This window comes from Tricharina praecox (assembly GCF_024521635.1).
Source record: "Tricharina praecox strain CBS 144465 chromosome Unknown BZA05scaffold_4, whole genome shotgun sequence".
NCBI classification, from domain to species: Eukaryota; Fungi; Ascomycota; class Pezizomycetes; order Pezizales; family Pyronemataceae; genus Tricharina; species Tricharina praecox.
The window spans coordinates 1121522-1242312 of NW_026250406.1; the positions used below are offsets into that span (position 1 = coordinate 1121522).

The 120791-nt window shown below is 54.5% G+C and overlaps 19 protein-coding genes and 5 non-coding genes across 24 annotated transcripts; 9 read left to right on the forward strand and 15 right to left on the reverse strand.

Annotated features, from left to right (window-relative positions):
* Window positions 1–208: 208 nt before the first annotated feature.
* On the reverse strand, window positions 209–294 carry BZA05DRAFT_t76. Its single transcript has one exon. It is a non-coding gene; the product is annotated as a tRNA-Glu (tRNA).
* A 14742-nt stretch (window positions 295–15036) lies between these two features.
* BZA05DRAFT_203006 (uncharacterized protein) lies at window positions 15037–16190 on the reverse strand. Its single transcript, XM_051479520.1, has 2 exons — window positions 15302–16190; window positions 15037–15188 (listed from the first exon to the last, which is right to left on the reverse strand). The coding sequence occupies exons 1-2, from the start codon at window positions 15804–15806 to the stop codon at window positions 15136–15138; spliced, it is 558 nt and encodes a 185-aa protein (XP_051342631.1). The 5' UTR covers window positions 15807–16190; the 3' UTR covers window positions 15037–15135.
* A 5544-nt stretch (window positions 16191–21734) lies between these two features.
* Window positions 21735–24859, forward strand: BZA05DRAFT_388784 (uncharacterized protein). The gene is made up of 2 exons (XM_051482705.1): window positions 21735–22382; window positions 22784–24859. Exons 1-2 carry the CDS (start codon window positions 21929–21931, stop codon window positions 24586–24588), a joined length of 2259 nt encoding a protein of 752 aa, XP_051342632.1. The 5' UTR covers window positions 21735–21928; the 3' UTR covers window positions 24589–24859.
* Window positions 24860–29842: 4983 nt separating this feature from the next.
* BZA05DRAFT_t75 lies at window positions 29843–29928 on the reverse strand. The gene has a single exon. It is a non-coding gene; the product is annotated as a tRNA-Glu (tRNA).
* Window positions 29929–30586: 658 nt separating this feature from the next.
* On the forward strand, window positions 30587–30672 carry BZA05DRAFT_t65. The gene has a single exon. It is a non-coding gene; the product is annotated as a tRNA-Glu (tRNA).
* A 662-nt stretch (window positions 30673–31334) lies between these two features.
* BZA05DRAFT_203135 (uncharacterized protein) lies at window positions 31335–33992 on the reverse strand. The gene has a single exon (XM_051479521.1). The coding sequence runs from the start codon at window positions 33827–33829 to the stop codon at window positions 31436–31438; it is 2394 nt and encodes a 797-aa protein (XP_051342633.1). The 5' UTR covers window positions 33830–33992; the 3' UTR covers window positions 31335–31435.
* Window positions 33993–36653: 2661 nt separating this feature from the next.
* On the forward strand, window positions 36654–40132 carry BZA05DRAFT_203163 (rab-GTPase-TBC domain-containing protein). Its single transcript, XM_051479522.1, has 4 exons — window positions 36654–37515; window positions 37590–37660; window positions 37713–37993; window positions 38050–40132. The coding sequence occupies exons 1-4, from the start codon at window positions 36849–36851 to the stop codon at window positions 39869–39871; spliced, it is 2841 nt and encodes a 946-aa protein (XP_051342634.1). The 5' UTR covers window positions 36654–36848; the 3' UTR covers window positions 39872–40132.
* A 251-nt stretch (window positions 40133–40383) lies between these two features.
* On the reverse strand, window positions 40384–40708 carry BZA05DRAFT_332675 (uncharacterized protein; the record flags this gene model as incomplete). Its single annotated transcript, XM_051480658.1, has 2 exons — window positions 40384–40436; window positions 40516–40708. The coding sequence occupies 2 exons, from the start codon at window positions 40706–40708 to the stop codon at window positions 40384–40386; spliced, it is 246 nt and encodes an 81-aa protein (XP_051342635.1).
* Window positions 40709–40896: 188 nt separating this feature from the next.
* BZA05DRAFT_471564 (uncharacterized protein) lies at window positions 40897–42197 on the forward strand. Its single transcript, XM_051487967.1, has 2 exons — window positions 40897–41734; window positions 41809–42197. The coding sequence occupies exons 1-2, from the start codon at window positions 40947–40949 to the stop codon at window positions 41981–41983; spliced, it is 963 nt and encodes a 320-aa protein (XP_051342636.1). The 5' UTR covers window positions 40897–40946; the 3' UTR covers window positions 41984–42197.
* Window positions 42198–42790: 593 nt separating this feature from the next.
* Window positions 42791–44854, reverse strand: BZA05DRAFT_416175 (uncharacterized protein; the record flags this gene model as incomplete). Its single annotated transcript, XM_051485366.1, has 2 exons — window positions 42791–43886; window positions 43977–44854. 2 exons carry the CDS (start codon window positions 44852–44854, stop codon window positions 42791–42793), a joined length of 1974 nt encoding a protein of 657 aa, XP_051342637.1.
* Window positions 44855–46577: 1723 nt separating this feature from the next.
* Window positions 46578–46663, forward strand: BZA05DRAFT_t66. The gene has a single exon. It is a non-coding gene; the product is annotated as a tRNA-Glu (tRNA).
* Window positions 46664–51608: 4945 nt separating this feature from the next.
* BZA05DRAFT_369006 (amino acid permease) lies at window positions 51609–54167 on the forward strand. Its single transcript, XM_051481604.1, has 4 exons — window positions 51609–52122; window positions 52209–52406; window positions 52457–52774; window positions 52836–54167. Exons 1-4 carry the CDS (start codon window positions 51938–51940, stop codon window positions 53821–53823), a joined length of 1689 nt encoding a protein of 562 aa, XP_051342638.1. The 5' UTR covers window positions 51609–51937; the 3' UTR covers window positions 53824–54167.
* A 1502-nt stretch (window positions 54168–55669) lies between these two features.
* Window positions 55670–55755, forward strand: BZA05DRAFT_t67. The gene has a single exon. It is a non-coding gene; the product is annotated as a tRNA-Glu (tRNA).
* Window positions 55756–57015: 1260 nt separating this feature from the next.
* On the reverse strand, window positions 57016–58986 carry BZA05DRAFT_332771 (uncharacterized protein; the record flags this gene model as incomplete). The annotated part of the gene is made up of 3 exons (XM_051480662.1): window positions 57016–57858; window positions 58027–58490; window positions 58884–58986. The coding sequence occupies 3 exons, from the start codon at window positions 58984–58986 to the stop codon at window positions 57016–57018; spliced, it is 1410 nt and encodes a 469-aa protein (XP_051342639.1).
* A 3150-nt stretch (window positions 58987–62136) lies between these two features.
* On the reverse strand, window positions 62137–62896 carry BZA05DRAFT_388825 (uncharacterized protein; the record flags this gene model as incomplete). The annotated part of the gene is made up of 1 exon (XM_051482706.1): window positions 62137–62896. A coding segment is annotated over one exon (390 nt), but the record flags the coding sequence as incomplete, so codon positions are not given.
* Window positions 62897–65007: 2111 nt separating this feature from the next.
* On the forward strand, window positions 65008–65948 carry BZA05DRAFT_388830 (uncharacterized protein; the record flags this gene model as incomplete). The annotated part of the gene is made up of 1 exon (XM_051482707.1): window positions 65008–65948. The coding sequence occupies exon 1, from the start codon at window positions 65257–65259 to the stop codon at window positions 65944–65946; it is 690 nt and encodes a 229-aa protein (XP_051342641.1). The 5' UTR covers window positions 65008–65256.
* A 5033-nt stretch (window positions 65949–70981) lies between these two features.
* On the reverse strand, window positions 70982–73283 carry BZA05DRAFT_203322 (kinase-like domain-containing protein). The gene is made up of 2 exons (XM_051479523.1): window positions 72426–73283; window positions 70982–72372 (listed from the first exon to the last, which is right to left on the reverse strand). Exons 1-2 carry the CDS (start codon window positions 73185–73187, stop codon window positions 71062–71064), a joined length of 2073 nt encoding a protein of 690 aa, XP_051342642.1. The 5' UTR covers window positions 73188–73283; the 3' UTR covers window positions 70982–71061.
* Window positions 73284–75312: 2029 nt separating this feature from the next.
* Window positions 75313–76730, reverse strand: BZA05DRAFT_442194 (uncharacterized protein; the record flags this gene model as incomplete). Its single annotated transcript, XM_051486728.1, has 4 exons — window positions 75313–75812; window positions 75899–76258; window positions 76349–76528; window positions 76619–76730. The coding sequence occupies 4 exons, from the start codon at window positions 76728–76730 to the stop codon at window positions 75313–75315; spliced, it is 1152 nt and encodes a 383-aa protein (XP_051342643.1).
* Window positions 76731–78553: 1823 nt separating this feature from the next.
* BZA05DRAFT_434069 (uncharacterized protein) lies at window positions 78554–79640 on the forward strand (the record flags this gene model as incomplete). Its single annotated transcript, XM_051486301.1, has 3 exons — window positions 78554–78695; window positions 78754–79378; window positions 79552–79640. The coding sequence occupies exons 1-3, from the start codon at window positions 78603–78605 to the stop codon at window positions 79638–79640; spliced, it is 807 nt and encodes a 268-aa protein (XP_051342644.1). The 5' UTR covers window positions 78554–78602.
* A 3818-nt stretch (window positions 79641–83458) lies between these two features.
* BZA05DRAFT_388836 (uncharacterized protein) lies at window positions 83459–86009 on the reverse strand. Its single transcript, XM_051482708.1, has one exon. The coding sequence runs from the start codon at window positions 85962–85964 to the stop codon at window positions 83748–83750; it is 2217 nt and encodes a 738-aa protein (XP_051342645.1). The 5' UTR covers window positions 85965–86009; the 3' UTR covers window positions 83459–83747.
* A 7045-nt stretch (window positions 86010–93054) lies between these two features.
* BZA05DRAFT_388845 (uncharacterized protein) lies at window positions 93055–94217 on the reverse strand. The gene has a single exon (XM_051482709.1). The coding sequence runs from the start codon at window positions 93979–93981 to the stop codon at window positions 93469–93471; it is 513 nt and encodes a 170-aa protein (XP_051342646.1). The 5' UTR covers window positions 93982–94217; the 3' UTR covers window positions 93055–93468.
* A 6862-nt stretch (window positions 94218–101079) lies between these two features.
* BZA05DRAFT_369013 (uncharacterized protein) lies at window positions 101080–102615 on the reverse strand. The gene is made up of 3 exons (XM_051481605.1): window positions 102208–102615; window positions 101901–102150; window positions 101080–101845 (listed from the first exon to the last, which is right to left on the reverse strand). The coding sequence occupies exons 1-3, from the start codon at window positions 102260–102262 to the stop codon at window positions 101371–101373; spliced, it is 780 nt and encodes a 259-aa protein (XP_051342647.1). The 5' UTR covers window positions 102263–102615; the 3' UTR covers window positions 101080–101370.
* Window positions 102616–113536: 10921 nt separating this feature from the next.
* BZA05DRAFT_428855 (cytochrome P450) lies at window positions 113537–115353 on the reverse strand (the record flags this gene model as incomplete). Its single annotated transcript, XM_051486108.1, has 5 exons — window positions 115058–115353; window positions 114721–115003; window positions 114076–114669; window positions 113766–114018; window positions 113537–113705 (listed from the first exon to the last, which is right to left on the reverse strand). Exons 1-5 carry the CDS (start codon window positions 115286–115288, stop codon window positions 113537–113539), a joined length of 1530 nt encoding a protein of 509 aa, XP_051342648.1. The 5' UTR covers window positions 115289–115353.
* A 1515-nt stretch (window positions 115354–116868) lies between these two features.
* Window positions 116869–118760, reverse strand: BZA05DRAFT_471573 (cytochrome P450). Its single transcript, XM_051487968.1, has 5 exons — window positions 118496–118760; window positions 118159–118441; window positions 117506–118099; window positions 117183–117435; window positions 116869–117123 (listed from the first exon to the last, which is right to left on the reverse strand). Exons 1-5 carry the CDS (start codon window positions 118733–118735, stop codon window positions 116958–116960), a joined length of 1536 nt encoding a protein of 511 aa, XP_051342649.1. The 5' UTR covers window positions 118736–118760; the 3' UTR covers window positions 116869–116957.
* Window positions 118761–120791: the final 2031 nt, after the last annotated feature.

Genomic DNA, 120791 nt, shown 5'->3' on the forward strand with positions numbered 1-120791 from the left:
TCACGTGGTGAGTTAAGACAAGTGATATCAACGACAGCAAACTTCAAAGGGTTGCTGAAACGTTCGCAACTGCAAAAATAGGTGCTGACTAGTTCCAGGCACTTTTCTTTACGTGCACCCCTTCTGTCGGGCTGTGCGGTCGAACCACCAAAAAGCACCGCAAAAGCCACTCCACCCACGAGAGTAAAAGCAAAAACAAAAAAGGTATTTCCGTTACGGGGAATTGAACCCCGGTCTGGCCGGTTTAATGCTCTGCTTGAGAGCGGCCGATGCTAGCCACTACACCATAACGGATTATGGTCAATGTCTGATCTAGCACCTATATACCTAGTATCTTAGCAAATAGTAGTAGAATACAATTTACAGATTTGACACAATGACGACCGAGAGATCAGTAGTAGTAATGACGTGTAGATTCAGTCAAACCATTCGCATAGATTACATGATCACATAACCGACGCAGTGTTCCTATTTGTTAGTGCCTTTTGTAAAGCACTTTATCACTCTTACTTTGCCGTAACTGTACCAACGGCTAACACAGGTCGAACCAAACTTACAGAATAGACATAGGCGCACGAGATCCTTTTCTAGAGCGCTTGTTGAATAGTACACCCACCGATGCTCTCTACCAGAACTTGAAGCTTGCCACGAGTGAGTGCCGATGATATTGCCACGTTCAACTATCACTCGCACATCGTCACTGCGTCTCACTCGAGCTCCCACAACAAATCCCGCAAAGCCGCTGACTACAACCGAGCCGTTACACCGTTGCCAATGCTCGCCATGATCTACATATCAGGTACATACCAAGAGTTCATGCCCTAAAGCTCCGTAGTCGGCGGGGTGGTAATAGTGGGTTGGCGTCAACAACATGAAACACGTGCCGTCGCAGGCGCGCTCCGTCTAATCTCCCTCACCGCGTGCGATGTCGTGTTACCGCGCGTCTCTGGGGGGAAGAAATTTAACGGAGGGCGGAGGGGCGTGGTGGGCACGAGTGACATGTCATGCACACGTGCTCCTCCTCCGAAACATTTCCCCGCATGCGGCGTTTGGACGTGAGGAAGGAGGAGGGGGGTTGACAGCGCACGGGACGGACGGAAGTTGCCTTATCATTCGTTGCTAGTTCATTGTAGACGGGACCGCCCAATATAATCGGCCGGCAGCATGCACGGAAGGAATCAGGACATTTTTTTGCAATTATGACACGCACCTATACGCACGCACGCACGCGCTTGCTTGTGAGGAGCGGTGGGAGGGAATCGAAGATGATATCTGATCGAGATCACACGGAAAGCAAGGAAAAGCCTCACCCCACCCGCCCCGCCCCACCCATCCACCCACCTACCCACCTACTCTACGTAAGTTGCGCCTCCTACATAGATGGAATGGATGGATGATCAACACCGGGGCCCACATACAAATCACAGCCAGCCTAATACCTCTATTTACCCTGGTAAAATCTCAACCAAGGAAAGAGATGGAAGCGATGCAAGCAGCGCACCGCACCGCACTGTGAACTCCGGGATATACTTCCTTCCACAGGATGTGCATTCATCCGATCGGTAGGTAGAGTATGTCCACGGGAGTAAAGAAAAAGCAAGAGCTGTTGTCCTACATCCACACTGATATGATATGCACCATCGGGTTCCGTCTCTATCCCAAACGCTGGCGAGTTCTCAAGCAAAGTGAGTTTAGGACCAGGTAGTCCTAGGTACTTCCCTTTACGAGCCCCCAACCCCCGAAACGGAGGCTAGCAATGCCATGAACGAATGGGAATCCAAGCGCCTCCCCCATGATCTCTCGCTGCATAATAGTATCTCTCGTCGCCTCCTCTCCAACTCACTCACTCGCGGGCGTTAATTCACCTCAAATTTCATCCAACATTCCAAGGACAAATTGGAGCAACAAGAGAGAAAAAACCACGCAGTCGCAAGTATAGGTTTGATTCTCCACTCATCACACACACACGGACGGAAACCACGCCACACACACATATGATATAAAAAAATCCCCTATATATACTCACTCACAATGTACATTTTTAGATTAGCTCCCCCCCCAGCCCCAGCCCACAGCTGCATCAGGAACAATGTCCGTGCCATCCATCCATCCATCCAACGAGAACACCGCCGAGTGATACCCAATGCAGAGCCCACCCCACCCCACCACCCCCCGTTTCAGGTTGAGTACTGTAGGTGCTGCTGCTGCACATGTACCCGCTACGCCCTCACGCACCCACACCCCCTAGTCCAAAACCGGGTGTTATCTCACCGCTACCGCAAAAAGCTCCCCGAGACCCCACGCGGAAGGTAAGATCAGTCAGGCCTCACGCGTCTCCCTCTCTGCCCCCCCCCCTCCCCCCAGCAGAACGTCATTGTGGTTGAGAAGAAGAAGAAGAAGCAAAGGATGAGGCAAATGCTGTCCAGGGGGGGGGAGGAGGGACAGGGCGGATCAGTAAGGCTACATACTCTACCTTACCTGGCTCTACCTCCGCGGTGCAGATTCTTCAGCCACGCTCCATGGGCCATATCTGCTCGCCGTGCGTGCGTGCGTTGCGTTGCGTGTCCGTGTCCGTGTCCGTGTCCGTGTGTACTGTCTGCAGCAGCGGCTTGCCTCGGCAGTGGACTTGCCTGGCTGCTGGCTGCTGGCTGTTATAGGTACGAGGTACGTACGTGCGTGCCTCGACGTGATGAATGGATGGATACGCTCCATGCTGAACAAAGTGCCGGTCTTCGTTGTCCGTCCTCCGTTCACAGCAATAGGTATGTAGTTGATCATGAGGCGGCCAGTGCGCAGCAGCAGCAGCGGCGGAAGCAGTAGTAGGTAATACAGGTTTCATCGAGTTCTCTCGGATGAATAGACGATCTGTGGAGAAGGTAGGTAAGTAGGACCCGCATCAAGTAATGTAAGTACATACTACATTACTACATACTAGTACCAATACCTAACCCGGCAGCTCCGGAGCCCGGCTAGCCATGGGCAGCCTTTCGGATGGGATCCACTCGTGTATGTAGCGGCGAAAGTCGAAGAAGCTTAAGTAGCCCCGACTATAGGGCTAGATGTATCTCGGGTGCAGCAGTAAGTAAGTAGGTAGGTAGGTAGGCAAAGGCTCCTTCCGCTATCACCTAGCTCCCGTCTCACCGTAGTCATCACGTATGTACATACGTACCGTAGCTTCCAGCCCTGTAGACGGCGGTGAAGTGACGCCAAAACACCCGTCAATCTATGTGATGCCAAATAAGACAATACTCGAATCTCGATGCGGGAGTTCGGTTCGATCACGTACTATGCGACCGCGCTCTTTCTTTTCCCCCGTCTCCCCACATCTAGAGTATCCAGCCAGTAAATTACGAGGAATTTGGGTTGGTTCGGGAGGGATGGAGGGAGGTTTAGACGAAAGGGAAGGAGGAGGAGGTGGTGGTGGGGCATGAAAAAATCCCGCTCACCCGGCTTCGTTACCCAGCAGTTTAATCTGGCAAATAAATAGGTACATGCTTACTTACGTAGGTATGTAGATAGTCCACTCAATCACTGGAAAACAGGGTTGGATCATGAAGGGAAAATCGGAGCGGCAGTTGGCGATGAGATGACGATGAATGATGCTGCAGATTTTGGCGATGATGAGGAACATGACATACTCGGAGAGAGGTTCTAGTGGGTCTTTCTCGCCGGTGGACCGGGGGGAGGGGAAGGCCATGGTTGTTCGAACGACGATGAAGTACATCTGTAAGTACTTGTACTTACCATACCGCCTGGGCCTCCTGTTATTGCCAGCTCCACGCGGTTCCGACCAAGTAGATATCTTGCCTCTTGCCTAGTAGGTACATCACTAACCAACCCACATCGTGATTACGGGGAGCTGGCCGGAGGTTCGACTGGAGTGCACCAAAATGCCCCGAGAGAAGCAGTATGGCGGCGGGTAGAATGGCTGTTTGAGCTCGAGCGTATACACCGGAATGTTCTTCGTCGTCGTCCAGCAGTAGCCGCAGTAGTAACAGCAGCATTGGCAGCATTAGTGGCAGCCGTTGTGCACGATGGTAGTAGTAGAACCTGGTCGGTACGTACATCCAGCAGCAAGGCATGTACACTACATGTTGGCGTTCAGGGATGGCATGTCGAACCCCCCCAAGTCGCCATGCACATGTTCCCTTCACCTCCCAGCTAGTAGTTAGGCACTCCCCGCATAGGTGGAGTATATAGTGTATGTAAGTACACACATACATGGAACGTTCGAACCAGGCGGTTTATCCGAGAGACAACACATCGGGCGGCCGAAACGCACCTACAACCTGCACATACGACATACGCCCGTGCCGCAGCTGCTGCGCTCGTGTGCCCCGTACTCACCGCCCCACCAGGCATCTTAGCCACAGCAACGATGTTCCCCGACGTTCCCAATGTTCACACGAGCCACGACAGACTGCAGTGTGCAGCGCAGAACGTACGGTAAATACTCAAGAACGCGAACCGTGATCGATCGCGGACGGGGGGTATTGTGGTAACTACAGCTGCATTGGTCGATGCCATCCTGCAGTCCCAAAACATGTATGTACTCTACTCTACCTAGGTACTCTAGAATACCTACATACACATACGCTTCCTCCCTCGCCGCCGCAGCCGTAAGTTTCTTCTGCCAGATTCTGTGCAGCAGTGGTTAACAGCTTCCGGTTAGAATCTTCGGGTACAACGGGGGGAAGGAGAGGGGGAATTGCAAGTCCAAGAGAGAGAGAGCGAGGTGAGGTGAGGTGTTTGTTCCCCCATCGCCATCGAATCGCCTCGCCGACCCCACTCCGTCACCATGAACCCCGCGTTTCACCTTGTTCTAACTTCCCGCGTATACCCCAGGCCCAGAACTCCCATACGGGGGTAGGAGTCCCAAAAAACAAAATCGAATACAGGCAGCCAATAGAGAGAATTCGAACAATCACACAGGGGAGGAAGAAAATACCTCATCCGGCCGTTATTCTCACTACAGCCCAAGGACAGCAGCAACCGCAGCAGCAACAACAGCAACAGCAGCAACAACAACAACAACAGCAATAATAACAACAATAGCAACAACAGTAGCGCTAGCAGCACCAGCAGCAGCAAGCAAGCAACAATAAGATCTATATGCTTGTGTGGGTGTGTGTTTATGATGGATGTATGAGATGGCGGCATATTCGAATACCGGGGGGCACCGGGGCAGCCAACAGGTAACAGTAACCACGTACCCAAAACTTCCGCCTGGTAATACCAGTATTGGTACACCCTGGCATGTGATCTGAGCCCGGGTTCCGTCTAGTGGGTAGTTACTTAGGTACGTAGAGCAGCTCCGTGGATGCCCAGACCATGGGAGGGGGGAAGGGGAAGGGGGGAGAAGTGGATGGGTGTTCTAGCTATCCTATGTAATTCCCATGGCTATAGTCTAGAGTAACAGGGCTCAGCTATTGGCCGGCCGGACGACATCTGGTCTACCCAACAATTTCGAGGCGGACTCGAATCATTGCAGTCGGTTTGCACCGCCACCCAGTGATCGCCAGCCCCAGCCAACCAGCCACTCGACCACCCCCAACATTCGTCACCCCTCCAAAATCCCCCTCAATTTCACGGAAATCCGTTTGGCGTGATGCATACTGAAGTGGCGGGTGCAGTTTGGAGGAGGGGTGGGTAATGTCACCATCTAATCCGTTCCTATCATACCAACGAAAAGTTTTCGGCGGGACATAAAACGGCCTGCCCAGTCAAACCTACTGGCTGTCTGGTTTTGTCGGGCAGTGTATATCGTCAGAGTACCTAGGAGCTGCCCCACCTTACGTACGTAGGGGTATGTACATACGGCACGGGATTACCGATCACCACGAACTCCCCACCACCACCACCACGCCAGCGGTGGTGACTCCCATTGGCGGTGTTGTGTATATTCGCTGTGTTCTGTTGAATATCAACCACCCGGTTGTTGCTGCAGGCAGATTTTACCGGCCAGCGAGAGATGAGATTTTCTCCTTGCGGTCTGCGTTGCGGGAGAGCAGAGAACTCGATCGATAGGGTTGAGTTGGAGGAACGAACTGGAAAAAATCATGTGTGATGCAGGGGAGGAGGAGGATGATGATGATGGAGGTCGGACGGGAGTCACAGCCAACATGGCCGCTGCGGTATCGAGCACATGTAGAGCACATAGGTAGGTAGAGTGGGTAGGTACATAGTTTGCTCTGCCAACTACCACCACCACAACCACCACCACAACCACCACCGTACAAAATCTCGTTTTTCTCCTCTTCCACATGATGGCTGCTGCCGATTCGTGCGCAACTGACCGTATGTACCGGGCCAATTCCGAGTGGGGAGCGAGTGCCAGAAGTGATGGTAGGTGCCAAGGTGCAGTATGCACAGATATCATTGGTGCGGGGTTTCTGGAGGGTAGTTAGTTACGGCTGGGCCGATTCTTACTGGGTGGGAGGAATGGGAGGATGACGTTACATACGTAGGTATAGCAAGTAGTAGTTGGGATTGGTTGGGTTAGGCTGGTCCGGTATGAATGGTAAGTGGTAAGAGTGAGCCACACACACTCACATAGACACACATAAGTCTCCCTTCGCTCGCATCCAACCGATGTGGCAGCAGCAGCAGCAGCATCATCACCCCCCACCCTACCATTTTCGACGATCGAGTCAAGCGGGGTGGCGCTGCTGCAACGGCCCAAACGCTCTCTACAGTTCCCGCTAGGCAAAGCCCATCCCCCATCTCACCTCCAACACCAAACCCGAAGTGGTGATTGGCTGAGTGGGTGGCGTTTGGGAACACGAACGGGGTTCGGACCTTAACGGGGCCCATCTGGCCGCTCCTTCGCGAGCGAGCGTCATTTCACCATCGTCTATCCACTGACCGGTGTTTCACATGCAACCACCGGTCCACCGCTATCTAACCCGCGTGAACCAGTGTGAACCAGTGTTCATTTCGGGAGCGCCTGTTACTGCCGTAGGTAGAGTACTATATGGAATACGGTTGCTACCGTACGGGTCTCACAGACAGGTGGAAGACATCACGGGCACCGGTCCACAGCCAATCGTTTCCATTGTACAGTTTGGGCCCGGTGGGGGGGGGGGGGGGGCGGGGGGGGAGAAGCGTTCCCGTCGTATCACTTGCAAGTCAGGCCAAGTACTACTGCAGGCAACATACATACCAAAAATAAGAGGCATGTATGTATGTAAAGTACCGTATTATTTTGCTTTCCGAATCCACACCAGCATGCAATTTAGCATGTACCGTTGCCGTTGTGTGCGAGGGAACCCCCCACCCCTCCCCCTCTCCCCCCCGTCCCCCGCCATAAGCCATCTGTCAGCACAGACAGGCACCCGCGCGAAAAGCTGTGGACCGGGGAGAAGAGGGGGACGAGGGAAAGGACATGGATACCCCATGATTGATCGGCGGCGTCAACGGTGGCCGAAGAGCCAAAGAGGGCCAAAGGGGGGGGAAAGGATTCGAAGGGAAAGCAGATCCTTTCGCGTGTGCTGCTGCACCATGTATGGTGCAGTACATACTCACAAATCACTTTTCCGGCCAATATAATATTACGAGGATACCACCCCCGGTTCCGCCAGTGCGAGTGACGTGTCATGACGACATGCCTTTGGCCTTTAGCGGAACGACGACGACGACGATGGTGATGATGATGATGATGAAGGTGATAATAATAATAATAATCGAACCACTTTTTCCGTGCGTTTAGGAGCTCCTGTTGGTGACCTGTTCTATACTATCTCCGTCAAATTTCATTTCCCCCTCCGCTGACCGCACTGCATGATGTATGTCGTATGTATGTACCTACGTACATACCAACTTACCAACTCTTACCTACCTAACTACCTACCTACTTACCTACCTAACGTACTGACCTATATCTAAGTACCTACATGCGATTTCTGCATCGAAACACGATGTTTTGCACATACGCAGACGGCAGGTGGTTAGACTTTGGCCGGGCAAGGGCAAGGGCAGGGCCGGGCAGGGCAGGGTACGTAGTAGGTACTACTAGTATTCCTAGGTTGGTCGGGAAAGCCAACTTGCAACGATCACCGGGAAGGATGGGATGGGGGATCAAATAGGGTTATTCCGGGATATCACTCCAGAAGCTGGTGGAGGATGTGGTGTCTCCAAGCCATGATCGATCTTCCCCCGTCCCTCCCCCTCCCTCCGTCCGCGAGGCGGTTTTTACTTACTTACTCGAGAGTCGATGCTATGCATAGGTGTTGCCCGGGGTGGAGGAGGGGAGGGGAGTCCTGCAAGATGCAAGCCACCAGAGATATCGGATATCGGGGCCGGACAGCTAATGCTGATGATGCTGGACCAGACGCCGGGGGGGGGGGGGAGGGGGGGGGGCTGAGGAATCCCAACCCAACCCAACTCAACCTCGGCCCAAACCGTTTGGTGAAACACCAGATTGAAATTACCTATGTACTCCAGGGTCGTGAGGGAAGAATGGAAAACAAAAAAAAGCATGTAAGATGTGAGTATGCGTTGTGAAGGGAACAACTCGATATTCTGTCTCGGAGATTTGTTTATGCGCTTGCCTTGCCTTGTTCCCTCTCAGAGGGGAACTGCCCTAACGAGATGAATGCAGCATGGATTGAAGCGATCTTGCGCTTACGTACAGGGTCGTGATGGTGATGGTGGTAATGGTCGTGGTGGTCGTGGCGGTCGTAGGTATACCGGTAGTTAGAAGTGAGGCGAAATGGGAGAGATCAACAATCAACAATAGATAATGGAGACGGCGAGCCATCATCGGAGCCCGGCCCACATCGGCTGTTTTTTTCCTTTTTTATTGTTGCTGAAGCAAGCGCGGAAGGAATGGAAAGCGGCACGAGACGAGAGACGAGACGATACGATCATAGAGTACATAGACGAGATGAGAACGTGCTCCCCCGACATTTTTTATTTTATTTTCATTTTATTTCCGTGTATGTATGATGTAGAGCAGGTTTCGTGCTCTCGCGAAACCTATGAAACGAAACGAACGAACCAGCGAAGGAAGGCAGGAAGGCAGGAAGGGGTCTTGGAGATTGGATTATGCTTGTAGGCTCGTGACCATCTCGCCGAACAACGGGCGGCCGCAGAACTTCTTGCCCGAGTGCGTGAATGCGCCCCACCTCCCGCCCCCCGCCCCCCATGTGGGGAGAGGAAGGGAAAGGGAAACATCGTGCCTGATGTAGGTAACCGTCCCGCGAATCTGATTGCCGGGGGGGTTGGGGTTCCAGTGCCCGGGGGGGGCACCTCGTTCCCATAAAAATAAAAAATAAAAAAAGCCGCAAAGCAGAGACTAGAGTAGAGCGAAATGGTTAGGCGGTAAACGCGTATATGTAGGAGCCTGGAGCAGTAGGAGGAGGGTCTACCATACCTGGAGTACTTACCTGGTTCACCCCCAGACCCCCTCGGAGAAATGAGTTAAGTTAACGGAAGGAGCGACAGCATGGTCAAGGGCCCCCTCTGATCTCTGATCTCTGATCTGGGGTTTCCGCCCTGCCCGCCCACTCGAAATCGAGAGCCGGGGGAGAAAGACCTGGCCTCTTTTTCGTGAAGTACCGTACAAACCTAGGCCGGTCAGAAGTCGCGATGAAAGCTCGTCTAAACCCCTGCGGTGGAAGCTCGCTAGAACCTCCCCCCCTCCCCTCCACTGTCCAGGCCGGGGGGGAGGCCGGGGGGGGAGGGGCTGGGGAGGGTATGCCTACCCTACCCTACCCTGCCCTGCCTGTCCTGCCCTGCTCGTAGCCGTGCTCCATCACATTCCACATCCCACATCCCACATCCCACATCCCACATCCCACATCCCACATCCCACATCCCACATCCCACATCACACACATCACAACAGCCGTCCGCTCGCCGTGACGATGATAGCTGGCCGGCATTATTATCGCCCAGTGCCCACAAGACAGAAAACGGTTTAACTGGGATGGGAACATGGTTTACTTAGTTATGGGGGTGGTGGGTAGGGTGGGGACAGGGCAGCTGCAGATGGAACCTCAACGCGTGCGACTTCTGTCTCTAGTACTCTTTCCACTCGCGCATAATGCGTGCTCGAATAGAGCACATCATACGCGGCGAAGGCCAGCAGTACGGTAACTAACCAAAGAGCGCCTTTTTTTTTGCAACGAGAAATGGTCGGTATTTGCTCTGCTAGTACTGCAGGCGGTCAACATTGAGCAACGTCGTTAACTAACCCGGTAACTAGCCTCGGCCCTTCGTATCGGAGCATGTAGGTACGTACATACGCCGTACGGAAGATGGAGTACATAGGGAGTACATAAATAAAATGTGCTGAGTACCCGTACATACGGATGTGGGTGGTGGTGAGGAGAGAAGAGGGCTTACGCATGAATCTCCGTGAATCAGGCTGTTTTCACGGCGGCCAAAAATAGAAGCCCCAAGCTGGCTGCTGGGCTGCTGAACATTCAATGCCGTACTCTAGTTGATTAGCTCGTAACGGTATGTAAGCCCAACACGTCCGGTGTTTGGAGAGGTTGGTATGATAGAGCAGTAGTAGTAGTACCGGTAGTAGTAGTAGTATTAGTGATATTAGTATTAGTAGTAGTAGTAATTACCTAGAGCGGAGTAACTACTACTCTATGTATTGTACACTCACTCCACCTACCGTCTTCGACCGTCAGGAACCTCCGAGTCCGGCGCATTTCGCTCATCACTTTGCATACCGACTCTAGATACCGTGCATGGACGGTAATTATGACTACGGATTGCCATTCGGTCTCCACGAGGTCATGTGCGAAACGTCCAACAACATCTCAGATTCTCAGTCCGCTTTCCATGAAGGAAGCTAGAGTAAAAAGGCTGTCTAGCATACCTAACTGCTATCGTAGGTAACCAATCGATTTTTTGACCTGAGTTGATACGTCTAAATAACTTTCCCGAAGTTGTGATGAGTAACATTTCCCGCACTCACTCACCCCCCGCTCTACTCTGCTCTCGAAGGTGGACGCAACTGCTCTCACCCCCCACCCCTTCCAGTCCCCACGCCGAAACCCAGGAACTGCATCCTAGCTTTTGCTTATACGCCGCATCGCTTGAACATCGAGGGGGGATGGAGTAGGTAGGTAGGTACCGAGTGAGTAGTAGGGTCGGTACTTGGGTGGAGTTAGGTGGGTAGGCAAGTACCGTAGGTACACAGGCAATCTATGGTGCCGGTGTTCCGGTAATTCCACAGGCAACTCTGAGACTCTCGATTGAGCTTTTTTGGAGGGGGGAGGGGGGGGGGGGGGGCGGTCTGGAGCGCATTCGGCCAAGGCTAGGTACCGGACGAAAAGTACCAAACCGAGCGGTAGCCGGTATGATACTCTAGATAGTGCGCTTCCGAAGTCTCATCGTACGATGTGGGGGGAGCACTTCGTCGATTCGTCGACTCGGCATTCGTCAACTGGTGTATGTATGTAGTGGTGGTGCAAGCAGCATGCTCCCCCAACTTCTGTATGTATGATATGTGTATGTGTGTGTATGTGTATGTACGACGACTGGACTTTCCCCCCCAGTCTCCAGTCTCCAGTCTCCAGAACCGCCACATGTGTGCGTCCATGCTATTCTTCGCAGCGTCGGCGGCGGCGGGCCCCGGTCCTTGCTTGTGCGTGTCCCCTCCCTGCTCTCCCGCACGTCTCCTGGGGTTCCCTGTCGTGCCGTTGTTTATCGAAAACCCTGGCCATCCCTCCCTCCCTCCCCAGCTGACTACTGCTACTATGTAACTATTATTCCATGCCCCCCATCCAAGTACCCATCCCCCCCACATCTCCCGCGTCCAACATAACTATACTATACCTATAGTATATAGTATGCTACACCATGTGCCGAGATGAGGGATGAGATGCTGATGATGATGGATGGACAGATGGATGGATGTCCAAAGCATAAATTGAATCAGGCAGAAGCCTGGGGAGGAGGAAGCTGAGAGATGGATGGTGGTTGTGGATCGGATACGTACGTAGGCACTAGTACCAGGGGGTTTGCAGCAGCTGCTTCAGATATTCGTGGCGTACTGTATACTCTGCTCTGGTACTAGTTAGGTATCATGGAGTAAGTATAGAGAACTGACCAGCGGGATATGTGTCCATGCCATCACGGTCAACACTCAAGACTCGACTTGAGACAGTAGTACAAGCCGTAAGCCGAAGTATTCTTCACATCCAGTTGTGTACGCGGGACGAAAGCGAGAGAAAGCGCTCGAAGCCTCGACTGGTGGAACCATCCAACCCCATCCAACCCCCTCTGACACCGGGTGTGGGTTTTGTCTGTCCGTCGGAGTGCACCTGAGGCTGATTGCAGTTTGCATCCGTACCTGTGTATGCGCCATAAAGTGCTCATATCATATCCACACAGTCGTGAAGAGTAAACACACACGAACGCGAACGAGCGAACGGTGCGCGGATAAAAAAAAACAACTTTGGATCGCGATGGGACCACACACCTTCACACCCACACACCCTCACATCGACGAGAACATCATCTGCTGAGTAGAGTAGAGTAACTACTTCCTAGGTGGAGCGGAGTGGAGTGGAGTGGCTTCCCACTGGCGACGGTGTGGAGGCTCCCTCCCTCCCTCGCCTTCCTTCCCTTCTTCCAGGGATATTACATATGCACCACCCCATTCAATTGTGCGAACTGCGAACTGCCCTTGTAGGCATATTCTCCGATGTGGCTTGCTGATGTTCTAGGTATGTAACTTCTCGGATCGGTTACAGAGCAGGGAAAGGGGGAGGGGGGAGGCCGGGGAGTTCTCGACATCGTGGCTTCTGGAGCTGAGCCCTCCTCCGCTGCTGTAGGTAGATATATATATTATTAGTGCCGTGGAGGTTCTCTCGATGTAACTAAAAGCACGTACTTGAGGTCGGCAAATAATCGAATCTACTAGTATTCTGCTCCGGATCCGACTATCCGGCCGCCCCCGACCGACCGCCCGACCGCCCCCCTGACCACATCCCGAGCCGCCGCCGCCGTCGAGACAGCGACAGAGTAGAGCAGAGTAACGACGTCGCATCGGCAAGTCGGCTCAGTGTAAGCCCGACATTCCAGCCTCTATGTGCCTAGGTGGCTACATATTTATCGGCTGGGCTGACTGACGTCTGGAATGGGGTCCGGTCCGTCGTTCACTAGTGAAGAGTGTACTACCTAGTAGTAGTAGTTAGCCCTTTGTTCGATATGTAGGATTTGGGGCTCGCCGAGATGTCGAGACTCGAGACTCGAGGCGAAAGCGGTGGTGGGCGGATTGATGTGCAAGAGCAAGAGCAAGAGTGACACGAGACCATCTCCGCTCCTACATACGGAGGAAAGAAAGGTGGAGGAAGGTGCTCACTCACTCACTCTCACCCTTCGCCTAGGAAGAGCCTGGAGGTCCCGCTTGGGGGTTTGGGGTTCACCAAAGCCACAGCACGCTCCGTACCCAACGTGATGTTTCTGATGCGCATCGGTGTGTGTGGGGGGTGGGAAAACCGGGTGTACGGATAACCTCAAGCCCAAGTTCCAACATTCTGGCAAGCTCATGATAGCCCATGATGTGTGGCTCATGATTGATTGACGGTCAACCGGTAGAGTACCGGTACGGTACCGTACTCCAATTGGACGCAAGGGCGAGATACAGAGTGAGAGACAAACACCCCCCCTCCGCTTTCTCAGCAAAGCAGCACAGAGCAGAAGCCTTTTTTTTCCTTCTTCTTGTGTGGCGGTCGGTCAGGTCACGCTCCGATGGAACGATGGAGAGAAAGTTCTGCTTTGCAATGCAATGCAATCCCCCCTCCCCTCCACTGCACTCCACCCACACGCAACTGCAACCCACGCAACTCACGAGGGGGCCAGCCGATGCCTTGGTAGAGTATGTAGAGTACCGTACTCTAGATACCCCAAAGAGAGTGTCATACCCAGTCAACCCCAACCCACGCATTCAACCGTCCCCCACGCCTCCGCCTTCGTCGTCGCCGCCTGCACCGGCGATTCCCCTTAATCTCTCCCTCTCTCTCACGTAGGTTGATATTTGCTATTTTCGGAAGGCTTTTTCTTTGCTTTCTCTCTCCTTCGATTCGATGCGCAAGAGGCTAGGTAGAGAGGCGAAAGGAGAAAGAGAAAGAGAAAGAAAGAAAAAACATCGCAGAAGCTCGTCTGGATGGAAGGATGATATCACAATCAGGGAGGCGGTAGGGAGCACGCATACCGTATACGCACACACCGAGCAGAGTAGCATAGAAACCAAAGCTTCAATGAGAAAGAAAAGGAAAGAAAGAGAGAGGGCTGGTTGCATCTGCATCCATCTGCATCATCTGCATCTGCTCCTCGATGGTTGATGATTGATGGTTGATGGTTGGTCGTTCCGGTAGGTAGAAACAGAGCGCCCCCAACCCAACGGTGGATCATTTACGCCGTCGACCGACCACCACCACCACCTTCCTCCCCTTGTCAGGCGCGGCCAAGTTTTCCGAACATTTGCCCCCTGCCCTTTCCCCTTCCCTTCTCACCCTCGCCCTCAACCCTCATCCTCCTCCTCGCCTGCGAACAGACGATCCGATGATATCGATGATGCTTACGCTGAGGATGACGATGCTGGTGCTGGTGCTGGTGGGAGTGGCTGTGGCTGTGAATGATGTGTTTTGTGGGGTTTGCCCCCATCCCCCTCCCCCCGCCCCGTGTCGTCTTCTGTTCCATCCGAGCCACTCGGGGGCCGCGGCCCAAAGGTTGGGTAGCCCAACTCAACTCAAATCGCCCTTCGAACACCCTTTACCTTCGCCTTCGCCTACACACATACATACGAGCTCAATTCACTGGTTGGTCTCACGAGGCCGGCCAATCAGATGCCATCTGTAGACGAGTGGAGTGGAGCATGTAGACGCAGTGACGCACAGCTGCTGTGTGCTCTACATAACTAACTCTAGTGTGCGGTAGTTGGATCAGCGAACGGACCTAAGGAACACGACGACGATGGTTCGAGAAGGGGGTCGTTTCTTTCTTTAGAATTATCCGGTGGGCTAAGGGCTTCGTACTCTGCAAGTGCTCATCGATCCAGCACATGTAACTGACTATCCATTTGTAAAGTACCGGTACTTACTAGAGTCCTGTAGACGTGCTGAGGTGTGCCGTGGAGTGCGCATTGGGCATTTTGCGTGAGGAATATTTTTATGAGTCGATAATATACGGTACTCGAGAGTGTCGATCCTCCGGTTCCCGTGCTGGTTGTCATTTGCAGTTTAGCTGATTGAAGCTCCGATGAGACGTCGGAAGGATAGTGTCGTGGGGTGGACGGGGGTGGATGGGTGGGTAGAAGGGGGGAGGGGGGGGCTACGTAGGTAGGATGGTGTCGTGATTCGTGAGCGTCGCATCACGCATCCACCCACCTTCCATCCACCACCATCCACCATCCGTCCATTCATCGGCAACAGTGCTCCTGGTGGAGGGTGTTCGGGTGGGATTTGGTGGAGGTGGTGGAGGTGGTGGTGGTGGTGGTGGTGGTGGTGGTGTGGGGCAGAAAGGAGAAAAAAGCGATTAGAAAACATTTGTCGCCCCGATCGGGCAAGGCGGCGAATCTGTATCGCTTCGGAGAGCCAAAGTGAGCTATACTCATCCGAACGAGCGTGAAAAAAAAGTCGTCGTCGTCCTTCGTTCTTCGTCTTTCGTCTTCGGCTGGTCGGACGGGGCAGACGAGGAGAGCGGGTCCACCTTCCCACTCGCTGGCGAGTCGCTGCTGCTCGTCGACGTCCAACACCACCATCACTTCCGCCAGCCAGCCAGCCAGCCAGCAATGTCGGCGTCAGGCCGGCTGCGCGAGGAGAATCAAGATAGGTACGCATTCGCACTAGCTGGCGTAGGGAGAGCAGCTAAAGTGGTCCATACGAGCAGAAGTCGTCAGCACAGCGGCCGGAACTCACCGATGCGCAAGCAAGTCAGAGGTCGGAGTTAGAGAGAGGCTGGCTGAGGAGAACGAACGCAGATTACACAGCGCCAAAACCAAAAGAAGTTGACTCCGACTCTCGGGAGAGGAGAGGGGGGTGGAGGGAGTTTGAGAGAGAGTGGAAGCTGGAAGAATCACTGCTAGTTTGAGTAGAGTAGAGCGGAGCGTCTGGCGTGAGCAGCGGCGGAGCTTCGGGAAAGTCTCCTCTAGGTCGTCGTCGTCGTTTCTCGTTTCTCCTCGAGTCTAGACACTCCTCCATGTGTAATTGTCGCGATCGGAGAAGGATCTATGGTCCGGCGGGGCGGGCGGGGCAGGGCGGGCGCAACAGCACTCTGACCGGCTCTTTCGGAGCCCTCCGTCGTGTCGTTGAGCGAGTCGTCGTGTGAAGAACGAACGAACGAGCGATTGAACCCCCCCCCCCCGCCCAAAGCCACGATGAAAGATAGAGAGAGCATCGATTGAGCCCTTGACGTTTCGCTTGGTGCCGACCGACCCTGCCAGATGATACACCGCCAACCAGCCTTCTGATCGAGCCCTTCCCTTCCCTTCCCCTCGTCCCGAACTCCATCCCCTCGTCGTGTGTCCCTTGATCCTGTTCCCTGCTCCCGCCTACCGCTGCGTGCCTGCGTGCCTGCCTGCCTGTCTACTGGCCTGCCCTCGAAACCCTCCCTCCCATCCCTCCCTCGCTCCCTCGCTCCAACACATGCGCGATGCATCCATCATTTTTGGTGTCTCAGCACGCACGCGTAACCCTGGCCGCACCCTCCACCCTCCACCCTCCGCCACATCGTGATGAGTGAGGACGGGGTCGTAGCGATTGCCGGCGTGGTCGTATCGCGATTGACTTCCTCCGAGCCAGGGAAGGCGAAAGGAAGGGAGGGGAGGAGGAGGTATTCAACCTTTGGATCGGGCACTTTTGGTATGTACTACGGTACTCTAGATACTGCGTACAAACGAAGCCCCCGCCGTCTCCAGATCATCGAGAAGGAGCCTGCCTGCCTGCCTGCCTGCCTGCCTGCCTGCCTGCCTGCCTGCCTGCCTGCCTGCCTGCCTGCCTGCCTGCCTGCCTGCCCTTGCCTGCCTCGATCACCACCACCACCACCACCCCCACCCCCAGTCACGATTGCTCCCGCCGGTCGATCTTGCAGAAGAACCCATCCAACACCACCACCACCACCACCACCACCACCACCACCACCACCATCCACCCCTCCCTCGAACCCTTCCCTTTCATCCCATCTGGTTTGTTCCTGCACGAAAAGAAAGAACGAACGAAAGGCGAAAGAAAAAGAAAAAACTAAAAAACCCTAAAAAACCCTAAAAAAAACTCAATAGAGCAGTAACCGAACCTGGAAGAAAAAAGAAAACCAGCATCGCAAAGAAGACCGCAGGCCGCAGGCCGCAAGCTTCCTCGCCCAATCCTCAACTCAACTCCCCATCCGCATCCGCATCCCACGTTGCGCGCGACACCGCACACTACTTCTGACGGGGGGTTTCTGTCTGCTTACTTACCGTACTTACATCTCCAACAGCCGGTTCCTGAATGCGAACCTTATTATGTTGCTATTGCTAAATATTGCTAAATATTGCTAGATATTGCTATTGATATCCGGATTCGTTTCTGAATTGTATAAATGGCTTAACTAAGAAAAGTGACGTCCGTCCACATTGACAGCAGTTGCCCCCCGCCCCTGCTCCTTTTCGCGTTTAACCCGCAAAAGGGTAAGATTGCCTCGATCCGGTTGGTCCTGTCTGGTCTGGCTGGTCGTCGGCGGCGGCCTTCCTCCAGCCATCCAGCCATCCACACGGAGGGAGGGAGGCGGTGCCTCGTAGGTAACCGCGGCTTTACGCCTCGGAGTCATCCCAATAGACACTTTACTCTACATATTCGATATCACATCACATCACATTACCTTCCGTACTTCCGCACGTAGGTATGCGTATCTCCGACGCACAGCACAACTGATAGATTAAAAAAATCTCTGTGCAAGCAAAGCGAGCAAGCAGGCAAGCTCAAAGATGTGGTGTGTGGGGTGAGGGGATGGGGAGGAGTTGCTCACAGCCCAGCCCAGCCCAGCCCGCTCCGACAAACCCAGCGTCTCGAGCCGGCAACTCGCATCTATGATCTATCTGCAGAGCGAGAGGTATGCGTGGAGTATGTAGAGTAGGAAGCACCAAGCACCAAGCACCAAGCACCAACCGTCCCATCTGCTCACGGAGTCACGGTGGTGGCGCGTAATATCAACATTAATAACCCACTTCTGTTTCAGAGAAGCGCCCAGTTGGACGGGTTGTGTTTTTTCCCGTCACATATGATATATGTATTCTCGTTTTTACCCTTTATCTGTCTGTCTGTCTGTCTCCACCCTCCGATTCGATATCGAAATCGTGATATCTCAGCAGCTGGTTGGTTGGCTAACTCGTTGGCTGGTGGTGGTGGGCTGCGTTGGGTTGGATGATCGGTTGGATGATCGGTCTGGTCGGTTTGATTGATCGAGTGCACAATCGTTGTGTAGAGTAGGCACGGTATCTACAGTACTCCACTCTGCGTACGGACACGGGGTTTCCTCTCGTCTGCCGTGTGTCGAGTACTCTACTGTGGTAGTTATCGCCGTCCTTCGCGAAGACTGAAGTTGACAGGCAGGCAAAAGCAGACCAGCAAGCCAGCCAGCCAGCAAGCTCGAGCTCTACTCCGATATCGATATCGATATCGATTGACGTCCAAGGGTTCGTTCGCTGACCTGGTACCGTATGTTTACTTCTTTCCCCCTAGTTCTCTTACCCTGCGATGATATCCCCTCCCCTCCCCCCTCCCCCCCGGCTGCCTGCTAGCGACCGTTATCCCATCTCTCTTCGCTTCCCGCGTCTGCTGCTGCTTCTGCTGCTGCTGCTGCTGCTGTGAGGTGCCCTTGAAGTTTAATATTCCATGTCCGCCGCCGCGCAGCTGAGGGAGACGGGGCCAGTCGCTCGCGAGATCGACTCGTCGATAGATCGTCCTCGTGTTTTTTTTGTTTTGTTTTGTTTGCACACTCGCCGCTCGCTCAGCCGTGTTATGTAGAGTATGATAGTAGTGACTTCGCGAGTCGCGAGTGCTGTTTGCGTCCACCGAGCCAGCCAGTCAACCGGCCAGCCAGATACACACGGGGCTAAGCAAGTTATGCGTAGGTAAGTCCGTGGGATCCCTCCGTGGGGGGACCGACTCGGGGAGGGTGGGGAAGGAAAGGCTGTTTTCCACCGTTCACATTTTTTTCTCTATGTTCCGTCCCTTCTTCGAGTGATTTTTCTTTTCTTTCTTTTTTCTTTTTCTTGTTTTTCTTCCGGTTTGCTTGCTTGCTTTGCTTTGCTTGCGGGCTTTTTTCATGTGTATTTCTTTTGCACCGCAGGGTAGCTGGCCGGATCTTCCTGAAACCGCCCAATAATTGCTTGCGCTTGCACTTGCACTCCGACGAGCCCACCGCTCGCTCACCGCACATCGTACACCGCTCACCGCATACTGAACTCTGAACACGGGCGTGTCGGCAACGAGCGAGGGCTCACGTTGTTCGTATGAAGAGTAGAGTCACCGCTCATCGAGTGAGGGTGGTGGTGGTGGTGGGACGTCAGTGCTAGTAGTAGTAATGGTGGTGGTGGTGGAGGTGGTGATGCAGGTGTTTTTTTTTCCTTCAGAGTGTGGTGGAGGAGGGGGAGGAGGCAGTGGAGCGCCTCTGCTCCACCGGGCACCCTCCCGGGCTGCATCACTATGATACCAGCTTGGACCGGATCAACGCGTCGTATTGTGGCCGTGTCGTTGGCTCGGCTTCTGCTCTGTGATCAGCAGCAACAGTGATCAGTGATATTCTTTGCGCTTCGCCGCCGCCGACTTTGCCGGTGCCGTCGCGCGTCTTTTCGGCGCCTTCCTCCGAGCATTTTTCACTTTTCTTTTTTTCCTCCCTCTAGATATCACCAGCCCCTCTCCGCTTGTTTGCGCTCCACTATTGCTCCGCACCGTTCCGTCCCTTCGTTCGCCCGCTCACCTTGCTCATCTCCCGAAGAGCTCCACTCAAACTCTCCGCGTGCCGATATCTCTGTGGTGTCCTTCTGCTTGGCCGACGCTCGCTGCATGTTCATGCGCCTGCGCCTCTCGTCGGTGTTATATCGAATGACTCTGGAACCGACTTGACTCGAGTCATTGTCACACACCTCGCGCCATCGCTACTAGTGAAAAAAAAGACCCGAGGCATCGACGAGGACGAAGGAGAAGAGGAAGAAACAGAAACAGAAAAGAAGAGAAAAAGAAGGAGAAGAGAAGCCAAAGTCGAATTCGGGCCTCAAGTGTTCCGGCCATTCCAGATACCCATATACCTGCTGTAGGTATAGAGAGTATCGAGCTGTCTACCAGGTAAGCCGGTACCGTAGGGTGTCTCCGACAACCGTTTTCATCTCTCCCATCCCTCCATCGATCCCTCCCTCCATCGATCCCTCCCTCCATCAACATCATCATCAGCCATCAGCCATCTTTCCAGCCAGCCCATCCGCCCGGGCTCTCCTTCCCTTCCCTTCCTTCGAGTTGTGCTACGCCTCCCCAACCACGCGAGCGAAATAGATCGCGACACCCCTACGCAAGCACAAGCACAAGCACAAGCACAAGCACAAGCACAAGCACAAGCACAAGCAGCAGCCAGCCATCCAGCCAGCCCCAGCAGCCCGCACCACGCACCCTTCTTTTCTTCTTCTTCCGTTGGTTGCTGTCTCTGTTTTTTTTGTTTTTGTTTTGTCTCGGTGTCTGTTTTCCAGATCTGCTCCAGTCGCGCGCTGCCAGTGGCCGCGTCCTGCCTCCATCATCTCGCTCTCTCGTTCCCAAGCCGTAGCAACGTAGCCGGCCAGCCAGTCGGGCCGTGTTGTGGTCCATTAGCAGAATCTCTCGTTTGCTGCGAACCAATCGTTTCAGCCGACTTGGTGTCTCCGTATTCGATCCGCCACCAACATCGACGCCACCAAACCGTTTTCCGTCGTCGTCGTCTTTTTTTGTGGTCCCAATTCTTTTTTTTCTTACTTTTTTTTCTTTTCGAAAAGAAATAAAAAAAGAACAACCGCCATTTACATTTTACTCGACTCATGTTTTGTATTTTTGATTGTTGTTATTAATCTATTCTGGAAAAGCTCTTAGTGCGCCATCCTTACTCGATTCGCGGCGGCACCAGTAGCAGAAGGGCAGCTGCAACGACCGGCATCATCATCGGCGCCATCCCCCCCCTCCACCCCCCTTCCCTCCCTCACTGTAGTATTTCCTCAACCCAAACTTCCCTCCTCCTTCCCTTCCCTTCCTTACAACTGCTTACCCACCCCTCTCCCCCTCGAGCCTCCTCCCATCCCCCTCGCGAGACCAGGCTACACATCCCCTCCCCACCCCCCAAATCCCATCCCAAACCCGCCCGCCCGTCCGTACACCCTTACCTCAACCCTCGCCTTTAAACATCCTCTCCCACAGGATCTCACTGGGAAAAGAAAGAAAGAAAGAGGCAGATCACGCCCCCCCCGTCGTCCCCGCTTCGACCATATCCATCTATTAACTGGTGTTGCCCATTCGTCTGCAACAACAACCTCGTCGTCGTCTGCAGTGCATCTCAGCTACTAGGCGAAAATTTCGATAATATTTGCCCATAGCGAACCGCAGCCAGCCAGCCAGCCCTGACCCAGTCTCTCCCTGCTCGCTCACTCACTCACTCCCTCACTCACGCACTCAGCCCATCCCAGCCCATTCCCGCTGCCCTGCCCTCCCGCACATCTGTACCTTACTACTACCGCTGCTGCCCTCCTCCTCCCACTGCTCCCACTCAACCTCCGCTACCCTCCACAACATCTACCACACACACCCCCCCTCCATCCTACCACACATCGTACACCCACCTACACCACCCACCACCACCACCACCACCACTACAACCAGAACAACCCTCCCCCCCTCCCCCACACCCCCAGTCCACTTCCCAACCCCCGTCACTTCCGCTCCCGGGTCCACTCCAGAGAAAAAAAGCCACTCCGATGTCGCATCAACCAGTCGGCGGGTATAAGGAGGAGCCGGCTGCTGAGCCCGCAACCCATCCTGGCCATCCCCAGCACCACCATCAACAACAACACCAGCAGCAGCAGCAGCACCACCAACCACAATCCTCCGCAAACTCCCCCCACCCTCAGCAACAGCACCACCACCAGCAACAGCAGTCCCACCAGCAGCATCAATCGTCTGCAGCTCAGCATCCACAGCAGCAGCACCCACACTCACGGCCACCTTTGCCACAGCATCAGGGACAACACCCCCCTTCCTCCGCCTACTCGTCGCCACATCCGCCTCATCAGTCTCCCTTCGCGCCTTCATCTTCTTCTCTTCCCGGCTCCCAGCATCATCCCCAACAGCAGCAGCAACAGGAGATCCCTTACTTCGCCGCTGCGCCTTACGGAACTCCAAGCAGTACTGCTTCGTCATATCCGTCTCAAGGTGTGTTGCGTGTCCCCAGTCAGTTGATATCCTTATACCCCCCCCTCCCATCCCTTCCTCGTTTCCTCCATATACCTTCCACCTCCTCCCTCCCCATCCCTCCTTCGTTCTATTATCCTTTCCCCCCTCCACGTTCCTCTTCCCTCGTCTCCCCACTTTCACCTCCCTGCACATTACCCCTCGTCACCTCCCACCACCGTATAGGTTGTCGTTGTCGTGTCTTGTCGTGGTCCATCGACACTCGAACGCGTTGATTCCCGCGGTTCCTCCTTTCTCGCGTTTGCGCTCTTCGTTTCGAGTCGCCGTCGAGTTTATTCATCTTCCTTCTCGTTGCTGCCGCACCGGAAATATCAGCTCTTTCGGTCTGAATCATAGTTTCTAACGCGTCTTTTCACCATTAGCAGTCGCAGAAGGCGCAGATCTCATGGCAGCTCACACGATGAATCGCCCAACGTATCCCCCGATATACCACACTCCTCAGTCGAACTCGCCGGCTTCCGTCGCCTCGCCAACTGCACCTGATCATCGCTCGGTATACTCGAACCAGCCAATGCAGAACCCCCTCTACAGCTACCCGCAGACGTATTCGCCGCAAATCCCCACGGGCCCTCCTTCGTACCCGCCGCAGACGCAGCATCAGCACATGGCCAACCAGCCGCTGTTGATGTCGCACACACCGAACCAGACGATGACTCCGCCCCAGCAGCAGCAGACGCAGCACCACCATGTTGCTCCCAACCCTACGTCTGCGCCGAAGATGCCTCAGCAGCATCAGCAAACTCCTATTCACAAATCATCTCCAGGTACGGCACCTCCGTCGTCTTCTGGCAATAAAGCCAGCTCAATCAATCCAAACGCAGCACCAGGTCCTATCCCTGCCACCACTCCGCTGGTCGTTAGGCAAGATCAGAACGGCGTGCAGTGGATCATGTTCGAGTACTCGCGGGACAGAGTCAAGATGGAGTACACGATTCGGTGTGACGTCGCGTCGGTAAACGTCGATGCTCTTACGCCCGAGTTTAAAACCGAGAATTGCGTGTATCCGAGAGCCTGCTGCAGCAAAGACCAGTACCGCGGTAATCGTTTGGTGTATGAGACGGAGTGCAATACGGTCGGGTGGGCGTTGGCGGATCTCAACCCTTCGTTGCGTGGCAAGCGCGGGTTGATTCAGCGTGCAGTAGACAGCTGGCGGAACTCGAACCAGGACCCGAGACTGCGAAGTCGACGGGTGCGGAGGATGGCCAAGCTCAATAACCGCAAAGCGAACGCCGCTGCGGCCGCCCAAGCCCACCTTAGTGCCGGATCGCCGGGAGTTCAGCCTCTGTCGTCGTCGAGCGCCGGGTTGGGACTGAAAGGTCCCTCCAACCTGATGCCCAACTCGGGGGCGCAACTGCAGCACCACCACCATCAACCTGGAGCCGATTCCACGACATCCGCCAACGGGGACGACGACATGGGTGCCTTGCTACAGCAACACCATCACCACAACGGTCAGTCGTCGTACAACAACGTGCAGAACCAGCTGGCTGCCGAGAACGCGCGCACGGACGCGGGCCATCTCTCGCCGGCGGTCGGTGAGGGCGGGTACGGAAACGGACAGACTCACCATCACCACCAGGGACCCAGCAGCGGAAACGACATTCGACCACGGAACGTCTTCCACTACCCTTCGTCGTACCCGTCGGAGAACGTACCCGGCTCGTCGATTCCCCCCAGCATGCACAGCGCGATGGACACCATGGGCCCGACCTCCAGTGCGCCGACCGCTGTCACCACTTCCACGCCCCCCGTGAGCAATACGTCTCTGTTTGGCGATATTCCGGACCACAAACGCCGTAAGTTTATCCTTGTGGACGATCCGCACCGGGGCTCACGCGTGCGCGTCCGCGTTATGCTCGATCAGGTCCATATGCAAGAGATTCCAGACTCGTACCGCAAGTCCAACTCGGTCTACCCCCGGTCGTTCATCTCGTCCCAGGAGGATCTGGACAACAATGGGACCGAAATTCACACCCAAGTGGTCGTTCCTATGCTGGACGGAAGTAACATGACCATCCCGACCCCGCCGCCCTCGAGTTCCAAGAGAAAGAAGGAGAACGACTTGAACGAGCTGGGCTATCGTATGTCGTGGAGTCAATCGAGGGTGTTTGCGGGGAGGACGATGTTTCTGCAGCGAGCCCGTGAGTTTGTCTTCCCCTCTCTTTGAGCAGATGTGGGAAAAAATAAGAAAAGTTTGAGCTAAAATTTATCCTTTCTTAGTGGATGCGTACAGGAATAAGATGCGAAGCAGTATGATGGCGGCTGGTACCGATGTTACGAATTCAGCACCCCATCTGGAGACCAGAGTTGGCAAACGGAAGTGGATGGAGCGAACACGACGCTCTCGGGGCGCCGGCTCGTCGTGAGTTTTTCGGGTGATCGAAGGAGGGCACTTCTCTCTGTGTCCACCAAAGAGGAAGTTCTCATCTCTTTTTTTTCCGCATTGAATCTTTAGATTTCTTGAGTTCGGTCATGTCGTACAAGGGTGCTTTGGGTAGGAGCAAAACTGGGTTTGCTTTGATTGTGAATTTCGGTACATCGCATTTGGGGATTTCATACCATACACTTTTTGTTTTCTCGTTGCTCGCGTCTTTTCACCTTGTTTTCTTTTTTTCCCCTGGGAGGTGTGCGACAACTTGTCTGCAAAAAGCTTGTCACGACTATTACTATTCATGTTTGTTTACGCGTTTGCTATTGTCTTCGTCCTTTTCATTTCTCGTTTCTCTTTGCGTTCTTCGTTTGGGAGGTGGGAGGTGGGCTGGCTACATTACAGGTGCTTCTTCTGGCAGCCGGGTGGTGTGGTTGCGTTCTTTTTCAGTTTTTTTTTGTTGGAACCACACCGATCACGGTGCCTGTGGCGTTCTCTTTTTCTCTTTGCTTTTGGGACGGGGACGGGTTCGGGAAGGTGGGGTGAGTGGGTGGGGGGATGAGGTTGGTGGGAGGGAAGGAGGATCGTGTGTTTGTATCTATCTGAACTGCGCCTGTACCTTTTCTGTTTCTTTCTTTCTTTCTTTCTTACTGCTTGTCTTTTTTTTCTTCTTCTTTTCTTTGCTGTCAATTACGTTCCCCATATATCCCGACTCTTTACGTTTGTTTGTTTTTTCAGTTTGTTTTCATTTCCCCAAAGGGCTCTGTGTTATATCATTTACCCCCCTTCTTCTTCCTCTTCTTCTTTGCTCCTCGCCGATTGCCTGTGTTTGTTTTTTGCCTTTGCTTTGCTTTTATGATGGATGGGACGGGATTAGGTGGTGGTGCCAGTAGTAGGTGGTGGACGGTGGTAGAGGATGGTGGAGGGTATTGCATTATCACGACGCGATGGATGAGGTTCTCAGGAGGAGGAGGAGGGATGTTTGTTCTATTCTGCTCTATTCTGTTTCTGTTTCTGTTTCTGTTCTATTCGTGTGCTGTCTTGTATCTTGTCGTTTGTTTGCTTGGAGGAACTTTGAAGGAACTTGGAAGGGACTGGTGGGGGAAAGGATTGGTGGGGAGGGGGGGGAAGGGACTGGGTGGGGATCGGGGGAAAATATTATGATGATATGAACTTGTTTGTCGTTTGTTGATTGTTGATTGTGTTTTGCTCTGTTCTAGAAGGAGATGCGGGAACTTGGAAGGTTAGTAATACTACATACTTCTTATGGGGTTTGTGATATTCGTTATTTGGTATCCGTGAACCGGTGTGGGTGCTGACAGCTGGGGAGGTGGGAGTGGGAGTGCTGTGGATGGGAGTGCTGTGGAGGGCGGGGAGAGGTGTGGCGTCGGGCAGCGCGGGGGGCGGGCGCGGGGCGAGTGATAGACATGTGCCCCTACCACCGCCACCACCACCACCACCACCACCGCCGCCGCCACGAAAAAGTGGTTTGCTCAACAAGCAAGCAAGCAACAGTTCAACGAGGGCGGATCTTTCCCGAAGCACCTGCCATCCGAGTCCTCGTTCATCCACCCAGTGGCCAGTCGAAGCCCGAGGTCGTGGGTCGTGGGTCGTGGGTACGTTACGGGTACAGGTACAGGTATCACGACGAGCGCTCGTAGCCTCCTCCGCCACTACAAGCTGCGTCCTGTCTGCGGTTCGATAGCGATTAGACAGCCGACCCCCGCGGCTACGCCCGAGCGGACATGCACCGTCTGAGCGGACCGCCGGGCACGCATCGCACCTGTATACATTCAGTGGTGGTCTGCTACGGGAGGATGGCTGCACGGGCGGGCGGGCGGGCGGGCTGTTTGCAAGGCCTGCTGCTGGCTGCTGCTGGATGAGTACTCGCTCTACGTGCCGTGTGTCCATACGTTACGCCAGCCGGCCAGCTAGATTCGCCGGCTGGAATCACCAGACAAACACAGTGGCGGTCGAGGATGTAACTCCTCCCCTCTTCTCTGTATCAACCACATACTCGGGGACCTCCTGTCTGCCTGTCCGTCTGCGGCCCGTCCCTTGGCCCGTCCGTGAGCCGTCAGCTTGGACGGCCGACACGCACACTCTGCCACCCTTTCTTCCGCCGTGGATTACGGCATAGTGGACGTGCAAGGCTACATAGAGCGAGGGGCAAGGCTACATGGAGCGTGGGTTGTTTGTATGATACTCTGGAGTCTAGAATACAAATATACATATCATACATACACTCCACGCACTGCACGCACTCTTCTTGCTCTCCAGCCAACTAACCAACCAACAAGTCCTCGGCAGCAGCGGTACTAGAGCGTGAATGACGCCTCATGCCTATTTAGTTTATACTCGTGCTTTCTGGTGCTGCAGTTGGTTGGGCTTCTGCCCGCCCGCCCTCCTTGCCGTGATATCCGGCAGCGAATGGACGTACATACTTAGTTAAGGGCTTGACTCGTCACTCTTGAGCCCGGTATATCTCACATAGCTACGGTATTTTGCTTGCCGCGCTCTTGAGTGGTCCGGACTCCGTCCAGTCCAGTCCATCCATCCATCCAGTCAGTCCAGTCCATCCATCCAGCCCAACCAGTCAGCCAGCTAGACCAACGACGGTAGATGGAATGGAATAGTGGCGGCGGCAGTCATGAACCTGTAACGGTAGGCGGTGGGGGTGGGTACGTAATGGGGCGTCTTAAGGCTGGTTACAACTTACTTGTGCTTGCGGGAGGGAGGGGAGGGGAGAAGGGGGCGAGCCTGGTCGGTGCGGATAGATGTGTGGCTGGTATATACGTAGGTGAGCTGTAGTCTGGACTCCGCAGACTGCAGTGTAAGCAGTGTAAGCAGTGTAAGCAGTGGAAGTCTGGGTGTTTGGGTGCACTCTATATGAAGCAGAGGCAGACATCGAGGCATAACGGGGGGGGAGATGACCAGCATGTGCTGGGCGAGAAGCTACCCCCCCTCACCCACCCAGGAACGAGAGCTGGCTGTCTGGTGGGCTGGTGGACTGGTGGACTGGTGGGGCCCGACGGCGGCGGTGAGAACCAGACCACCAGACCACCAGACCACCAGACCACTGAGAGTGCCAGAGTTCCAGAGTTCCAGAGTTCCAGAGTGGGCTGTGGACACTCCAGCCAGGGCCCGGAGGAGAAACTCGCTGGGGACTCGCTGGGGGGCCCTCCCCATTCGCACTCGAGCTGTTCGTTTGCACCCACTACTCACCTAGAGCTCCCAGATCGGACATCCATCCATCGTCCAACTGACTACCTACATCCTACATACCTGACCTAGTCTACAGACTCCTACACACCCTCATCCTTCCCCTCTGCCCAGTGCCCAAAGGCACAAGGCCCAAGCCCAAAAAACCCCTCCCTCTCCCCACCCCCAAACATGGACCATGGGCACTAGCAAACAGGGCGGACCACCACCACCACCATCTTGAAGGCCCATGGGTGAGTATAGAGTAGAGTGCTATTATCCCCATCCCCTTCCCCTTCCCCTTGGGCACCTGGGCAAGGGAAGTCGAGTCGAGTCGAGTCGAGTCGGCATGACCGTTTGGGGCTTATAACAGCGTGGAGGGATGATGCCAGTGACGGCAGTGCAGTGCAGGGGAGGGGTGGTACATATATATCGTGTAGTGTATATGTGATGGGAGGGGGGGGGGAGGGGGAGTGTATGTATGAGGGAGGGGTTAGCATGATGGGCACGTCCAACCATCCAACGTCCGCCACGAAGGCGCCTGGCGGATGCGCTGACGACAGGATATGATATATCAGGAGGATGATATGGAGCCAGTGCAGTGTAGGGTGTCCGGAAGTTCCCGGCGGGGGGTGCGGAGGTTGACAGGAGTTCTAGAAGCCAGTGGCGTTAAGCACGCATGCCTTGTCCTTGCCGTCCCGGCAGTAGGAGGAGGAGGTGGTGGAGCAGGAGGTGGAGGTGGAGGTGGAGGTGTTTTTGTCACTCTCTGGCTCGTGGTTCGCAGGCAACAACTTACAAGCAACCATGGGTTATCCCATCCCACTCGGAGCGTGGGAGCGAGCGAGCAGGAGGAGGACGAGGAGGAGGGCGTGGGGCAGCCCGGGCTTCAACTACCGACTCAGCCTTCCGGTCCGTTCTCGTGCCTGCAGGCTGCAGTTGGCGGACGGACCGTCAGATTTGAGGAGTGACAGCTCAACATCGGGCGTTTGGAAGCGTGGTTGCAGGTGGTTGCTGGTACGGTGCTGGTACTGGATGGGATGTAGGCGTGTTTGACGTGTAATTAACGTCTGCCGTCTGCAGCGGGGAGGAGAGGGGAGGGGATGGGGAGGGGCATTCGAGTCCTGCCACGCTAGCCGTAGGGGGGGTATCCTATATCCAAGTTCGGCTGGCTGGCAAAAGGCACGGTGGTGTAACATGGGTTTCTTTATTTCTGAGGATCCCCTAACTATGATCGCCAGCGGGCGGGCTTGTGGTCGAACTGGTGGTGAATCGGGAGGGCGGGCGGGCGGGTGGGCGGTCAGGGATATCCCATGTGTGCGGTTGGCCCTGGCCCCGGTCCGTCCACATGCTATCTAAGTGAACTACTGCCCTCCACGGCATATCACCCGCGTGTGTAGGAACCCCAAGATCCTAACAGTTTTTTGGGGGGTTAAACTGGGTGGAAGCGGCCGAGAACCGGCTTATCTAATAGTTTGTCCCTGGCCAGTGAGCACTTGGGTTGATTCTGACTGACGGATGGTTGTTTTCTCTCTCTCTCTCTCTCTCGATATTTGAACTTGGTAAACTCGGAACTTCTGGCAAACCATTTGCGTCTAGGTACTATTTAACTACGGTAGTCAGTCGAAAGAAATCCCCCAGCGGCGTTCCTAGAGAATTACCGGAAGTCCAAGTGTGGTAGTGTGGGTGCGTGCGTGGGAAGTTGTCAAGACGCTGCACTGTGCCTTGCTTTCCATCCACAACTATCTCCAGTCCAGTCCAGTGTCCGAAGGTTCTCGATACCGGGATCACGGGCATGCCGTGGCGCAAAAAAAAAGTCATAAAATAGCCTCTGTGATGTGTGGAAAAGAGAAGATTCCGTTACGGGGAATTGAACCCCGGTCTGGCCGGATTAATGCTCTGCTTGAGAGCGGCCGATGCTAGCCACTACACCATAACGGATGTGATTATCAACATTGCTACAGAGCTATGTACGTGCAAATAACTGATGACATTTGGTATCACTCGTTCCAACTTTCTCTCGGATTTGGAATTCCATAAAGTTCAACGGCACGGCCACGGCGGGGGCAGGGGAAGCCACATCGGACCGCTCGATGAGAATCGGGTTGGACAGTGGTGAGGAAACGGGGGGAAGGTGCACGGGAAGATATTGCCATGATCTAGGTACCCAGGTCGCCTGCAATCAATGAATGAACAAAAAACAGTTGAATAGCACTGGAATCTCCCATGGCGACAGAAGGTCAACGTAGCCAGCGTCAATCTCTTGGTCTCAGAAGGAACAATGACCGAAATTTCTTGAGCCGTCATGAATCGTGGCTGCCGTAGCAGCCAGGTGAGGATGGGTGAAGCAACGCTGATAGCCTAGGTATCACTCGATATGAGTCCGCCAAGAATTTCTCGTCGTTTCTGGGGAAGTATGTAGGTATGTATGAGGCTGGTGTACGGATGGCTTTAATAAGTTTTTTTCAGAATCTCTCGCACTATCTCTCTCGCCATTCCATTCATCCGTGTCCGCATGCCGAGTCAGAACGAAAATAATACTTTACCACTAATTGCTGTTTTGCCTTATCACCGCAATTCTGCAAAGCGGACATCAACATCCGTTATGGTGTAGTGGCTAGCATCGGCCGCTCTCAAGCAGAGCATTAATCCGGCCAGACCGGGGTTCAATTCCCCGTAACGGAATCTTCTCTTTTGCAAACTTCGTGGAAGACTATTTTGCGCCTTTTTTTGCTCTTCCTTTCTATTTATTTTTACTCGAATTCATATGTAGTACTGGTGGTTACATCGTATTAAGAGGCGGCTCGGCGTCATCGGTGAGCACCGGGAGAGGAGACCTGTCACCTTATTGAGATCTGGTGGGACCTGATGCAGACCCGATGCGATCGTTAAACGTTTATTTTGTTTCTGTTGTCACTGTGTATCTCTGTTCTTCCTGTCGTCGGTCTCCGGTCGTGATCGGATCATCACCTTGTACTAGGTACTTCATCATAGACCTTTCCAATTGACCACGATTTTGTTCATCACCCGGTTTTGGGTCTCTCAGTATAGAGTAGAGTACTTAAGTTCCATTCCGATAATCAGCACTCACTACAATATCAAGTTACAAGTTACAAGCTCCCTTCACACCACCGCACCACTGCCCCACCACCCGATGAGACAGACCAGACCAAAGAAAGAACCCCGCGCAAAGAAAAGCAGACATAAAGTGAGAGGAAGTACAATACATAGGAAAGAAGCGAAGTAGGTGAGTAGTAAAGCCAGGTATCAATCAATCAAACAATAAAGTAGAGTAAACCGTCCATCACATTCCATCCATCCATCCATCCATCCATCCATCCATCCATCGCATATCAAAACCCAATTCCCATGCCGAATACCCATCCCATCCATCACATTCCCATGCTTTCCCCCATCCGCCCATCCGCCCATCCGCCCATTCCTCCACTTACGCAGGCCAGCTCCTCCCCTGTTCATTAACCCACACCATAATCAGCTCCCTCCACCTCCAACCCCAGCCATTACTGCTGTGACACACCCTCCGGAAGCCCGGATTCGTGAACCTCGCAGGGCTGGGCTCGTTGGCGCGGACCCAGAGGTTCTGTTCCTGCTTCATGCTGCGGTACATGTGTAGGTTGCTTAGGAGAAGTATGAGTATGAAGAGGTATAGGCCGGCGGTGAGGATGCTCCACGCCAAGCCTGGCCATGGGCCGGCGCGAAGGAGTGTCGCTTGACGGCCGCGGGGGGCGGACTTTGGTTTCGGTTGCGGGTTGGCGGCGGAGTCGGCGGATTCGGTAGAGAGGTTGTTGGAGTCGAGAGCCGCTTGCTCGTTGCCGCCGCGGGGGTTGGTCGAGGCATAGTAGTCTGCCTGGTCCAGGCCGTGGAAGGCGTCCCAGAGCAGCCGCAGTGGCCAGGCGAAGACTCCCATCGGCCCGTGGATCCGGTGGAACTTGAAGATGTAGCCGGCAGCGGAGGAGCCGTCGTACGTCTTCGCAGCGGCCATGCGGAGAGCGCGAGCGGCCGGCTGGGCGAGTCTCCACACGTTGTGTAAGATCTCGCGGTTCGGCGAGGTGGACTGCTTCATAACGAAATCGTTCAAGAAGGCGCGGTCGGCGAGGGTTAGCTCGGACTTCATCGTGAGGTCGTATAGCAAGGTGCGGGTCGCGTTGTCGGTGATGATTGTCTCTTGGTAGTGGTCCTCGGGGTATGAAGCGGGAACAGCGGACTCCGTCGGCGCCAGCTCCGCTTGTGTCCCATGATCCTCCGTCTCTGCCTGCCGCCGTTGAATCCCATAATCCTCCATTTCTGCCTGCTGCCGTTGAATCTCCTCTTCGACAGTAATCGGTTTGGGCCAAGCCTCGGCGGTCTGACACTCGGCATCGTTAGAGCTGGCTTCCTCGACCACTTCCGGTATTTGTTGCTTGAGTTCGTTGATGGCCGCGAGGGTTGGGTCCTGGAGCCACGCTACACACCCACTGACGAGCCTCTCTTCTCCTGGTGGGATCTCAATGTCTGTCTGGACCTCTCTGCCAGCCCAATGCATGTATACGGTGTGATCGATCGATTGCTTGCGACGGATACCAGCGGGGATTCGGGAGGGGGAATCCTCGAAGGGGCCCCGCACATATTCGGGGGATTCCTCGTATCTGACACCACTCGACTCCGAGCCCATACCGAAGTCTCCAGGATTCTGGGTAATTCCAGCCGTAGCGGGTTTCTTGGTAACGGCCGGGGCAGTTGTAGAAGCCTTGTCAGCGGCGGCGGCGGCCTCAAGTGTATCCTCCAAATCGAAGATAAATTTACCGAGCCTGTCATTCTCTTCATCTTTCTCGGCTAGTAGCTCCTTCAAGGACTTGAGCTCCTGCTGAATATCTGCTAATTCATTCAGGTGCTTGGCCTGCGACTCAGCGTAGTTGAGGATACGGCTCTCCATCAACCTAGTCTTGTTCTTCTCCTCTACCAATTGCGCCACCAGGTCTTCAATCTCATCGGACAGTTTATTTTCCCTTACGGTGTCGCGTTTCGGCTGCACCGCCTTTACTTGCGACGCTTCTTCCTCCAACTGGTAGATATCGGCTTGTTGCGCGCGGACCTGCTCCTTGAGGGCCCGGATCTCGCGATCTTTTGTGTCCTTGGCCTCCCTAAACTCTGCTCGGACACGCTCAAGGTCTGCCTCAAGTTTGTCACGTTCATCCACCAGGACGGACATCGTTCTGTCGAATTCACTATGCATGGAATCCTTACTTCTTTCGATGTTCAGGAACTTCTTATCCCAGTCTTCGGCGGTTTCTTGTAAATCCTTCAAGGCCGTTTCTTTCAGGCTGACCAGAGCTTTGAGTCGTCTCACCTCCGCATAGACGCGCGCGATTTCCTCTGGGTCACGTTGGGAGGCGGCCTTCGGGGCCAAGTCGGTATTTCTGAGAAGTACGGATTGTTCCAAATCCTCTTCTACCTTGTATATAGTCGAATCGTTCGGGTCGACGAAGGCAGATATTCTGCCGGGCCGTGGACCTAGTAGTTGATCCGACAGCTTGGGCTGGTTAGAACGCCCCGGACTCGGAGTGGCCCCGCGACGCCCCGGACTCGGAGTGGTCCCGCGGACGGGTCCAGTACTCGGCAAGTCCAGGCCTCCAGTCGAGTCGTCTGTGTACGACCCCTCGACTGTGGACCGGCTGAGCACATCTTCCTCAGTGAGATCCTTCTTCCTGTTCTCCTGCTCTTTTAACCTCATCCGGACGTAATCCAAAAGCCCGGTGTTTCCATTTGGAATCTCAAGACGCTTGAGGAGCTCGTTGGTCGCCTCTTGGTCGATGTTAATAGTGTTCCCGTGCTTATCTCTCATTGTCACTACTTTCTCTATCGACTTCGGTAGAAGCGAGCCTTTTGGAAGGCCTACAAGTTCTTCTAGGGTGTTGATGAAGGCGGGAAACTCAGCGTTGTTGATCTATCAAAGTTAACACACACAATCAAGTAATCTGCGCGCAAGAAAAAGACCCGGAGAAATCTCAGACGGTTCATACCTGGCCAGTACCGTTTGGATCAAACAAGCGCCACGCCTTCTTAAACGACCGATCCACACGATCATTGGTTAATTTCAAGAGCTGCGTGGTCGTTACACTCCCCCGTGATGCAGGCTGGTTCGTGTATTCGTCGTCGGAATCCATCTCTTCTCTTTTGCTTTTCTGCGCGGGTGTTGGCGTTGTTGGTGGCGGCGGTGGTGATGGTGTCTTCGCGGTCGGCGAAGGCGAATGAATTGGCTCCGGAGAGATCGGGGTGCGTCGACCACTCGGTGGGCTGGGACGGACGATGGGTCCACCGCTGCCACCTCCTCCGAGATCAGTTCCCTGGCCTTTGCCAGACGCGCGTGGAGTCTTGGGTTTCCGTGTTGGAGTAGCGGGCGGCGGGGCGGCGGTCGCAGCGGCGGTCGAGAGTTGGGGTATCTGCGACGGTGGGAGGCTCTTGGATGATGACGACGATAGGGACGACGGTAGGGACGACGTCGACGCGTGGGCGGAGGTCGCGGGTTTTGAGGTCGCGCGACGTTGTTCGCTCTCAGAGCGTCGGTGGGGTTGTGGGTGGTTCTGCGATGGAGTTTGTGACATGGCGATTATTGTCCCTTAACTATCGTTCTGTGCTTCTTTGTTCATACGATCGCGGATGTGCTGTAGCGAGCGGGGTGTGTGGACAAAGGCTTTGGGCTGCCAGAATGTGATGGAATATGTGACGGAGGCTGGTGCGACGGGGGTTGGGTGTGGGTCGGTGGGTGGGTGTGGGTGGGGTGTTGTTGTTGAGTGGAGTGGAGGGGAGGAACGAAGGGAAGGAGACGCGTTTTGTTTGTAGAGTAGCTAGAGTGGAGGGGAATGCTTAGAAGACTTCGAGACGGTGAGGTGAACTGAGGAGGTGCTACTTCAGCGGCATTGAGAAGAATAACACGACAAGACACGCAGCAAGTGCCAACTCCACTGTGGGCTATATTGCTTTTTGTGTGTCACTCTTGCGTGATTCGCTATTGTTGGCACTGGATTTTTGGTTGGAGATGTTTCGTTGTGTGCTGTATAGTATGCTGCACAGCCAATCTCGCAGCAATCGCGGCGATTCGCTAGCAGCAGTGTACGCGCAGTGGAGGTATCTTCGAGCACTTCTCGATGCGGAGCAAGATACTCGTATTTTGTGTCTGAGTGTCTTCTCTGGTTTCTGGTGACGTGTTGAGAGGCGTGGACCGCGACGGCGTTGGCGTGTTTGTACCTGCAGAGAGCAGCGCGTCGAGGGATGAGCACTAGCCACCGACGGTGTCAGAGCCAAGCCACACGGACCGCTCTGGCTTGAGCCACAACAACCACCGCAGCTGCGTGTTGAGTACTCTAGGTACATAAGCGCGGGGTCGAGGCGCCTCTGTGTTGTCGCGGTGAGCTGCGGTACCCGACCTGTTACTAGTAGTTATAGGGGTGTGACCAGGAGCAGGTCCGATGCGGAGGGTCAACGTTGGACTGAACGTTGTTCTATTGTTTCTATGCTGTTCTGTCTGTTCGTTGGGTCAACGTTGAACTGTTGTTCTATTGTTTCTATTCTGCTCACATAGGAGTATGTGGGTGCATAGAGTGTACCCAAGTTCTTGGGTATTGAACTGTGAGGCTTTACGTGGAGGAAGCTTGGGGGCCAAGCTGCGGTACTCATGTTGCCGATATCCATCGATATGCTAATCAGATTATCTCCGCTGCAAAGGAACGGAACGTCAAGTCATCCGATCAGATGATCTGATACTAGCAGAGAGCAGATACCAGTATCGGTGGATGAGTAGACTTAGACTTAGAGCACTCTGGACACCCCGCTGAATTCGGTTTTACTCCACTTGCCATGCCACGCTGCTGCCTCAGAGCGCCTGCTCACACCAAGTGCAGAGCTTGTATGGTAGCAAAAATCGATGGACACCTTCGGATTTGAAAACACACCGTATTAACATGCCAATTTTTCGTGCTGAGACCCAACCAACATCGCGGGATACCGTATCTACAGGTTTGCTGGATCGGCGTGGTGTTTTTGCGGCCGTTCTGGTACCGTACTTGAGTGTCCATTCGGACTTACGTACCCAAGTTCATCTTGTACTTGGCACTTACTTGTGTGCTTACTCAATGAAGCCACAGCAGACTAAGAGCTCACCCGTGGAAGAGACGGCACATCACATGGCAACTACATATGTGGAAGACCGATAGCGCCTGTTGCGAATCGTCCGTGGCGAGAAGCCGCACCGAGATGTCTAACGCACACATGTAGCTGCTTTGTCTGCTTTGTTTGCTATGTTGAGCACGTGAAGTCTTGGAAGGGGTTTGGCGGTGTCTCAAGCCACCTCCACTGGCCCCACGGTGGAACTTCTGCCTCCGTAGAATCCCCACTTCCGGAAGCTCGGCTTAGTAATCCGAATCACCGTCATCCTCGTCCGGTCACGTGCATCTCGCCCACCTTAATCGTCTAGCTCCGAGCCGAGACGCTCAGACGAACGCAACTCGGCTTTTGGCCGCAGAAGTTATTCTGCTACTTCACCACTACCACAAGACCACACAAGCAAGCAAAGCTATCCTGCACTGTCCCGTCCACTCCCTCCTTACCTCCAATCATCGCCAGAGACCGCGAAAAAAGAAAGAAAGGATCGGCTGAAGGGAATACTTGCAACATATCGGCCTGATAGAGCTCGCCTTCGTCCCCTCCTATCGACTGCCCGCCACGTACCTATCATACGCTCTTGTCTACCCTGTCCCCCCGTCCCGTCCCGTCGAGTTCATCCACTACACGCATACTATCCCACCTTCCCTTCTCCCCCACCCACCCACCCCCCACAACGCGACCTCAGGTGGTACCCAACAGCAATGTTCACTTCCCTTATCCAGAAGGCCTCCTCGTACATCTCCGACGTCCCCAACCAGTCCTCGACACCCACAGATCGTCCAAACAAAGCAGTCCTGTTCCGCACGCACTTCCGGCTGCCAGACTCGCAATCCCCACTACAGGAGATAATCTGCGAGCTGACCCTCCCCTCAGGCGACCACTACTCCGGCAAGCTCTATCTGTCCGAAGCATTCCTGTGCTTCTCGCCCTCGCCGCCTTCCTCGTCTTCCCCCGCTCCCGCAACCGCCGGCATCGGCTTCAGCTTGCCCCTATGTGCCATCCGCAGGGTCGAACGATTGCACTCGAGGAGCTACATGTTTGCCCTGGCGATCACGACATGGCACGGCACGGGGGCCGAGGGGATCGCCGGGAAAGAGGAGCGGCTCACGCTGCAGTTTGTCGGCATGCGGAGCTCCTGCGAAGCTTTCTGTGATCGGCTCAAGCGCGCATTGAGAACGCAGATGTCCGAAGTCAAGAACCTCAAGATCTTGGTGGAAAGTTGCTACAGCGAGTATCTCCTGGGGAAGGATAGGGATGGGAAACGAGAGGAGCCAGATGCGGGTTTGGGAATGATGTTCAAGTACCCCGGAGACGCCAGGAAATTGAGGGATAGAAGCAAGATGAGATTGTGGGCTGAGTATCTGAGAGGTATATGCCCAATCCTTGCTCTTGCGCGCTAGCTTGTGATGGGACGGGGCACTGATGGAGCGCCACATGTGTAGAGAACGGCAGGAACGTGACTCTGATACGACAACCTACCTTCCACAAGCTTGTGCGCGTCGGACTCCCGAATGTATGTCTCTGATAGCTATTGACTTCGGAAACATGCTGATATCAGCCCATAGCGTCTCCGTGGTGAAATGTGGGAACTCACATCTGGATCGCTGTATCTTCGGTTATTCAATCCCACACTGTACAAAGACACGATCGATCAGTTCGAAGGCCGGCATTCCCTATCGATTGACGAGATCGAGAAGGATCTCAACAGATCATTACCGGAGTACCGGGGGTTCCAGAGCGAGGAAGGAATCGGCCGTCTACGGAGAGTACTGGGAGCATACTCGTGGGTAAACGAAGAAGTTGGCTACTGCCAGGCGATGAACATCGTCATGGCAGCTTTATTGATGTGGGTTGCCAGAATCGAGTGAGAGATTGTGTGTCCGATACTCACTGTTTTCGCAGCTACATGTCGGAGGAACAAGCCTTCTTTGTGTTATCGACGCTTTGTGATCGGCTAATCCCTGGGTACTACTCGACTACTATGTATGGCACGCTCCTCGACCAGAGAGTGTTCGAATCGCTGGTCGAAAAGACGATGCCGATACTCTGGGAGCATCTCGTCAAGGCGGATGTTCAACTTTCGGTCGTGTCTCTGCCTTGGTTCCTGTCCCTTTACATCAATTCGATGCCGCTGGTGTTTGCGTTCCGGGTGCTAGATGTCTTTTTCTTGGAAGGCCCCAAAGTGCTGTTCCAGATAGGGCTCGCGATCCTCCGTATCAATGGCGAGGAACTCCTCGATGCTACTGACGACGGCGCATTCATCTCGATCCTGAAGTCGTACTTCTCTCGTCTGGACGAGTCGGCACACCCCCGCTCCGATAACGAGAAGCTGCGTGCCGTCACACGATTCCAGGAACTAATGGTGGTGGCATTCAAGGAGTTCTCTGGTATCACCACTGCGTCGGTCCAAGAGCAGCGGGCAAAGCACAAGGATGCGGTCATGTCTTCGATCGAGTCCTTTGCCAAGCGCACGCAGATCCGCAACTTGGGGCCGGAGAGCAAACGCTTAAAGGCAGACGAGCTGTCGGCAATCTACGATCGCTACCATTCCACCATCTACGAGCGACAGTTGCGTCTGCAGAAGATTGCCGAGGAGCTGGAGCGCTACCAAAAGAAGAAGCAGACATCTTCGGCGGCATCGATAAAGAGTACACTCTCTACTGGCCCACTGGGCAGCTCCGTGCCCAGCCCCGTCACTACTATGGACTACGATACCTTCCGTGAGTTCCTGGCCGGCGTCACACAATGGGCTATCGCCGATCCCGTTACCCCAAATTCCGAATCGGCAGACCAACAAAGTCAGACCAAGAAACGACTGTCTCCCAGCCCTCTGCCCGCCGACCACGAGTTCTTACAACGTCTCTTCCGGCGATGGGACACGGACATGAAGTCAACCTTGACCCTCGCCAACGTGGTCGGCGGCCTGGCAGATGTGGTCGGCAAGCGCAAGGATCTAATGAGCACAATCGCCTATTGGTTCGAGCTCTATGACGACGACGGCGATGGCCGGGTCGACCGTGAAGGAATCCTGCGGATTTCCGAAGCTCTCCTCTTCGTGACCCGTCGGTCCGACGAAGAACGCGTTCTCAGTGCCATCAGCGGTTTCATCCGCCGCTGCTTCGAATACGCCGATCCAGACCGTCATGCCGACCCCGATGACGCTCAACTCCTCGACCTCACCGACACACCGCAAACCCCCACCTCGCCCAAAGCAGAAGCAAACGCGGCGCTCAACCCCCAACGACCCTTACACATCACCCTGCCCACCTTCCGCATGGTCATCCTCGCTGACGAAACGCTCGAGAGCTTCTTCGATATCGGGTTTGCCGACACATTCCACCTTCTCCGGTCCAGCAACTCTCCGCCTCCTCCCGTCGCCGGCTACGGCCTGCCCAGCGCCAAGGGCATCCGTGGCGTTCTCGACGGGCTGGTCGACGAAGCCACCCGCGTCGCTGCCGAGGTCCGCAGAAGAATGGAGGAGCCGGTCGAAGACGCTGGTGACGACGCGGAGGCCGACGACGCGGGCAAAGACGCCGACTTGCTCAAGGGCGCGGAAGCGGAAGCCGGCGTGCCGGCCGAAGTGCCGGCGAAAAGCGCGGCAATGGAGGTCAGGAAGGGACCGGGACCTGATGGAAACCGGAGGTCTGTCTCCCATAGTGCTAAGCAGAGCGAGGGGAAGGGCGTGGTCGAGTTTGAGGGGTCGCGAGAGGTGGTCGAGGTGTAATATATGTAAGTGTTATGAGGAAGAGGAGTTTGGGCGATTCTTTTTGTTTGTTTGCTGCTTGGATCATTGCGGAGGGTGTTTTTTCTTTTCGAGTTTCTACATACTGTGCATGTTTTTCTGGGGGGGGTTTGGTGGTAGAGTACCGAGAGCTGGTGGTGGTAGTGGTAGTGGAGGGGGGCCTAAGATGAATGGAACTGGATAGTAGGCAAGCGAGCGTTATGGGCATCGTAGCTAAATACCTAGTACTCAGGTGCATACCTACATCATATTTGGGTACCGTATGTGCCTCACTGTGAGCTCGAAGTAGTTATGGGTGGATACGGATACGCGTAAAGTTGATTTCCTCTTCGACTCGAGACATCACACTCACTCACTCACTTACTCTCCAATCCCCTCCATCCGCAAAGAACCGTAATTTCTCCATTGTACAAGCCTATCTGTCTCCTCCAAGCTCCCCTCCCCCACCTTCCCCCCGTTTCCTTCCCGCAAGCATTCCGCTCTGCTCGATTGATTTACTGAGGATCATCGAACTCCGCCGGCACGGCCTCCCTCTTCCTGTTGGGAACTATTCCCATCTATCAGCTTATATCCCCCCACCCAATCCCCCCTCCCAATCCCGCCAATCTTCCCCAGGGTCAACTTACTAGGCCAAGATTTCGGCAAATGCGGAGCCTCGTTAAAGCCCAAGCGGTGGCGGATCGGCACGGCAAGGAGAATGAGCGGACATGCGAGCCCGATCGCAATGCTGAAGAAGATTGCTGGCGACGTGTGCGCCGAATACCGCATGTAGCGGATCGGCGTCGTCCAGAACTGCGGCGTGGCGGAGGGGGCTGACATCGCGGCGATGGTCGTGGGTGGTGGTGGTGGTGCTGGGGGAAGTGGCAAGGGCGGGCGCGGGAGGTGGGTAGGTGTAGGTGAGGGTGGAGAGAGCGCCGGGGTCGGGGTCGCGGTCGATGGAGGGTAACTAACCGAGGGGTGAGTGATGTAATGGCGCTAACCACTCTACTCTACGGTTCGTGAGGCTTAAAACTTTCCTAGCCCCCCCCCCCCGACTCAAGGCGGCAGGTCCGCAGCCATGCCCCGCCGCAAAAACCGCTCCCGCCACATCCTCCGGCCCAGCACGCCCACGCACACGGCCACCAACGATGACTCCGGCTCCGGCGACGGTGGGGGATGGTCCACCATCCCCGGCCGCCACCGGGGCACGTTGCATCTGCACCTTTCCAGCGCGGCACCCTTCCCCACCCCTCCCACCACCACCACCGCCACCACCAGCGCGCACCCGCCCCGCTCGCAAGGCGACCTCACCGCGGCACTGAGCCGCGCGCAGCGCATGCTGGACGGCCACGCGCTGCTGCGGCCGCTGCACGATGCACTGCCGAGGGATGTGCGGGATGTGCGGGATGTGTGGGAAATACTCGTGCTGGGGCTGGGGTCGCTACATAGTGCTACCGCGCCGTCGTCGATGCTGCAACTGGCTATGGTGTTGAGTATTCTGCCGTGGCTCGAGGGTACTGGTAAAGCGCCGGAGATACGGTTTGTGGATCCTGTCTTTACGAATGAAGATTTGGAGTTTTTGGGGCAGTTTGGGGGGGCTACGACTTCTACGACTTCTACGGGGGCGGGGGCGGGGGCGGAAGGGGAAGGGGAAGGGATGACGGAGCAGGAGAAGGAAGAGTCGAAGGAAGAGGTAAAGGAAGAGGCAAAGGAGGCTACGAAGCCGGCGGCCGCCCAGGCGTCAACAATCCTCCTCGCCCCCCACCTCGACTTCTCCGTCCTACACTCTTACTTGTCCCATTGCGCATCTACATCCACCATGCCATCCGTGATACTCTCCAACGACGTGCGGCGATTTCTAGAGCTGTTAGTCCCCTTCCCCCCTCCCTTCCCTCAGCCCCCACTCTTCACCTGGCCTGGCCTGAGTTGATAATAAACAGACGTATCGGCGAAGAATCCGAGTGGAAGGTGTTTCGCCGGTTGATGCGGGAAGAGGGGGAGTACGAGGAGACTTCTGTCGTCGTTGGTGGGGGAAAGGGCAGGGAGCGCGGAGAGGAGACGACCGAGGAGCTGGGCAGGGCGTTTAATGATTTGGCGGTTTATAGGCGCGTGTGATGTGAGGTGATGTGATGTGATGGGTGCGCTGGATGGAGGGGATATTAGAGGGGTATTAGAGGGCGTTATGGGCGTTTTGCTTTGGATATCTACAGACGAGGTTTGAAGGAGTGTCAATCATCTGTGGAGGCGGGTAGGTCATGCAACAAAGTATGTACCGAACAGTCAATTCATCGTCACAAACGAAGGGTATTCCTTTACTACTACTACCTATACTACGTTCCCAGTGACAATTGTAACGAACAACCCCTTCCCATCCAGTAAAAATCAATACAAAGCGTCAGTGCGCCGCAAAATCCACACCGTAGTGTACCTAAAGCGGATGGTTCAGTACAGTTCAATCCACCAGCTCGCAGCAAAATCGACATCAAAGCAAAGGGGTATAACGGTCCAGTACAGTCCAGTACAGTTCGAGGCGCCAGTAACAGCAAAATACAAGGGTATCATACCATTTCCGGTCCAGTACAGTCAACAGTCATCGGGTAACAAGAAAATCAAAGGGTATAAAACAAGACACGACAATCCATCCATCCATCCAACAAGAATCAAAGGGTATAAAACAAGACACGACAATCGACACGACGATCCATCCATCCAACAAGAATCAAAGGGGTATAAAACAATACACGATAATCAATCCGCCCATCAAACCGGGATCACAGCCCACCTCTTCTTCATCTTCATCTTTTCCTCCACCAGATGGGGGAAACAAACAATACATGTACAGAATACCGAATACCGAATACCAAAAAAGAAAACTAAGAATACCCAAAACCCCAAAATGGCCATCTCTAATAGCCGGGCAGATTACAAAAACGCACGATCATCGCTCTCATCCTCAGAGTCGGGAACTCTGGCACTAACTCTCCTTCCATTGTTTGCATATCCACGGTAAAGATGGGGATTGTTATAATTAGGATATTCATTGACCGGGCCAAACTGTCTTGCCACTGCGAGGCCAACGTCGAATTCCCTCACGCTCATGCGACTGACTCTCCCACTGAGACTGTTCCTGCTATCCCGCTTGGTGAGAATGAGTGGCGGTGTCTCCGACCCCGCAATAGGCGCCGCGTTGACATCAACACTTCGAAGTCCGGCGCGGAACTGTCGGTCATAGCCCGGGGTCCGTGTTCGCTCGATGGGAGTTCGGTTGTTGGTGTGGCGCTGTTCCAGGACTGAGCGCGAGCGGAGGATGTTCTCGGCCCCTTCGGGATACGAGAACCGTTTGGTCGCGAGCGGGCTGCAGCGGAGGTTCTCGTTGCTGCTGGAGGAGACACCGGACTGGAAGCGGCGGTCTCGTAGGACTTGGAGGTGGCAGGCGGAGAGGGCGGCGTCGGTGGAGGTGCTGACCGAGGCATCGTCGTTGTGGTCGAACTCGGCGTGGAGAGACTCTGGGCGGGCATTCCGGTTGATGGGAACGTACTGGGTTGTGCTCGATGGTGCCCAACTCTTGCGGTTGCGAATGGTTCCGGTGTTCTCTCTACGGTCGCTCGGACTCGTTGCATTGTCCAACCAGATCTTGGGAATCTTCGGGACGGGAGGCGGAGGACTCTCTGGCTCGAACTCGGGTTCATATTGCGCCACTGGCTCTGGCTTGATGGTCACCTTCGAAGAGCAGCTTCTAACGCTTGCCGACCTGGGGGTCGGAACCACATGTCGTTCGAAGATCTTCTCCTCTTCTGGCAACAATCCTCTCCCCGGCGTTATATAGTAGCCAGGCTCCTCGTCGGCCTCGACCAGCGCTGGTTTATCTACGGAATTTTGTCTCTTGAGCAGGGCAGAGTAGACTCTTCTCGCATCGACATTAAATCGCTCCCTTCTTGAAGGTATACGGAAGAACTCCCCATCGCCCTCAGGATCCCCACCGTCACGTATTGTCCGTCCGGCCATCCTGCTCGCGATGCTAGAGTTCCACGTTGCAGTCGAGATCGTCCCCATACTTCTTCCGGAAAACTTCCTCTCCGGTGTTTGTACGGTCGATGGCGTAACATACCTGATGCTGCCAACATCGGACTGAATCATCTCCTGTGAAGCGACCAAGTGTAGGACAGGTGCCTTCGAGACGACATAATTCGACCTTATTTTCGGCTTCTCCTTTTCCGGCGATTTCGCCGACTTTTCAGACTTTGTCGGGGACGGTGGCTCCTCAGCAGTGACATACTCCCTAAAATGCAACCTGCTCGAGGCCACCTGCTGTTCGGGGATCGAGCCAAAGGACGCCTTATCTTGGCCACTGCAGCTTCTCCCCAGAACCTTCCTAACGGAGCCAAACACCGAGTCGGTTATCTTCCTGGCCTTCTTCCGGAACCTCATGGCGCCCCACTCGCCCTTCTCGTTCTTGCCCTTGTACTTCCCGGCCACAACCTCAGGCGGAACAATCGGCGGCATCGTCTTCCTCGCCGCGGACTCCATATAGTACGACCGCCGTTCACGAGCCCGTCCCTCCCCCATAAAGTCCGTTCCTCCTCTCAGAAACGACGCAGACTTCCTAGGGCTCTCCCTCGCCGGCTCCCCCTCGGGCGTGAACACTGCCGACGGGATTTCCGGCGGGGGCGGGGTGAAGATCTGGGCCACGGTGAAGGCAGAAGACTTTGTCTTCTTGATGCGGCGGTACGACGACGGAGTCGAGCCGCCGTTGTGCGGCGGCTCGTAGTCCTGCGGAGTGAAGATGTCCAGCTCCGGCTCTGGCGTGATCAGGTCTCGCGGCTCGAATCGGGCCGGTCCTTGCGCTGCTAAATGGGATAGCGTCTCCCGGTGGTATCGCATGCTGGCCCGGCGACGGATGATCGTCGATGAGTAGTCCCCGGCTGAGTCGTCGAGCTTGTTCCGTGAGTCCCCGTATTGGGAGCTGTAGATACTGCTGCTCGACATGACTGGAAGGGGAGGAGGAGCTCTCGTAGGTGCTGGTGGTGGTGGTGGTGGTGGTTGTGGTAGTGGTAGTCGGTTGAGGTTGACTTCGGACAGTACGAGCCTCGAAGGGGTGTCTGTTGAGGACTGGGGGCCGTGGATACGGCGGTTGGTGCCCGCACCGAAGGCTCGCTGGGCGGCGGTCACGGCTTGTTGCTGCTTTGCTACCGTGTCGAGCAGTTCGGACTTGGTCGGGGCGGTGGAGGAGACGGTGTTGGAACGGCGGAGGAGTTTTCTGGGCTTGGAGGGGGAGCGGGAGCGGGAGCTCGAGACAGAATTGCGGCGGGATAGCATCGTAGATATGCGGGTGATTTTGGAGATGGAGATGGAGGAAGAGGAGGAGGTGGTGATGATTGCTTGTGCAGGACGAGCAGGTGCAATGGAGGGAGTGAGATGGTATGGAAGAAAGTAGGACCATGCAGCTGGTTCAATGGTAACGTCGGTGCTTGATGTAGCATAGGGACATGTACACTCTTTCCGATCAACTCGCCTTCGCCTATCTCGTAGCACTGATGGGCAGACGAAGAAAGAGAAAGAGGATCGTTATTGTGTTTTACTCCATCCCATCGATTGAAACTTGCATCCTTTCTCAGTTGACTGTTTTGCTCTCTACAGCATGGAGCGGCTACAAAATCATCGATGCAAACACTTCTCCTGCAAAGACTATTGCAATACAGCACCACTCTGTTACACAACTCAAGCGCTCCCCAGTGTACATGAGCCCTGGCCCGGTCAGTGGCAACAGAGACGAAATCACACTCCATTCACCCCTCGGGCTTCGTATACTCACCCCATCACCATCTCCTGTGATCCACATATCCCATCCCTCATGGCACTCTAGCCTTCGCGATCTAAGAATGGACATCATCGTGGACTTGGTTCCACCTGGCGGCCTGGTTCTCCTGTGGCGTTTGGTCTGCACCGCCCACCCATTCATTCACTGTATCAGGGAGCACGTTAATACAAACCACCCTCATCAAATGAGTCTAGATTTAGGATTCAAGCTCCCTAGACTCCGTACGAAGCCGGCAATGAACACGGAATTCTGGCGGTAGTGAGAAGAGATCACGAGTGAGATATAGTGAATGGGGTATAACTGGCGAGGGTGGAGTTGTGAAATCGCGTTTTTGTTCCTTTTATTCTTCATCCTTCCCGCTCAGAGTCTCTCTACCAACAACAACGATTGCTTCAGCCATTCCGGACATCTCCTGATCCTATCATCCTATAGCCCGCTTCACCACGGATCTCGCCACCACCAGTGCGAGTCCTCACAGCTAGCTACCGAGTGTTTGCACTGTGCAGCATCCTCTTACTACCATTGAGGATCCCCAAAAGAAGGATTTGCTGCATAATATTGAGGTCATCGGGGGATACGGAAATTACGAATACCGGTAGGTATGTAGCCGATAGTGAGTGACGGAAGAAAAACGAGAAGAAGAAGCAGCAAGCTTTACTTTTCCGACATCTCCACTCCACTCTACTGCAGACATAGTGTTTAGAGTACTTTTCCAAACCAAACAAAAGTTCAGTGCAGATGTCACTGTGATACATTTTTATACTCATAGATAGTAGTTATCGCCTCTCCTAGGTATTGCATCCATCCACCTCACCTCACCTTACCCACCTTACCTCACCTCCCATCCACCCATCTTGATAGATAAAAATTCGCCAATTACTCATCACCACATCCGTTATGGTGTAGTGGCTAGCATCGGCCGCTCTCAAGCAGAGCATCAAACCGGCCAGACCGGGGTTCAATTCCCCGTAACGGAATCATCTCTTTTGCTTCTTTTGCAAACTTCACCGACCACCTACATATCCCGTGATTTTTTCCTGCGCTACGGCACATGTACTCTACCCGCGATGCTGTGCGGCTTCCCTTTTCCGCTCCCTTTTGTGATCTGTTTCTTGTTTCGGCTGGGTGGAGGGCGGTGCGGCGGAGCACGGCGAGGCGCGGCGCGGCGCGCGGCAGGGCGGGCGGAGATCGGCTATGTGTGTACAAGCTTTTCTGTGCGGGGAAGGTGCGGGGAAGCTATATATCTACACGGCTACCGGTAGAGTAGTGTGCGGGCTTGCGCCCGCCGTGAGCCAAGAGTCACGCGACGATCCATCATCCGAGTTTGAAGGTTACGTTACGTTACGATTAGGTAAGGGAGGGATTTCGCTTTCGCTTTCTCGTATGTTTGTAGTCTCGGACGAGTGGATGTCGAGTGGAACTGTGGAAGGAGAGTGGAAGTCGAGTTAACGGCGTGCCGCCGATAGGTCCTCATCCGGTTTTCCCCCATGGACCAATGGACCATGGTTCGTTACCTGGTCCGTTCGTTCGTTGTGTACCTATGACTTCAAGTCGGATAGGATACGAAGGCTGAGCCGCCGAGAACTCTTGATTCGAGAGAACCAGTCGCGAACCTGCCCGCATTTCGGCCGTCCATCCATGCTCGGCCCGCTCGACCTATCCATCCTGTTCGGCCTGTTCTTGTTCGGCACTCGCGTGCGTAAGGCTGAAGCTTCTTTTGTGCCAACCGGTTGGCAGAGTTGGCAGATGATCAGTGGGCAGTAGGCGGACTGCCTTGTGCTTCGCCGACGTGTGTATCTACCTGGGTGAGTGGAGTATGGAGTCGGGGGGCTGTGTACACGTACATGGCGATGGAGATGGATACTACCAGTACATAATGTGGAGTATCAGTGCGCACTGCGCGTGCCTGTATACGAGACGAGACGAGACATGCATGGATGGAGTGGGATGTTCCGCTGGCTGCTAACTAGTACTCTATTGACTAGCGTGGCCGGGGCTTGTCCGGGGCTTGTGTGCTTGGGGGCGCGGTTCACCATTCATGATCACCACTTGGGGTTCGGATTGAAATGTCTGTCTCAGCCATTCAGAGTGGAAGCTCCTCTACTACTCTACTCTAGACCTGGAAGCTGGGGATGGTAGATGCATCATGCTGGATGCTGGAATCTGGAAGTTGCACCCCGGCCGGGAGTTGGTTTGAACTTTGAGCTTTGAAGTGGGACAGGAGTATCACCTGTGATGGAGATCGGCGGTTCCAAGTGGAAGCCTGGAGTTCGGGATCGGGGCTGGAATCGAGAAGTAGGTAAGGCACAACCTCCAAGGCAGCCTCCCGAGTCCCATCGCGATGTGGCCCGGTGCTCTGGGATTCTGGGATTCTGGCACGTTATTGTTTCGTGTGCGCCTACACATGCCTACAATATGCCTGCGCCTCGAGCGTTTAGACGAGGTCGGAGGGGCTGTGCACGATGGGGAAGCGAAGGGAAGGGATGGAATGCTGGACGCCAAAGTCTCAGTGAAGCCATATGCACGTACTACCGAGTAAATACCTCCTACTCTACGCACGGGTCGTGCGCAGTACAGAGCTGAGACGGCGATGCCTAGAGTCTAGATACTCGTGACTATCGAGTGCAGTGCAGTATTTTGGACTCGTATTCCGAATCCCGACGTACCTATCATACAGTATCCAAACTGCCTGCCAGCTTCGTTTGCGATAGGCATCGGGGGCTGGCCAGGCATATCCCCAGGCACTCAGCACCGCACAACACAACACAGCACCACACAGCACAGCACAGCACAGCACAGCACAGCACAGCACAGCATATCGGTACCAGTACCGGTACCGGTAGCAGATAACTGTTGTTCGCTAGAACTCAAATCTCATGTCTCAAGTCTCAAGGCATACCTGGTTTGTGTAGTCAGGGATCTATCATCTGGTTCTGGGAGCAAGAGCAATCCGATAGAGTGCCGCGGATACCTGCAGGTTATCGATATGATACCCAAATATGCACTCACCAGGCGCTCTGGGTGTGCAAGTACCGTGGTTTTCCAGGTTGCACGTTCGGAAGCAACTTGCAAGCTGTCGGGCCGGCCGCTGCGCCACCTAGAGTACATCGGCGTTCAGTGGAGATGATCGGTATCGAGATATCTCGCTCGATAGGTATTTCCTGCCGCCCAGGAATTCTTCTCCGGCCTCTGGCCGCTGCGGGATTTTTTTCGATGAGGTAGTTAGAGGAGAAGAGATGTAGCGGGTGTCCATCTAGCACCTAGGAAGTATGTAGGTACCGGTAGTCTGCAGAAGTAGACCCAACACCAACACCAATGCCCCACCGTTATCTGTTAGCTAGAGAGCTTGTTAGTTACATGTTAGCACACGAGCGGTTATCACCGGTCCATACCTTGAGAAGTGTGTACTCGAGTACATAGCACATGCTCTTAGCCGCCCATCACATCGGCGGCGCGGCGGCGAGAACGCTTCGTCGCTGCTACTGCTCCTGCTGCTGCTGCTGCTGCTGCTGCAAACCCTGTTTCCCTCACGGTTTTTCGTTCTCGGCCTACATACCGGTACCCTCCCTCCCTCCCTCTGTCGAGTCTCGCGCAGTACCAAGCAGTACCAAGCCGTCGGCGCGCTCCGGACCTGTGGGGTCTGGAAAAAACTGCTGGGATCCGCTGGGATCCGCTGGGATCTGCTGGGATGCTTGCTGGTGTTCTCCTCCGCAGAGGTTCGCTCCAGGCTCTACATAGGGACCTGCTCGAAACGATTACGCTGTTTACCTAACGATCGGCTGTTTATTCAAGCGGTGTCGTTGGGACTTGGGGCCAGCTAGACTCTAGAGTAGTAGACAAGGGGAGGTTTTCCGGCATCTCGCCGACGGCAAGGCTCGAAACCTCCAGTCTCCAAGCCGGAACGGCCGTTGGGGCGGGTACATAGGGTGTTGTGGGGTCCCGCCCTTCTTCCCGCCGTTCGGAGGTTGTCGTATCGCGTCTCCGCTCGCGTTTTTCTCCGCTCGCCTTCGGGTCGGCGACGTCTCGACTCTCGAGGGACTCTCAAGGTTGCGAAACCGTGATGGTGGGGGGGGGGGGGCTCAATCTCTGCCTGCAGGGTGGCGATCATTACTGCCATACATAGTACTTACTCCACCTATGTAAGTGGCGGAGGGCTCTTCCAGCGGACTTGACTTGACTTTGATTTCGTCACGCGCGGTAGATGTCTGATGGAGTGGAGATACCTATGATGGATACTGGTTATGTACTAGTTGGTTGCCCCACATTCAGCTTATGTACCACTATTCTCTAGTACCTACGGTAGTTACCGTACCGCATCCATCGCCAGCACGCAGCAGGCAGCAGGGTGGTGGTGGTTGCACGATCATTTTGTTTCCGCGTCATCCCACCTTCGCCGCGGACACTCCATTTCTCCACCCTTCAGTCCATCAGTTCCTCACTGAGGGCAACTTTCCATTGGCTGGGCGCTGGGGGGGCGGCGGATGAGTGGGAGTGGGAGTGGCGCTCTTGCCTGCGTTTTGGCTGCAGCAGCATCGGAACATTATCCCAGATCTCGCTAGGGGCCGAGCGCAACCGTCAACGTCTTATCTCTTGCTTATTTCTCTTGCTTATTTCTCTTGCTTATTTCTCTTGCTTATTTCTCTTGCTTATTTCTCTTGCTTATTTCTCTTGCTTATTTCTCTTGCTTATTTCTCTTGCTTATTTTCTCTTGGAGTCTTGGTATCCAGAACTACAGACAGAACGTCAACTTGCGTCGTTCCGTTTCGCCATGTATGCGCGCCAAGAGCTGCGCGGGTGGGTGGGCGGGTGGGCGGGTTCAACGCTCGCTCGCTCGCTCGCTCGAAACGCGCAAAGCTTGGAAGGCTTAACAGGGAAGGCGAGAGGTAGGCAGTTAAGTCGGTCTCGTGAGGCGTTGCTGTTGCCGTGGTGCAACGGAGAGCGCACGGAGAGCACGGAGAGAGCTCCGCCCGATGGCGATATGGCGGTATGGCGGGTGGGGATGGGGTGTGTGCCTCGTGGGGAAGGATGTGCTGAGTACTCATGTACGATATGTACGGTAGTTATCGGCGATAGTTATGGTGGTGGTGTTCGCGTCTCAGCCCACTGCCCACTGACGGCCGGGGGTTGGACGTCGGAACACAGCACGCCCTCACTCACTCTCCTCACCTCGCTGCGCACGAAGTCCGAAAGGCGCACTGCTCCTGCTCCGACTGCACTGCACTTCCCCCCCCTCCCCTGCGCTGCAGTGTACCAACTAGTAGGTGTGGATAATGGATTGAGACTCCAAGACCGTCCCTGGCTCCCTGCTCCCTGGTCTGCATGTTTCGGTGCGACGTGAAAGGTGTGAAAGGTGTGAAAGGTGGCGGGGCTGAGACAGCAGGGCCATGCGTGCGATAGGTGGGCCGCGCACGGAGAGGGACAGGATGGGACAGCCTACGGGACAGGACGGGGAGGGGGGGGGAGAGGGAAAGGTCCGGAATGAAATGGAATGGGCTCACATGCATCCACAGGCCGTGGGCGTGTCTGCCATCTGGGGACGAGGGAGTCTGCTGAAGATACATGCGGTAGGTACTGCGGCTTTGCAGCTTTGGACAGGTATTGGCCCCGCGCGAGAGGAAGTCGCCATGTTGGTTGCACTCTGTGCATGGCTATCTGAAGTTCTTGACGTAGTGAGGCTACAACTCTACTGTAGAGTGTCTATCGCGTGCGACCCGCACGGACTCACGCAAGCCAAAGATTGCGCACCGCACCGTTGGAATGGTCGGCGTGGATCGTCTCCCCGGCGGGAAGGATGGCCAGCCAGCCATGCCAGGGCAGGCAGGGCAGGGCACACGGGAGGCGGTTGCAGACTTGCAGATGCAGATGCCCACCCGTGCCCCTCACACCCACCCACCCCCCCCCCCCCCCCCGCCCCCCCCCCCCATGTCTCGTACGTCCAGGAACGGCGGGAGATAGTGGATTTGGAATGGCTGTCCCACCCTCCATCGAATAAGTGAGCCCCGGGGGCTCCGGGGGACGACACGGCCTGCCTGCCTACTGTATTTAATCGAACGCACTCCCCCGTTTCCATCCCCATCCGCAACACACCGGCAGTCGCAGTCGCAGCAGCAGCAGCAGCAGCAGCAGCAGCATCGAAAAGCCAAGAAAGTCGAAGTCGAAGCCGAAAGCATACACGCGCCGTGTGCGACACCACCGTTGGATAAGGACAAGCACGAACGATCCTCGCACCGCCGCCGCCGCAGACCCAAAAGATGAGTCTCCGACGGAGTGTCGACAACGCCGATGCGGAGAAGGGCGCTCCGCCGTTGAAGCCCGCCGTCGAGGAGGATGAGCGCCTCGCCGATGTCCACCATGATCTTACGAGAGGCCTCAAGGCCAGGCATATCACCATGATCGCCATTGGAGGAGCGATCGGTACTGGGTTGATCATTGGAACGTAGGTTTTGCCTTTGCCCGTGCACGCCGGTGGGGTTGGGGGAGTTACACTGGGGGATGGTCGTTGACGGGTGTGCGTTGCTTTAGTGGTTCGGCGCTTGCGCAAGCGGGTCCCGCTCCGGTCCTCATCTCGTACACCATCGTCGGTTTCCTGGTCTATCTGGTCATGTGCGCTCTGGGCGAGATGGCCTCTTGGCTACCGCTGGGATCGGGCTTCACTGGTTATGCGACGCGGTTTTGCGATCCCGCGCTGGGATTTGCTCTGGGATGGACGTATTGGTTCAAGTATGTTCTCTGGCTCTGTCTTCGAAGGATGAATGCTGATCAGATCAAAGATACATCATTGTCACGCCCAACCAGCTCACCGCCGCATCACTCGTGTTGCAGTACTGGGTCGACAGAGATAGGGTCAATCCTGGAGTTTGGATTACCATCTTCCTCGTCACCATTTTGTTCATCAATTACTTTGGTATCCGACTCTTCGGCGAGATTGAATTCTGGCTCTCGAGCTTCAAGGTCGTTACCATTGTTGGCCTGATCATCCTGTCTCTGTGTCTGGCGCTCGGAGGAGGCCCGGACCACGACCGCAAGGGATTCCGCTACTGGAAAGATCCGGGAGCGTTCAAGCCCTACATTGCTGAGGGGGATACGGGGTATGTTTTCTCTCACTCCAGCGGCTGGATCCTGGAGATGTAAGCTAACGGACTGACCTAGACGCTTCCTCGCCCTGTGGTCCACCTTCGTCACCGCCACTTTCGCTTACCTCGGTACCGAGCTTGTCGGTGTGACGGTCGGTGAAGCGCAGAACCCGCGCCGCACCATCCCGCGCGCCATCCGTCTGACCTTCTACCGTATCGTGGTCTTCTACGTCCTCTCCGTCTTCCTCCTCGGCATGATCGTCCCCTGGAACAGCCCGGACCTGATCTTCGCCACCAAAAACGCCTCGACCGGTGCCTCTGCCTCCCCGTTCGTTGTTGCCATCAAGCTCTCGGGAATCAAGGGACTCCCCTCAGTCCTCAACGCCTGCATCCTAGTCTTCGTCTTCTCCGCCTCGAACTCGGATCTCTACATCGCCTCGCGGACCATCTACGGACTAGCGCTCGAGGGCAAGGCGCCCAAGTTCCTTGCGATCACCGACCGCCGGGGCGTGCCCATCTACGCCCTCGGGCTATCCGCCTGCTTCGCGCTGCTCGCATACATGAACGTCGCCGAAGACTCGCGGACGGTGTTCAAGTACTTCGTGAACCTCACGACAATCTTCGGTATCCTCACCTGGATCTCGATCCTGGTAACACACATCTTCTTTGTGCGCGCCCGCAGGGCGCAAGGCATCACTGACGCGCAGATGCCGTACGTCTCGCCGTTCGGGATCTGGGGCTCGTGGGGCGCGCTATTCGGCTGCTCGCTCATCGCGATATTCAAGAACTTCAACGTCTTTGTCCCTTCGCCGGAGACCTACGGCACTTGGGACTACAAGAACTTTGTTACCGGGTACCTTGGCATCCCATTGTATCTTATCCTGTTCTTTGGGTATAAGTTCTGGTTCGGGACGAAGGGGTTGAATCCATTGGAGGCGGATTTGTTTACGGGTAAGGATCGCATTGATAGAGAGGAGGAGGAGTTTCTACGCCTGCAGGCGCTGGAGCCGGAGGGCACCGGCGCGAAGAGATTTTATAAGAAATATGTTTCTTGGCTGTTTTAGGGGTAGAGCGGGATGGAGGTGGGGGGTTTGGGTTTTGCTTTAGGGATTGGGTTTCTGTTTGCGGGTTGGTATTGGGGTTCAGCGAGCGGTTTTCATGTAGTGATGGATGGGGAGCGATGGATGGAACTGGGAGGTTATGTAATGTGCTACGTTTTTTCGGGCTGTACACTCTGGACACAAAATGGATGATTATAGCTGGAATTAAGTGTTTATGGATGATTGATTGCTACGGTTTTTCGGACGATGTTCATATCTCGTAGAGTACTCGCGTCTCGGGTGGTTGGGGCTGGCTGTGTGTGACTGTGGCATGGTATAGCACTCACTCACTTGGCTACTCATCTCGATATGGAAGACTTCCAAACAGCGGTACATACCGCAGGCGAACATACCTATGGAGAAGTCCTTTCGGCTCTACCCAGTACCCAGTGCCCAGCACCCACTGCCCAGTGCCCATGTGACCATCAAGGCCGTTGTCCGGACTCCGGAGCCCGGAGCCTGTCCAATATCGCCGCTCGCGTAAGACTGCTACCAGTGTCGGCAGTGCGCGGACTCCGGAGAGAGTATATCGCCGATCGCAGATCTCCATCCACCGCGGAGGGCTTGGGGTGTTGACGTATCACCGCGACGCCGCCGTAGGACTCCAGTTAGGTACTCGCCGGGCTGTAGCTCATACGAGAGAGAGAGAGAGAGAGAGATAGAGAGAGAGAGAGAGAGTCGAAAGTCGAGAGTCGAGACTTCTTTCGCAGGAATGAGTCACTGAATGAAAGTTGAAAGTCGCTGGCAGGACTCAGGATTGGAGAGAGAGAGAGAGAGAGAGTAGAGTAGAGTAGAGTAGAGTAGAGTAGAGTAGAGTAGAGTAGAGTAGAGTAGAGTAGAGTAGAGTAGAGTAGAGTAGAGTAGAGTAGCAACCCGGTGGCGGGATGGCGGGATGGCAGAATGCGCGGTGGTTGGAGTGGCTGGAGGGCCGAGTGATAACTACGAGTACTTACCTACATACCGATGATGTGTGCAATGTGTCGTCAACCGAACCGCGTGGTCATGGCTCCCTGCTCAACGACATATGGCGTATGTATTGGCTAGGTAGGTATTATGCACCCCGCCTTTGCATAATCCCGATGCCGGTATATAGTAACCAGACCTCTCGAGTCTCCAGAATCCAGTTGGCAGTGATCTTATCCGACCACCGAGTCACAAACACAATGCGCCCTTTATGTCCTTTATGTATGCAGGCTTTTCCTACTGTGCTACATACCTCCTCGCTCCAACATATGTAATATGTATATCCTTCCTAGAAACGTCCATCACGGCGGCATTGGTACAATCAACCCTCCAACCCCCAGCCCCGCCCATCTATATACTAGGTAGTAGCTCATACCGATCCCCAAGTTCAACCGGCAGTGCACACTCTGCCCTCCGCGCTCCACCGATTCAACCCCCTCGGTACCACTATCACCGACCCTTCACGATCCTTGTATCGGAAACATACGGTGCCATGTACCTATCGCCCAGCAATCCGTCGGTAATCGATGGCACGCGTCACGCTCGTCACTCGTCACGCTTGGAGAACAAGAAGCCGTGCCGATTCCTGCGTTGGTCTGCTGGCTGCGACTCCACGACTCCACGGTATAGGTAGAGAGAGGAGAGAGGAGACCCGGGTGATATGTAGCCGGCCTCAGCCTGCCTACCTTTCCGCCTGCCTATGTGTTTCACTTTCTGCTCATCTTCGTGAACTTTGCTGGAGACATACTTCCATGACCAACTGTTCAATCGCCCAAAACGAGTGATACCCCATGCCACCATGCTTTCCTGTCCTCCATGTACAATGTAGAGTCAAATGATCTGTATATCCGTTATGGTGTAGTGGCTAGCATCGGCCGCTCTCAAGCAGAGCATTAATCCGGCCAGACCGGGGTTCAATTCCCCGTAACGGAATAACTTCTTCTACTGCCTTGTTGTCCTTTCCGATTGCAATATTTTTTTTGTTGCTATTGCTGTAGGTATATTCATCGCCCCCTCCCCCGCCCCCTCCTCCTCCGCCGCACACAGACACATACAGACGGCCTCACACTCCCCCGCCTTCTCATAGTTACATCCACCCCCCACCCCCCACCCCCCACCCCCCTCGCCCCGTGTTCATTAGTTAGAGTAAACAATATCAACCAAGTGCTCAAATGCTCAACCAAGTGCTCAAGTATCAAGTATCAATAAGTAGGTGCGTAAGTAAACCAGACCTGATACCGATACTGGCCTGTCAACACCGCGAGCTACCTATCCTAGGTATGTAGTAGCCCATCAAGCAAAAGCAGAATCACAAGAAAAAATAAAACCCCAGCCAGTCCAGTCAAGTACAGCACAGTACAGTAAAAACGAAACACCCCCACCGGAACGAGCGACCTCCCTTCCCCCTTCCCCCCCCCCTTCCCCGCCCGCCCCGAAAACAAAACGAAACCGACTCCTATGAATGAGCGACCAAGACGAAACCCCGCTCACTCATCCAGACTGTACTTATGTAGTTACAAGAATGTTAGAACAAGAACAAAAAACGAGAAGAAAACGAGGAAAAAACGAAAGAGAAAAAAAACCCAACCCCTAAACAGTATGCGCAGAAGAAGAAGAAGAAGAAGAAGAAGAAGAAGAAGAAGAAGAAGAAGAAGAAGAAGAAGAAGAAGAAGAAGAAGAAGAAGAGGAAGAAGGAAAGCCCGGCAATGAGAGAAGAAAAGAAAGGGAATGAAAGGAAAGGAAAGGTGAAGAGAAAGAAAAAAAGAAGACGCAATGAGACGTGATTCGGATGAAAATGAGTGTTCAAACCCCCCAACGAAAAGGAACGATGCATGAGTGGCAATGGTCGGTCAGATAAATGCAGATAAATGCAATCAAAAAAAAAACTTTTGCTTCGCCCGTGGTGTAGTGTAGTGCAGAGTGTAAAGCGCCGGAGCCGAACCGAATCCTGTTGTTGTCCGACGTGGCCATCCGCCCGCCGCCCGCCGCCTATAGAGTGGATGGCGGCTCTACTGTCGCCATGTGTGATGCACCCGAGTTGTATCGTAGAGTTCTCCCCATTTTCAATCTAGCACCGCTTGTTGCAATTCCTCCACCAACCCACTCTTCCCCTCCCATGATCTTCACATCCGGAACCGCACCCCCAGAATCCCGCCTCCTCCTCCGCTGTGGCCAATCCCCCCACCACGCTCACTACCGCACTCTCCCCTTCCCCTTCCCCTTCCCTTTGCTCGCTGTCCCAGCAGCCGCGGACTCCCCACCCGCAGCCGCCCGTTTCGAACTTCCCCCCGCATCCTGCTTCCGCGCATTCTCAATCAACATGGTGAGCTGACTCTTCTGCCTAGGTAACACCGGACGGACGGGCGCAGTTGCAGGCTGCACCGGCAGGCCATCATCCGCCTTTAGCGGCACGACCTCGTCGACCACCAGGACATTCTTTCCCTTCCCCTTCCCGCCGGCCCACGACGAAGTCGCCGTGGCCACCACATTCCCCGACAGCGCTGTCGTCGCCTGGGCCCTGACCACGCGCGAGAGCATGTCCTTCTGCTTGGCCTTCTTGTCGATATATTTTGTCCGGAAGTCCGGATCGACGATCCAGCCGCCGCCGCCTGAGGATGATGCCGACTCCTTTCGCTTCGGCGGCTTAAGCTGTTCCCGTTCCACCGGCTTCTCGGTGACCACCGGTAGTGACCGCGGCGGCACCACTTCCACCACATCCTCCACCGGTGACTCGGCCGCATTGCTACTTTTGCTGCGTCGCATCGGTGGTGCAAGTCCTCGTGGACGGTTGGCTCTCCCGACTGCTGATGTCGGCTTCTTCCCGCCGCGACGGGGTTTCGCACGGAGCTGTTCTGCTTTTGCGGCCGGTTTCGTGGTGCTGGTTTTCGACGAGTGTGACGACTGAGAGGCTTCCGACTTGAAGCTAGTAGATACCCATTCGCTGGCCTTCGATTCTTGCACGGTGTCTAATGTCATCATGGGGTTAGATTGTCGCGGGGATGGCGACGGTCGTAATCTCTGGGGTGATGGCGGAGGCTGTTGTAGGGGTGGTTGTTGTGGGGGTAGTTGTTGTGGAGGTGGTGGTGGTGGTGGTGGCGGTTGTTGCCGTTGTTGTTGTTGTTCTTGTGGTGGTGGTGGTGGTGGTGATTGCTGTTGATCATTTCGTTGTTGTTGTTGGCCGACCGCCGCTGCATGCAAGCGTACCGGTGAAGCCTGCATCTGTGGGGCCGGCACGGGTGGCGAGGGTGGCGGATTGTGCAGGGACCTCTGTAACGACAGAGTAATTTCGGTGAGCTGGGGTTGCTTCGACAGGAAAGAGTGGCTCGCGAATCCGCGCTGTATCGAGTTTGGAACGGGGCTCGGTGGCGGGGTAGGCGGACACTCGATGTCGAGCGAGATCCGGGGTGTCAACACGAGCGCATCGGCACCTGCACCTCCCGGAGGTGCAGGCTGGCCCCGCTCCGACATGGTCCGTATGTCGACTGGCCGTGTGCTGCGGAATCGTATTCGCCGAGGGATCAGGTCGTCTTGCCGGTGTATCCGCATGAACATGGCCGACACGGCTTCCCCGGTGAATGGCCGGTCGTCCCGCTGGATGCTCCACAGCCGCCAGAACAGGTTCTCCAATCGCCGGCCGTTCTCGACGACATCTCTGTTTACAAAATAGACTGTACGGACGGCAAATGTCAGCTATGTCAGTCTGGCTGGCGAGATAAGACGCGGCAATGTATAAGGCATGTGTATGCAGAGTACTGGATATCAAATCGGTTTGACATTCGGAGGCCAGATAGGGAACGGAACGTGAGAAGCACCTCCGGAAAATGGGTTGCAGGAGAGATATGGAGGAAAAAGAACATTGGATGTTGATTTGCGGTTTAATATCTCGGGGCCTGCAGGTGGCAACCACGGGCGAAAAAGACTTTTTTTCGTTCTTTCTTTTCTTTTTTGTTTGTAGAGTAAAAGCAGAAAGAAAAAGAAAAAGAAGGAAAGAAAGAAAGAAAAGAAAGAAAGAAAAAAACATTGAATATATTTCGCGGTCCCCCTTCCTCGGGTATACATACCCTTCCACAATTGGCTCAAAACTTCGGAGGTAAATACATCGAGCCGTCGCAAGCTATCGGGGACGGAGGCCTTGTTGGTCACGATACCGCCGATTGGCTTCATTGAGTAGCACTTTGAAGGAAGGACGGTGCTTGCTGGGTTTAGCCGCTATGTTTGTTGATTGCGGCGACGTACAGCGAGATTTTTTTTTCTTCTGCAGCGAGCGGCGGATGGTGTGCCCGGAATGACAGGTTCGAGTGCACACGAGCAAGGAAAGAAACGGCGGCGGTGGAGGTGGTGGTGGTAGTTGTGGGTGGTGGTGGTGGTGGTGGTAGTAGTGGTGGTGGTGATGGTGGTGGGGAAACGAGCGGAAGGGCCCGAAGCGGGACTTGATGAGAAGGAGTTGTTCGCGGGGGAGACGTGGAGAGAAGGAGAAGAGGAGAAGGAATGAGGGGAAGGAGGAGGAGGAGAAGGAGAGGGAGTAGGAGAAGGAAGAGAAGGGGGAGAAGGCCGAAGAGAGAAGCGGAAGAGAGAGGACGAGGACGAGGACGAGGACGAGGACGAGGACGAGGACGAGGAGGTAAGAGATCGAGAGGTAGGTAGGCAAGTACTTTGATTTAGTTCGATACTCTAGTTCGATAGTTAGATAGAGCTGAGAGCGAGCGAGCGAGCGAGCGGTTGTACTCCACTACTGGGACATAAGTCGTGGGTCTTAGTATAGCGCGGAAAGAGTAAGCAACACTTTAAACCAACTAGCCTTCCCTCTTCCGCCACTCCTGGGCTGCTGGGTTTTGCTGGCTGGCTTGCGTCGATTCTGGACACTCTTTCCTTCGGGACGCGATGATGGCTGCGGACGGGGGGGAAGGTAGGAGACGGCGCGGTGAGAGCGCGCGAGTGTGTTGTTTTATGGTCTGGCTGGACTGCGCGAGACAAGAGTCGAAGAGTGGCAGAGTGGCACAGACGAACAGTCGCGGAGTCGTAGAGTCGAACAATCGAACAGCCGAACAGTCGCAGAGAAGAGTCGCAGAGTCGAAGAGGCGGTCGGTCCAGTCGGCCATTCCGTGGCGGAGAGTGTGCACCAGCAAGCATCCGCCCCCTCCCCTCTCCCCCAGACGGCCGGGTTTCCATTTGCTTCAAGCGCGCGACGGAAGGGCCCCTCCACCACTCAATAACACTCAGCCAGCCAGCCAGCCAGCCAGCCAGTCCAGTCTCGCTCCCATGCTCCCTCCCTCCCTCCCTCCCTCGCTCCCTTGCCCCCACCGCGTGCTGGCTGGGGGGGAGGGGGCGTGTCCGGATAAAGCAGACTTCCAGAAGCGACTCGGACGGTTTTCCCTCCTTCTGCAGCAGCGCCTTCCTCCCTCCCTCCTGGTCCGCCTGTCCCCCCCCCCGAACTGCCTAGAGTACCCACCGTACCGTATGCTGCGCTCGAGCCCTGCCTGCTTGCTGTCGGCCAACTCCTTCTTCAACGTTTCTTTCTCTGCTCGCTCGCTGACTGCTGCATGCTTGCTGCTTGCTGGATACTGGGGTTCTCTATGTAGAGTACTCTATGTACATACTCCACATACATCTACAACCTCAAAACGCTACTCTAGGTGAAGACCTAGGCAAGTATCTACACGTGTACTAGAGCATCGTATTCTACACCCCCGGCCCCAACGTTACCGATGTCCAGCGAATCGAATCACCGCTTCCCTTCCCCATAGTTGTGTACCCATCCCCATCCCCATCCCCAGAGACCCTGATCCCTTCAAATCACTCAGAGAACCCCACCGAGACCGCGGCGTCGTCGTCGAAGCCACACCGGAGGATATGTAGCAGCCTTCCCTGTCCTTCTTTCTCTGTGTTGTAACTTGTTGTCGTTGTGGCAAACAGGCCAGCAAACATGCAGCAGTGAGAAAGAGAAGGAGAAGGCAGCTGTCTGTATGGACTCACTCAACCCTACCTACATACCAGGTATGTAGAGTACCTAGATCGTAGTTACCGGTAACTAGTAGGGGCCAGTAGGCCAGTGGGCCACCGTTCCTGAGGAAAAGAGGCGGCGTCAACTTTTCAAGTGAAAAAAACGCACAGGGATGGGGGTGTTTCCAAAGCGAGGACGCCGAGGAGAGAGTGGAGAGAGTGAGTGAGTGGAGAGACCATCGCCCTGTCGACAACGAATCGTGGTTGATGGCCAGGCAAGTAGGCAGCAGCTGCTGCGGCGGCGGCGGCTGCTGCTTCTACGTACAAAGAACAACAAACAGAAATGAGCACGAGGAAACAAGAAGAAGAAGGCACTATGGTTACTCTACATACTCCAAGTTTTGTGCTCAGACTGCAAGTCTACAAGCCCACAAGTCAAGTCCGCACGTCCGCAACGTCTGCTGCTGCGCACTTCAAGCCTCAAGCCTCAAGGAAGGCATCCGACCACTCGGGGCGCGCGCACTCACGGGAAGCGGAAGAGGTGGATGCGGAATTCGATATCTAGCTACATATTTGGCGTTGAAGCCGGCGAGAAAAAGCAAAAAAAAAGACGAAGAAGGAAGAAAACTCTTGCCTGCCAAACCGTCGTGACTTTTGCCCCAGTCATCCAGTCATCCAGTCGCCCAGTCGCCCAAGTTGCCTGGTTGTTTGGAGTAGCTATGAGTAGCTATGAGTAATGTACTTACCTAGGCGTGTAGGCGGGCGCGGCGCGGCGGCGGCGACGACGCGTGGCATGGAGACGGATCGGCCGTCGCAGTTACTGTGGTGACTGGTCTGTATCTTCATATAGATATCTGCTAGGCATGCAGACTACAAGCCGCACGCACCTATGCGAAGTTTTGTTCTTGTTCTTGTTTCTTGGCCGCGGCTCTCGAGTCCCGAGTCTTGGGTTTTGAGTCTCGATGGCGAAACCCGCCGCCGCCGCCCACCAGCAGAACCGGCCTACCCGCCTACCCGCACAGTCGCAATCCCGCCCGCGCACCCGCAGGACTGCCTCGAGATCGAATCGAATCGAATCGAGTGGAGAAGCGAGGGTTAACTACGGGGAATGTATCTATACTTGGTAGATACATAGAGTATGTCGGCCGCAGGTGACCGCCCCAACCCTTGAAGAAATGTAAATCGGCGTCTTCTCCCAACTTCCCAAGTTAGGGTACTTTGTACATTTCAAGGTACATGAGTTGCGTGGGTTGCGTGGGTTGCCATCCACGTGCAGGCTCACACCACACAGGTGTGGTCACGCACACGGGACCGCCCCGGATGGCGGATAGTTCGTAGTTGGAGGTTCGTGGGGTATGATTTGTTTTTCTTCTTCCCTACTCACTTTACTGGTGGTTGGTCTTTTCGTTCCTCCATTGACATTGACATTGACATTGACATCGATAACCATCCATCCATATCCCATCCTATCCCATCCCCGACTGAAACCCCCACACCCCAAACGGGGACAATGTTGAGAGAACGCAGAGATTCCGCCTACCTACTAGGTATGTAGAAGCACAGGATGTCGGGACGGACAGAGGACAACCCTGAACTCCCCCTCCCCCACTTCGCCGTTTCAGGTGAGTCTTCAGGTGAAATCGCCAGTACCGTACCCTACGTGGCAGGTTTCCCCCTCCCTCGAGGAAATGCGAGGACACACAAACTGCCGTACCGTGGATACTGTAGATACATGGCTCCTTGAAAGCGCCGTGAACGCTGACAACGCTGAGAAAGCTGAGAAAGCTGAGAACGCTGAGAACGCTGAGAACGCTGAGATCAATGTTGAACGCTGCCTCAACAACCATAATAACAAACGAACTCTTGGGCAAAAAAACAAAACAAATAAACAGTCAAAACAAAACCAAAACAAAATAAACAAAATAAACAAAATAAACAAAATAAAGCCTTAACCCGAGGCTCCGCTCCGCCCTCCTCCGCGGGTTTCCATGTCTACCCATCCCTTGTAGCAAAAGTAGAGTGTGTATGTACCTTGATAGTTGCGGGGAAGTATAGTAACTACTATAACTAGCCGATCCAGCGTACGGGGCGTGCGGGCAAGCGGGCAAGCGGGCAAGCGGGCGGGCGGACGGGGGGCGGACGGGCGGACGGGCTGATGTACGGGCTGATGGATGGAAAGGAAAGGATTGTGTACCTATTCGATTTTAACTCGTTCCGGAGCCGAGACCTGCGATACGCGATGCGGAGCTGCCGGAGCTGCTGGAGATGGGCTGGATTTGACTAATGTACCTACATACCGTAGGGAACTGGGAAGTCCAATCGAGAAGGCTTGAATGGCAACTTCTAGATATTATTTAAGTATGTACTTTTATACTTGTGTACAAGAGTATGTACAATACAAATGCGTGACGACGGAAAAGCTTAGATACCTATGGCATAGCTGGCCGCTGGCCAACTTACTGCCACCTAAGCACACGGGCGTGGTATATACTAGGTACTAGTATACTATACATAGACACCCGGGTACAATGTCAAACTTTAAAGATGTGCGTGTATACCTGGTAGAGTACGTGTAAAGAACGTGGATAATTCTGAATTCCGAAGGCACGAGTACACTACTACAGAGTACAACGATGTGACGAAGTGACGATGTGACAACTGGCGCCGCGGCGGCAAAGCAAGGCGGAAACTTATCTGCTTTTTCCCCGGCACTCTGTGGGCTGATCACTTGTGGGCTGGTCAAGCTGGTCACTGGTGGGCTGGTTCAAGTTGGGCTGACTCGATCAGCACTTTTCGCATTTCCAGCTCCTGCCCAGTGGCCAAATTCAAAGTATTAAAACTCGAGGAGCCTGGAGTCGAGGGCAGCCGCCGCCGCCGGAGATATCTCCGCCCAGCGTCCAGTGTCCAAGATGGCGCATCGATCATTGATCATCGATGTTTGAAACTTTGAAATTCATGAATATGCTTACATCTGTAATCCACCGATGCATCGATACATCGACAAATGGATGCCCACAATCAAAGATCAATCCAACAGGAATGGGAATGGCCGTTTCGGTCGGTCGTGACTGTACCAACACACTTACGTACTCGGTATGGTATATACAAGCATTCTCCAACGAAACAGAAGACCTTGATGACTGCCCCTCTCCATCGTAGGTACACATCTCGATTCTCGATTCTCGATTCTCATCGTGTTTATACATAGCTTCCTATAGAATACTCTAGGTACCCGCCTTCCCGCCATGTATAGTACCAAGTATATAGACACGGCGACGAGAAGCCGTGGGGCATAACCAAGTACTTTCGTTTGTATCCCACGGGATACGAATTGCATAATGTGGCGCCCACTGTGCCCCCCGCTGTGCCCCACCCCTCACCCCCGCTGTGCCCTTACCCCCGCTGTGCCCCCACTTAAGCCTTACTCAACCCCCCCCCCCCCCCCGCAAGTTTCAACCTCGAGATCGGGAGAGCGTTTGTGCGTTTGTGGATACATTATACATACGACCGAGTTCGCCGGTCGCCGGTCGCCGGTCGCATATGTATCTGGGGGGAGTGCGCAACAAGGAGAGGGGTCCGGGAGGGCTCAGGGCAGGCAAGGTGGTCTGAACAACAGTTACTGTGGATAGCTTTGACAAGGACCGGGGGTGCCGGAATCAGTCTCAGTAACTCAGTGCATTTTGCCCATCCAGGCTCCGCGTCCGCGTCCGTGTCCGCGTGCATGTGACAGGTAGATATTCTGTTCCCGTCCGGTGTCAAGTGCGCAAACGTACCATCGTTACTTAGGTACTTTGGTACTCTGCGGGGTTCGGTTGCACCTTTGCACCTATCGTATGTACCTAGTACCTAGTACCTAGTACCAGGTATATAGGCCGTTGTTTGTGGCGGGCCTCCGGAGTCCGGTTATGTACATGCGAAACGCCGATCGGCCGCCCGATCGACCGACCGAGGGAGGGAGGGGAACTCGGCGTCCACTGCCTAGAATCGAGAGGTCATGTGATTTCGCAGAGGGTGGGGGAGTCTCGTGATGGGGCGGATCTCGTGGGGGCGGATCTCGTGGAATCTCGGATGTGCTAGTAGAGCGGTGCCGCAAAGTCGTACGTATCCTTACGTACGTCGCGGGCGGGAGGGGGCGGCAGGGCGGCAGGGCGAATGGGGAGCGGCAGGGCGAACGGAAAGGCCGCTGTGAACTGAACTTGAATGAGAAGCGGAGCTGCGGTCCTGCGGAGGAGCCTGGGGTCACTGGTGCTGGGTCGCCATTAAGATTTGGTTAGTTAACCCCGCGCCAAGCTCCCGCCAAGCTCCAGCAGAGCCTCCACCACTCTACCACAGCAACGCTCAGCAACGCTCAGCAGCAGCGCTTGTCACGGACCACGGTGCGTCGCTTGCAACTTGGAAGACCTGAGATCTACCAACATCAATGATACCTCACTAACCAACATCTTCAGAAAACCGGAGTTCCGAACGTTCGACTCTCCCCCCTAGTCCGGTTGAATGGACTCCGAAATGGCACATACGCTGACACCGAGCAGATTGTGTCTCCCGAATACGGTCGATACTTTTTTTGCTGTTGGAGGCGCGCGCCGGAAGTCACTGCGCGCGGCAATGGAACATGGATCCGCGCGGAGTCAAGGCACATGGCATGGGGACTCCGGGGGGAAGGGGAAGGGGAAGGGTGCCCCAGCAAGTCAAATCAAGCAATTCCCCCCAGGAAGCCGTTGCTACTCTAGAGTACTCTACATACTATCAGCTGTCGCCCTTTTTCCCTGTGAAAAAAACACAAAGCCCCAGATCGAGCTTCCCGACATTCACCGACATTTTTTATGTAGCCGGCCTTTTCTTACGGCCGACCGCTACCTGTTCAGGGGAATACTGTTGAGCGGAAATACCGGTACTCTCTCTCTCGCTCTCTCTCTCTCTCTCTCCAACCTGGCACAGAGCCCTATGACCCTCGACCTCGATGATCGAAGTCTTGGTACCCGACTCCCAGGTTTTCCCCAGCTACATACGGTATTCTACTCTACAGCTCATTTGCCGAGCTGGTCAGCAGATCATGACAAAAACCACTTGTACCGAATCAACGTTCAGGTGATCGTGGCGAGGACAGAGATCGGCGGGGATTGCGTGCGTGCGTGTGTTCGTGCCTGCAGCATCCTCCCCTTCTCCCCCACCCCAAGGGAATGAGATCGATGAAACATATTGGTCCTCGGTTACTGGTGACGAATAATGCAACACGGCAGGAGCTGGAGCTGGAGGAGGAGCAGGAGGCGTTTGCTGCTGCTGCTGCCGTGTTGTCTTACTTCCGCTACCTTACGTACGTACGGCTGGGTCGGCCACGCCGCAAGCACGCAAGATCGTTCGAAAAGGTCAGACAATTCTTGCCCCTCTAGAGTCCCTACTCTACATAGCTACCAAAGAGCATTCACGGATGGATATTCCGGGTTGCATACAGCTACCTACGACCCACTGGTGACTGGTGACTGCCCAGGTGAGCAAGTAATTTGGGAGTGAATGCGGCCGTGATCATCTTGACTGACTGACTTACCTATGTGCCGAGCAAACATGTACCTAACTAATACATTCTAAATACACATGTACATACCGGTAGCTACTATACTCTTTCGACAGGCCTGGCGATTTCTCCGGCGCCACCCATGGCTGGTGCGGAACATCAGCAGCCACAGGAAGGAAAGAAGCAAGTCCACGCAGAGACTGCTGGCCGTCCAGTGTCACACAATGATAACGTGCAAGAAGAACGATTGCTCGCTCGAGTCAACGGCCAGATAGGTTAACCGACCGCGCAGATGGATGCAGTCGGGGGGTTAACTACTACTACTACCTACTACTAATAGCCCGCTTCCCGCTGCATTATCGTCGAACGCTTCGGTCATGGTCATGGTCATCGGCTCGAAGCCTGAAGGAGAAGCGGCACTCGGTGTGGTGAGAATAGATCTGTAGATTCTCCACGCCCTCCAGGCTGCGGATTCCAGTCATGGCCATGGCCATGGGCTCGAAGGAGAAGCGGCACTCGAGTCTCGGTGTGGTGAGAATGGATATCTACCTACCGAGCTCCACCTACTCCTCCAGACTTCAAACGACCGAGGCATTCTCGGATGTACCTTTTGCACACACCCACGCCTCGATCGCGCTCCGAATATCAGATCAGCCCCTAAGCAAGCAGACAGGCAATGAGCCAACAAGCCAGCTGAGTTCGTCCACCACGCCCCATTGCCCCATGCATATGCGCATGAGCGCTGTTCCATCCCCCTTGAACCTTCAACAACCTTCACCGTGGAGTCGGGAGTACCCAAAAACGGAGGCCGTAACTGCATATATCTATACATAAGCTGTGTTACTCCATGTATCCCACACATAGTTACATAACTACTCTACACGCTTGTATGGGAGCATAAGCGCGGAAGGAGGTGGGAGCATAAGCAAATGCGCCGCCACCAGAACCACCTTCCAAGCCCTTAGGCGAGCATTTCCATCGTCGATGCATCGAATCATTAATATGTCGACGGAAACGGAAAGAAAAAAACGGTATGCATGTTCGGTGTGTGTATGCGTGTGTGGGTGGTTTTAGGTTCCGCATATAGGAGAATAATAGAGGGAAGTGCTGGTACATGGCTCTCGTTCGGTTCTGTTCGTCCGAACTAGGTAATACATAGAAATTTTGAAGCCAGCTGAACCTGAGGATCGTGGAAGCACTTCAAACTTCACAACTTGCAAACGTGCGAATGCTTTGCTGCGCCAATTTGCTGCTCCTATATGTATACAAGTACTCTACTCTATACGTAGTAGATCCCGCGCGGAAACCCAGCCCGGCGAAGAAGAAGGTAGTTAGTTGGGGCGTTGTCGATGTATGTACAAACGCACAGACCGCAGGACGCATCATGCACCATGTTCCATAGTCGTCCACACACACATTCCCGACCGCGAACACCATCAAAAATCATCACCATCACCATCACCTCTACCACACCTCCACCATCTCCCCCACAAAACAGCACCATCGCTATCCTCTCTCCTTGTTGGGTTTCAGATGCCTCGAGCCCATCACCATCACCATCACCATCAAACCATCTGATGCGTGGCCCCCGTATCTATTCCATGCCGGTACATAATTGTGCTTCGAGCTTCGGTGAAAGTGTTTGGATAAAAGACCGAAAACTTCTGATAAGCGAATTGGCTGACATCTTTCGCGATGGGAATGTCCCCCCTCCCCCCATATTTACGCTCTTATGCATGGAGTTGTAGTTGTCTATACATATGCACTTCTCCTCACATCCATCCACCATTCATCCATCCATCTGGGGCGAATTGTTCGGGGAAAGATGTCCAGCATCCTATCCTCCAATCGCGACTGCATCATCCTCCACCTCCTCCTCCTCGTTGTTTGGTTTACTCATTGACTATCACTCGCTTTGCACTAATATGGTTAACGCCGCGCGTAGTAGGACTAGCGTATGTCCAATAGCATACCCCCTCATACAAAATACCCGACTTTTCAAGTCCTACTCCTCTCCACCAACCACCAATAATTTAATTTTGAAACCATAGAACCATTCTACACATACTACTCTACCATTCTATAGTTTCAAAATAAATTCTTTTTGTTGTGGTGGAGAGGACTAGCGGTCGGCGCTGAGGGTCATTTTTCGTCCCTCGCTTGCCCGTTAAAGCGTCCGGCACTATAGTTGCCTTCTTTTCACCCACCACCACCACCAGCAGCACCACCACCACCACCACCGCGAATTCCACGATCCCGATAATACATAATAATAATATGGCCGCGTCACACACACCCTCGCGGTTGTACCTGACGGAAAGAGTCACAAGCGAACCCGTCCGACCGTCCGACCGACCAACCCGCAGTTCCGCATCCGCTAGCGATGTGTTCGAGATTGAAATATATCGTAACTAGAGTACTGGGGTCGGGTCGGCCAAGTGGGTAAGGTAAGTGAGTTCGTGATAAGGTGCCAGCGGCAGAAAAGAAAGAAAGAAAGAAGGAAAAAAAAGTAGTGCCGACACTGGACAGCTACAACTTCTTTGACCAGTAGTAGATCTCACACGTACATACGTGCCTACCTACTTAGCACCGGTATGTACCATACTATAGGTAACCTCCTTCCCGGAAGTTCCTTCGTATGAGGTATGTGTGTATGCATATGTACCCGCAAACGGACCCATGGGCCATGGGCCATACCCAGTCCTCCGGAAAGTAATGCATCGCGACTAACGTTTGAAGCTATCCACCGTTTATCTTGTACTAATATCATCCCAACATCTTCAACCAAACCAAACTACAAAATCCCTCTACATAACTACTCTAGGCGGCCTTAACTAATTCCTTCACCGTCTGTATGGGGTAGGTCCTGTCCAGGCTGTCCTGTCCGTCAGTTCAGTCAAATATCATGGTCATGGTATGTAGAGTAGGAAGTTACCGTCGTCGAAAAAAACTTCCTCCAATCCCCCGGGAAGTTGGAACCCATGCCATGTGAGAGTTTCAAATCCGCCAGCTTCCTTCCTTCCTTCCTTCGACGGAAAGAAAGAAGGTCGAAGAAGCCATCGCAGGTGTCCGCCGACGCTACGGTATGTGTGTATGGGTTTACCGCGAACGGGGCTCCACTACACAAGCACTAAAATACCCTCCTTCCTTCCTTCCTGCACTCTAAGCGGGAGAGCTAGTGGACTGAAACATTCCAGTCTCGAGCGAGCGAGCGGCCGACCAAGAAGAAAAAAACTTCGCCAGTAGTTTGGTACAGAGTTGTGGTAACGAGATGTGGCTGGACGGCTGGACGGCTGGGAGGACAGTAGAGTACTAGAGTGCCTACGGTATGTACTGTTAGGTTTTCACGATTCATCACTCACCCTCACAACAACAACAATAACAAGGCATTGTCGGTCGGTACGGAGAGTAGATGACCCATTCTCACCACGGATCCGCCAAGGCCGAAGAGGAACTGTCCGTCTGACTGGAGAAAATAGAGGAATCTCCCGGGGGCTGTAGGTAGAGTAGAGTAGAGATGTCAGTCAGCATCGGCTATCTGGGTACTCTACCGGGCTAACTACCTAGCTGGAGTAACCGGGGTTTCCGATGTATGTACCTACTACCAGGATGTTGTGTACTCTACTTATGTACTCATAGTAGAGTATGTATCATGGTAGAGTGTGTATATAGGTGTGTAGATAGACACCCCGTGGGCCGAGGAATCCCCCATCCGTCCGCTCCAGCGCGCTCTCGGTGGGTTACATATGGGTTTTCGTGAAGCGTAAGGTACCTAGAGTACTCGTGTATGGACATACATGTCTACTCACATAATTCCTCGAGTATGTATACCGGTAGTAGATTGACCACGTCGGGAACAGAAAGATATCCGCACTGACATGATGCTGGTGTGTTGGTCGCTGCCGGAAGTCGTTCAATCTCCGCCGTATACATACGTAGGTAGGTATGTAAGAGGTAGTAAGTACATACCAACCTGACTGGACCTGACCTGGCCTGGCCACGGTTGGGCGTGTCTTTCTGGTGTCTAGTTACTCCGGAGGCCTACATAGGCACATACATACATTCCGGTATTGTATAGCATGTAGAGTACACAATACAGAGTAACTATTTCCCCGAGGTTTATTACTATACCCAGAGTACAGACATACACACATACTATACATTCATACCTAGCGTAGCTTACAATCTCGATGGAACGCCCGTAACTGGCTCCCCTCCCAAGCCTCCCCCTCCTTCTTGCGTGGGATGCTGCGGTGATGGCCGTTTCGTTTGCAGTGGCGGAGTCAGTCGCCCGGGAGTGGCGTTCGCGGATTGGACGGAATGCGTGCTGCTGCTGCGTGGGTGGCGGTTGGTGAATATACCGGAAAACGTATGGTGGGAGATCGCGAGGTGTGCACTGTGCACTGTGCACTGTGGGCTCGTTTGTGTTCATGCAAGGCGGTGGAGATATATTACATACTGAGGCGAAGCGATAGCGTTTCATTTCATGTAACCATGCACGTCTTTGAGGGGTTGAATGGGATCACCATTTCCGAGTTCTTTACACAACATGGAGTATCAACCGTAGAAACAACTGTGCCATTCCTCATCAGCAGGCTATCTATCTATGTAGAAAAGCCCCAAGATGAAAGCCTACAAAGAAACGGAACTAAACCAGACCAGACCAGACCAAAGCAGAACGCCCAAAAATGCCACCGCCCATCAGAAATGCTCGCAAACAGTAAAACGAAACGGGGGTATAAAAGGCACACAATCACTCCGTCGGATCTGATCTTCGCCGCTTCGGATTAGGCCTCTTGGAGCTGAGAGTCTCCAAGCGCCTCCCTATTCTCGTCGCTGTGGTCGTGATCCTTCTCGAGCTCGGTTATCAAATCATTAACAACCTGCTTAAGCTCGCTGACCGTGTAGCGAAGCATGTGGTCTTTCGAACAGCATCGCGCAATGATGCTCGCCAGCTTGTCCCCCAGTAGTAACTTCTTGATCGCCGGCAGGCAGTCGTCCTTCCTCGTGAGATCGCTCAGTACGAAGGCTCTCTCTGACAAGGTGCCAAACTTGTATAGTAGCTCGAGTAGGATAACACCGAGCGCCCAGACGTCCACCGCCGGGTGTCTTCCACCTTCCGGGGCAGAGTAGAATGGCGTTCCTATAGGAGAGCCGGACGCGACCAGTAGAGGGCTCGGGTTGTTGTCGATGGCCGCGACAAGACCGAAGTCGCCGATTTTGGGGACTACGACACTGCCTGGATTCGCGCAGCAGTCCATGGGTCCGCCGATGTTGAGAAAGACGTTTCCTGGCTTAAGATCGCGATGGACGACGCCTTGAGAATGGAGGTACTCGACACCGGAGACAATGCCGCGAAAGATCGTGAGCGATGCCAGAGGGCAGAAGCAATGGCGGTCGTGGATCTTGAAGCCACGGGGTGAGATGTAGTGGGTCAACGAGAGCGGGTGTAGCGACATCGTGATGTGTAACGTGATGGTGGGGCCGTCAATACGAGTGCCGCGGCGCACAAGGGCGCCGGAACCAGTGTCGCCATCAGCGAAGATGGATGTTCCGGTCTCTGTTGCGTTCTCGCCCATGTCCAAAATAGATGCGGCTTTGTCCCCGGTGACCGTGGTGCCCATATTTCTTCCCTTGGAGTCCTCGCTAGCGCTGCCAAGTTTCGAGCACTCGAACAAGATGTGCGATGTGTCCACCTTACTGTCATCATTGGCACTGTAAGAATCGTCTTCGAATGTAATGTTGACATTTCGGATTTCGAGTCGGCCCCGTGCTTCGTTACTGGCGGCTGACGATTCATCGAACTCATTGACTGACGATTCTGCATCATCCGAGCTCTCGTCTATGCTCTCCTCGGCGATCGGCGCGAGACCAGGGGCGGCGGCAGATGTGGGGACGGGGGCGGGAACGGGCGGGATTGGGGCGACAGTATTACCGCCGTGCTCGATCCAGCTATTGAAGTACCGGACAATGTTCGTATGGTCAAGCCTCGCCAGCGTGCGTATCTCGTTAAGAATTTTACTCGCTTCGAGACCTACGCCACCGAGAGCAGAGAAGTCATTCGCCTTCAGGCGGATCTTTTTGAGAGCGTAACAAGCCTTTTGAGTATGTAAGTTTCCGGTATTGTGATGGAATGGAGTGGAGTAAAAACCTGATCCAGCTTGTGTACGACCTTGTACACCTCACCGAACCCACCTCTGCCAATCATCTCGTGCTCGTGGTATTCTTCCGTGAGCTTTGACTGCTTAAAGGCCTGAGGGTGTCCCGCCGCCGCCGGATCCGCTACCAAAGCTGCAGTTCCATTGGCCGGACGAAGTAGCGAGGTCCCTTCGGGTAGAGACACACTCCTCCTGAGGAACTTAGGGCCTCCGAGTCCAGAACCAAGAGCGGAACCACTTCCATGCGCTACGGCTGGAACCTGCGTACTCGTGCCGGACGCCACCATCTCCGTCCCTGTTGCGACACCTTGGAGCCTCAACTGGTCCAATTTTTCCTGGGCATAACTCTCGGCAGCAATCATGTAGGCAGTTCGCTGCGAATCGTACTGTGGAGATACAGCATCTTCGAAGTTCAAGCCGACGGTTCCGAACTGGCTCGATAAGTCCTCGAATAGCTCACGCCTTGTCTCGGGAGACTCTCCTTGGTACCTCGTTTGAATCCAAGAGGCGACGATCGCACTTAGGGCGATCTGTGATTGAAGGTTTGGGTCAAGACTTCTAGTCGAGACTTCGACTGAATCGTTGATTATCGATTCCGTGGCCAGTGAGTCTTTCGAGACCGAATCATGCACCAGTGACTCACCATCTACATCGGTATTGTCGAGTACCGGTACTTCCTTCGCGTCATCGGCATTTCGGGAATTGGGCCTCGGTCGACTCGGGCTGCGATCGCGCACTGCTCCAGAAGAATTCATTTGTCTCGAAGAAGATGCGGCGAAAGTTGGGGTAGGGGATAGTTGGATGGAAAGGGACGAGGTTAAAAGAGTGTGGAGGGGGAAATTGTTGGGAGGACGGAGGTGAAGGGTGGAGGAAAGCAGCTCAAGCTCTTAAGGTGACGATATTTGAGTCGTTGCACATGAAGAGACCAATCACTACTTTCAAGGTGGATGATGTCGTTCGCGATGTCGTTCGTGATGTCGTCGGTGGTGGTTGTCGAGTCGAGAGTGGTAGTTTTGGAGTGGTTGATGATGTCGTCGATTAGTCGTGCGGGCACCACGAGTCAACGGATGTTCGACGCAGCTTCTCAGAACGTGTTCAAGATTGTTGTGATGTTCGTAGGCACATTAAAAGTCTGGATGATGAGTTAGAAGCTATAATGATGCATATACTGGTCGCGGGGACACAAACCGTTAATGTAGGACGTACCTCTGGAAATCGCGATTGCCGCCGGAGAGCACAGAGAAGGAAAGACAATGGTCATGAATGGTCAAGATCACTTGATACCCGCCGGGAGCCTGCGAGACGGCATGAGGAGGACAGATGCGATTGTTCGAGTAGTCAGAGGAGGAACGAAGACGAAACGATAGAAGGTTGAGGAATCGCGGAGTAAGGTAAACCCTGCGCGTGCATGATCACATTATCCACGTATAGCATCTAGCCATATGTGGACTGGCCCGGCATGAGTAAGCAGGCAGACCGGGCCATGTAGAAGATCTCCATTTTACGTTGCAGAATTGGCAACTTCGATCGAACTACTCTAAACATTGCCTCACTAGGATCCTGTCTGCGGGGAATTTCCCGCAGCTTTAATATCCCCGGCCTCGGGTTCTGGAGATCTGAACCAAGAAAATCCGGCATTTCGGGACGAAGCCTGATCTGCACGCGACATGTCGACTCTCCGGTCATGACGATCTACATGCGTATGGGTTTCTTCCGGGTTAGGGTTCTCAAACCGGTATGCTGCCGTTAATCGTTTGACTGAATATGTACGTCGGTGGCTGGTGCTGACGAAAACAGGGCGGTGCAATGCGGGTTGCTGTTGAAAAGAATGCGGAATCAGGGTCATGGAGCGGCAAAATATCCACTCCCGATGAGCGGAATTGGGAGCCGGAAGCATTGTTCATGTACTCTAGATATCTGTAATTATTCATTTTTCTCAACGAATGTCAAAATCCTCCCACGAATGATGGCCACTTCGATAAGATCAAACATCACTAACCGGTGAAGGCTCCTAGATGCCAGAATTATTCTTGCAACTTGTAGTACTTCATTTTTGCAGAGCAGACCGCCAAACTCACTCGACACTGGACGCTGGCGGGAATTGTGGTCGTTAATCGCACTGGGAAAGTGGATTGTAACGACGACTTCATCATCAAATATCACCCGTATTGCAACTTATAAGCTAGTTTGAATCTGGTCGTATCAGGAAAAGTTCCTAAATACACAACTGACTCCTCACATTCATAGAGATAGCTATTTGACTAAGTATTTAATAATGAGAGGCAGTCCGCACAGCTATGAATTCTGACCAAATAACGACGGGCACGATTAGGCGCAGGGCTGCCCTGAGGATTCTTCCCGATTCTCAATGGTGCGGCTTGTTTCCGCCAAAACTCAGAGTCTCTGAGGAGCAATGATCTATCCTATCATTGTAATCGTCGTAGGCCACCTTGGGCGACAATGACTTCAACATGACCTTCTCCACGTCGATTGATATCGTTTCCACTGACCGACCTGTCTAATCAAACTGGTGGACATGCACCACATCCAACAGCAAAAGTTCCTGAGTTGACACTACCGCTGGATTTTACCTCGGCTATCCAGCATTGACCCTCTCCCTTACCGTCAGCTCACTCGCCTGTTAGATATATCATATGACCCCCTCAATCCGACTATAGACATCAACACCCCCTCTACTCCTACTCTCTGTACCTCCTACAACTGGAGTTTTTGACTCGACTTGAATACTTTTTATCGCTGCAGCCGAAATAGTGTTCTAGTTATCACTGCTGGATAGGCTAGAGTACTTCCGATTCACGGAACAAGTGAAAATACAACACAATAATCGCAAAAACCATCAATTCCCCATCAACACCCCACCTATCTAGCGCCGGGCTTCCTACTCTCTCCGTCGCGATGAAGATATCTCGAATCTACCCACACAGGCCCATGCTCTGACATCACGACGGTTTTCGTGACAAGCCAAAGAGGTGTCGGAGGCGCGGGGCGTGGAGGCCAAGTCATTGTAATGGTCTTGGTCTTGGTCTTTGACTGACGCATCGATTCCTTTGCAACTTCCTGGTGACTTGCACCCACTGGAACCGGTGATATCTTCGACTGGTATGGTGATTCAATCCATCGCCAGTGGTGCTCGGTATTGGAGCCTGCGTCTTTCACTTTGCGCTGGACGAGCAACACGTCGTCGAAGGCGCCATGGGCATTAGAATCTGCCTCCAACTCGCTCGATGTTTGGGTGCCGACATCAACTGTATTCGGGGGAGGGCCTTGAGGCAGATCCGGGGGAGGGCCTTGACGCGAACCCGGAGGAGGGCCTTGAGGCAAATCCGGGGGAGGGCCTTGACGCGAATCCAGGGCAGAGTCTGGAGGAGAATCGTTAGGTTCACGGCTGGTTGATATGAACGAGTGGAAGATCTACGAGAAGTCGCAGAATCTGGGAGCTACTTACCTCGGAATACCACTCTAAGTAGGCGTGTTGAACGTTGCGCATACGGTTTAAGTCTACACTCTGACATCGCGGTGGCAAGCCAAAGAGGTGTCGGAGGCGCGGGGAGTGGAGGCCAAATCGTTGTAATGGCCTTGGTCTTCGACTGACACCTCGATTCATTCGCAACTGCTGGGCGATCTGCATCCACTGGAACCAGCGACGTCTTCGGCTCATGTTGTGATTCAACCCATCGCCCGTGGTGCTCGTTATCGGTGCTTGCGTCCTTCACTTCGCGGTTGACGAGCAACACGTCGCCGGAGGCGTCATGGGCATTAGGATTTGTCTCCAACTCGCTCGATGCTGCCGTACTCGGGGGAGGGCCTTGATGCGAATTGTTAGGTTGTCGACTGTTCGATATAGGAACGAGTGGAAGATCTACGAGAAACTGTAGAATCTCTGGGAGCTACGTACCTTGGATTAAGGCCCTAGGTTTAAGTTTCGAAGGTCGCTCGTACGATTTGAGCAGCAGCTTCACCCGCTCTCGGTACTTGCGAATCAGGGCATCGTAATTCGCCTCTAACTCGCTCAATTTTTCGTAGTCGACATCAGCCGTATTCGGGGGAGGACGTCGAGGCGAATTCGGGGGAGGACCTTAAGGCGAATCGTTAGGTTCTCGGCTGGTTGATATAGGAAAAAGTGAAAGATCTACGAGAAAGCGTAGAATCTCTGGGAGCTACATACCTTTGGTTACGACTCTAGGTTTGGGTTTTGTTTGTCGTTCATACGGTTTGCGCTTCACCTGCTCTCGGTACTTGCGGCGGATATCGGGGCCCGCACCCTTAAATTTGGTCATCTTTGGTGATTTGTATTGATTGGTATTTCTGGATAGCTAGATGATCAATGATCGATGATCGTGGAGGTCCTGGAGGTTGTGATGTTGAGCTTCAGATGGTATGTCCTGGAGGTTGTGATGTTGAGCTTTAGATGGTATGAGACGCCTACTTTTATGTCAGCTACCTATCACGTTTGAAAGGTGTTGCTCGGTAAGATGAGTTCAATGATACAACCTTTGAAAGGGCATCCGATTAAAATATGTTGGCCATAAGATGACTTCAATGATACAACCTCCGAAGGGGCACCCGGTTGCACTGAAATATTTTGAATTCTGGGGAATATAGTCGCATGTGCGGCGGCGTTTTGTTGTTTTTCTTGATGTTGCATGCGATCCACGTACCTAGATTTTAGCCAGTACAAATTCCTGGTCTTGTCCGCAGTCCGAATAACCAGATCGATGCAGCGACCCATTCCGCCTTCCGACTGGCAACCGTACCGATTAGTGCGCCGAGACGAAATATAGTAGTATTGACTAAAGAAAAGACGTCTTACAAGCTACTGCTCCTCCACCTCCTCTGCCTCATCTACCAGTCCCTCATTCCCTAGTGCCGTCCTCCTCTAGCCAAGCTAGACATCTGCGGCGACGGTGGGTTGTAGAGAGATAATATCAATGTATTTCGCATACTACCTTACTCGGGGGCGGCAGCGGATTGGAACTTGGATTTGCAATACCCAGCAGAGGGAAGATAGAGTGATTTAACATGATCCTTAACCTCTCTCACCTCGTACTTACATAGTAGGTATTCACCGCATGTCTACCTCCGCTGTGAAATAATACTATTCCACTCTTCTTAAACATGCTACTGCCCCTCACCATGTCACTACATAATCCACCAGTCCACGGCGTTCATACAAACAGCAACTTGGCCCCAGGATACCACCGGCCAGGAAATCAGAGTTTTTGAGCTCAAGCACGAGATGGCGAAAGTGAGAGCAAAGTGGATTTAGGCAAACAAGGTCCAAATATTACTCTGATAGGAGTATTTGGATTAGTACAGAAGTATACGAGGTCCTTCACAATGTATGAGGAGGATAAGTTCTGTTCGATCAAGAAGGCCTTCTCCGTGGTCGATTTCGCGATTATTTACATCGCGTTAATCGCTCGTATTCGGTCAATCTTTTAATCGTGCACTTGGAATCTGTGAGGGCTGTGTTTCGGGCGTGGATATGGAAGCATAAAGGTTCTTCACGCTTATTATTGATCGCCTACTACCTAGTACAGGGCATAGTGGTGAACGTCATCGGGTGAAATGGGATGTTAGGAACGGGCCGGGCCGCAACCTGACTACCCGTATCGAGGCGATTCTGTGTGCGAAGGGGGGTTGGGTAGGAGTCCATGAAGGAAAACATCGCGAAGGCGACCCGCATGGGATTTGAGTCCTCGATGTCGATGAGAAAACCAGACGCTGTGCGCTCCATATTAGACCGATTAAAACCTCTCTAGACGCCCATATGCTTTTCTGGACTCCTATGACATCTGGATTGAGAGCTATCGTTCAGCCGGAACTCTTTGCAGAAGACTGTGATGCGCTGAGGCGGAGGGCCATTATTTCATCGACGAAATCCGTACATGTAATACGACCGAGAAGGGACAGTAGAACCTAATATCCCACCCAGTCACAGACACAGGTTTTCTGCAGTTGGGCGAGCCCATTCATAGATCTATGGGTGGGCTGGCTGTCTGCTAGATAACGTTTCCGCAACATGATCAAATGCACATTTTCACAATTTCGGCTAGTTGTCGCCAAGGTTAAAATTTTCGCGTTCCCCTACACTTCTAGATTTCCATCGTCGCGAACACCTTGTCAACGAACACGCCGTCCTCACCACCATGTCCACCGTCACCCAGTCCAATCCATTCGCTCCGTTTTCGGCAAAAGACTTGCAGGAATTCGAAATATGGATGAATCAAGACAAGGGCCGGGTGAGTTTTGAGACTTGAGTCACTGGCAGGCATTGGTGGTTTCTAACTGCCCATCAAGTCGCGGTTCACCGAGGAGAAGCGTGCGGAATATTGCGACTGGGTTAGAAACCCCCACGTGAAACCAGCACCGGGTGCCGAGCAGAAGAGACTTTGGAATCACAAATATGATGCACTGTCGCACTATCGCGTCGACGGCGACGGCAAGTTGTATCGAACATCGACCGCCGAACGGGACCGAGGACGGAGTGATCGCCGGGTGATTTGCGAATCGGAGATTTTTGGCACGATCCGAGATGTCCACGTTGAACTTGAACATGCTGGAGTCAACAAGGTGGCTGCTGCTATCGCCGATAGATATCATGGAATTCGGAAGATAGAGGTCGAATGGCTGCTGAAGAGATGCTCAACATGTCCTGCTGAACGTCAAAACCGATCCCGTGCACCGCTCGAACCAGTTATGGCGGCCAAAAGTCCTCCCGCCGAGCGTGTTCAGATCGAACGGATCATCGCCAGCCGTCCTCTCGAGCGTGTTCAGATTGATCTGGTGGATTTGCGACATGAGCCTGATGGGTATTACCACTGGATACTGCACATTACTGACCACTTCTCAAAGTTCACCTCGCTGTTCCCATTGATGACCAATATATCCGAAGAGGTTGCAAGATGCATGGCACAATGGATTGGTATGTTTGGCCATCCAGAAATCATACAGGGTGACAATGGCCGGGAGTTCAAGGGCTATTTACTTACACTGTTGAAACACTACGGCATTCGCGTCACCAATGGAAGACCCCGGACACCACGGATTCAAGGCCTTATTGAGCAAGCGAAGGAAACGATGATGTCCAAATTGCAGTGCTGGAAAAGCGATGTGGAAAGAGAAGGATTGGATTCGAGGAGGTGGGCTTTGGCTTTACCACGTATTGCGTTGGCGATGAATTGTGAAAGCCATACCAGTCTTGGGATGCGGAAGCCATATGATGTTTTCTTTGGCCGGGGCCCAGGGTGGGATAATGATGGCGATGCTCTGTCACGCCCATCAGAGCGCACTACACCCGCAGCTATGCTAGTGGATAATGGCGCAGACTCAGGACGAGTTCTGAGGAAAAAGAGGAGGCGGGCCTAAGGTTGAGGGAGGGAGTTGATGCTTAGTATAGGCAGCTTATTTTCAATCAAGGGCGTAGTGTTGAGTGAATCTTTTTTCTCACGGCTATGTAGTTCACATTCCCGGCTGAGTACTAGGCCAGCCCGGTCACCGGAATTTTTGGGCAGTGGTCCGGCCTATCTTTAAACCGTGTGATCCGGCGTCTGGGCTAGAACGGTGAATAAATTCTTGAACTCTCGCGAACCTCTATGCAGACATCCAAGTTAAAAAGTCGATACACCCAACATGCGCAAGCACCCAGTGTCACTCGGTTCTCTAGGTTTTCGGCTCCATCACCAATCCACAAGCAGCTGTGACGGGACTCCTTTACATATCTCTGTGCTCAGGTTGATACCAGAGAAAGTAGAGTTCCATTGAACTGCACACTTCACGATGGCGGGGTGACAGGCACATGAGTTTAAGATAATTACCATGCCGGATAATGATTGCAGACACAACCAACCCAAAGAAACAAAACCACCAAGCAGCTATGAAGTGGCAATCACCAACCTTCAGCATCATGCCATTCTACGGCATTAATAACCAACACCTATGACAACCCGTACTACCTGGCACGCGAGGGTGGCCACGAGGATGGGTAAAGCAAGAAAGTACCTAAGTGGCCGCCGGCCAGCCCGATACGCGGAGAATGTTTCCGGCGGTGGGAGGGGCCCTTCCCGATCACTCACACATACAACGCCTTTAGGAGGGGCGTCTCCTGGCCAGACAAGCCGGAGACATGCGTACGGTACACCACTGTTGCTACCGAAAAGCGGGAATGGAGGGAGGAAGGGAGACGGAGGATGTGCCGACGCCGTGTCTCATATATGTACCATATTGAGCCGTGTACTAATGTCTTTAGCCTTATGTAGGGCTTGAATAGGCAAACAGTCCTCGTATAAGCCAGCTATAAGCGCGTTGAGCTCGTGAGGCCTCAGTAAGGGCTGTGTTAAACTAAGGCTGATGTTCTCATTTCCCTAAAATTGTCGTAACTCCTACATAATGCCTATGCAGCAACCACCACGAACACCTAAATTGGCCTTGTCGCTTTGTAAGCCTCATAGCTTTCGTCAGGCCTATATCGTCATTGTTGCAATGGACACTACTGCCTTACAATAATGACCGTGAAACTGGCAGGTTTTGTGAAGCATTATGCCATATATCAGTTCGAGACAGAAAATCCTTACAGCTTCACACGCTCAGTTTCTTCACATGCATTACACAAGCCTTCGATGAGGCTTAGTCGGACATATCGGTTCTATCACTCTTATGAGTTAGTGGTGCATATGCGAAAATCAGCCTGCTTGACACCGGCGACGGCGGGTCGAGAGGAGAGAGCGGAGGTGGGAGGTTGAACATCTAGGTATTCTGTAGATGGTGATGAGAGAGAGGCAGCTCAGACAGAATCAAACCCGCCAGATAATGTCCTAACGTATGGTTAGCAGCAAAGTTTTCTGAGGACAGATATGATGAAGCTTATTTTGAAGTTTAAAACCACCGAGCCCACGGCTCGTCCTCTTCATCTTTCTAACAACTCCTCCTCATCTTTCTAACAGCTCCTTCTCTTGCCAACAGCTCCCCCATAACTTCCTCCACTTCCTCCCCTCGATGCCAGCAAGTTATCCACGACGAGGAGCAGTACGGGAACACAGTACTATGGTGAGCGGGAGACGGTATGGGTATGGTGGCGGGGGACTGGGAAGCGGGGAAGAAGAGTAGTTTAGGTGTATAAGGGTACGGAACAAGTGATAGTCATCTTGAAATGAAGAGCATCGATAAGTGATAAGCATTGCAAGAGATGAGGCTTGTCGCAGAAGAGTCATCAAGGAATCCTTATGAGCGTATAAGCCTTACTAATCCTTATTTTTCAAGATTCCCTACAGAGCCCATATAGAACTCTTATGAACTTCCAAGGCGGGCGGGCCCGTAGTGGTTGCAGAAGGCTTACGAGTCGGGACTGATTTTCACTGCACACAGGATTGAGGAAGCCATATTCAACAATCAGAGCTGGAATTTGAAAACCCTGACTGAGCCTTATTTTACGACAAGAGTTTTGGGGAAAAAATGCTAATATTAATAATTTTCCCCCAAAACTCTTGTGTCAAAATCACCCTCATATGTGGCTGCCATAATGCTTTTGACTTTAGTACACGGCTCAATATGGTATATAGAGTATTTGCGTCGAGCGAAGGAATCGCTCCACGTTGCGCAAGACAAGACAAGACAAGAACATGGCTATGTACATCCTGCTCTGGTCCAAACCGACTCAGACGATCGAGCAATCAGATTCCGTCCTACCTATCATGGAGGAACTGGTTTGATATTCGCCACTATCTATCTGTTTCACCTCCCTCTCCCGTCCGCCAACAATCTGAAACCTCAAACACCGCTCTTCACTGCCAGTCTGCCACTCCGGCGGGCCCGGGATTGGAAAATCTCTATCTATCGACTGGACTCGATGTTGTTCTAGAGCTCGAGCCAGCTGCTATCAACGATAACCTCCAGCCGAGAAGACACATGTAACTCTCTGATCCATTCACGTGTCTCACCTGTCAACCCCCTAACTCATCCACCATGCCACCCCACGCTTCCCACGCTTCCCATCTAGCGCATCCTGCCACGGTGGCCCGTGAGCGATCTAAGCCTGGTCCATCATCCGAGGCCGCCTAGCTTACATAGTAAGGCTGTGTGCGAACTAAACTGGCGTTCTCTCTCTCATCGCGGCCGCCTCGGCCCTTGATTCATCATCCCGCCGGTCTTGCGTGCATACATATCTCAATCCCTCCCGACGTCGGCCACGACCAATGATCATATGTATCCAAGGAGGACACATATATATGCGACGTATCTACCGTCCAGCATACATACACGTGCACCATCCACTGGCCTCAGTCCGACCGAGCCTGAGGTGCGCATGCTGCGTGCATGCTTGCTTGCTTGTTTTCTCGGCTGGCCTCGCTACATGCAGCGTATCGCAGAGAACGTTGTATTCATGCTGTCTCACTCATCATCATCATCGTGCGCCGCCCGCCCGCCCGCCCGCCCACTTCCCATCCGATCCGACGCACGACGCACGACGCACAAAGCAGCCCCGCTGTGTCTCCATGCCGCCCCTCCATCCCCGCCAGCGGCCAGCGGTCAGCCAGCCAGCCAGCCTATTGATGCCACCCCCCACCGCCCACCCCCCACCGCCCAAGGATATCTGGGTAACCCCGATCTCCGGCCGCCAATGTCTCCGGCGTCCGCGGTCACATTTCCGGAGCTATGTAACTATCCCAGACATGTCCAATCAGATCCGAAATCATGCCCTACTCTAGTTAGTCCCTTCATTTCTACGTAGATAGCCATCCATATCGCCGGTCGACCCGTCTAATCCCTGCAGAATCTGGTTTACTAAGCGCAAAAGACTGGGCCTAGGAGCGGGGCCTGGGAGGGGCCCTGGGATCGACACGGACACGGACGTCTCCACTCCGGTGTGCCGCGATTGCGTGCTTGTGCTTGTAGACAGATAGAGTAGGAGTACCTGGGTGGATATGACAGCTGGCACTGGCACTGGCAGGGCGATGAGTCATGCAGGGCAAGGCGGGGGATCACTGTGACGCAGAGGTAGTTAGTGGCTGAGGTGGCTCAGGTGGCTGAAGCGAATCCAATTGCCGTGAAGATAGTTACGATAAAATACAAGTTGTCCACGAATGACCGCTGAAGCGCAAGCCAAAAGCGCAAAAACCAAAAACCAAAAACCAAAACCAACCACCGATCCAGAACCCAAACTCCATTCATCAAACAGTGACCCAACCCGATCAACCCGAAAACGCTATTTGGCATCCATCGTACAGTAAAAGTAAAAGTAGAAGTAAAAGAAAGAAAGAAAGATACCCAAAACCCAAACCCAAACCCAAACCGAAACTCTAAGCCCTCTTCTCAGTGGAAGCCGAAGCAGAAGAAACCCTCACTTTGCCCCTCCCGACCCGTTCCAAAAACACCTGTTGCTGCTGCTCACGCGCGCCGGCACCAGCACCTGCAGCGGCACCCGCGAACGAGGAGTAATACCTAGCCCTCGACTGCTGGCCCAGCACGACAACGCCCTTCCTCCCACTGCTCGCGACGGGCTGCCACATCCTAACGACAGGGATATACTCGTCGTCGTCGTCCTCGCTGCTATCGGACACGGTCGACGTTCTCGACAGCGACGGGACAGGGAGCGGGAGTTCGTCGTCGTTGTTGTTGTTGTCGCGCTCGGGCTCGCCCCAGAGACTCCCGGTAGCTTTGTGTAGGTTGACGCTTCTTTTGCGGGAGATGGAGAGGCTGCGGCCGGGCTTTGCGGTGGTGGTGCGGGAGGCGGTGGCGGCGTGCCACAGCAGCTGCTGTGATTCGGCGGGTGCGGGGAGGGGTGGAGAAGGCGTGGTCCGCGGAGTCCACAGCTTGCTGCTCTGCGCGGGCGAGGGCGGCGCCGTGTGGTGTACCGCCCAGAGACGCCCGCCGACGTGGATCGCGTAGTTGGCTTCCGGGATGGGGTCGGGACTCCATAGGCTGCCCGTGGCCTTCGAGGTGTGGGTGCCGACGGGATTGCGCTTGGCGGCTTCGCGCGGCGGAAGTGACGCAGTGTATTTGCTGAACTCGGAGTGCTCGGGCTTTTCCATGATGACCGGGGGAAGTGCGGGCGCACTCCAGAGTGTCTCCGTTGGTGGCGGCGGGGGCGGTGCGGGCGCGCTGGTTGCGGTCCATAACCGGCCTGCAACCTCGGGCTTGACCTCAGTGGGCAGTTGACTACACTCCACAAAGGGAGATCCCTCGGCCTGCCAGAGTCCGCCATCGACGACGATCTTCGCTGGCTTGATCTCGACGTCGCGGATGCTCCAGAGTGAGCCGGAGGCTTTGGGCGGATCCGAAACCATCTTCCTGGGCACAGGCATTCCTCGTTCGGGAACGGCAGTGGTGGTTCTCGAGGCGGTTGCGGGTCTCCACAATGGCGATGGTGCATCTTCGACAACGACCGACTTGGGTACCGGGGCATTCCACAACCGGTTTGCCATCGCAACCCCCACTGCCGTCAACGACTTCCGCTCAGCCCGCCGATAGCATTCCTGGCTTCCCCAGAGACCTTCCGCAGCCACGACAACCTCCGCCTTCTCGACCTGGACGTCCCGCAAGTTCCACAGCGATCCCGTAGCCTTCTTCAACTCGCCGCCCATCTTCCTCTGCGCAGTCGCGATCCTCTCGGGCACCGCATCCGTGGTCCGCTCAGCGGTCTCTTTGCTCCACAACGGCACCTTGACGAGGGACGGAGCTACTACCACAGGGATAGCCTCGGCGGTCCACAGCCTTCCACCCACCACCACCTTCCACCTGTCATCCACCAGCTTCCTCGGCGGCGCGACCGTCAGAGATCTGCTCGAAGTCGACGACGATTTCTGCAGCACAGGGCAGAAGGCGGCAGCATCGGCTTGCCAGAGCGCGCCGGGAAGAACGATTTTGGCTTTCTTGACCTCGACGATCCGTACGCTCCAGAGCGACCCGATAGCCTTAGGGAGATAGTCGCTCTTCTTCCTCGGTGCGGTCTCGACTCTCTCCGGTATGGTGGTGGTGGTACGCGACGCTGTAGCGGCGGTCCAAAGCGGCGCAGGTGGATGTGTGACAATGGGGGCGGCGACAGGCAATGCGGCGGTCCACAGTCTTCCTCCAACCTTCACTTCGACCTTCACCCCCTCCTTCTCCTCCGCCTTCCGCTCAAAACCACGCACAACAACACTAGACGTCACCCTCTTCATGGCCGGTCGCTGGAGCCGCTCCGGCTGCTGATCCCAGAGGCTGTTGGTGAAAACGACCACTCTGCCCTTCTTGACAGTAATATCCACCTTGGCCCAGAGCGATCCCGTAGCCTTGGGGAGGTAATCGCTCTTCTTCCTCGGCGCAGTCTCGACTCTCTCCGGTACAGCTGTGGTAGTACGCGACGCTGTAGCGGCGGTCCAAAGCGGTGCAGGTGGGTGTGTGACAACAGGCGCGGCGACAGGCAATGCGGCGGTCCACAGTCTTCCTCCGACCTTCACTTCGACCTTCAACGTTTTCTCCTCCTCTTCCATCCTCTCGACACCATACATAACCACACTCGACGCTGCCCTCTTCATGGCCGGCCGCTGGAGCCGCTCGGGCTGCTGATCCCAGAGGCTGTTGGAAATGACCACCTTGCCCTTCTTGACAGTGACGTCCGCCTTGGCCCAGAGCGATCCCGTAGCCTTGGGGAGGTAATCGCTCTTCTTCCTTGGTGCAGTCTCGACTCTCTCCGGCACGGCGGCGGTAGTGCGCGACGCGGTAGCGGCGGTCCAAAGCGGTGCAGGTGGATGTGTGACAATGGGGGCGGCGACAGGCAATGCGGCGGTCCACAGTCTTCCTCCAACCTTCACTTCGACCTTCACCCCCTCCTTCTCCTCTTCCGTCCTCTCAACACCATGCCCAACGACACTCGACGCCGCCCTCTTCATCGTCGGCCGCTGGAGCTGGAGCCGCTCGAGCTGCTGATCCCAAAGGCTGTTGCTGGAAACGACCACCTTGCCCTTCTTGACGGTGACACTGCGGTGGTTCCAGAGCGAACCGGTGGCTTTGGGAAGGTCGACGGGTGTCTTCCGGGGCGCCGGCACAACGCGCTCAGGCACGGCCGTGGTCGTTCGGGAGGCGGTTTCCTTGCTCCAGAGGTGTGTTGCTGCTGCTGCTGGTGGTGGTGCAGCGGGGGAAGACCGGCTCATGGACGCGGTCCATAACCTACCGCCAACCTTTACCTCAACTGTTTCGGCTGGCGCCTTCTCCGCCTCTTTCTCAACGCTGAGAATAGTCACATTCGACTTCGCTCGGCGGGGGGCTGGGCGTCTCAGCTGCTGCTGCGGTTGGTGGTTCCACAGGGCGTTTGAAACGACGACGACAGTGGCCTTCTTGACGACGACATCCTCGCGCTTCCACAGCGCACCCACGGCCTTTGGCAGATCAGCACTCATCGTTCTTGCGGCGGTGGTGACTCGCTCGGGAACAGCGTCAGTGGTGCGTTTTGCGGTTTCCCTGCTCCAGAGGGGAGACTTTGGCAACGACTTGGTGACACACGGGGGAGAAGACGCAGGTGTTGCCGCGGCAGTCCAGAGTCGCTGGCCGACGCTAACCGTAATGGTGGGCTCATCCCGTCGCGCACCCTCCTCCGCGAGCTGTGGCACCGCAACCAATGTCCGGCTGCTCGTGGAACGGAGCAGTGTCGCCGGGCGGGAAATGGGCTGTTGCTGTTGATGCGAAGCCCAGAGTCCATCTCCAACGAAAACCTTGCCCTTCTTGACAACGATGTCTCGCTTGGCCCACATATCGCCCGAAGCCTTGGGGAGGTAGTCGCTCTTCTTCCGGGGCGCAGTCTCGACCCGCTCCGGGACCTTGCTGGTGGTCCGCGCTGCAGCCTCGAGTGTCCATAGTGGCGATGCGCACCCAACGACGACGGGTTGTGGCGCCGGAACCGGCGCGGTCCAGAGCCGTCCGGCTACCTTCACGCCCACCACTGTCGTGACTTCTTCGGCGGCGTCCTCTACAGTTTCCACGGCGAAGACGGTGACGCTCGATTTCGATCTGCGCATCGCAGGGGGTCGCGGGGCGGTCCAGAGGCTGCTGCTGTTGCTGTTGCTATTGCTGCTGGAGCCAACAACGACCTTTCCGCGCTTAACGACGATGTCCCTCGGCCTCTGCTGACTCCACAGCGAGCCGGTAGCTTTCGGCAGCTCCACGGCGGCCGCCTGCTTCTTGGGCGCGTTCTGCGCAACGATGCGTTCGGGAACCGCGTCGGTAGTCCGTGCCGCAGTTTCCGGCGCCCACAGCGGCGCCGCCTTGCCGATGACTGCGGCGGGGGCGGGGGCAGGTGCGGGAGAAGATGTTCTTGCAGTCCACAGTCTGCCGGCGACCTTGACTTCGACCTGGTTCTCCACCCCGCGAGCGGCGGCAACGGGAAGTGCCTCCTCCTCCTCTAGTAGTGTCAATGCACGGCTCGACGACTTTGTGCGCGCGGCAACTACTGGGCGTGGTACTGCTCGTGGCTGTGGTCGTGGCGGCGACTGCTCCTCCTGCTGTCTCGAACTCCGTCCACAACCACCATTGATAATTACCTTACCGTTCCGCACGAAGAAGTTCTGGCGGGAGACCTTCCGCTCCTCTTTCCTCTCCTCTCTGTCTTTTTCTTCTCCGATCACCTTCATGCCCCCCTTCCGCTTCACAATCCGCATGCACTTCGCAAGCCAGTTTACAGCCTTCCCCTCCTCCTCGTCTACCGGCGGCTGCTGCCGCCGCCGCTGCCACAGCTCTCCAGACGCCGTAGGTACGGACACGTTCTCGATCATGTTTACCGACGCGGACGACGAAGATTTGGGGTGAGGCGGGGGCGCCGCCGAGGTCGTGCGCCGAGCGGTGCGCTTGCTCCACAGCATTGCCGGTTTGCTTTCGGTTTCGGTTTCACCGCCGGGACAGAATTCGTGCAGGGCAGGTGCGGGTGCGCTCCAGAGTTGGGGTTTCGGCGCGGCGGTGGCGGGGCGAAGGGACCAGAGATCGGTGCTGCTGCTGGTGGGGTTGGTGCTGGTGGGGGATGGACTACTGCTACTACTGCGGCGGGGATCGGGGAGGTCAATTGCGGTTGGGGTTGGCTGGCAGGTGTGGGTTTGGGTTTGGGTTTGTGTTTGTGTTTGTGGTTGGGGAGTAGATGCTTGTGCTTGTTGTTGTGCTTGAGCTTGTGTTTGTGGTTGGGGGTGAAGTGGTAATTGTTGTTGTTGATGATGGGGGAGGCAAGAGGAGGAGTAGTAGGAGTAGGAGGGCTGCATCGTGGACGAGGACGACTCGATGGCAGATATTATTTCTATGCTCGTATTGGAACTCGTAATCAAATGTGCCGTGTCGCTGTCGCTGTCACTGTCGTAGGAGTGGTAGTTGCTTATGTGGTCTAGAGCACGATGATGGGGGCCGTGGGCGTGGTGGGCGTGGTGTGCGTGCTGGGCGGCGGCGGTTACAGATGCAGATGGTGCAGATGCAGATGATGCAGATGATGCAGCGGTTGTATGTATGATTCGGGTTGGGGTTGGGGTTGGGGTTGGGGTTGGAGTTGGAGGGGTGCTGATGGTGATGGTTGGGATGGTCGGGGTTGGGTTGGTTGGGATGGTCGGGGTAGGGTTGGTTGGAGTGGGTGCGTTTGCCAGAACGAGATGCTGCTTTTTCTGCTGCTGCTGCTGCTGCTTCTGCTGCTGGTGGTGGTGATGACGATGCTCCGGCTCCTGCCTCGCGGCGGTACCCTGCGTCGCGTATTGTTCGCCTTCTTCTTTGCCTGCAACTTCGGGGGCAGCTAGTGGGGTTAGGCGTTAATACATTAGCTTAAGTAGAGTACGGTTGCATTTGCAATTATGTTTTTATGTGCTTCTCGGGCGTTCTTTGGGTTGGGAATTTGCAATTATCAATTCTTCATGGCCAGGGGGGGTATGCTGGTGGGCGGGGATCGGCTGCGGAGTTTGGACTTGGGTGGGTGGGACGGATAAGTCTAGGGGCAAAAGAGAGACAGTCGGGGATGTTGTTGGTGTTGGCGTGGAGGGGGAGGGAGGGGGAGGGGGAGGGGCAGGGAAGAAAAGAAAGGTTCATCATAGGTAGGGGGGTGGAGACAACGGAGCGGGGATAAAGAATTGGGAAACGTAAGAGCGAGAGCGAGATCGGGGATATGGAGACGTGGAGACGTGGAGACAGTGGAGACAATCGACAGGCATCGCATAGAGAAACGTAACCGCATGTCCTGTCTGCATCTCTCTCTCTCTCTCTCTCTCTCTCTTTTTCTTCATCGTCATCGCCACACACACGGAACACACACACGGAACACACGTACCATTCGTATCACCCAACCGCAACAGTCTCTGCATCTGCCTGTGTCTCTGCCTGTGCCTGTCCACCACCAGTTTCCTCACGATCCTCACGTCCTCGTCGTCCACCTCCACCTCCGTGCTCGGCACTAATCTGACCGATCGCGCGACCACTCTCCCACCAATGCGGACTCTAATCAGGCCCTGTGTCTGTGTCCCTGTCTCAGCAGCAATCGCCGACTGCGACTGCGACTGCGACGGCCGTGTCTGCTGCAGCACTCGCAACGATCGTCGACACAGCGCTGCATTCCTCACGTAAATCTGCTGCTGCCCACCCACACCTTGCACACCTCGCCCACCACCCACACCACACAGACCACCACAACCCAGACCTGCACCCCGCACGGCAGGGGCGCTTGTAGAACCCTTGCCCTTAGTGCGCTCCGAGAGATTGGTGGTGTTGGTTGGAGATGTGGTGGTGGTGGTGGCGGTAGCTTGCAGCAGTGGTGGTGGTGGTGTGTGCTGCTCCATCGTCTCGATCTCCTCCTGCTGTCGCACCCACGGCGTCGGTGTCGAGCCCGCGGAGTTGGTGTCGCTGTCGTCGTCGTTGTTGTTGGTATTGTTGTTTTTGGGAGCGATCCACAGGCGGGCGCGTTTGTTGTTGTCATTGTCGTCAGCCCACATCGCAGCAGCAGCAGAAGAAACGTCGCGAGTCCACAGCGCCGTCGAAGTGATCGCAGCAGCAGCCACATCGACGCCGAGGTCGAGGTCGAGGGGCCGAGACCTGCACCCCGCAAACCTCACGGCGGCGGCGACGATAGGAGGAGGAGGAGGGGGGAGCAGCGGTGCAGACGGCCACAGCAGTGTCCGCCTGACTCGTAGAGAACTCCGCTTGGGTGGCCCTCTCCACAGCCGTGCGATGGGCTTGTGGCCTGATACCATCACGGGCAGCGAGGGTAGAGCCTTAGAGGAGTACTTGCGGGTGAGTACATCGGGGACTGGTTTCTGCGCCGAGACTGATGGTGGTGGTGGCGGCAGTGGTGGGGCTTCCTTCTGCGCGGTCGGTGGCCCCCACCAAAGTTTCTTGAGCTTCCCAAGAAGGCCAGTCGTCTCCACTGCAATCTGTTAGCCCCTTCTCTCTTCACTCTTCACTCGAGATCTTGGGTATATGCAAGCAAACCAGTAACGACATCCTCGACCCACGTAACGCGCCGCTTCTTTCCCGTGCTGTCCCTTTTCCGCAGGGAACTCTTCTGCGTCGGTGTCGGTGTCGTCCGTCCATTCTGGCCCTTCCACAAGCCCTTCCCCGTCACGTCGTCGATCCGGCTAGTAGCAGTAGCTTTCGCCCAGAGCCGCGAACTCTGCAGCGACGCCGATGATGGTGCGCGATCAAATCGCTTCCGTGGTCGCAGCGTTAGTGCCGCCGGTACAGCAGCGCCGTCGGTCTTGTGCCCGCTGCTGCTGCGAACGTTGCTGCTGCTGCGTGCGCTCCATAGATGCGTCGTCGTCGTGGATGCAATATGCGGCAGCCCCACGAGGGCCACCCATAGGCTTGCAGGCGCCGCGCGGGGCACAGATGAGATCAGCTCCCAGCCCATCATGTCCATGGCCAGGTCCATATCGGCCACGTGTACCTCGTCCTTGTCTTCGTCTTCGTCTTCTTCGTCGTCGCCGTAGTCGTCGTCTTCGTCTTCTTCATCATCGTCATCGCCGAGCTCCAGAGTCGGGTTGAAATACACCGTTGGCTGCAATGGTGTTGCGTCCGCGTCTTCAGCCGAATTGAAATACACCATTGGCTGCAACGGTGTTGCGTCCGCCTGTTCAGCCGAATCATTGCCCAGGCCCAATGGCTCGAGCATATGCGCGCCCTCCTCCCCCCGCTGCGCTTCCTCCACCATCCGCGCCAACACCGGCGCATCAGCCAGGCCCGCCAACTGTGCCTGTGCCTGTGCCCGAGCCAAGTGCGTCTGCCAGCCACCGGCCGACGTGACCGCAGTGGTGGTATCCGTCGTATCACTCGTCCTAGCCGTCGCCCTCTCCATCCCAGCCGTGCTCGCACTCGCGCTCACAAGCGAATCCCGCAGCACCAGAGTCCTTCGCAAGCCCTGCCACTCATTCTCCTGCGCCGACGTCTCCTGCTCCAGCTGCCGCAAGAGGACGGAGCCACGGTTGTTGTTGTTGGGAGCTGGTGCTGGTGCTGGTGCTTGCTGCGACTGCTGGAACGTTGGCGGGCGCGGAAAGCGCGCGAACAGCGGGCGCAGCGGGACCGTGCCGAGCGGGGCGGGCGCGGGCTTTCGCCGCTGGCTCCCCCCGCGGAAGGTGGTAGAGAAGGCGGGGATGGTGTCGCCGAGGCGGAATTGCCGTTGCCGTCGCTGTGACTCGGGCTCCGACGATGATAGGAAGCCGTGCGCTTGCTGCTGCTGCTGCTCCACCGCCTGCTGCAGGTCCGATAGCTCGATGCCGGCTTCTAGGTTCGTGAAGATTATGGAGCCGGAGCCTGCGGAGCCGGCGGAGGACGGGGATGAGGGCGAGGGCGGAGAGCCGGAGAATGTGAAGTCGTAGTCGTAGTCGCGCAGAATCGCGGATGCCGGGGAAGGGAAGCGCCGACGTCGTGGGCCTTGCGGCGATGAGCTCGACGAGGCCGCGGTCGTGAGTGATGGAGGCGAGGACTCGGCGCCTGACCCTTCTTCTTCTACATCAGAGTCGAATGACATACTGTTTCGCAGCTCGATGATGATGCTTTCTGTGCGCTGGTGCTTGTGCTCGTGCTCGTGCTCGTGCTCCTGCTCGCGCGATACGTCCACAACGCCGATGCCGATACCAAGTCCGAGCCCGACTCCGGCGAGTGTAGCCGAAGACCTGCGGCGCGCCGATGGTCTCCGCGACGGCATGGCCGCGATGGCTTCGGGCTCTGGCTGCGTTTTTTGTGATTTTTCCGACGTGCTCCGCAGCAACGCGCTTTTTCTGCTACTGATGTCCACCAGCACGGGACCGGAATTCTTGATCACCGGCGCCATGCTCTCGACCCACGCCTTGGCCGTCTCGTACGGTGTTGGCAGGGCGGGGGTAATGGGCAGCGGCATGGCGCCAGCGACCGCGCTCCGTGGTGGGCCGTGGCCGCCGCTCGAGCTCTTCGCGACGTCCGCGATGATGAGAGGTGCGGGCGCCTGTTTCTGCTTCTGCTTCCTCGCGGGCGCGGGCAACGGCGGCACCGCCTCCTCCTCCTGCTGGGACCGCGTGCTTTTCCGTGACGACCCCGAGCGGCTACGATTATGTTTCCTCGGACTGCGCTCACTCGGAAATATCGCGCGGGGATTACTATCGCGATCTGGGATCGCGGGTCTCTTCCGCGCGATTACGGGCGTCATCTCCGCCGGCAGCGTTGGGCTCTCGTCTTCGGGAGCTTCTGGGAGCGGAGATCGGCGCAGGATCCCCTTGCTGGTGGCCGTGACGGTGTACCGGCCCGTGGCGTGCGCCTGAGTGGGGTTGGCGGCGCCGGGAGAGGGAGAAACGAGTGATGACACCAGCACCGGGTCGTCGTACTCGATGCGCGTGACGAATAGCACCCGCTGGTCCGCCTGGTCCGCTGGTGCTAGCCCGCCCGGCGCCCACGTGTACTGCGTCGTCGCGTCGTCGTCCTCCGTCGAGTAGGTGAACGCGGACGTCCTCGGGTCGACGCCGACGTATTGCCGCTCCCTTTCGCGGTCACTCGGCGCGGGGACGAGCGGCTTGCGGCGGACACCATATGCACCTTCTGCTCCTCCGCGCTGGGGGGGCGTCTCCGTCACCGGCAGGCCAAGCTGCATAGACACACGCTCTCTCCGCCGCGCCTCTCTCTGTCGCTCCTGTTCCGCCGCCGCCGCGCGCAGCGAAACAGTGCGCAAGCCCGTATGCGTATCCCGGCGCCCCTCGTTCGAGAACGAGAACATCCCGCCGCCGCCGAGCATCGGCCCAGAGATCTTCGCGTTGCCGCCCGCGTACGGCGGGAAGCGCGTTTCCACAAGCCCTGCCGCAGACGGCAGCGACGGCTCGGAACTACCGCTCCATGATACCATCGTCCCCGGGTGCATGTGAGGTTGCACGTGGGGCTGCGCGAGCACGCCGCGGAATACCGCGGAGTTTGTCGCCTGCTGCTGCGGCTGCTGCCGCTCAACGTCTGGGCTGCTGCGCCGCTGGAACCGCGCCGAGCCGTCGTCTGATGCCAGCCGCCGGTGCATCGAGCTGCGGGTCCGCATGGTCGGGAACCCGTCGGCGCCGCTGCTGCCGCCAACGCCACTACTGCTGCCGTCGAGTGCATTCGTATTCGCACCCCCGTGCCCGTCAAGCGGAACCAGCGCCTCTGGGAAAGCGCGGAGAAGTCCTGTGTCCGTCCCGTCCCGTCAGCCCACCCGTTCGCCCATATTTCTCCCGCGAAGAAAACTCACCCAGCAGCACGCCCAGCGCCACGATCCCGGGCCCGAGGCGGAGCAGCACACCGCCCACTTCCACCAATCCCGCCGCGGGAGCAAGCATCCAGGCGCCCGCGGCCGCCACGACCGCTACCAACCGTCCGCCTCCCCCCGCACCCCCGCTTCGCCACGCACCCCACGCCCTCACCAACGCCACAGCGACCACGACGCCGTCGAACGCGACCTGCGTGATCGCCGGTGCGCGCCTTGCCGGCTCCGGATAGCAGACGGGAATAAACCCCCCTCTCGTGAAGCCGAGGACGACCGCGGCCAGCACCGCACGCAGCGTTACAACCAGCCATTGCACCGCATTCTCACCACTATTTGTGATCGGCGGGTGGACAGCTAGCAGGAGCAGCGCGGTGAGCGAGACTCGTGCGGCTTGGTCGGATACGGTGGCGAAGATAGATAGGATCGTACATGGAAGGGGGGAGAGGAGGAGGAAGGAGGTGGATTGGAGCGTGTGGAAGAGTGTGAGGGAGAGGAGGAAGAAAGAGTGGGTTAGTGCGTGCCGGAGAAGTAGGTGCGAACAGTGCACGCGGATGTGTGTACAGAGGAGGTGCACCGTGGTGGATAGGAGGATGCCCAGTCCGAAGGTCGTGGAGAGCACGCCGGCGGCTTCCATGGCTTCCTTCTATGGTTGAGGGTTCGAGTGGACGGACGGACGGCCGTGGTGGTGTGGAATGTACGCAGGTATGGGCCGGCCAACTATGTACTGGACATCACATCAACAGCCATCCACATATATGCATCGTGGAGGGGGACTTACAGTATATCTATCAATCAACCAGAATAAACGAAGACTGAGTATGTACTAAATAAACTAAGTAAATGAATATTAACTAAAAGAGCCCGGCCCAAATGAGAAACGAAAAGGACAAAAAAGGAACTGATCCGGCAGCCAGCGAGAACGTAAAGGGGTGAGTTTGGGGGTGAAAGTTGGGGAGAGTTGAACGAACGGAAGAGGGTGGATCTCAAGGGGGGGGAGGGTGGTTTTCTTCTTCTCCTCATTCTCATCCTTCCCCAGCTTACTAGGAATGTAGGTACTCGCCGCAGAGGCGCGCGAGAGGAGGAGGAGGTGGTGCTGGGTGGTGCTGGGTGCTGGGTGGTAGGTGATGTTCGCGAAACAGTCCCATGGTCCATCCCATGGTCCACATTCCACAGTCCCTGGAGCCAAGTTCCAAGTTCCAACTGCTACCTACCGTACCGTACCGAGAGTTGGGGTCTTTAGTCGAGAGTCTGACAGCGGTACTGTATCTACGCTTCTCTCTTACTACCGTAGATATTATGTATGTCTCGCCTTCGACGAGGGCCAGGATGAAACTCCACATGAGACCTATCGCGCCGCCGGATGGGCGATGAAACGTGTAGCCCTGCGGCGCTTGCGCTACCAGCTGCCACCCATGCACGCGAGCATTCGCCTACGAGACCAATGGGGGACTGGGGTGGGCGATGTACCTGAGGGTAAGGATGAGAGGGACCCAGAAATGAAAACGGCCTACGGGTGAACTTTGAAGGTATGTGAAGGTGCAAAAGGTGCAAGGTGAAAAAGGTGCAAAAGGTGCAAAAGGTGCAAAAGGTGCAAGGTGCAAAAGGTGCAAAAGGTGCAAAAGGTGCAAAAGGTGCAAGGTGCAAAAGGTGCAAAAGGTGCAAGGTGCAAAAGGTGCAAAAGGTGCAGAAACGGGATCGTGATCTTCCAGAAGAAAATCTAGTTAACTAAAGCGATGGTGATGAAAGTAAGACGAGCGAGCGAGCGAGGTGGTCATGAAGATAAAAAGGAAGTTGGGTACAGCAAGTGGAAACAAAACGTTGGAACTTGGAACTTGGACTCGGAGGCACGTTGGAGGCACCACAGATATCGGGTCTCCACGGGAGAGACGACAACAATACCTACCGCAGAGAAGCTCGGGCTCGGGTCCGGGCTCGTGCATGTGCAGTATTTGGTCGGGCACCAGCGTACACAGTGTACCTGGTACCTTACCTACTCTCCATATGTAGTCCATGCTTAAGCGAAAAAAGCGAGGTGTATCCGTAGATCCACCGTCCACGGCGAAGGTTGAAGGATACGTGCGTAACGGATAGTTGCACTTATGTAGGAAGTATGTACGAGTATGTACTACGGTAGTATTTGCACCTGCGCAGTTGCGCCTCCCGCCCGCGCGCGGGGTATGTAGGATGTGGGTATGTACCGACTGGCTGGCTGGCTGGCTGACTGACTGACGGACAGAGAAAGCTCCGTTCCTCCGTCTTCCAGTACCGCCGACCAGTGACCGGTCGTGGTACAGCAGGAGCTGACAGCTACATACCGGGCTACGTGCCCGAGGAGCATCGTGTCAAATTGTCAATGCTGAACATGAAATACTGGTATCGTAGCGATGGATACTCCAGTTCGAGAGCCTTCTTACCCGTGGAGCCGGTACCACATTGGATGGAAGACGGGCCGCTGAAGGGGAGGGTCATGAGGACTTACTCGGGTCTTTCGTTATCTGTTCCTGCGGTAGGTAGAAGCTGTACTATAGTCGGTATCATTGCATCAGATAAGCGCAAAGTGTGGGGAAGAAATCCGCGTGTTTCGCAGATAGACACTGAAGAAGTATGTGTTGGTAGTGATGGCAGTCACGACTCACCAGTGGGTAATGGCATGAGATTGGCAGGGACGTGGACGCTGCCGGCGATCCATGGAATATCACTCGTCAAGTCCGTTCAGTGCGTCGGGGGAACAATTCCGTCACATCACGCCCTCACGGCGACGTACCGGAAGTGGATAAAGAAGCGGGAGGATGATCACTACTGGTGGTGCAACAGGCCTACCAAGCAATCACGGGAGCACCTGTTCAAAAACTGCTCACGGTGGAGAAGCTAGCAGAAAGCCTTGTAGGCTAAGGTTGGGAAGGAGACAAAAAGAAGGAAAAAGAGGTGGTCGATAGCGGAGTTGTTCGCCGATGAGCGGTGCAGCGAGGTAATCCTAGAGCTTCTAGGAACTACGGATGTGGGGAGGATATGCGGTGATACTTCAACTTCGTGAGCATCACTTTATTGACTTCGCAGTCCCCACGCACGTGGAACCTGGCGAATACCTCCGCTTACGTGAAGGGCGTGAGTGATAAACTATGCGCCTGGCAGTGCCGCACTACATGTACCCGGGCGAATGCCGGTATGTCTGCATACACTCGCCTCCACCACAACCAGGGTATTGAAAACCGAGGTCGTGGTGGAAGGATGCATTTTTTATATACGTCCATTGATCATAGGTGAATTCCAGGTCCAGGTCCAGTGTGTGCCGCATTTGTTGGTCCGTGCCGGGACCGCGGGTACGTGATCCCGTCTTTTGCTCTTCTGTGCGGCCTGCATTACGTCTGCACTCCCTCCCCACACAGCGCCCAGTCGAGGTGTCGTCCAGTTGGTGTCGTCCAGTTGGTGTCGTCGAGTTGGTTTTGTCCAGTTGATGTCGTCCAGTTGGTCCCCAGGTTCCCACAAATCAGCCCACGTTGTCACAGTCAAGGTATTGAGAACCAGGATGTGACGTATAGACGATTTTTGATGTACTTTCTTTCTGATCGGCGCCGGTAGTGTCGTGTCCTGGTGATGGTGGTGATGGTGGTGATGGTGATGGTGGTGGTGGTAGCGGTGATCGCGGTGGTGGTGGTGGTATTAGTGAGGAAGAAGAAGAAGAAAGGGAAAGAAGGAAGGGAAGTAGAATGTGTGGGGAAGAAGAAGCAGCCCTAGGGCTAGTTGTCCTTCGAAGGGGTCGAGTGATACCGTCACTAGCTAGCAGAACGACCCTTCAAAACGCGAGACACGTATCGAGCGACACCATGTGGCAACGAGTCGGGGCAGATAGCACCCACTCTGTATACTCGGATATCGCGCCGTGGCTCAAGAAACTGGCGGTACTGGGACTGGGACTTACCAGTTCTGTCGCTTGCGGTTGTGATTCTTGTCGGCTCAGGTCGGCGCTGATTCCTGACATCCAGCAGTAACTTTGCGTTGATCGGTGATTCGAAGGGACCACTCGAATCGCGCCAGCTGCCGGCAAGCACCTTGCCGAGGCGCAGTCTTCGATCAATCGAAGAAGTCCACGGCAGGTCGGTATCGGCTGTGCTTCGATCCTGGCATCAACACAAAGTCAACTTTGTGCTTTGTGTTCTCGGCGTCGTGTCGATAGGATATGATAGGATATGATAGGATGGAATGGAATGGCGGAACACCTCGACGTCGCATAGGTAATCACTCGGAAGACATGAATTGCTCGGATGTGTAGGGGGGTTCATTTGGGTTTACTGCCGCGGAAATATTATGTCCCGCATAGAGATCCAAGACCATAGGGGGGTTGATCTCACTCGCACAGTTGCGGGAAGATTGGTGAGAGTGGATTGTAGAAGCATGTTTGCCCTGGTGCTGGAGTACTCGGAATAATAGATTTCAGACCAAAGTTCTGTACTATAGAGACCCCTTAGACCTGTAGACACCGAGGTCCGAGGGATAAGATCGAGTCGTGCGCCGTGAAGCATTGGGGAACCTCCAGTGTTCACCGTGCGAGGTCAAGACGATAGCCCATGTATGCATCAATGCCTATATTCTTAAGGAATCACAAAGCACCGATATCTCATCCTTCCGACCAACAATCGATTGGTGTACATAGAAACTCCCCACCCCACCTCTACTCAGCACTGAGCAGTATCCCGTCGTCTGTCGTCTGTGGTACTACATCGGTACATAAGCGGCACTGCTTCTCGGCGACGAGATCAATAGAGAAACCTGGAATAGTTTTTTTTCCTGCGAAAGCGCAGTGAGTACGCAATCAGTGCCAATATTACGGAAAAAACACAGTGCGGTGCCGCAGTGCACGAGTGCGTAGTGATGAGCGCGACCGTCCACCACCCACCTAGGTACTCTACCGCTCACCGCGACCCGGTATGCCGGTATCCCGGTGTACTAGTAGTTAGTGCCCAGCGTACGCGGCCGACCCACCGCGGTTCCTTCGTTCGAAGCGGAAGTCCGTGCGCAATTTCAGTCACGGGCTTTCTTCCATCGGATCCGAGAAGGAACGCCAGGCTAGTTCAACGGCGGCCCGGTATCCGCACTGCATCTAGACCAAGCCAACAGAGCCCCACCGGCCTCACCGGCCTCACCGAGCCCCACTGAGCCCCACTGAGCCCCACCGTTTTTTGTCGTCGTCGTAGTCGTCGCCGTCCGGGTGCCGGCGGCAAGGCGTCGATGCGCGCTCACGGGACTTTGCCGTTCCATCGAGGGCTCTGGTGGCCTGGGAACTTCCGCGTGACTTCTACGTGGCTCTTCCGGGAGACGGGACACGGCAGGATCGGCAGGCTCAGCTCGGACATTTCGGATATTTCGAGTTCCCTGACTCGCTGACTCCCTGACTTCCTGAGCCGCTACCGAAATATAGATCCCGACTACGGCGGGGGCAGGGAAAATCCGTAGACAACCCAGCTGATCCTCTTACCAGTGAAAGTGATCCCGACATGGAATCTCCGATCGTTAGATACCTACCTGGTATATCCGTAGGCATATAGGAGGAGATCTAAGATCCCGTCGCGCCCGGCAGCCGGGAAAACACTCTACTCTAGGTAAATAGATGGCGGTCGGGATTCGGAAATATCCCAGCGCCCATAGTTAATTATCGACAACCGATAACTACTATCTACTCTACTACATCGATAGAGTGCCTACTCCATCTCTAGATAGGAAATCCGGGAATTCTTGCCTGTCATCGCTAGACTCTCTTACATTACTGTAATCATATAAGCAGGTACTGCATCTTCTCATTCCTCGAGTGACCGAGTCTTTGCCGCTACATACGGTGTCAACTCAACAACTCGACGACCTTGAGCTTCCTATGTATTGTACTACATATGTAGAATCAATATGTAAAAGCCAAGAACGTGAAAACGCGCACACAGGCCAGACTAACGATGCCGTACATAGCCCACTACGGAACGTAAAATAGCGCGCGGCCTACCCGTGAGGGATTCGGGAAGTAGTGCCGATCGGCAAGCTCCGGCCTTAGTTAACGCTTGATTCTTGAGACTTGAGGCTTGAGGGAAATCTGAGGGAAATCTTTCAGGCTTCCAGCAGCAGGGGTGGGTTTCAGGTGCAAGTGCATATGTAGAGTAGATATGCAGAGTAGTTCTCGAAGCATCGTTTTTCTTCCTCTTTCGGTTCTGAAGCTTTCTATGTACTCGTATGCATCTACCTATGTAGAGTACGTACTCTATGCAACATGCGCACTTGCGGAGTGGAATCGTGGCCTGTACTCTAATAGATGCCAAGAAGCTTTTTTCTTTTTGTCTTTTCTGTGCACTATTGATTAGAGCACTCGCGAGTCGTAAGCAGCCAATTTACCTACTCTAGAGTGCCTACTCTGGGCTCAGGATTCTGCCCAGACGATGGGTGCTCGGGATTTTCCGTCCTTCGTGCTTCACGCCTCGCTTACGTCCGTCCCCTCGGATCCTGCTGTGCTTGCAAGTTGCGGAATGGCACGCACAGCAGTGCAGTGCGCTCGTACTCTACCTACCGTAGTAAAAGTGCACCGCCAGTGAACATGTGCAGTGAACATGTGCAATGAACATGTGCAATGAACATGTGCAGTGTGGAGATGTATATATGATAAATACACCATCTGCCCCTCTACCTCTGTACGATATATAGTATCTATACATGACGACTTTGCTTCGCCCGAGAATGGTACCAATCAGCGACCTGACATGCGGAGAACAGCGGGGAACACAACACGGTCCAGTCTTCCGAGTGTCCCGGTTTGATCGTCTGCAGTGTGCCTGTGCCTGTGCTGTGCCTGTGCCAACTGCAGCTTTCCGCAAACACGGTCACCGACACGGTCACCAACACGGACACCAACACTGACAATCACAACACGAGCTCGACACAAGAAGACATAGGATATGAGTAGAGTAAGAGTATGGTTGAATGTCAAGAAATGTCCCATTTTATGTAACCTTATGTATGTTCGGCGCCTTCCCTTCCCCGCAGGAATCCCCACTCCCCAAGCCCCAATACCGAATCCCAAATCCCCAAGCCAGTCCAGTCTATGTACAACACCGTCTCCGATAAATAATCTTGCCTCTCGACCGTAGCCCTCCACGGGAGAACAAAAGACAAAGGAGCGTAAATAAAGATCCCAAAAACAAAAGACAACAAATCAGACCCCCAAAAACACCATCCTCCCGTTTGTAGATACCAGTATGCCTCCAGATAACAACCTAGCTGTTATACGCCCGACCGAGGGTGGACAACTGTCCGCCCTGTATCATCATTCCCTCAAATACGCCGAAGTACGCATACCTCTCGAGCCAATCCTGCTGATCCATCCATACGGAGACCTCGCGGAAGAACTTCGCCTGGTCCTCCTGCGACGCGCCCCACATGCCAAACTCCGTGAGCCAGATGGGCTTTCCGGCGATCGCGTACGCCTCGCGCATGTGCTTCTTGAAGTACTCAACGCCCCCCGTTGGGTCGTACCAGTGGATCGGCACGAAGTCGATCTTGCACGCTCCGTTGCATTCCGCGAGGAACTGCTTCAGCCAGTCCAGTCCTTGGTTAGGGCTGCCGCTGTTGGAGACTGCCGGCGCCCCCAAAGAGGCGGACCCGGCGTGAGGATTCATGTGCGTGATGTATGCCTTTGCGGCCGCCGAGGGGCTCATGTTCGCCTGCGAGGGGAGGTCGGGCTCGTTGAAGCTGCGGAGATGTTAGCATGTTGATTCGGGGGATGGAGGTGTGGGTGGGGACATACGCGAGCAGGTGCTTGGCCCCCTTGGCCAGAGCGGCCTTCACGTTCCTGGGCCAGTCGGCGAACGTCTTCTCACCCCAGAGCATGGGGACGTATTCGAACTTGCCGACGGTGGAGGCGGCGCCGGCCGCCCAGTCGTAGCCCCAGGTGATCTCGCCGCTCGAGAACTGGCTGCACAGGCTGGCATCGTTGTAGCCGAGACCACGTTTGCCGGTGGCACGGGGGACGATGGTCGACGGGATTGCGGCGGAGTCTAGGGATCAGGTCAGTCGATTGGTCCGAGACGGAGGAGCAAGAGATGGGTGCTTACTGGCAACCGTGGCAAGCACGAAGAGCGAGGTGATGGCCTGGATGGGAGAAATCATCTTGTATGAGTTGAGAGTGTGGGGAAGTGAGGTGAGGTGATGTGATGGCCGGTTTGGATGTGAAGACAAAGTGAGTCGAGAGAGAGCGAGAGAGGTAGTAGTAGGAGGAGGTTATATTCTGCGCGCTGCGCTGAAGAGACCGTGATGCTGATGCTGAAGTAGGATCGAAATGGTCGTGGGACTGCAAGCAGTTAAAAAGAAAGAGAGTTGATGCTGCTGGAGCAACGAGTGAACGATGGAGGGCGAGGAAGGACTGTGGATGGTCGGAGACAAAGACAGTGAGCGACTGGCAGTGAGTGGATGAGAGGAATGCCAGGAGGAGCGCAGAGGGTTTTAAGTGGACGAGTTCGGCTACCACCCACGCACACGGGACTCTGGATTGACTCTCCTCTCTGCCTCTGTCTCTCTTTGTCTCTCTCGCCTGAGCTGACGGGCTGATGCTAAGCAGGGAGGGGGGGAGCCCTGGAAGTGCCAAGGCCCGAAGGGACGTCCACCCGAAGTCTATCTGGGAACTTGGGGCCAGATGGAAATCCCACTACTGCAGGTACGGAACAGGGGTTTTTTTTTCACGGCCCCTGTTCTGGTGGGGGATGTTTTCCACGAGTCCGAGCGCTAGAAGAACCGCAAAACTGCTCAGGCCAACAAGGTCTGCAGACGCAGCGGTGTCGAGGCGCTCGTCTAGGCAAGGAAATGAAGAAGAGTTGGGCGTCAAGGTAGAAAGAAGGTATGATATGTACGCACTATTGGGTGTATACACTGTAAACTCTAGATAGGTACCGGTATACTCAAGATGGGTGTTCTAGACAGAGTGTATATCCGACACGCGAGTGTGTGCCCGTGTGCCGGTACTGGATACATAGCAGATACGAAGATGCAGCCACGACGACGTGTCGTCCAGCGGCCAGGTAACCAGGTGCCTAGGTCGCTCGGGGCTGAGGGTTGCAGTGCGCGAGCATACCCAACCTGCTGGCCGAAGTTCGTTTGGCAGAACTCCGGATGTAGAGTTCGGTACGTGCTACACACGAGAGAATGCGGTCGCGCCCGTTGGCTGGTTGGCGGGCCTCGTACACACATAGGAAAGTCCCAGCCCAAACAGCACCGCACCGCACTGCAATGCACTCACAGTCCTTGTTTCCCCCATATTCTCGTAATAGAGATTGCTTTTCCCCCAGGTCAGCCCGCCGCCAGGCAGGCGAAACGACAGCGAGCATATGTATGAGGGCGCTCTCGTTACTCGTATCATACCTACATAAATGCCGTACATGCTTCTATGTACGTGCACCTACCTGGTGCCGTAAACAGCCTATCGAAGCGCACGCCTCAGAGCTGAGAGCACAGAGCATCCAGCCGGGAAAAACAAACCGCCCAGTCCAATCCATCTTCTACGCAAGGCGTGGACGGTATGTAGAAGAACTTTTCTGTCTATGCATGTACATAGAGTACCTTCATAGATACTTGGTAGGGTATGTACCAGTATGTACTCGGTACTCTAGACTTTGGACTCTGGAGTGCATGAAGAAAATTTCTATCCCTATATATCCCTATCCCTATCCCTTGCCTGGACCTGGCGCGTGCCATGCAATTTATTCTCAGCCTTAGCGAGAGCAGGCGGCCAGGCCCACCGCCTATGTAGTTATCTACAGGGTAACATGGGAACATGGTTGGCCCTGCTGTTCTCGATTGTTCTCTGAAGACGGGAAGAGCTGGGAACGGGAAGAGCCGCCTCGGCCTTGCTACTGGCCATTCTCCCCTGCCAGCTTTGAGAGAGAGAGCTCAGAGAACAGCAGTTTATGTCGCATACGGCCCTTTGCTACTGGCATACTACCTATGCCGGCAGCTTATGGAGACCACAACCCCGACACGCACTCGACACAGCGAGGCGGATGTCTGAGACTCGAAGGCTGGACGGAGAGACGATATGTACCAGCACCTACGAGTGCTCGCCACCGATACTCCACCACAAAATGGCCAGCCGCTCATTCGTACGAGAAGTCGTGTCGCGGGTACGTACCATGTACCTGTTGTATTTACCTTCCTAGGTACTCGCACCACGGTCCTCCTCCCGCGGCGGTGTTGTCGGCTGCGGTCTCACGTCGTTGGGTGGCCTTGAACCGGGTTCGATACGATTCGATAGGTACCTGGTGCCCACCCAGGCGCAGGGCCGCGTATGTACCCACTCACCATCTCGCCTCCACTGCACCCCCCACCACCCTCCACCACCACAGCCTTCCGACGGCCAAGACACTGGACACTGGACAGGACAGGACTTGCGAATGGGAGCGGAAATGCTTATCGCCGTCCCCCGTGTGCCGTCCGCTTTCTGTCTGTGTCTGTCGCCGCATGCTCGATTCGTAATTCTGACCCATTCGGTCCTGCGTGTCAACCAATTGTTGGCCCCCTCGCCCCCGCCCTCGTCCTCGTTTCAGAGCTGGCCCCCATGCACAGGTTGTGTTCCTGAGTCGTGACAGTACTCGAGAATACTCTAGCTTGTCGCCCCCAGTTGAGGACGTATAGTGCGTCGCCACGTCTTATCCCACGCCCACCACATATCCATACATCCACCACCCATCCATCCACCTATCCACCCACCATCGATCCTTACTTCCATCCATCCATCATCAATCCATCTACTGCAGGAACTGCCGTTCTTCGCTCAGCTCATCGCTTCGTCCTGCAAGAGCCTACAGGAGCCTGCAGGAACAAAAGACACTCCGGCAAATTATCGTTCGTCGCCGCTGCCACCTTTGTCAGCTACCATACCAGCTACCATACCGACGCAACGACAGCCCGGCGAATTATCGTTCGTTGCCGCTGCGGCCTTTGTCAGCTGGATACCATACCGACGCAACGATGCTGCGGCGTGCTTACTGGACTTACTGGACCTACTGGACTTACATACTGGACTTATTGGAGCCCGCGCGACGACCGAGCGGGACGCTTGCAGAACAAGAACTGGCGCCGCACATTATGGCGATCGTGACAGTACAGTACATGAACTCGAGCCGAAAACAAACCACCATCCAACCTCGCCAGCGAAGACGAAAGAAGAAGCGTGGGGAAGACAAGAGCTGGCGATTCGTCCGCTGGAAGTTGGAAGTTGGAACCGCATAGGTAGCCTGTGGGTAGTCTGTGGGTAGGTACCCACATCACCAGACACCGAATGAATGCACTCAGCCGGTATCGACGCATCGACGCGGGTACATACACCTGCCCAGTGCCCGGTGCCCAGTCCCAGCTGCTCGCTATCTATCTATATATCCTCATCGTGCATGCGCGCCATACCAATGATACCATACAGATATCACCTGCGTGACTGCGTGACTGCGTCAGTCACGGTTCCGAACCACGGCGACGACTTTATATGTATACGGGCGGGGGACAGGAAGTGGAACTGGAACCTGCACGTATGTATGGAGGCTTTGCTTCTGCTGCAGACTGCAGTCCGTATAGGTCGGTGGGTATAAAGTACCGTACAGGTACCTCGTTCGAGTGCCAAGGCTGTCTTTCTTGTCTCTTGTCTCTTGTCATCCAGCGAGTCGACTGTAGTCTGTGCCGCCTCCTTCCCTCGTTCGTATCTATCGGTACAGTACAACGCACGCATCCTCGCATCCTCGCATCGTCACTGCCTATCGTATCGTGCTCCCCCAGCTGTACGGAGACGAGGATAGCTAACGATACCTACATAGCTAACTTTGGGCGATTGCATGCGATTGCTTGCGACTCCCAGTCTCCCAGAATACAGATACCTATGTCTTGGCATTTCCTCTCCACCGCCCCTTCGTTCGACGTTCTCTTGTCTCGGCGACCGGTCTCAGTCTCGGTCTCTTGGCGTGGAAAACAACGCACAGGTAGAGTACTAGTACATGATGACATGTATACCGGTAGTAGAGACCACTCGAGCGACTTTTTCCTTCTTCTTGGGCTGGGTGAATCCAGCTGAGAGGGAGAGAGAGAGAAAGCAGAGGTCCCTCGATTGGAGGACTACAGTCGAGCCGAGTGAGAGTACCTACGATATTTTCCTTCGAATCCCGACCCCATGCGCCAATGCTCTACATACTCTATCATCCATATCGGCGGGGACTCTGGGATTCTGGGAATTCATTTGTCACACGGAGATTACCGCCCAACCCCAGCATCGGATCAACAGATCAATCATCCCGGTGGTCGCGAATTACTTCCCCACGTTAGATAGGTAGATTAACCACGAAGATCATCATATGTATCTACTAGATGACTTCATTAGTGTTGGGATAGGCTGAAGACAGGGGTTCAGCCTCGCTGTGCGACCCTCATACATTTCTTATTTTTCTTCAAACCAGCGATTCAATCACCACCACAACCACTGTTCAAGACGTTCTCTTTCCCTCGAGCATATTTTGACATTGTTGTCATGATAGTTGTGGTGGTTGGGACCGTTGGGTGATGAGAGAGAGACCCTCTCACTATCATCAGCCTCATCTTGCAGCGCCAAGATTCAGCCTATCCCAATACTAATGAAGTCATCTAGTACCGTATTATCTCAGATAACTGACCTATCGCACAAAGTCATTAGCGCTGTTACACATGGGCTTGGAGCGTTTCGCATGTGGTTAGCGCTGGATTGGAGGCCTTGGAGCTTAGTCAATATCAGTTACTAGCGCAGAATTCCCGTGACCGTCTACACTGCTATGTAGAGTACATACCGCCCGTCGCCCTCCCGCCGGTCGCGCCCGCCAGTCGTGAACACGGGTGGGGGGGCGACGACTGGGGGGCGACTAGCGGGGGCAATGGGCGGGGCACGACGATTGGGACGCGACTGGCGGGGGGGCCATGGGTGGGCGCGACGGGCGGGGGGGCGACGGGCGACGGGCGGTATGTACTCTACATAGCAGTGTAGACGGTCACGGGAATTCTGCGCTAGTAGCTGATATTGAGTAAGCTCCAAGGCCTCCAAGCCAGCGCTAACCACATGCGAAGCGCTCCAATGACTTTGTGCGACAGGTCAGTTATCTGAGATAATACGGTACTATATCCGATACATGCATGTTACCTTGCTCTAGATAAACATCTCGGTGGTCGCGAATTACTTTACCACGTTGGATTAGATAAGTACATAGCTTCGAAAATAAAATGATACCTGTGATGATCTATCCTTATCGCCAAAATAGTGAACAGTGAAGACAACCCGGTCTGTCGACGTCGGGGGCAGGCGTGTAACTATGGCGTCACGAAAGTGCAAATCCCAATTACCCATATGTGCACATATAACTAGCCCCGGCGTGTTCCGCTCGTTTCGTTTCGCGGTTTCTTTGCTGTGATCACCGCCACGGGTTAACTACGGCGGAGTCTTTGCATATGAGGGGGGGGCGGTCATCAATTTTATTTTGCATCCATGAGCCTTTGTAGACTACGGCGAACACCAACATATGAGGTATGATATGTACGTATATATTACGTGGAGGCGCTCACATCTCCGCATACTGCACTTATTGATACCCGATAGATGGGTGGTCCTTAGATATCGGTTTTCACCGGGTTAGGCTTAAGATGGGTCCTGGGTATCATAAATTTGGTGGCGATGATGTGATGATGGTGGGGAAATACCTAGGTAGTGCGAAAAAAGAAAACTCTGCTTGGTGGCCGATGGCTTGAGGGCTTTTTGGTGAGGTGGCCGACGGACTCGGGGATATCTAGCTAGAAACGGCGGCATGGATAATGGATGATGGATAATAGATGATGTCAAAACCTGAATTTGAGAGAAGAACTTGACTTGACTTGACTTGACTTGTCAATTGATGAGATGGATGAAACGAATGAGACGAATGAGATGAAATCAGATGAAATGAGAGGAATGAGATGATATGATATGAGAAAGATGAGTAAACTGTAAACTTCAAGAGACTGCTTGTAGTGAAAGGGAAGGGGAACGAGAAAGGGAAGGGGAACGAGAAAGGGAAGGGGAACGAGAAAGGAAAATGGAAACACCCAGCTCGAGCTCCGAGTGTAGATAGAGTTTCGACAAATACACAGACAAACGGACGAACTTCAGCCCCAGACAGAGAATCTGGGAATGCGGGGATCGACAAATGCCGGAATGGGCTGGGCTGGGCTGGGTAGTGCCGGAATTGGTAGGGCTGAGGGCTGAAGAGGCTTATTCTGCTCTGTTGAGAAGCCAGGGAAATTGAAATGGCTGAAAAGCCACAGCTTAAGGCTACTTACGGCGACGATCGATGTGAAAGTTGAAAGAACAAAGAACTGACAAAGAACCAATGATTAGAATAGGCGAGCAACGGTGGAATGTAAGAACCGACAGGATGAAAACTTAAAAGAGCATAAGACGAGGCGAGGCGGGGCGAGTTACGTTCGGTGAAGCCTGAAGGGGTGAGTACGTGATGAAGGATCCCGATCGATCGTGCGCGCTCACGGCGAGAGGAGCCGATTGCAGTGGGGTTCCGTCCAGGGGTGATTCTCGGCGCGGAGGAGAGGAGGAGAGGTATGTGAGGAAGTATGTACTATGAGAAGCCGCGGCGGGAGCCCCAGTTGGTGTACTGGTAGAGTTGACGAGTTATCACGAGTCACGGTATGCACTCGCCCCGGGATGGGCCATGATCTAGAGTATCTGACAGGTGCTTGGACGCTCTCGGTAACTAACGTGAATAACATCGAGTTCGAGTGCGTGGTCCGTGGATACCTGCGGCCGGCGGTCCCTCCCGTTACCGCTGCAACGGTAGCCTGAGTCAACCCCTTGGTATGCAATGTGCGGGTCCCAGTCGAGGATCGAGGATCGTGGGGGGATCGAAGCGACAAAGCTTAATTGGAAGATTGGAATGTGAGTAACGAACTGTCGAACTGTCGAGGAGTCAGACAGTCGGACAGTCGGACAGTCGGACAGTCGGACAGGTGATGCCGGGCGGCGGGCGCCCGGGGAATGCAAAGTTCGAAAGTAGCCTCGCTCGTGGAGTCGTTGCTATTATGTAGGTTTGTACTCATCAGATTATCACTCGCCCCTCCCAGTGTTCGCCGCGCGCGCCAAAGCCGCAATCTGGTCGACGTCTGTAGGCTGTGTTCGGAACCAACTTGGGATGCCCGGGTTCGTCGCGACGATAGACTTCTCGGGATCGTATTTCAATTGCGGCCTACTGATAAAAGCGGCCATATGAGGAGATTCGGGAATTGCTCCGCTTGGGTCGTGTCACCGAGCTATGTATTTATCTATTTACTTGCTCTCGGATGGGAATGACGGAATTGATCGTCGCCAGCTACGCGATCCCGGTCACCCGGTGCCCGGCAACTAGTAACGATGGGAGGGAGGATTTCCAGATTCTGGAACCTTTGTTTGTTTGTTTCATATTCTAGCGACCCGTCTAGATCATGGCAACACATGTTGCAACTTACACAAGCCGTTTCCTGATTTACCTATTGTCCAACACAACTTTTGTGAGTTTTCGAACGGCCGAATGTGGCTTCCCCCGGCTGCCCTCCGCCCTAGCCGTTCCCAGAGGATTCGGGAACCCCATACCATCATGTCGACGGGGGATACTCTAGTTCACGAGTGACCGTGCCGTGTCCGTGGGTTACTGTTACTATTACAGAATCCGGCCAGGCATGTGATATCACTCGATAGACATCTGGGTTCTGATTGTCGACGTCCATTTCTTGGAGGTGGATAGGAGGCGGCGAGGCGGACTAGTGACTTGCGGTGGCGCAGGGATGAGTTGAGGGAGTGGACGAGTCGGGGAAGAACGGATGAGTTGAGGAGCTAGATATAGCCATGATATAGATAGGTCGCATGCAATCAATGAATGAACAAAAAAAAGATCCTGTAATCCCATAACATCACATCGTAATAGTAAACGCGATGATGTTCTTAAACGCGGTTAAGTCCCAGATACTTATAATTTGGAAGTAGAGGTGATAAATACGCCATTGTTATAGAATGCAGCAAGTTCACAGCGCCATATAAATCGCATGTATATAAAGCGGGCGACGATACTGGATCATGAGATGGATGGAAGAATCATCCAGACGCCCTGGTCTGAGATGCCAGGTTGTGGTACTTCGTCGTCGTTATTCCTGTCCATCGTAGCGCGCGGGGTGTGGGACCCAACACTTTGTAACTATCGAATTCATGTTTCTAGCACGGAAAAAACCCGCGTGACCTAGTGGTCACGTACCCGACGGAGTTAGCATGGACAGCGGTCCATCTATTGGGGTTTCCAAGCCACCCACCGGGGGTAGTGAAGGTTTTTTGTTCAAGATACGGTTCCGTTTTTTTCTTTAGTTTAATCATTACATTCGACGTCGGTAGAGTAGAGTAGATCATGGCAGATTACATATGCGTTTCCGCCCGGCTATCACCGCACGACTGCTGGCCGCGAGCTCGATACCGGTTCCTTATTGCTCTCCGCCTAACCCTTCCGTCGAGTCAAACCTCCCCACTCACCGCTCAGCCCTCCACGCTCAACACAGGCAAGAAAGAAAGAAAGTATCCAACGTCGCTATTAACCTCATCGCCGAGAAGCAGTGCCGCTTATGTACCGATGTGGTTCCGACAGACGACGGCATAGGGAGCTCGTACGTCAATCGGTCGTTGCTTGGAATGGCTTACTGTCGGTGCTTGACGGTGGATCCATATGCACTGAGGAATATGGCCTTGAGCCCTTGGCCTCGCGCGGTGGACACTGTAGGTTCCACAATGCTTCACAGCACATGGCTCGATCCTGTCGGTCTCTGTAGAGCTTTTGTCTGAAATCAATTCTTCCGAGAACTCCAGCACCCTTACTTCTACATTTCACTCTCATCAACCTTCATGCAACTGTGCGAAAACTACCAAGCCCCAGTTCCAGTCCCCTCCGGTTCCTCGAGCCCGGCACAATATCCGAGTTTACATAGTGGGCGCCATCTGCCCCGGCTCACATGATCATGGCACTCGATATGTAGCATGTCTCTGTGCATTTTGTGATGTTATCCTCCAAAATACCTACCTAGAGAGATGGTAGGATTTGATTATGCTCTAACCCGGTGAGCTGAAGTGCTGGGACGGATAGAGAGAGAAGGAAGCAATGTATTGTCGCATGCGGCCTATGTACATAGACCATGGCGACGCAGTGATGTGACCGAGAGAGAGAGAGATCTTCAGTTTATTTCGCATGCAGCCTAGGTATCTAGGCTATGGCGAACCGTCGCACTCGTTTTCTGCCGACTCTGGCTGGCCGGAGTGGAGACCCTCGACCCGCTACCGGCTAGCACGATGGGATGACTTTGGTTGTGAGTCTTGCGTTTTCAAGGGTCGTTCTGCTAGCTAGTGACGGTATCACTCGGCCCTTTGAAGCAAAACCCTAGCTAGGGCTTCTTCTCCTCCACACATTCTACTTCCCTTCCTTCTTCCTCTTCCTTCTTCCTCTTCCTCACCACCAACACCAACACCAACACCACTACCACCACCACCAGCAACAACACCACCATCACCACCACCAAACCATTCGACCAGCACCCGGACAGCACCACACTACCGGCGCCGATCGGATAGGAAGTACAGCAACATTCGTCCATACGTCACATCTTTGTTTTCAATACCTTGACTGTGACAACGTGGGTTGATTTGTGGGAACCTGGAGACCAACTGCACGACATCAACTGGACAACACCAACTGGACAACACCAACTGGACGACGCCAACCCGGACGACACCTCGACTGGGCGCTGTGTGGGGAGGGAGTGCGGACGTAATGCAGGCCGCACAGAAGAGTAAAAGACGTGATCACGTACCCCCGGTCCCGGCACGGACCAACAAATGCGGCACACACTGGACCTGGACCTGGAATTCACCTATGATCAATGGACGTATATAAAAAATGCATCCTTCCACCACGACCTCGGTTTTCAATACCCTGGTTGTGGTGGAGGCGAGTGTATGCAGACATACCGGCATTCGCCCGGGTACATGTAGTGTGGCACTGCCAGGCGCATAGTTTATCACTCACGCCCTCCACGTAAGCGGAGGTATTCGCCAGGTTCCACGTGCGTGCGGCCTGCAAAACCAACGAAGTGACGTTCACGAAGTTGAAATAACACCACGCCGTTGACACTCCGAGAGATACAACCAGCACCACAGCCTGGCGGAAGTTATGACTACCGGGCCCCGGCTACCCCGCTTCGTCCATTCGGCTTTTCACGAGTCACAAGTCACGAACCTCCGCTTCGATGACAAGCACTTCATTTATCCTCTCCATACACTGCTCCACCACACCCGCAAAATAAAGCCTAGCTACTCGCGCCTCCTCCTAAACAAGATCTTCTGCGCTGAGTTCGGATTGTTCAATTCCTCAAAGAATACACTCTTCGAGCTCTGAGACCAGACGAGATCATCGATGCGTGTCTGGGCTCCTCCGAACCCGTGGCTCACGTAGTCAGCAAGGCTGAGATCCGGGTGGTTCTTGATTTCGGCGAGGTATTTCCGCGGCGCCACCATGACTGGCCCGACCATACTCGGTACCCAGAAGATGGCGGATTCCCCAAGCTGGTGGGAGTCAGCACCTGGTTCGGATGAATGTCCCAAGAGAGAGAAAGCGGTACCTTCTATATCCCCTCCTGGATCATAGCCATGCATTGAAAGCCTCACGGGGTGCTTGGAACTGAATTTCCTTTGAGAGTCGCTATTGAGGCTTGTCGCGGAGGTTGAGGCATGTGAAGTCACTCGCGTACCAAGTGATGACGCGGAAGAGCCAGCGAAAACCACGGAGCAGCAGGTAGTTACGATAGCTTGGATTCCGTACTTAAGCTCTAGTATGTATGGAGAAACTAAAAGTTCCATTTTTACGGGAACAGATGTTGCGCATGGATGCCTCGAGCCGCGGCTAGCAGGTCCATGATTAGTAGAGCTAGCTACAGTGTTCGACGAAGTCCTTTCCCGGTACCGAGTGGGACGTGTGTACCAGCACGGGGTACCGGTACTGCCCACAGGAACGGGGGAATGGCCGCATAGGCCAGTACCGGACGGTGCCGCGCTTTACTGTAATCAACCTCATGCCGGGGGTACCGGCACCGGGTGTTGCGATGCAGTAGGTACCGTCATAATCAGCGCTGTATTGTAAGTCTGGCGCTGTGGGCTCACGGTATCGTCACACGCACTCTACTAGGTAGCCGGTACGGAGCAGTAAACGTCGATACTGTTTGGAACGAGCCGGGGGTGGAGAGCTCTAGTTTTCATGAATCCACTCGGTCACAAGTGGATTATAGTAAATAAAAACCGAATAAATAAACCTAGCAAAAGACAATACGCGAAATGTACCCTAGCTAGTTATAACTCCTCCTCTTAAACAAGATCTCCTGTTCTGGATCCGGATTAATCACTTCGTCGAAGGCAATACTCTTCGGCCTTTCCTTCTGGCCATCCGGAAACTTGAAATCATATTTCATCAATAAATGTGAGAGGATAATCTTGATTTGATTTCCAGCGAAGAACCTATGAAACAAACAACTCGTCAGTGAGGCGATAGGTTGCGGGAAAGGAAGGTGAAAGTACCGGCCGGGGCAAACATGAGCTCCATGACCGAAGGCGAAGAAGTTTTCGGAGGAGGTGACAAATTGGTGAGCGTTTTCTTGTCCGGGCTCTTGGCGCAGCTTGAGAGAGCGGAGGCCGTCGAAGGTGTCTGGGTCGCTATAGATTCGGGGGTCACGGAGAACGGTGCGGGATGAGACCTGGATGATTTGGCCGTTGTAGATCCTTAAGCCGTCGAAGAACTCAATGTCTTGAGTTGCTTTACGCTGCAGGGTCGCTGTGGCGGGGGTGTTAGCCATAAATGGTGACCGAGTCGGGGTTAGATCTTCCATACCGTCTTGGAGAGGATGGAGGCGCTGGCTCTCCTTCATGAAACTGTCCATCTTCTTCAACTTTCGTACTTCGCTCGCCGCGTTGAAATTGGCGCCTCCCAAGACCTCCCGTAGCTCTTCCCTTAGCAACTCTACATACTCCGGGTACTTGCACAGATCGTACACGAGGTGGGTCATAGTTATGCTGGTGGTATGGATCGCCACGAAGGCAAGAAACAGCTGGATATTCGCTAGGTCGGAATCCGGCTCCCCTTGGTTGATCGCCCACTGTAATACATCGTTCGGTTTGACGTAAGCATCTCCCTGTATCTTCTGTTGTTCTCGCCGCTCCTTCACGACGCCCATGATCAATGTGTCGGCATCATGGACTGCCTTCTTGAGCGCTCGGTAAGAGGGTAGACACCACTTTGCAATTGGTGCGAGGAAACTCCCGAATCTCCGCAGCTCTAGGCCGGCTGTCATGACGGTCGTGGTGTAGTTTATAGCGATGTCGAGCCAGCGCTGGTCGCGGCAGAGCGTTTCGCCGAGAAAGACGCGGGAGCTGACGCGTGCAATTATCTGCTGCAAGGTTGGATGCATTGTATGTGCGATCCATTCTGCATACTGTTAGACTTGTCGAATAGGTAAGTGGATGTGTAGGAAATTACCATCAGTCAAGGGGAGCTTAATATCCATTGCCGAAACCGTTTCTTCGGAGAGAGCGGCTGTAACATGGCTGAGCGACTGGGTAATGTTTTTCTTGATAATCTTAATGAGGTTTTGAGACCGGAAGAATTCATCGCTACCCGTCTGAGCTCCTCCAAATGCATCTCGGAAGTAATCCGCGAAGCTGAGGTCTGGGTGGTTTTTGACTTCCGCTAGGTATTTTCGTGGTGCTATCATGACTGGTCCGATTGAAGTCGCCACCCAGAAAACGGCAAATTCTCCGAGCTAGTTAGTATTAACAGGATTCTGTTAAGTTACGGTATCAGAGGGGAACAATACCTTCTGGATACCTTCCCGGATCACTGCCGCGCATTGCGTGCGGTATCGCGCCTGGCCTTTCTTGTAACCGTCCGGGCCAGGCGGCATACCCGAGAACACATACTCCCGTTGTTTCCTCTGAGAAACGGCCTTGTAGAGCCAATTGAGAAACACGGCAAAGGTACACGTTAAGAAGATAGTAGCCGATTGGCGATACTGCGGATTTGACGTGAAGGTTTCGAGAAGTGTCATGGTTGCTGTGTTTTCGAAACTACTAGATAAACATGCCCACAGCAACGGCGAAGTCAGCCCTTTATACGCATCTTCATCATCCTATCCCAGAAAAATCGGGCTCGCGCAGCCCCCCTCACGAATTCGCTTTACGGCTTCTCGAGATTCCCAACAACGATACCGCCTTAGTGGCGGTTATCTTGACTACTTTCCGCCATCAGCACTGTATACCTGAGCGATGGGGATCATTCTAATCTAGGGGCCTTCGAAGTTGATCACCACGGCCGAGCTGGGAAACCTAGCGCCGGCGTGGGGTAGATGTATGTAGTAGACACCGGGGTGCTATCTGATCCGTTTGTACATACAAAGTAGAAAAGGAACATTCTGTAAGTGGGTTTAACCGTGGGGGCAGATATCCGATGCCCAGAGGACTCAACAACCAGACCTACGAACAAGTCGGTAATTAAACTGGGCGGAGGCCGTGAGCCAGTCCATTTAGCAGTTATTTTTAGGCAGTTAATTTTGACGCGCAAGTAGTAGACTAGTGGGTGCAGTTTCTATCGGTACTCGAGCTGGTTGAACTGTGGTAGGCTGCTGATCTCCAGCCGAGGCCGCCGAGTCGAAGCGTGTCCCCGTACATTGACGCATACGGACAGAAGCCATATGTAGAGTTCGACGGCTAAGCTTGGCGCCTTAGTTGATATTAAAACAAGCCTCTTACCCGTCGCCGGTACCGAAAAAGTCTCCTGGCCCCCATAGCAGAACGTGCAAGAGCAATGATCTCCCTTCCGGTCAAGCTGCGGGGTCATGGGCTAGGAGAGGTGTCGCGCCGATGTTGCAGGATGCATGGCATCGGCTATATAGGAGTATATAGGAGCATGAGGTAGCTTTCATGAGACATACATGATGAATAATCTTCTGCAGACATTGATGGTTCTGCTGTAGCGTAAAAGTAGATTAGTTATCAATGTTCCGACAATTTGCTGGCTGAGGACGGCTCTGCCGGCTAGTTTTTGAACCCATGCCGGCCTCATATTACAACGACGCACATCTTTTATCTATCCCTACGTAGTCTTATCTACGGCCGACATATAGAATAGGCCGATATCCACCCATGTGAATAATCCACAAAGATATCGAGAAGTCTCCCAGATAAAACTATGTGGAGGCAGGATCCATCCGTTTTATCGTTAGTTAGAGAGCCGAGTGATAAATGATGTATGAAGTTGATGCCTCTCACATCTCTCCTTTCTAAGCTTAATATGATCTCGGTGCTTATATACATCACTGGGCAGGCTACCACAAGATTGCCGCCGACTCACACTCCATGCTCGTCCTCAGCTCAGTCAGACTGGGCGAGCTAGATAATGACGGCGACGTGCAGCCAGCAAGCCACCTCAGTCTGAAACCGAACTTTAAGGGATGTTGCGCGAGCCCGGGGGGGTTTGTTTTTGCGAAGGCTCTAGGAGAGGCAACGGTTACTATCTATATCTTCTTTGCTGCTACCGGAAGTGAGAAACTATGATTTCCCCGATCGCACTCGCACTCGCACTCGGTCACAAGTTGACCAGATATGTAGAATCTGGCATGTGGGGGATCGCGGTAAATAAAAGCTGAATATCGAGCCCCTCGAGTTACACGCCGCACCACAGTATCTGCAGATGACTATGGTACATAATACGTAGCCCAGCTAATAACGCCTTCTCCGGAACAAGATCTCCTGTTCAGGATTCGGACTGATCATCTCCTCGAAGCACAGATCCGCCGGCCTGTCCGTCTGCCCATCCAGAAACCGGAAATCATATTTCATCAATAAATGTGAGAGGATAATCTTGATCTCGTTTGAAGCAAAGAAGCTATTCGTGACTCGTCAGCGAACGTGATCCTTTGGAAAAGAGGCGGGGGGTGAGAGTACCGTCCAGGGCAAACATGAGACCCGCAGCCGAAGACGAAGAAGTTGTCGGTTGAGCTGACGAACTGGTGTCTGTTTTCTTGACCAGTTTGTTGTCGCATCTTGTAGAACCGGAGTCCATCGAAAGAGTCGGGATCATTATAGATGCGGGGGTCGCGGAGGGCGGAGCGGCAAAAGACTTGAAGGCGATCGCCGGCGTAAACCTTTAGGCCGTCGGAGAAATCAATGTCTTTAGTTGCTTGACGCTGCAGTATCGCTATGATGAGGGCGGAGTTAGCCGCGAGTAAGAGGTCGGAGTGGGGTATGGAGTGGAGAATTTTACATACCGTCGACGATGGGGTGCAGCCGCTGACTCTCCTTCATAAAGCTGTCCATCTTCCTCAACTTGTGTACTTCGCTCGCCGCGTTGAAGTTGACGCCTCCCAGGACCTCCCGTAGCTCTTCCCGTAGAATCTCCACATACTCCGGATACTGGCATAGATCGTACACCATTTGAGTCATCGTCGAGCTAGTAGTATGGATTGCCACGAAGGAAAAAAACAGCTGGAAGTTGGCTAGCTCAGAATCCGGCTCTCCGATGTCGATCGCCCATTGCAGTGCATCGCTCGGCTTTACATACGCATCGCCCTGGGCCTTCTCTTCTTGTCGTCGTTCCTTCACGACAGCCATGATCAATGCATCGGCATCGCGAATCGTCTTTGTGAGAACTCCGCAAGAGGGTAGCCACCACTTTGCGATTGGGGCGAGGAAGCGTCCGGCTGTTCGCAGTCCTATGCCAGCCGCCACCATGTTTCTGGCAAAGCTCAGAGTGATGTAGAGCCAGCGCTGATCACGGCAGAGGGTGTCGCCGAGGAAGACGCGGGAACTGACGCGAGCAACCATCAGTTGCAATGTGGGATGCAATTTGTACGAGGTCCATTCTAGATACCGTGAGCATCTGGACGAAAGGATGTGACATCTCGTGCAGCGACCTCCTTACCATCAGTTATGGGCAGCTTATCATCCATCGCCAATGCCGTTTCTTCGGAGAGGGCAGCGGTGACGTGCGCGAGCGACTGGGTAATGTTCTGCTTGATAACGGTCATGAAGTTTTGGGACCGGAAGGGAGCATCCACGTGCGTCTGAGCTCCTCCGAACCCATCATAGAGGTATTGCGCAAAGCTGAGATCCGGGTGGTTCTTGATTTCATCCAGGTATTTCAGCGGCGCAACCATCATTGGACCGAGCATCGACGGCACCCAGAATACGGTGGATTCTCCGAACTGGTATGTTATTCAGCATAGGAATGAGATTGAGTGCTAGGGGAAGGGATCAACCTTCCGGATCCCCTCCTGTATCACTGCCGTGCATTGCGTGAGGTATTGCATTTGCCCTTTCTTGTAGCCATCTAGACCGGGAGGTACATTTGCATACACGTACTCGCGTTTCTTCTTCTTCCCTTCGGCAATGGACTTGTAGAGCCAGTTGAGAAGGACGGCAAGCGTGAAGGTCAGGAGGACGACGCCCGGTTGGCGATACTGCGGATTCGACGCGAAGGTTTCGAGAAGTGACACCATATTTGCTGCGGTCGTCGAAATACCTACCCCAACAGCGGCGGCAAAATCAGCCTTTTATACGCCTGTCAATCACCCATCCCAGCAACTACCACTCGGGTTGACGCCACCACCGCATCCGTTTCACAACCTTCCGAGATTCCCTATCGATATCAATATTGTCTGTGCCACCGCTTGTTATCTCATTTAGCCTTTTCTGGCGCGTCAAATCTACGCTATATCTGAAAACCTTCTCAGTCCACCCTCTGTCGCCGACTCGCCGACTCGCCGTCGATTCCAGGGTACGTACATACAGTATATAGTACCAGGGTAAAGGTAGTATAGTCGACTCGGAGGCGTCTATACCGGCTAACTCTAGTTTCGGACTGGCCTTTGAGTCTACAGACTTCTCGGAGACGAACAAACAGAAGTCTATTACCTATGGCACCGGAAGATCATTCTCCGAGCCAGGTGAACCAACCCAGATTCCTCGAAGGCATGATGGCTCAACCACCAGGCCTGCGAACGGTCTTTCAGTTGAACCAGGTGCTGCTAGAAGGAGTTGAGTTAGTTTGGGCACGTGAGTGGGGAAATTGGTGCAGTTTCCTGTCGCTCTTCGAACTGATAGGTAAACCCGCTGAGTGGTTGTATTGGTAGATCATGCGTGAGGGGTCTTGGACTTGTCGGTAAATCTGCATAGATTCGCTTATTCCACCTGTCCCGTTACCGCCCCCACCATCACCAACCGCTGCCGGCCACACCAGCAATCCGATTCTGTGTGTCAAATCCTGTGTTCAGTTCGTCCAGTATCGAGTGCTTCTGCTTCATACTTTTGTTTCTCTTACCTCCTAGGTATTACCCTTGTTTCAAGGGCAAGTTCATCAGCCCTGTCGTCCTCACTTCTTTACCCTCTATCCTCTGATAGAACGATTCCAGACTTCTCTCTCACAGGGAGCCTTGTAGCGGCCTTCCCGGTAATTCAGACTTCGTATTTACGGGGAAGCTTACTTGCACCCACCCCTCTAAGATTCGCTTATCAGAGGATCCCGCACCTGTCACGAACCCTTCTCCCTAGGGTACAAGCAATGCGTTGATCACGCGTCGAAAAACGCATTTAAAAACGCATTTAAAAACGCATTCGCCTGCAATGCGTATTTGACGCATTGCTTGTACGCTAGGGTCTGCTCTCCTTCCATCCATTTTCCCACCCGCACATCCAGGACAGCGATTCCCCTATTGCGAGCCATAGTATTCTCCACTCATCGGACTCTCTATATCTACATCGTCTATTTACCGAGCCGCGCTTGCAGGGTGACTAGCGTGGTGGGAAGCATTCACGTGTTTGTTCATGTTTGTTTCGGTTGTATAACTCACACACTCTCTCACTCGATTTCGAAACCACTTTGAAGTTTTTCCCGCAATCACAGGGACACTTCTATGAGAGGATATTCGCCGCCGCTAGCGAAAACTCACGATAGTGCGAGCGTGTGTGTCAAGGATTTCGGCTAAATCTCCTGCCCGAATTCCTATAAGATCGACCCTCCATTCCTCCTCTTCCTTCCTTCTACTTTCTTCCCTATCAACAGCAACATCACAACCTTCCGATATCTTCTTACCTATACCTTCTAGCTACCCGCTTGAACCTCCAACGATTTTGCCACGGTACTGCGCGTTTCAACCCTAGCAAGGCGTTGAAGAAAGTGCCAGCTTTCAACCCGAGCAAGGCACTGAAGACGGTGGTAGCTTTCGCTGAGACCCAGAGGGTTCGCCACCCTCTCCCCCTACTCTCTTCCTCACTAACATCTCCACACACAGCTCAGAAGCATTTCTCCCATACCAATCGGAGGCCGTAACGCCAGTAGGGTGTTGAGACTATGGCAGTGGAGGTAGAGCAAAGCTCTCCTCCAATCTAGGGGGTTCGTCAGCTTCTTCCCCTATTACTCTCATCCGCACTAACATTCTCCACTCATAGGTAAGAAGGATTTCTTCCGCCTCCCGAGGAGGCTCACAGATCAAGAACTCACTGAAGGCTGGGCAAAATCCACCTTCAAGGGAGAACACAAGTTCTCCCTCAGGGGGG

Coding starts and splice junctions, on each gene's coding strand:
- BZA05DRAFT_369006 (XM_051481604.1), top strand. CDS start 51,938: ATGAGTCTCCGACGGAGTGTCGACAACGCCGATGCGGAGAAGGGCGCT. Junction 52,123..52,208: donor ACTGGGTTGATCATTGGAAC/GTAGGTTTTGCC, acceptor GCGTTGCTTTAG/TGGTTCGGCGCTTGCGCAAG. Junction 52,407..52,456: donor GGATGGACGTATTGGTTCAA/GTATGTTCTCTG, acceptor ATCAGATCAAAG/ATACATCATTGTCACGCCCA.
- BZA05DRAFT_203006 (XM_051479520.1), bottom strand. CDS start 15,806: ATGCGTACCTATCTTGATTCTCCTCGCGCAGCCGGCCTGACGCCGACA. Junction 15,189..15,301: donor CACGACACCATCCTACCTAC/GTAGCCCCCCCC, acceptor AATGACAACCAG/CACGGGAACCGGAGGATCGA.
- BZA05DRAFT_388845 (XM_051482709.1), bottom strand. CDS start 93,981: ATGCACTCGACGGCAGCAGTAGTGGCGTTGGCGGCAGCAGCGGCGCCG.
- BZA05DRAFT_471573 (XM_051487968.1), bottom strand. CDS start 118,735: ATGGTGTCACTTCTCGAAACCTTCGCGTCGAATCCGCAGTATCGCCAA. Junction 118,442..118,495: donor TACAGGAGGGGATCCGGAAG/GTTGATCCCTTC, acceptor ATAACATACCAG/TTCGGAGAATCCACCGTATT. Junction 117,124..117,182: donor TCTCATGTTTGCCCTGGACG/GTACTCTCACCC, acceptor AGTCACGAATAG/CTTCTTTGCTTCAAACGAGA.
- BZA05DRAFT_203135 (XM_051479521.1), bottom strand. CDS start 33,829: ATGAGAGATAAGCACGGGAACACTATTAACATCGACCAAGAGGCGACC.
- BZA05DRAFT_388836 (XM_051482708.1), bottom strand. CDS start 85,964: ATGAAGAGGGCAGCGTCGAGTGTGGTTATGTATGGTGTCGAGAGGATG.
- BZA05DRAFT_203163 (XM_051479522.1), top strand. CDS start 36,849: ATGTTCACTTCCCTTATCCAGAAGGCCTCCTCGTACATCTCCGACGTC. Junction 37,661..37,712: donor TGCGCGTCGGACTCCCGAAT/GTATGTCTCTGA, acceptor ATCAGCCCATAG/CGTCTCCGTGGTGAAATGTG. Junction 37,994..38,049: donor GTCATGGCAGCTTTATTGAT/GTGGGTTGCCAG, acceptor CTGTTTTCGCAG/CTACATGTCGGAGGAACAAG.
- BZA05DRAFT_471564 (XM_051487967.1), top strand. CDS start 40,947: ATGCCCCGCCGCAAAAACCGCTCCCGCCACATCCTCCGGCCCAGCACG. Junction 41,735..41,808: donor GTGCGGCGATTTCTAGAGCT/GTTAGTCCCCTT, acceptor GATAATAAACAG/ACGTATCGGCGAAGAATCCG.
- BZA05DRAFT_369013 (XM_051481605.1), bottom strand. CDS start 102,262: ATGATTTCTCCCATCCAGGCCATCACCTCGCTCTTCGTGCTTGCCACG. Junction 102,151..102,207: donor CGTGCTTGCCACGGTTGCCA/GTAAGCACCCAT, acceptor CCTGATCCCTAG/ACTCCGCCGCAATCCCGTCG. Junction 101,846..101,900: donor GGGGCCAAGCACCTGCTCGC/GTATGTCCCCAC, acceptor ACATCTCCGCAG/CTTCAACGAGCCCGACCTCC.
- BZA05DRAFT_388784 (XM_051482705.1), top strand. CDS start 21,929: ATGTCGCATCAACCAGTCGGCGGGTATAAGGAGGAGCCGGCTGCTGAG. Junction 22,383..22,783: donor TTCGTCATATCCGTCTCAAG/GTGTGTTGCGTG, acceptor TTTCACCATTAG/CAGTCGCAGAAGGCGCAGAT.
- BZA05DRAFT_203322 (XM_051479523.1), bottom strand. CDS start 73,187: ATGAATTCTTCTGGAGCAGTGCGCGATCGCAGCCCGAGTCGACCGAGG. Junction 72,373..72,425: donor TCGTACACAAGCTGGATCAG/GTTTTTACTCCA, acceptor CATACTCAAAAG/GCTTGTTACGCTCTCAAAAA.